This window comes from Parasteatoda tepidariorum, chromosome 12 (genome assembly GCF_982258835.1).
Source record: "Parasteatoda tepidariorum strain Cologne lab strain chromosome 12, Ptep-v5.0, whole genome shotgun sequence".
NCBI lineage: Eukaryota > Metazoa > Arthropoda > Arachnida > Araneae > Theridiidae > Parasteatoda > Parasteatoda tepidariorum.
Genome location: NC_141766.1, coordinates 5900804 through 6044982, shown reverse-complemented (window position 1 = coordinate 6044982; position 144179 = coordinate 5900804). Strand labels below are relative to the sequence as shown.

The 144179-nt window shown below is 29.8% G+C and overlaps 1 protein-coding gene across 2 annotated transcripts; it reads left to right on the top strand.

Moving 5' to 3' along the window:
• The first annotated feature begins 54575 nt into the window (after nt 1-54575).
• On the top strand, nt 54576-143230 carry Awh (LIM/homeobox protein arrowhead). Of its 2 annotated transcripts, XM_016070141.4 has the most exons (6): nt 54576-54710; nt 84976-85152; nt 124729-124757; nt 130678-130895; nt 137627-137866; nt 142621-143230. In XM_016070141.4, the coding sequence occupies exons 1-6, from the start codon at nt 54654-54656 to the stop codon at nt 142728-142730; spliced, it is 831 nt and encodes a 276-aa protein (XP_015925627.1). In that variant the 5' UTR covers nt 54576-54653; the 3' UTR covers nt 142731-143230. The 2 variants fall into 2 exon arrangements, with proteins under 2 accessions (XP_015925627.1, XP_042897277.1); XM_043041343.3 differs by lacking the exon at nt 124729-124757 and having other exon boundaries at nt 84976-85157.
• Nucleotides 143231-144179: the final 949 nt, after the last annotated feature.

The window sequence follows — 144179 nt, the reverse complement described above, 5'->3', positions numbered from 1 at the left end:
CGCTCTGTATTCATTAGCTGAACATCTATATGATTACGGGTATTTTCCATAGTCTTACCGTATACCGAGTTGTTCATAAGTCCAAAGAAATCTTTTTCAAAGGCAAAATGAGAATTTTTACGTTGATTAGTATTAAACTCGATATAGATTTGAAGCCATGGTTTTTGTTTAAACTTTAAAATTTCATGAAACCTAAAGAAAAATAAACGTAACGAAATGTACCGCAGTAAATTTTTATGGTAAGTAATATAATTTTGCTTATCATAATTATTACGGCTATTGATTATCAAAATATCATAATAGTAAATTATTCCAAACCTCTTTTTGATGATCGATATTCACCGAGGTTGGTTCCATTTAGACACTTCTGTGATTAGATTCGAGTGATTATAACTATAAACTAACTTTGAAATGATATACTTTTTAGTATTATATTTTGTAACATATTTCCTCATTTTAGTTTCCAAAGTGCGATTCAATCTTTCTACAGTACTTGCTTTAGTTAAATTAATTGTTGTAAAAAAATGAACTCCTTCAATTTTAAGGTATTGTTGGATAAGTTTATTGTTTATTAGTAAATTCTGTTCCTTTGTCTGATTTCAAATTTTCAGGTTTCTTTCTTTAAAAATTGTCTTCAAATCAGACAATGCATTTTCGGCTGATTTATCTTTCACGGGCATCACAAGCATATTTTGAGAAGCAATGACTGCAAGTTAACAAATATATAGTTAGTATTAAACTTTCCAAAAAATTTTATTAAATAATTTATCAATGTAAATGTAATTCATTGTATACAAAATAATATATTTTATTAATCATACATAATATTATAATAACCATAGTTTATTATTTAATTACAAATATTTTAAATTTATGTTAATTTATTTTTACTTATATAACTGAAAATAACTAATATTAAATAATAGATATAACTAAAATTAATTTAATTAATATAAATTCAATTAATTAATTATTACTAATTTAATCAAAATTTATTTTAACATAGCATATATATATATATATATATATGCAGTCGGACCACTATTTAGCGAAGTCGCTATATTCCGATAATAAGTTCGTTAGCTGGTTAATTCGTTTAATAGAAAATCACCTTTTGAAATACTTAAACAACACAAAACAGGTTTTCAATTCATTAACACAAGACATAATTAAAATAGAAATTGATACACCCTTATCTTGTAAACTAGTATTTACTATTTATTTTATAAATCTTTACCATAAAAGAAATTTGGATGAAAAGTAAGAATACATCAAAACATTATTCAGCGTTACACTATCATACTACATTTTCAACAAAAAAAGCTAAATTTATGAATAAAATTACGGCTGCATTTATTATAAAAGTAATTTTAAGCATATATTACTATATGCGCTCTTAAGTTTAATTGCTACTGATAAAATCCGTTAATTTTGCCTGAGTTTTTCGTTTGAAATGTAAACAAAAAGGGAAAAGGATTTTTCAGCTTTCTCTAAAAGTTAAGGGGCTTCGAAAATCAATTCAAAGTCATTTCGCCCATAAAATGCGTTAACAGGTTTGAAATGTTCTGAAATATTTTGAAAAATAAGGAAAGTGGATCTCAAAGAAAAGTTCGTTAAATAGAAGTCCGACTGTATATTATATATATATATATATATATATATATATATATATATATATATATATATATATATATATATATATATATATATATATATATATATATATATATATATATATATATATATATATATATATATATATTATAATATATTACTATATTACATGATATTACGATTTTATATTTTAATTATATTTTATTAAGATTAAATATTGCTCTTTAAACGGAATTTCCTTCTGATAATTGAATTTCATAATTGTATTGTGAGGCAAATTTTCCCTTAACTAGTTTTTGAGGTATATCGAAATACGTAGAAATGTAAAATAAATTAAGGAAGGGGTTCAAACTTTCGATAGCTTTTTTACTTAAAATACTGGAATCATATTTTCCAGATTACTGCTAACGTCTATTTTGAGTTTCAGAAATCCAAATTCATCGACAAAAAGGATGTATATTTAGTAAAAGTACGTTATTATGCCTGATTTCGTTACTGAAAATGACGTGTCAGCACTAATTAACTTGCATATTTAAGGTTAAACGATGAACCATTAAAATTGAGCCCTAAGAATCCGAAACAAGAAATCCGATCATTAGATCAAAAGTTATTCAGGTTGTCCTTTTTTTTATTTTGCGCATAGTACAGATTTAGAAAAATAGAAAAAGCTAGCATTTTTATAGCAATTTGAAAAAATTTTTATCGCCAGTTTGTTTGTTTTTGAATTGTTCTTTTCACTACAATTTAAACAACAACGCTGAACGCTTATATTTTTAAAAAATTACAAAAAAAAGGTTTTTTTTTTAATGCAAAAATAAATAACTTTTTTCCTCTAATCATTGATATTTTTTTAAATAAATATCAAATTAACCAAAATAGGCAATTTAATTGTACTTTTATTAGTAATTGTCATAATCGGTTGTAATTATTTGTATTGAGCTTTTTAATTATTTCATAATATCTTGAGAATTTTATTTGACTTGATCAGAATATGTATTGTCAGAAGCTTCTTAAATTTTTATGATTTTGCTGTTAGGAAAAAAATTATTATTTTTCCAAAAAACAGCTTCCTTTAGTTTAATTTCTAATAATGAGTGATATTTATTTCTAAATTGTGTTATTATCCTATAAAAAAAAAATCAGAGCAACATTTGTCTAACCATAACATGTTTGACAAAAACTTTAAAATTTAACAGTGCTTCATTAAATCAGTTATCTTTACTTTTTCATCTGATATAATAGTGAATGGCATAAGTATTTTGTGATGACCGTAGAGTTTGAATCAACGAAAATTTTAAATACGCATTAATGCAAAATGATTAAAATTAGAATTGTTATAGTTTTTTTGCAAATTGTGGATTATACTATATAGTACAATATTTTATTACATAGCCAAGATGATTACATTCCTCAAATAATGCTTTCATTTTGCATCTTAAAAAATAGAAAACATAATATTTTTTTATAGGGTGCCGATTCAAGACAGGCACTGTTTCCCCTAGATACTCCTGTACTATTATGAATTCAGTTGTAGGGGAATTATAGTGTTTTGATATATTTTATTTGCCACAAATTATTTGAAAAATCAAAATTATACGAGCAGTTTTGGAACTAATATTATACCTTTAACTACTATGGAATTTCCGTAGTTTTAGAAAATATTTTTTCTAACGGTCGCGAAGATACAATAATGATTTTATAAATAAGAATTTAAAGAATTTTGCTCAGTTAAATAATTTAAACAAATATAAAATGCCTGATTGAGTCATGCTCTAAGGGAATTTTTATAGAATTTCGTTTTGTTTTAACAGGGTGCGTAACCGGATTTTTCAACAAAAAATAAGCACCTTTTAAGTACTTTTTAAGCACTCTAAAAATATTTTTAATCACTTTCCAAACAAAAAATTCATAATTAGGATCTGTGCAGCAATAAAAATTATTTTTTTCTATCGTTTAAAGTTCTTAATTTATAAACATAAAATCAATAAAATTCAAAAACATCTTCAAAAACTTCATATAATCATGATAAAATAAGTAGTTTCTGATAAATATTGCAGAGAAAATTGTGAAAATCATGCAATTTTTGTAATTTAGAACGACAATCGACACAGCAAAGAAAAATTTCTTTTTAAAAGATGGAAAATTAAGCGCTTTTTACAAACCCCGAATAAAAAAAGCTCTTTTAAGGGCTTTTTAAAAACGTAAATTAAAAATAAGCACCTTTAAGCACTTTTTAAAACGCTACGCACCCTGTTTAAACATATTTTTATATATTTTGTTACGCAACTGTGCTTATTCGAATTTCAGAGTTAACGATTTTAAGCATGTTTTTGTTTACAACATAATTGGTTTGCTTGATATTTGTTGCAAAAAAAAAAAAAAAAAAAAAAAAAAAACGTACTTGTTTTGTTCCTAGCATATGCAGCTTCATAAATCATAAAATATTTCCAGGAGAGGGAGAATCGGCAAACATTGATATGCAGATTTTTCCGCTAACATGAAACTCTTTTGAATAGTTGGAAGGAAAAAAAGCAGTCGAACCCTACTCCGATAATTTGATTAGATCAGGCTGAACACCGAGTTAAGAATGTAAATTACATTCGCCTTTTGCGTTGTAAATTGGGAGAGTTCCACCCTCACTGTTAGAATTCAGATTGTGACCTAACACGACGTAATCCACTCAAGAGTGACCTACACCAGTCACTCCTCCTCTTTTCACTGCCGAGCCCCCCTAGGGAACTAAGGTGCAAATAATATACAAGCCCCAGGCTGTTTGGAAAGGTCTATTTAAACAGCATTACTGTCTTTGTAGGTGATATTATGGAACATAGGGAAATCTATTGTTCCATCAAATTTAGCCCCCAATGGATCTGGTTAACAACATTATTAAAAGGATTTTTGAGTTTGTAATTATATCACGAAATTTACATACAAGAAAGGAGAGCTAAACATAGTATGTGAATACCCCCAAATTGTTTCTCTATTTTTTTACGACTGTATGGTATTATCGAAACATTCTTTTTCAAAAAACTGATTGCTCACGCAACTAACACATTTTAAAAAGAAAATTAGCTGAGATTTGAGTGCGCAGTAAAAAATTTGACAGAAGGAAGTTTTCTGGTTAAGAAATTTCAAAAAATCGAATTTTTTTTATTTTTTATTACTTGTTTCGATTTCTTATATTACGGGATATATGTGGACGAAACCGTTTTTGCCTGGAAACAGTGTCAGTAAAAAATTTGAAAGAAAAAAGTTTTCTGGTCTAGAAATTTCAAAAAATCGAATTTTTTCTTTATTGCATGTTTCGTATATCTTATATTATGGGATATATGTGGACAAAACCGTTTTGTCCGGAAACTATTTGAAATAGTTAAAAAAAGCGATCACCACCCGTTTCGCGTCGCCGAGGGTTCTTGGACGGCGCAGGTATCAATCAGTGCTAGAGACAATCAGGCTTTCGTACGATAAATTCTTGGAAAGATTGTGTGGGCGCGTGCAGTCAAAATAACTGTTCGCTAAATTAGCATATTTGGACTACAAAACACATCTATTACGGTGGCCTAAATTGGAAAATACTTGGTGATCTTCAACAACGGTTTGCTACTGTTACTCATGACGTCAAGTTTAGCCTGTATAAAGCCAGCGCTGTCTACACTTATTTTGAACATGGCGTCAATATGGCCACAGTTTTGTGAAAATGAAAAGCGGTCTAATTTTCTAATACTTAAAAACTTTGCTGCATTACTTGGGCGGGCTCATAAAAATTTGCAAAAAATAAGAATGAGGCAGATATATAATATAACATATATATATATATATATATATATATATATATATATATATATATATATATATATATATATATATATATATATATATATATATATATATATATATATATATATATATATATATATATATATATATATATATATATATATATATATATATATATATATATATATATATATATATATATATATAGACCAGGCAGATGGGCAGACCAGGTTCACCCATTCATGGCAACAGTTTTACCTACGGGGGATAGTGTTCATAAGGGTCGAATCGTCGAGGAACATTCCAGTGACTTTCAAGTCATGTCTTGGCCCCCAAATTCACCTGACCTTAATCCAATAGAGCATTTGTAGTCCTACTTGGAAAGCCAAATTTGTGCTGCTACGCTACCCCCTCGCAATGTGAGAGAATTGCAGGACCAGTTGGTGAGCGCTTGGTACCAGATACCTCAGACTACCTATCAGCACCTTGTGGAATCAATGCTAGGCGGATGCTAGCAGTTTTGAGAGCTAAAGGTGGTCCTACATGTTATTAGCAGGGTGGTCTAATGTAATGGCTCTTCGGTGAATAATATATATATGATATTATAATTTAATATAAATAAAAGAAACGCTCTAAATAAATTTATAAATTTGGCTATTTAATTATTAAGTTAATTTTTTTTTCTTAAATAACAATATTTTAATAGGCATTTTCATCTGCGAAAGAGATTCACGTTAATTTCAGAATTTTTTTACTTTAAATAGGAATTTTAAAATTAATATAAATACGTCATAAAAATATCAATAGTATAATAAATGAAAAAGTAGTTTTTATCAATTCTAAAAGTCATTCTCACCTAAATTAATTATGATCATTAAAATATATTTTAGAATAGTTGTAAAAAAAAGTAAGTCAAAACATAAATTAAGACACCCTATAATCACCTTATGAAACTTTTAAAATTAAAACATTAGCATTTTAGTTAAAAACCGAGCTAAATTAAATCAGTACTAACAAAAAACTTAAAACAAAAAAATATTCTCCTTCTGCGGTGTTCTATGACAGAATCACTTAGGATCTAAAATTTTCACCATTATTTTTGACAAACAAATATCGAATTTAATTTAAAAATTTCTTTTCTTCTGTCCTTTAAATTTTATATACTAGTATTCAATTTTCATATTTCATGTGCAAAACATTTGTGTCTATTTGCATTTAAAGGCCCCGATCAAATAACCATTTAAATTTTTTTAAATAAATCTTATTTTCAAATTATCTAATTTTGATTAATTTTGATTTTTCCCTAGACATGAGTCCCTAGACTATTCCCTCTATTTCCCTAGACTATTGCATTCTTCCCCATTTCATTGCTATGATAAAACAAATAGGTTTTCCAATTATCAACACTGCGTAATTTTAAAGAAAGGAAATTTTTTATTGATTAAAAAAAATGTTTTGAATGACAATAGCGTGAGGCCTCTTTAGATTCATGTGCTGATACTCACCCTTGATGGTTCTGAATAATAAAAGTCAATTTCTAGTTCAATGGTATATACATAAAAAAGTTCATTCTATTTATTTTTCAGTCCCATAAGTAACGCTATGATGTCTGTTAAATGCGGTATTTCAAATACAAGTTATTTTTGTTTTAACCTATCAACTTTCTTGTTTTATAAAGATGTGGGCTCTATCTTATCAACCTTTTCCATTCTGAATTTAATTTATTAATATAATTTTTTTTTTCGTCTCTCTTTTAAATATATTTAGATTGAAATTCAAGAAGAGGATCAAGGTTAAGTAAAAGAATGACATAACACGAAAAGGGGTTGCCAGAGAAAGAGAGAGCGAGAGCTCTGTTGGCGAAATTTTATTGTGCTCAACAGCGTGTTTGATTGCGTAAATGATGTTTGATTTAAAAAGGTGGGAGGAGTAATTTGAAATCATCCTGCTGTATCATTCCTTTGGTTATTCCTTAAAGATTGGAGATAAAGAACTTTTTACGATTGCACTCGATTGCTTAAAGAAAGATGGAATCAGAAACAAATCTCGCTCTCTTAATTAAATTAAATTCCCTTTTTCCTAGATTCATAGAATATAAAGAAAAAACCACGCCTGAACAGTTGAGGTTGAGAGTGAATTTAAATACAGAAGACGATGTTTAAAATTTCAAAAAAGAATTTTCTTAAGTTTCTCAGTTCTTTAGTTTTTGTATACAAGTGCACAATGCCTCAAAAGTGACTACTATCAACCCGTTGAAGGTTTTTCTTATCATGATTACTTGATATGTTTTACCAATGAAATATTTTATATACATATTTTACAGGAAAAAAATTCATATTTATATGCTTGAAATTTTCCTCACATTTGTTTCAACATCAATAACTGGTATGAGCATAAGTTAACATCTCCAACTATTCACGAACTTCCAAAACCAAAATCGGAATTTTTTTTATCTTTCAGAATAAGTTATTTTAAGAATATAAAGAATTTTAGCTTTTATTTTTAATAAATTGTAATCGATGCAGTGAAATCAGTTTTGAACTGCCTATCAGGGGCACCACAAACTTTAATGTTTGGGAGGAAGAAAATTTCCACCTTACCGAATGAAATTTTTATCTTGACCAAGTCATAAATTAGCACCTACAATTATTCTTACATCTTGTAATAAAGGGACTTCAAAAGCGAATCTAAAAAAATTTTCCTGCTGATTAAGCTATAAGTTATAAACAACATAGTAGAGCCGAGAGGGCTCAGGGGATAGAGCGTTCGCCTTCCAATCAGGCAAACCGGGTTCGAATCCCAGTCGATACGAATTCCGCATCCGACTTGCACCGACCACAGTGCTGACGTGAAATATCCTCAGTGGTAGACGGATCATGCGTTAGAGTCCTCTTGCCGTCAGGCTAACCGTGGGTGGTTCTCGTATTCCTCCTCTCCATGTAGCGCAAATCATATGCGGGTTAGCTCCATCAAAAAGTCCTCCACGAAGGCAAATTTCTCCCAAATACTTGGTCCAGGAGTTCCCTTGTCTTCTGGATTGGGTTCAAAATTATAAGGCTACGGAGTTGAACATTAGTAGTCGTAAACTCATGAAATTGGGTCAGCTGTTCAACGACGGTTATTAAAAAAAATAAATAAATAAATAAAAATAAAAAAACATAGTTGTCAACTTTTCCTATTTTTCTCGGATCTTTATACTTCAGAAAAATTTAGCAAATTTCATAATGTGATTGCAAAATTCATACTGTGATACAGTGTTTAATAAAATTGATTTAAAATGTTCCTGCACGTCATTATAACTAACAAATTCAACTATACATAAACTACCTGATAATCAATGATGTGGTGCGAAAAGCATTTATGATGGCAGTTTAGAAATTAAGTGCGATTGGTATAGTATAAAATCAACAAAAAAGCGTATTTATCCTAGGGGTCTTCAACAGTTGGTAATTCGAGAGCCGCAACAATAATTCGGGAAATTGCCAGGGCCACGACTCATGCATTATATAATGGTAAATAAATTGGAAGGAGAAAAGGAATCAGAAGGAGAAAACTAGTTCATCTAAGTACTATGAAGTATTGAATATTTTTTGTTCTGTAATTTTGCTCTCGGATCGAATAAAACTAAGTACAGTTTCCTATATTCATAACATATTCACAGTTTGTTTTATTACGATACAATTTTCACACAAATTTCCTTAATGGATGGTACAAAAAGCTATTATTATGAGCTAATTTATATCTTTCCATTTCGGATGAAACTGTCTTGTATGTATTCGGAAATAAGAGCATCAAGACGAGTGATTGACTACGGCAGTGATGGGGATTAGATTTCCTTATGAATAAATTGTGAAATGAATACCTTAAAGTATACTTAAGAATACTTGTTTTCATCGCTATTTAAAACAGTTAAATAAACAGGCAATAATTTCATTTGTGCATCTAAAAAAAATTATATATTTGTAGAGTTTTCAAAATATTTTTGTAATTCAATTTTGAAACTTTGTAAGAATACATTATTTTTAAAATGTTTAAAACACAATCGTTATTTAAAATGAAGCAATGAAGGACGAAAATGAAGCTAATATTTAAAATATTACTTCACTTTAGTATAATTTAAAACTATCCTATACGTTCTTCCGCTGAAAGTTTTTCTCAAAAGTGTAAACTTTTCAATGCTTTTATTATTCGTTTATTTTATTTATAACCTTCAAAATTGCGGAATTAACTAATAACAAGAAATGGGTTTTTCAAATGATCCTCCATTTACCCATTATATTTAAATTTTTACTTTACATTTTGTAACAGTATATTCTTTACTTAGTTAACAAGCAATAACATAATCAATTGTAAATATTTTTTCAATTTTTACTGTTAAATTTAAATATGCACATTCTGAGTAAACATTTAACTTACGAATATATCTTTAACGCCTGTCAAAAGCGAAATATTTATCTGCTTAGAAACTGTTTCATTATTCATTTTCTTTTTAAATCTTAAAAAAATAAATAACCACACAAAAAACAAAGAAATAAATTAGAAATAATCAATTTTTATTGATCTTATTACAAAATCAATATGCCACATTTACTTTTTTTCGTTTTTAATTTCGAATTTCTCAATAATGATTCGTCATACTTTGATAAAATTTTTATTTTTTTCCCTTATTGAATTATTGATTTTCTGCTTTTTAAGTTATTTACTTTGTTTCTTTATTTCTGAAAAAGATTCGAAAATTTCTAGAGTAAAAAAATAGAAGTTTCTTTTATCACTTATTACTTTTTGAATTCAAATCAATTAGAAACTTTAACTACGCATGACGGAAATTTTATTTAGCTTCCATTTATTTAACTTTACTTAACTCCAAATTAACTTTCTTATACTTATTAATTAAAATCGCGTATAATCTAAAATAATTGAATTATTAAAAAAAATGTTCGGCCACCACATTCCATATCTTTTTCAGAAACAAGGAAACAAAGTAAATAACTTTACAAGCAGAAAATCAATAATCCAATAGGAAAAAAAAAATGAAAACTTTATCAAAGTATGACGAAGCATTATTGAGAAATGCAAGATAAAAACATCAAAACCAGTTTAATTGTCAGAGGAAAGTGGGAGAAGGGGTAAGACGATTTGAAGAAACAATCTCAAGTTTCCGAAGGCAATAAAACTAATTTTGCTCTTTCTAGTTACACTTTCACCTTTCACTGCTATTAATTCATCAGGGATTGAACACCAAACATTTGACTTAATTTTTTTTATGTCGCTGTGAATGATGACAAGAAGGAAATATGTGTCTGAAATATAGAGTAAAATACGTTTATATATATATATATATATATATATATATATATATATATATATATATATATATATATATATATATATATATATATATATATATATATATATATATATATATATATATATATATATATATATATATATATATATATATATAATTTGCATTGAAAAAAGCTATCGATATCAAACGAATCACTATTGAGGAACGCTGGAATCAAAACATCAAAACTTGTTTGGTTGTCTAAGAAAACAGAAAACTTTTGAAAGGCGATTATTCTATACACTTCCAAGTTTCATTAGAAAATGGTTTCCAAATAGTTTTGATGCTTTCCAATCCACCTTCTTTATTAACGATTCGACAAGTTTGATAACGTTTCCTTTTAACTGATTAAATATGATTTTGTGATCGATTAATTATTATCTTTTACTTCATTTTCGACAAGTAGTACATAAATAAGGACGATTGTTGGGCAAAACCCTATAATAAACAGACGAACAATGGAACTTCCAAACTTTCAAACTATGTAATATTTAAAGAAATCATCATAAAATCAAGTTAGTAAATAAAAAAATAATGGTTAAAAAATGATTTAATTTGTTTTGCGAAACAAAGTGTTTGCGAAAAGGAAATTTTCAGACAACCATATCTAATGTTACTTAGGGTAGGTAACTTTTTACAATCTTAGTTCTTCTGATACTCTTGTAAAAAAAGTAACTATTAGGAAGAAAAATATTTATGGAAGCCAGTTTCCGCTTAAAAGAGGCATATTACGGTTATAATAAGGTGAAAGCTGGAAATAATTTTAAAAGTTTCGCTTAAGTTCATTATGAATTTAGACAGTGTTTTTTTGTCTTTATTGAAGGGACAAAAAGGGGTTTACAACTTGAGTAAAAAGTTGTTAATCACATCATAAAAAAGAAAAATTACACTTTTAAGAAAGAACCCGTGAGTTTTTTTGATTTGCCCTCCATACTTTTTATGCAATAAAAAATATAAACAAATAATAATTAATGCAATATTATAATAAACAAATAATAATTAATGCAATAAATAATATAAACAATTATCTTGGATTTCAATCACTAATTAAAAATCGATGCGTATTTAACCGATCATTTAAAAATAAATGTGGCATATTGATTTTGTAATAATAATTAATGCAATATTATAATAAACAAATAATAATTAATGCAATAAATAATATAAACAATTATCTTGGATTTCAATCACTAATTAAAAATCGATGCGTATTTAACCGATCATTTAAAAATAAATGTGGCATATTGATTTTGTAATAATATCAATAAAAATGGAAATGAAAGAAATGTTTTCAATTCATTTCTTTGTTTTTTTATGCGTGTGTTTTTTTTTTTAAGATTTAAAAAGAAACTGAATAATGAAACAATTTCTTAAGCAGATAAATATTTTGCTTTTGTCAGGCGTTAAAGATATCTTCGTAACTTGAATGTTAACTCAGAATGCGTGTATTTAATATTTAATAGTAAAAACTATTTACAATTGATTATGTTATTGCTAGTTGACTAAGTAAAGAATATAAGGTTACAAAATAGTAAATTAAAAATTGCAAAATAATGAGTCTCATTTAAAAAAACACATTTCTTGTTATTAGCTAATTACTTCGCAATTTTAGATGTTATGAATAAAATGAAAGCATTTAAAAATGTACAATTTTGAGGAAATGTTATGGGGGAAGAACATATAAGATAGTTCTAAATTATACTAAAATGAAGTAGTATTTCAAATACTAGCTTCATTTTCGTTCTTCATAGCTTAATTTTAAATAAAGATTGAGATTTAAACATTATAAAAACAATGTATTCTTACAAATTTTCAAAATTTAATTCGATCGATATTTTGAAAACTCTAAAACATATAATATAATAATTACATCACTTTTTTTCTTTTCTACATAATTCGATTTAATAATCGTAGACATTTGAATGCAGTTAAAGGCTGATTTCACTGCATCGATTACAATCTGCTAAAAATAAAAGCTGAAATTCAATAACTGATTCTGATAGATAAAAATTGTATTTCGATTTTTCAAGTTCGTGAATAGTTGGAGATGTTAATTTGTGTTCAAACGAGTTATTGATGTTGAAACAAATGAAAGGAAAATTTCAAGCATATAAACAAGGTTCTTTCCCTGTAAAACATACAGATAGAACTTTTCATTCTCAAAACATGATAAGAAAAAAAATAGTAGTTACCTTTGAGGGTTTGACTTTTGATTGTATACTTGTATACACAAAAACTGAGAAACTTTAGAAAATTCTTTTTGAAATTTTCATCATCGTCTTATGTATTTAGATTCAGTCCCAACCCCAACTGTTCATGTGTAGTTTTTTCTTTATATTCTATGCATCTAGAAACAGTGGAATTTAACTTAATTAAAAGCGCGCTATTTGTTTCAGAGTCCATCTTTTTGCAATAGAGCGCATCTTCAAGGAATCGCCAAAGGGATTTTCTGGACAAACACTGGGACTTCCAACAATATTTCACTCGTTTCTTTCTCTGTCCACTTTAAAAAATTGTCTGAAACTTGGGGATTTGCTAAAGTTAGCCAGACAGTTTTCTATCCCTTAATAGTTCTAGATAGCTAGAAAGTTCCTAAAATTGGCATTGCACGATATAATAATATGGATCTTTAGAATCAGTCTTTCTGATTAGTTGTCGTAGAGGGTGAGGTTTTCCTCTTCATGTAACACAAATTCGGGTTAGTTTCATCTAAAAGTCCTCCAAGCACACTCAAAGAATTTTCAGCAGTTTTTTATTTGCAATTAATTAGCGAAATCGGACCGATAAACTAATATTAATTATTATTATTCTAAATATTATAAATATAAACATATTAAGTGATAAAATTAATAAGAATAATTGAGCCAATAAAGGAAATTATTAAAAAAAAAAAGATAAAAACTTTGTGAGTGATAATTAAGAAATTCTATTGTTTAAGTAGGTATTGTATGCAATAAATTGATACGACAAATACTTTTCATTGATTAATTTTTTTCTTCCTTTAATTGTTTCAAAATACTACTTCGAAATTTAAATTAAAATTGTGCAAATTTGAATTGTTTTAAACATAAATATCAGTTGAAATTTAAAACAGCATATTTCTAAATTGGAACTTTTGAGATTTCGGAGGAATTCAATAATGAGAGGACAATTAAAAAATTAAATATTTATTGCTTTAATCATTACATTATAATAAATTGGAGGTAAATATGATATTATTTTGCATAAGATTTATCATGTATTCATTTTAAACTAGCTCTTAAAGCATTCAAATAATATTAATTAATGCCTAGTAATTATTCACATGTATTTTAAAGGAATATTAAATGTATTTGTATTATTATTGGAAAATTAAATGTATATGTATATATCATTAAATGTAAAAATATATGTATTTTAAAGGAATATTAAGTTCAATTAAAGCCTGAGCCGGTGTCGCCGGATTCGAACCATAGGGTTGAAATACTGTATGATTCGAGACCATAGAGTTGGAATACTGTATGAATACTCTAATGATTCGAACGCATTATCCCCGTGATACCAGTCGATTGTGCTACCCACTACACTTGTTTCGCCCCTATATTTACTGGGAAGTTAGTAATGCCGCGTTGCAATGCGATGAAGAATACTTAGGAAGAATAATGCCGCGTTGCAATGCGATGAAGAATACTTAGGAAGAATAATGATGAACTTATTGCAATGTGATGAATATTACGCTTTTCTTTTATTTTTTAAGTGGCAGTAAATAATCTGATTTTTCATTGCTTATTGGCATTGACTTTTCATTGCTTCTATCAAACGAAAATTAAATCATCGATGAAACATTTAATCATTTTACAATTAAACAAAATATTTCGTCTCGTTTGTCTTATTGAAACGAATTAAAATTCACATTTCTGCTGTTAATTGAGGAGAATCTTCATTTCCACTTGTTTTGATCAATATCTTAAATCAAGTATTATATCCAACCACCAATATATATTTCTTTTATTTCTCGATAAAAATGTATAAAATCCGTTAAAAGAACAGTAAAATAATCAACACCTCTTTTCTTTTGTTTCTATGAACCTGAAATAGACTGATATGATTTCTGAAATTACTATCAATTATTCAAACTCGTTAATTTAATAATTAGAGTGTACCAGATAAAAAAATGTTAAAATTTGATTAAAAAAAGAAAGAAAATAAAATAAAAGAAAGAAATTAGTAACTCATTAAATCATCTCTCGGTGTCGAATCGAAAATCATAACGACGCCAAAACCAGAGCCAAATATGAAATCTGTATAGTATAATAAAATTGCACTTTAACTATACAGATAGATACAATGGTAAATAAATTACCCTCTTTTGACGTTGCATAGTTTTCTACTTTAGAAGTTTTAACATATTTCAAATATTTATTATCGACATACAACTACCATCGCTCAGATCGCATTATTGGATTTTAAATGCCTCTCATTGATCGAAGAGAAAACAAAATGTCGCGTAGATTTCATGAGTCATGATAGAAATTTAGAGAAAAAGTCGCGCGAAAAACAAGTCTTCATGAGTTGATTGACACGAGTTCCCCCAATAGTGATGCGTTTAAACCGTTCATTAAAATTTATACCTTTCATCCGATGCACAGAAATTGGTGTCTACTGACGGCTTTTCTTTGCTCAGCGTTTTTCTACGGTTTGGTTGTCGTTTATAAGTCACACAAAAGGCGGCCAATTATATTATAAAGCACGACTAATTTTATTAGCCGCAGGTCTAAGCGGTAACAGTCCGGGACAACGGATTATCCACTACAGTTGTCTAGTCAGTTGGAAAACCGGAGTTCCCCAAAAATGCCTGAATCTGTTGTCTCAACTTTCCTCCCTATGGAACTCCCTAGACTACGGTTTGTCACCCCTCATGCGCTAAAATCTTCGTCTAGGCGTGCTTTCCTCAGCAAATAAAAGGGGGGAACTGTGTGGGAGGAAAATCTTTTATCACGATTTCAAAATTTCTTTCAAAAAAAGTATGATTAAACCAGATTTCACCCTTTGGGAAGTTTTTTGTCAGTGAAAAAAATATCCCTAAAAATTAAGCGACCCTGAAATACATGAATAAATATAAAAAAAGAAAAGAAACTGCGGTTAATAAATTAGAGATATCACTAAGTAAAGAATATAAAAACTGATGGGGGATATTCTTTTCAGTATTTTTTTTCTTGCAGACTTTTATTATTTTCATAATTAGGCAACTCTGTTAATTAAATGAATATATTCAGCGATCATTACAGCAATAAAATATGAATGTATTGAATCCGAACTGGGAGTAACTGCTTAAAATATTTATAGAGTTGTTATTTTGATATCGTTAAACAAACAGATAACTAAGAGCTATTTATTTATTCATTTGTTACACGTGCCGGCTTAAGTAAGGCTTATGAGTCAAGTTGTAAAAGCTAAATTAAGAAGACACTATACCACCGGAAAAATCCTTCGTATCAAATGCTCTTTCATAAGTAATTTAAAATATAGAAAAAGTGGGTTCAGACCGTAAACAAGGAGAGAGAAGAAAAAAATGCAAACCAATTGTGAGAGAACTACTTAGTTAAAGTTCTCCAATTATTTGCTTGGATATTTTTAAGACATTTTTTCAGCATTTAAGACTTACTTAAGGTTTCTCTGAACTTTTCTTTACCTTAAGTTTTAAAATACCGATAAATACCAGATGTTTAACGATATCATGGAAATACAACCTGTGTTATAGCGGAGCCCAAACAACACCTCCTACATCACCGCATTGTATAAGTAGTCAGCGCAGATAATTTTAAAAGCGAACAGTTGTGCGCATGAACCCTAATTCTATTTTAAAAGTACTTGAGAGAAATTTATCATATATATTTGAGAATTGAATCAGTACTTGTTGACAAGTAAATAAGACAAACCAATCATATTCATAAATTAAAGTCCCGCAGTGGACTGATCGTTAAGACACGGTTCCCAGCAGATCACCGAAGTCAAGCATCACTGGCTACGGTCAGTGTGCGGGTGGGTGACCACTTGGATCAGTCTGCGTAGGGACCGAGGGTGTGCGGTATTGGTCCTCGTTAAACTGTGCTACCGTAAAGTGCTCGACTTCGCGCGCAGGTCGTCGGGCTACCGAAGCGGGGGTGCCATCCCCTCCGCAGAGGATCAAAATTGTTATGGCATGTCTTCGGATCATCCTCCGGGATGCTTCCCAGACCGTCGCCAATAGCCCATTGTGAAGCTGTAGTGTGACGTAAATTAACAACAACATCATAAATTTAAAAAAATTTTATACATATATTATAATTTTTACTAGATTTTTCTATTAAATGGCTCTTTCGTAAACTGGTTTACCTTCACAGCGGTCTGATCGAATTGCCTATAAGAAACCGTGTGGAGGCTTTCAGTTATAGGAGGCGTTGGTTCAAACCGATTGATAACAAGAGCATTTAAAATTGGAAGTGGGGGCAGAGTTAATGAACAGAGTGTGTCACATAATCTAGTGCGTCACTAGCGTACATTTCTCTACTAAAAATCTAGACCCAAACCGATTGATAACAAGAGCATTTAAAATTGGAAGTGGGGGCAGAGTTTATGAACAGAGTGTGTCACATAATCTAATGCGTCACTAGCGTACATTTCTCTACTAAAAATATAGACCCAAACCGATTTATAACAAGAGCATTTAAAATTGGAAGTGGGGGCAGAGTTAATGAACAGAGTGTGTCACATAATCTAGTGCGTCACTAGCGTACATTTCTCTACTAAAAATCTAGACCCAAACCGATTGATAACAAGAGCATTTAAAATTGGAAGTGGGGGCAGAGTTTATGAACAGAGTGTGTCACATAATCTAGTGCGTCACTAGCGTACATTTCTCTACTAAAAATCTAGACCCAAACCGATTTATAACAAGAGCATTTAAAATTGAAAGTGGGGGCAGAGTTTATGAACAGAGTGTGTCACATAATCTAGTGCGTCACTATCGTACATTTCTCTACTAAAAATCTAGACCCAAACCGATTTATAACAAGAGCATTTAAAATTGGAAGTGGGGGCAGAGTTTATGAACAGAGTGTGTCACATAATCTAGTGCGTCACTATCGTACATTTCTTTACCAAAAATCAGGACCGAAAGCGTTGTAAATGGACCTGAGGTTTGGTCTGAAAAGATAAAGGTTTGTTGTTTGGAAAACACTTTCAGCTAATTTTCTAAAAAAGTGTGCAACACTGAATCGGCTAAGGAAAATTATTTATTGCTTCTATTTTTGCTTCTTTTTTCTTTTTTTTTTTAAAAATTCGACCAAAATTATTTCTACATACATGTTTTTATAAGTTTTTATTTGTTGTGGCAGTTATTTTAAGGGGCACATTATAGCATTTTTATTTGTATTATATCCAGAGATATTTTCAGCTTGAGAAAATTTTCTAGACTTAATAGTTTTTTTAATATTTTCTTAATTTTTTCACGCGTGGATTTTTCAGTAGTCGACACTCCAGGAAATAGAGGGTCGACTTGACTCCTGGATGTTTATTTTGACTATCACTTTATTATTATATTTTTGACTACCACTTTATTAATAAGTATTAAAAATGTAATCAATATTCTTAGATTTGAATCCACTTTAGCCGAAAACGCATCCCTTGTTACTTTTTAACGCGCAATTGCGTACGCATTCAAGATACAGCTAAGAATAAATCTATAATCATAATAATATGGTTGTTCGAGGCCTTTTACCACTCCATCGTGTGTTACTTTATCTCGAAGTTGTTTTAATTATCAATTATTTAAAGGAAAGGAAAGGAAAATAAAAAGAGATAAGAATTGACATATAATATCATAAAATAGATTTTTGAATGTAATTCGTTAATGTGCTGCGATTGTAACGCCAAGACGTCACTAAGTGTTACTGCAACGCCCCATAAATAAATGATGATTAAATTCGACTGCTGAACGCGTTGCCAATAAAATTTTATTTCAAATGAACTGCAGCTTATAGTTAAAAATGCCTCTTTTTTTCAGTTTCTTATGATTTTCTTTTATTTTGAAATGTTTTGAGTTTTTCTGTTTAGTTATGCTGCAGGGGAGGCATAAGTGATTATTATTCTTATGTATTTGTAACGTTTGTTTCTTAGTGATATTTTTGAGTAAGAACCCATTAACATTATTGTAGGTTCCCTTACATTTAGCAGTGATTTAAAGAATGTGGTAACTCCATTTTAAATCTTAATTTATAATAATATCGAGATATGTAGCTTTTTTGACGATTTCATTATGAAAGAAGGTATTTTGGATATTTGGAGTTTTTGATAATAAGTAAATTTGTATTTTTGCACATTTATTTCCATCTTCCAGTTGGAGCACTAGAGTCATTGATTTTAGTTTGTAATTTGTTTAGGGCATTAAGAATTTATCCAGATATGACTATTACACCTGTATCATCAGCATAATATGCTGTCAGGCTGTTATGTCATCTATTGGAAAATCATAAATGAAAATTCTGTGCAGAATTAGTCCAAGTATACTGCCTTGGCTCCACCTACTGTTCTTTTCGTTGAGAGAATTATGTATATTGCAAAATTTAATTTAATTAGTTTGCTTTTGAGCCAGACTTATTCAAATGCTTTAGTTAGGCCGGGGTAGCCTGGCAGGTAGGGAGCTGGGCCCATGTCCAAGAGGTCGTGGGTTCGATCCCCGCGAGTCACGAAGTCCTCCATGTTCCCATAACAAATTATACCTCTGGGTGTACTGATTCAGGAGTTTCCTCGTCTTCTGGATTAAGTTCAAAATCAGAAAGCTACGGAGTTGAACATTAGTGGTCGTAAACCCAAAATTGGGTCGGCTGTTCAACGATGGTTATGAAATGCTATAGTTAGAGGTGTGAGGGCTCAGGGGAGAGAACGCTCCCTAACAAGGAGGTGAACCGGGTTTGAATCTCAGAGATGCCTGGTCGATACGAATTCCACATCCGACTTGCACCGACCACAGTGCTAACGTAAAATATCCTCAATAGTAGACGGATCATGGGTTAGAGTCCCCTTGCCATCAGGGTAACCGGGGAAGGTTTTCGAGGTTTTCCTCTCCGTGTAACCCAAATGCGGGTTAGTTCCATCAAAAAGTCCTCCACGAAGACAAAATTCTCCCTATACTTGATCCAGGAGTTTCCTTGTCTTCATGGACTGGGTTCAAAATTACAAGGCTACAGTGTTACTAGTCGTAAACCCGAAAAATTGGGTCGGCTGCTCAACGACGGTTATAAAATAAAATGCTTTAGTTACATCCATCTATTAGGAAGGCCAAATATTGCTTATTTCTGTATTCACTTATTCGTGTCGATTGTTTCGTGTTCCCTCTTGAACCCATATTGGGAAGCAAGTGTCTTATATTTTATTATAAATATTTTTTTTTCGTGAATCTTACTTAGTGTGGGTCTTATTACGTGGATCTCTTAATGGAAATAATATAATTTTTTAGACTAATGAAGAAAGTGACATAATTTAAGGCAGGCATGTATGAAATAATGTTAAATAATTTTCAGGGATCCCTTTCTGGTTCTTTTTTATTCAGATGATGAGAAGTAGAATGGCATTTCAAAAGAAGAAGTGATTCTTCATTTGTGTTCTTTTGATATGTTAATTAATTATGTTTTTAGCTTTGAAAGAGTCTGTGTTGAGAGCTATCTCTGTCTCATTTGTTTGTTTAATTTATTCATTTTTGATTTTAGTTGTGGGTCGAAGGAACTTTTTTAACTATGTTTCCGTATTTGATTAGTTGTTTCATATGTAATGGCAATTTCGTGCCATTTGGAATTATTATGTTTTTTATTTCTATGTTGCCACATCAAAGTCTTTGATGAGTTGTCCATGAAAATCAGAGATTGTGTTAACCCCTGTATTTGCAAAATTGCCAGATTTTTTTTTTAATTTTGTGTTGTGTTCATGAGATTTTGAGTAAATGTAGTTAAAACTGGAGAGTGATCTGATGAAAGATCATTAACTACATCTCAGAATTTTGAATTTGTTATGAAATAGTATGAGATATCAGGTCTATGTGCTGTGAAACATGGATAGTAAATTAGATGTCACCACTTTTAAATTTTATTTAGAGATTAATTTGTGCGGAACAATTCCATTTTTTGTTATATTTTGGATCCCCAAGTAGTGTGTTTATTGTCGTCTCCAATAATGGTTTCTATTTTATCCTTGCTCAAGTCAAAATTTTTGATGGTTTTCCATTGATGGATCAACATAATCTTGATGGTAACCATCAATATTTCCATCATGAACCATTATACTTTTTGATGGTAACCAACATAAGTAACCATCACCTTAATGTAGGAGTTCGGACTGATTTATGATGGTCCAACATAAGAATAGCAACTTGTTTTGATGGTTTGTTCATGCTGAACCATCACGAATTTCCATCATAGTTTCTTAGAAATCAAATATTGGAACGATCATGTACAGCATCCCATCTCAATGTAAGAATTCGGACTGATTTATGATGGTCCAATAAAAAAACAAAACAAATTGTTTTGATGGTATATTCCTGAGAATCAACAAGAATTCCCCTTAAACCATCCTGAGCCATCAAGGATCATCATGGATTATTGGTCCATGAGAGTCAAACTTCTCTTGATAGTCATAATATTAAAGTGGCATTTTCCATCATGGAATGATGGAAGTTTGTTGGCATAACCATGAACACGTTATGGAAAATGTTGGATGATGGTGACCATCAAATGATGTTGAACCATTATGAATGACACCAACATAAAACATATTTTGATGGGACCATCAAGAATTTTGACTAATTCTATATCTGTCTGTTTTAGTTTATTATTAGGAGGATTATACTGAATTAAATTTTTTTATTTAAGATCATTTGTTATTATTCATAGCCTTTAGTATTAAAAAGAGTTGCAATGAGATTTGTAAGTAATGCGGCCCCACCACCTTTATATATTAGTCGATCACATTTAAAGGAAATTTACATTGGGGTGAGTTTTTGTGATCATAGCATCCATTTCAAAAAGAAAATCATCTATTTTATTACTGCATTCCAGATTGTTACTATTTTATCAATGTTTGAAACATTATCGTTGAAAGAATTCTGATTAAATATGAATAAGATTCGCTATTCTTTATATAATGATCAATTATTGATTTTGCTTTGATAGTTCTAAGGAACTCATTAGTGTTTCTTCTATAAAGAGTGTCTACATATGATTTTTCAATTGTTATTCGATTTAAATAATGGAAAAAAATCATATGCAGACACTCTTAACAGAAGAAACAGTAATGAGTTCCTTAGGGCTATAAATGAAGCAAAATCAATAATTGACCATTACATGATGAACAGTGAATCTTATACATATCTAATCAGAATTCTTCCAATAATATTATATTCTTCAATATTATTCGATTTAAATGAACAACCCGATATTATTAAATACATAAAAATATATAGAAGGAATTGGATGGCCCACGTGATTCGAATGAGTGATGACAATACAGTGAAAAAGATTGTGGGGAGAGGAGTATTCGACCCTGTCAACCGTCATCTATGAAAAGGTACCCCGACATAGAGTCGAGTTAACATGTCTTATATACTAGTGAATTGTAGTTGTAATTTTGTAGTGGTAGATACGCTACAGTACTCCCCCACCAGAATTATAGCTATGATAGAATTCGATGAATGGATGCCACTAGTTGATTCATTGCTGTTTTGTGCGAAGCCGGGAGAGCTGTATTAAGATCACTGTATTTTTTGAGTGCTGAATGTGAGAGGTGTATTAACTTCACGGTCGTAGTCGCTCCTCTGTTGCCGTTAGCAGTCGAGTAATCACAAGTATGCAAGCCAACGTTGTGTGTGATCGAGATGAGACTGAGTAGCAACAGCGTGAGGAGGTGGATAATGATGCAGTCACAAGTCGCAAGTCAACTGTTCAATGTGGACCATCCAACGAAGTAGGCGTTACTGCCGATGTAGGCGTATCCAGATCAAAGTGGGCGTTTTTGCCAAGGTAGGCGTGTTCACATCACGTCCGAAGGTCACCAATGTGGGGGTGGAGTTACAGACCATGTCAACTGTCATCTATGAAAAGGTACCCCGACATAGAGTCGAGTTAACATGTCTTATATACTAGTGAATTGTAGTTGTAATTTTGTAGTGGTAGATACGCTACAAGATATTGCTTTTTAGACCCACTGGAGCAATAAAGCGGGGAAAGCCGCGGTTGAGATGGGCTGACTAGGGGGAGTCTGATTTTCCTGCAATTAATGAAAAGAATTGGAGATCAAAGATAAATCTGAAGTCATTATGGAGAAATCTTCAGAGGAAGGCATTGGCCCACGTTGGGCTATCTGGCCAACTATGATGATGATTCGATTTAAGTAGAATTGACGTGGATTCGAGTTTTTTAGGGCAATGACTGCAGATCATTAGACATGTATTGCATTTAGCCGTTAAAGGAGTCATTTTTATTTCACTGTAGCACAGTTGCAAGACGTTGAGAGAGATCTTACAAAGTGGTATTATAATACTTAAAATGCTGAGATCTAAGCTACTTTGTCCACACTTAAAGAATAAAACTAAAATATCGTTTATTCATACGTTATAATTATTGTTTGTCGTGTTAAGTCTTTAACAATTTTACATGCAAAGAAAAAATATTTCTCAACGGTTCTAAACTATGGTTACAAACAAGGAATTTCTTCAAAATATTGATGTAAAGTATTAATTAGGCAAGAAAATGTTTTAACCAGTTTGTAAAAATCCCGTGTTTTTTAGGTTTTTATGTATAAATTATATAAATGTCATGGTAGACAAAATTGTTAAATCAAAACGTGTACATTTAATTTCCACTTTAAATGAATACATATCCGTAAAAAAATTGGACAAATAAGCAGGTCTGAACGGCTATTCTTAAAAGAAAGTCTCACGAAAACTTTCGCTTCATTGCGATATATTTTCTCATGTTATGTAACAAACTACACAAGAGATAACCAAGTGACTGAAACTGGAAAAGATTGAAGAAACAAAATATTTTTGCCTATTCCTATTTGCTAACTATATTTTGCCCCGCAATGGACTTATCGTAAAGACACCGAAGTCAAGCATCACTGAATGCTGTCAGTAAGCGGGTGGGTGACCACTTTGATCAGACCGAGGGCGGGCGGTATCGGTCCTCTTTAAACTGTTCACCCGTAAAGTGCTCGACTTCGCACGCAGGTCGCAGGGCTACCAAAGTTGGGGAGAGGATCAAAATTGCGATGCCATGTCTTCAGATCATACTCAGGGATGCTTCTTTCCCAGACCGCCGCCAATTGCCCATTGGGCATCTCTAGTGATGCGACGTAAATAAAGTACCTACCTAATTATATTTTGCAAAGTAAAGGAATGTTAGAATAGACTACTCTTGTTTATTTATCGATATTAGTTTGATTGATTCTCTTTCAGTATCAGAAGGACTCCATTTTCATTTTCACCATGATTCTCGCAATTCAATTAGATTGTTAGTGGCCTAAACCAGGACTAATTAAACTCCTAAATAGTCTCATGCTTTCTATCAATTAATTCCGGTTGTAGTCAATAAACAAGATTATGCTAGTTTCATCCCGTGAGATTTTGTTACTAGATATCTCCTAATTTACTTAAGGTAACTCGACAAACACTTTGATCCGTATAAACTATGTTTTCTTCACATCAAGAGTAACGGGTTAACCCGAAACCACTCTGGGTCGTGAATTACGACGAAAAAGAAGCGCAAAAATATGCCCGTCATGACGAAGCAGTGCGGAAAATAAACACATATATTCGTCACAGGAATAGGCGCTGAAAATTCCGGGTTTCTCTGACAGAAATAACGTATTACAACTTGTAAAGGCGAACAGTTCTTAAAAATGTTGTCCTCTATGTCGGATGCCGTGTTCTGGATTAGAGGCAAGTTGAGGAGACGACCACCCTCGTAAAGTCTGTCTTTTATGCACCTTTGGCCCGTCTGTAATTCGTCATATCACCCAAAAACAGCTAGCGCCAATTTTGTGGACAGCTTTCATCCATCAAGAAAACTTTTTAGGTCAAAGTTCAAAAGCATGTGACCCTTAGAACTTAAAATCATTTACCAGCATCACACAAATTTTTTGATCGGAATTAACGCACAAAATATTTTTATTGTCCTATAAAATATTACATTTCAAAAGAATTAAATTTTATTCAAATAATAGTCTTTCTTGAAATAAATGATAGATGTTCTAGATTTGAAATACGCTATTTAGAAAATGGACACAGATGTGCATTTGGAAAATAACAGCTCAAAATACGCATTTCAAAAAAATGCATCTCGCTGAAAATGTAATATAACTCCTGAAGAATATGTGGAAATAACATTTTTATCTTAAACTATAATTATTACGTTTTAATCTATATTCAAAGGCTTCTTTAAATTCCTTTTACGTAGTCTTAAAAATGAATTTTTTTTTTTTTATTATTTCAAATTGCATTAAAGTTCGTTTTCAAGTACATAAATGATGCTCAGTCAGCAAAAGAAAAAACGGATCATTCTTATGAACTTTTAAACGGTTTGTCGAATTTCGTAAATTGCTTTAGCAATATCTCAGGGAAATTTCTTAAAGTATGCATAAAAACAATCAAAACAAAAGTAATATTTTTAAAAAGCACGTTTTTGTAGTGGAGAATAATAATTAAAAAACAAAAATTTGAAAAACGAAAAACGTGGGACGCATGAAATACATAACAGTATGTGTGCTTATGAGAATATGTGTATGTATATCTGTAATTTTATTTGAATGCGGATGTGTATGTGGTTGTGCGTGTGTATGAGTAAGAAAATGTGTATATGTATGTGTATATGCACTGTTATGTATCTCAAGCACCCCGCGTTTTTCGTTTTTCAAATTTTTGTTTTTTATTTATTATTCTCCACTACAAAAACGTAATTCTTAAAAATATTATTTTCATTTATTTTTTTTTATTTTTCTTGTACTCACTTCCAAAATTTCAATTTTTTCACTCACTTTACACAAAACTTTTCAACTGACATGTGACACTTTATTTGAAATAATCGAATCGACAACAAAAGACAATAGCGAAAATAATAATTTTTCTTTAATTTTAATTTTATTTTAATTTTATTTTACTTTGTATGTCTTTTTTCTCTTCATTTTCATGCATTGTCATCCAATTCTGAACTATGTGCCAAATTTGAAGTCTGTTGCTAGTCGGGAAGTTAGTTACGATTACAAAATTCCACCCGAACAGACATACACGAAGGCAAGTTGATATAAACGTGGTAAAATTAGGGGTAACCATATCAAAATATGCTTCCAGTTATTTTAATGTTATTATGTGCAGAATATGCTAGCTACTCTAATGTTATTTGTCACATTTCTCTTCATACCTTTTGATTGAAACTATACTAATTCTCTTACAAAAAATTATAAGGTCGAAAGACAAATATGAACTGTTATGGGGAATTTAGGTGAATTGAACAAATTTTAATAATTAATATTATTATGATGAAAAAATTTTAATCTTAAGGTATAAAAATTTTATATATTCAGAATTTCAGATTTTTGGAAACCTAAATCTAGATTTTCTTGCCATTTAATGAATACAAAAAGTGCTTAAAAACTAATTTTGAGCAGCACTTTGAGATTCAATTCCCAAATTACAGTAGTTGACATTATGCGTCATTCATAATAATAATAAATTATAAATGAAGGAGTTAGGCCGGGATAGCTTGGTTGGAAGGGCACTGGGTCCATGTCCAAGAGGTCGTGGGTTCGATCCTCGCAGCCCGAAGACTGATGCACGTTAAATCTGTCGGGTCACAAAACCCTCCATGTTTCTATAAGAAATCATACTTCTGGGGGTACTGATCCAGGAGTTTCCTTGTCTTCTGGATTGGTTCAAAATTACAAGGCTACGGAGTTGAACATAAGTAGTCATAAGCCCAAAATTGGGTCATCTGTTCAGCGACGATTATAAAATAAAATAAAATGAAGGAGTTTATCGTTTCTTTAATCATTAACACCTGTGAAATTAAGAAACGTCCATATTTTATTTTTCTGATAGAAAACTAGTAGATAGTCATCTTTTTTTTAATTTGATATTTTTCTTCATTAATAATTTAGTAACAGATTTATTTAATTTTTATACGGGTTTATTAGGTGATTACGTTTTCCGAACCATGATTAAGTATAAGTGTTAAAAGCTGGAGCAATTGCACAAGGGTGGGAAAAAAATACGGCACCACTTTTATAATAACTCTATATAAGCATTTTTTCTTTCAGCAGCAAATATTTTGGAAGATTTGACATGGCAGAACTGTTGGCAGAATTTGAAAGACAATGCTTTTATAAATAAACTCTAAACTCAGCGGCGCGACAGCCCATGAGGGCCAAGGCCTACTGTGACCATCTCAGTTTTCTTGACCTTGGGCTCTGGGGTGCAGGAGCAGGTGTTCCGGTCAGGTGGTCAGCCGAACGCGGAACCCCCAGTGTTTAGTTCCCAAGCATGCTTGGTACTCATTTATCGACCCACTGAAGGGATGAAAGACTGAGTCAATCTTGCCCGGCCCGAGGATCAAACCAGGGACCTGTGGCACGATAGCGCGAAGCGCTACCGCTCAGCCACCGATATATATATACACATTGTAAATATGTTGAATATGTTTAAGAGGAAATAAAAATACTGCTAATGCTCTTAAAAAGTGTTGGAAAGTACAGAGCAAGGGTACTTATAATGTCATTTTAACTTTAATCTTTCGAAATTTGTTCATTTTTGTAGAATTGGTCATAATTAATGTTAAACACGAATAAATTATCTTATCGTTGTTTTCTTTAAAGAATTAGTTAATTAAGATAAATACAAAATTTTAGAATTTGTTATTACCTTATTTAGCACTTGTCTCAAATTTAGTTTTCACTTCTTATCTCATTGAGCACAGTTATTTTAAGTTTCGTTCGAGCTTGAAGAAAATAAAAATGTTGAGTAATGTTGTTTTTTACAACATTTTTAAACGGAATTGTTAAAAAAAAAAAAAAAAAAAGAAAGGTGGGGAGCATTACATATAAAATTTTAAAAAACAAAGGTGTTTAGAACGTATCATATTGTTAGTAAAAATATAATTATGAAATACTAATCTACCAACTTTAAAAGTAAGTGATTTAAGGAAACTTATATCCATTTGAAGAAAATATCAGTGTTCATAGTTAATGCCCTAAACATAGAATTAGCACATTTAGAGAGCATTATGGATTGCTTATACTTCCTTAAATAGCAATTTGAAACAATTATATTAAAATATATATATAATAAAGATAAATAGAGAAGGCATTTTTAAAAACGAAGCATGCATTAATGAACTCTTTGGGAAAATATTTCATGAAAAATAAATAAAAAATTTAACATCTTCAATATTTTTTTATTTAATTCTTTTAATAAGAAATAATTACAATATAAGTTTCGATTGCATTTTCGCCTGAATTTCAATACTGAGATGAAGCGATGGTTAACATTTCAACTTAGTGAACATTAGTAATCACTTGAAATTAAAGCACAATTGTCTATGACAGCCCGTTGACTTATTTGGAAAGCATCTTCATCCTCTTTTTCAGTATTGAAAGAGCTAAACATCATCTTTATGCCGACTGGCCTGTATAGGGGTTAGGGAACTGCCCTTGTATCAGAAAGGCTCTGAGTTCGAATCCCGGGCAAGACATGGATGTTCTTTCCTTATCTGTACTACCTGCCCTTACTGTGGGAGCAACGTTGACCCACCTAATATGGTGCCCCTGGAAGAGTGGCCCACAAATATGCCCATAGATGCCTGTATGATGCCCAGGTGGGTCATTCTAAAAAAGGTGGGCATTGAAGAAAAAAAACATTACCTTTATGATTGTAAACAAATGATTAGTCCAGACATTATATTAATTTAAGAATTATTCTTTTCTGAAATTTTCTTCTACAATCCGTAAACTTAATAATCAAACCATTAAATCAAATGTTAGTTTATATATCTTCACTAGAAGAGTTGCTGCTTCCATTTATATTTGCAACACAGCGCATGCGTAGATATGAAGCAAGCTTCGAAGACTTGCCAAAGGGATCCCAGTGCACGACGAGTTCCAAATATGTCACTTGTTGTTATTTCGGTTCCTTCCAGATTCAGTCTCTCAGTACAGTTACTGATTCGATTCACCTATTTCGATACCATAGGTGATGCTTCAATGATCTATATATATATATATATATATATATATATATATATATATATATATATATATATATATATATATATATATATATATATATATATATATATATATATATATATATATATATATATATATATATATATATATTAGTACTTTATGAAATTATTTCCAGTGACAGAAAATCAGGAATTTTAAATAGTTAAGAAATATTTAAAAATTATTAAGTGTGGAATTAAATGCCCAAATTATTAAGAATATTTAGGAGCGTTGTCTAAATTTAAATGGTTGCTAAATTACGAAAACTTACAATTGCTTTGATGAGTAGTTTGCGACCACTTGATTATTTTCAGGAGGAACCTTTGAGAGCTGTGCCTATCCAATATTTGCACAAATTTTCTGGACGACCCAGGATAAAGAGTTAAAATAAAACATAATGTGTATGTTTTAACCTTTTTTGACAGAACGTGATCAGTCTTGGTTCTTTATTCTTTATCAATCCTTCAAATCTTTATTCGAAAAAAAAAAGAAAAAGAATACTTAGGTTAAGTTCATTTCGTTATCAGGGATATTCTATTAAGTTGTAGAGAATAAGAATAATTTTAGAGGTTCACTACATTATGGAGTGTTATTTAAAAATAGCAAAATAACTACATTTTGGACTTTTGAAGGAACTAACCCGCATTCGTTACATGGTCAGGAAAGCCTCACATGGTTAGCCCGACGGCAATGGGACGCTAATCTATGTTCCGTCTAAGGCTGAGGATATTTCACGTCAGCTCTGTGGTAAGTGCAAGCCGGAATTTATACCGACCAGCCATTGCTGGAATTCAAACCCGGATCATTTCATTGGAAGGCGAACGCTCTATCCCCATAACCATCACGGCTTAGCTTTCTTATTTTTATTTTATTTTATAACCGTCGTTGAACAGCCGACACAATATTGAGTTTACGACTACTAATGTTCAACTCCGTAGCCACGTAATTTTGAACCAATCCCGAAGACAAGAAAACTCCTGGATCAGTACTCCCAGAGGTATGATTCGTTATGGGAACATGGAGGACTTCGTGACTCGACAGATTTAACGTGCTTCAGTCACCATTTACTACACTGGGAGTCTTCGCCGTCGGGGATCAAACCCCCGACCTCTTGGACATGGGCTCAGTGCCCTACCAATCAGGCTACCCCGGCCCTTAAACATTGTAAAAATCACTCAATTACTAACTGCAGCCCATAGATCTGAAACTGATGGAATGATTAGGACAAACTGCCTCTAAAATGTAAAATTAATAATCCTTCTAAACAAAATTCTGAATAATTAAAAGAAGTAACTGATGTATATAATTTGACTAAATTTTCATCAAATTATTTAATGTCCCTTTTACACACCCTTTATCAGAAGAAATATATCCATCCTTCAAAAAAGCTAGAAAAATAGCTGTTGAAAGAAATATGAAGAAAAAAAAACATTTTTATGATGCAAAATTCTTATTATATGATGTTTTCTCATTACAATATTCTCATTTTATTTTTATAACCGTCGTTGAACAGCCGAATTTTTCGGTTTACGACTACTAATGTTCAGCTCTGTAGCCTTGTAATTTTGAACCTAGTCCAGAAGACAAGGAAACTCCTGTATCAAGTATAGGGAGAAATTTACCTTCGTGGAGGACTTTTTGATAGCTGTTGCCCGCATAACCCGCATTTGCGTTACATGAAGAGAAAGACCACGAGAACCTCCCACGGTTAGCCTGATGGCAAGGGGACTCTAACCCATGATCCGTCTACCACTGAGGATATTTCACGTCAGCACTGTGGTCGGTGCAAGCCGGATGCGGAATTCGTATCCCAGCCATCGCCGGGATTCGAATTCGGTTCACCTCATTGGAAGGCTCTATGCCCTGAGCCATCGCGGCTCTCATAACGATATTGTAATGCATAAAGATTTTAAATACTCACCTTTAGTGAACCTCTTGAAACAATATCTGATGCACCAAAATTGTACCTGGCAAACTATCTAATGAGGAATAAATTAATGTACTAATTTGTAAATAGAATTTAAAATTAAATTTTTTAATGTACATTTTATATTAAATTTAATGCGTCAATGGTTTTTCATTGTTATATGTCAAACTAAATTAACTTAAAAAATAATACGGAATTCGACCGACCTGTCAAAATATGGTTCGGACGAACTTGTCCCCTCCAATCCTTCAAATTTTTATGAAATCCGGCGAATCCTTACCTAATAAAAAAGATGTGGGGCGATGTTTATCTTTCCTTCTCCGTTTGTGGTTAACACCCCAAATAGATAATTTTTTAATGTACAGTCTCTGGCCAAATCATTCGACGCACTTTAAGATTCTATGTAAAATCTTAATTATCAGGTGATACTCTACAGCTTTATTGTTTTGACACGGCTGAAACCGGATTACACTTGTTAATGTTCGTGAATCAATTGGTTCGCCTTGTAATGCAATACGTTAAATATATATACGAATAGGAAAAAAGATTTCCTGTATAAAAGCCCATTGCATGTATGTTTAAATATAAAAGTATTGAATATAAACTCGCGCAAAACATGCAATCATTAAAACACTACAGTCTGCCTAATAATTTGGTCTAATTATTATAATATAATAAATATTCTATATTTATATAATATATCGTCTAATTTATCCAATCGTTGAATTTATATTATATATCGTGTAATTTCACCAATTGATACACGAACGTAAACAAGTGCAAACCGGTTTCAGTCGTGTAAAAACCATAAAGCTGTAAAATATCACCTGATAGTTCAGATTTTACATAGAATCTTACTGCACGTCTAATAATTTGAACAGGGACTGTATATCAAGCTAAGATCTTCTAGCACAAGATTGCTGAGGTTCTGTTTTTCTCCTTTTGGGGAATTACAGCTCCAGCAAAAATGTCCCTAAACATGCTAAAGTAGTGAACTTCAGACTAACGACAACTGTGTCATTTTTTTTAAAATGAAGTTTATAATACTGAAGTTTTTATTTTCGGATTGATTTATTTTCATATAACAAAATATGTCAACAGTTCTTTAAATTTCCCATTTTTAAATTTTGAAAGTGTTTAAAAAAACATAACTGTGTTATTGTAAAAAATTAAATTTCTTAGTAAAAAAACTTTTATTGTCAAACAAATGACTTTAAACTGAAGGAAAGCTTGCAAGTTCTGAAGGTAAAACTGTTAGAAAAGAAATCAAATTCTTTGATTTGCAAGTAGTACTACTATAGAATTTATTTTTTTTACAAAATTTTAACTGCGTTACATTTTTTATAATTTTTACCAAAGTGTGTTTTTTGCAGTTCATATGACTTTCATATATTGTTTGTATGTTATAATACAAATTTTGGTCTTTTCATGTTAATTGAATCTAGGGAAAGTGCTGCAAGTAAATTACAAGTTTTTTTAATTAAGTAAATTACAATTATTTAGATAGCAATTCCCATTTTCTGGAGGGGGAGTATAACATAAAAAGTTATAAAAAATATTTTCATGTTATTTCTTTTTCTAAATTTCTCCTTATTATTCAAAACGAAACGAGTTCTCGCATCTATTCTTACCAACCGGCGTTTTAGCTCTAAAAAAGTATGTTAGAATTAACATTTTAAGATTTTCCCTTAACGAAGCGTGAGAACTGGAGAAATCCCTCGAACTAATGATCTCTCTCTTCACAATAATGGCTACATAGACATGATTTTCTGACATGTGCCTGTCCTTTCTTATATCCCCGACAGACTTATATACATAGAAAGAAAGAGATGAAATAGAAAGAACATTTCTATGTTCTACGCTAACTCCTTTCTAATATCTTTCTTTTAGCAACAAATGTTCTGAAAGATTTTACATAGCAAAACTGTTGGCATTTCGAATGATCATGTCTAAAGCTTATAGAAATAGTGTCTTCCCCCCCTCCCATGCAAAATTTGCACTGACCTAAATGAATTTAAAACGTATTTCCTTTTTTAATATCATTATTACTTTAATAGCATTCTTATATAAATATCGCCAATCTCATCGAAGGTTTTCAAAACTGTTGGTATTAAAACTGGAAAGAATTTAGTAACTACATCTCCTCATTTTGGACCTAAATGAGTATAGAACGTATTTCCTTTTTTAATACCGTTGTTATTTTAACAGCATTCTAATATAAATATCGCCAATTTCAACGAAAGATTTCAAAACTGCTGGTTTTAAAACTAGAAAGAAGATATTAACTACCTCTCCTTAATTTGGTCACTCCGAATTTTGCAACTTGTAAAAATGACACAATTTCTAAGAGTTTCAACATGATCTTTTTCATTGTTCCAGTAGTTTTTCCATGTAAAGTTTTCCAAAACTAAAAGAAAAATTCCTGACATGAAGCTAATAGAGAGCAGATTTTTGTCCAATGCCTGAACAATTTCTCTTTTAACAGTTTTACCTGATTTAGGTTTTGAAAACAGAATCCTCTACATTTTAAATGTGCTCGCAATAATGTTGAAAAAGAAAAACGTTTTACTGAAACTGTTACTAGATTATTAATAGAGACTGTTGGAAGAAAATTCTTAAACTAAATCACATAGTTTAAATAAAAATAATCAATGACTGTCTACCTGGTTTCTATCTAGAAAATTCTTAAAAATATGGGCGTTTCTTAATATCACTGGTGTAAATGATTTAAGAAAGGATGTAATCCTTCATTTATAAATTAACTCGAGTGACGAATAATATGAACTACTGCAATTTGGGGATTTAAGCTCAAAACTTGGTGTCATTTCAATACCATTCTACAATTAATTTTTAAAATTAGAATTTTTTTTAATTAATTTTTTAAATTTCAAACTTTTTGTATTCATTCAATGGCATGAAAATCTAGATTTAGGTTTAAAAAAATCTGAAATTCTTAATACATAAAATTTTTATATCTCACGATTAGAAAAAGTTTTCATCATTAACAAATTAATAAATAAAAATTGCTTCATCATCATCATAGTTGTCTAGACAACCCAATGTGGGCCAATGCCTTTCGCTGAAGATTTCTCCTTAACGACTTCCGATTTATCTTTGTTCTTCAATTTTTTTCTATTAATTGCAAGGAAATCAGACTCCATCGAATCAACCCATCTCAACCATGGCCTTCTCCACTTTCTTGTTCCCGTGGGTTTAGAAAGCAATACCTTTTTTATTGTATTCTCATCACTTATTCGAATCACGTGGATCATCCAATTCATTCTATTTATTCTTATGCATTTAATAATATCAGGTTGTTCATAAATCTTGTACAGTTCAAAGTTAAATCTCCTTCTCCAGTTACTGTTTTCATTTACACTACTAAGTATATTCCGTATAATCTTTCTCTCAAATATTGCGATACAATTTCCCCCAGGTTTGTCATTGTCCAAGCGTCAGAAGCGTATGTCAAGACCGGCCTGACAAGAGTTTTGTAAATTAAAAACGTTGTTTTTCTAGAAAGAAACCTAGATTTAGTAAATTTTCTCAACCCATAGACAACCCTATTTGCCAGATAGAGTCTGTTTTTTATTTCAGGAGTTATCAATAGTAATAATTGATTCTAAATAAGTATAACTCCTTACTGTTTCAAATAAGAATTTATTTCAAGATAGGGGTTTGGGACGCTGTTTCTTGAGAATTACATGTAAGAACATGCAATAAAATTGTTTAATTCACCTAAATTCCAATACTTTCAAAAAAATTGAAATTTCAAAAAAAAGAAAAAAAATTCGTGCTAAGTTCGTGTTTTCATTAACAAAAAAGGCCCTTTCAGTGCGGCAAATTTCAAGCTCGTAATTGCATTCTTGCAACTTATAGTGCAGCCCGCGTGGTACTTTATGCTAAAAGTTCAACTATTAATAATTTTCAAACTGATAATTGAAAGTTTTATTTTTTTAGTCCCTCGTACTTCCTGTACATTTGTTTACACACCTACCGTAATTTGAAATTTTTAAGTCTTGTAATTTCTGAGCAAAGTTGAACACTCAAAACTGCGGCGGCCTAAATATTTTTTTAATGTAGAAAGATAATATTTTCGACAACCAAGCAATATCAAATTCTTAATTAAATATAAAAAATTTATTTTTAATAATTGACTCTGAAAACGTAACGAGATTTGTTCTTGGTGTATTGAAAATGAAGGGCCCCATTACCTTCAATATCCCTGCTAAGATTAAATCCGGCCCTGTAAACTCTCCGTAATATTTCATATTTGTGTTTGGGTAAAGGGGCTTATTACTTTTTGTGATGGAATAATTTAACCAATCATTCGGTATGAAGAAAAACACATTAAAATAGCATTAGAGTAACTAGCATATTCTGCAAAATATAACATTAAAATAACAAAAAGCTTGTTTCGGTACGATTGCAGTTATTTTTTATGCATACTTTAAGAAAATTCTTTGAGATATTACGAAAGCAATTTGCGAAATGAAAAACCAACAAACCGCTCAAAGGTTTATAAGAATGATCCGCTTTTCCCTTTGCTGCCTGAATATTATTTATGCACTTAAAAACGACTTTTAATCCAATTTGAAATGAAAATATTTAATAACTCTTATCTTTAGAAAGATGAAAAGAAAAAGTTATATTGCAGTGATAGAAAAACAAAGTAGCATGTTTAGGCAGTGAGTTTTCAAAAAATGTAAAAGAAAGCGGAACGAATTTCCACATCTATCGTTAAGTTCCATTACTAAACACACTATTTTTACCCATCATGTAAACTGTTTTACCGCTATACTCGAAAAAGATTTTTAGTGCAATTTGAATAATATGAAATAAAAATTTTAAGAAATTATTTTAGCTTTATTCCTGTTTCAAAAAGTACAAAGCAGCATTGTAGCGTGTGAAAAACAAATTCACATATTTAAGCAATGAGTTAATGCGTTCTCTATAAAAATTGCAAAAAAAGAAAAAAAATTTATACCATCCATAAATTTTTACGCAAAATTGATTTTGTAAAAATGTGAAATACAAATTATTTTTTCCCCACGAAGTGTTTTACTAAAAGCAGCATCACATTTCTTTTTATTAAATACACTCTTCGTTGTAGGTATAAAATGTTCTTTCTATTCTGTAAAAGATGCCAAAGAAATGTCAAAGTGAGCACCGGATGAAGCATCATTTTCAAAAAGTCAAAGTTGTTTGTAAAAAGCTATAAAAGTTTCTCCATGCTCGAAAAGTGAGACCCTTATGAAAAGGAACTACTAGTTCTCGAAGAGGGTTGACAGCTAATCTTTTGTTCACCTATAGCGCCAACAGTCACACGTCGCTGATTTCGAACTCGACCGCTGTCCCGCCCCCTGACCCGGGGTCAATCATTCGCTGAATTTTCGCTTTCCCGATTTTGTATTGTGCAGAGTCTATCAAAACTAAGTCGGTTCTTCAGCGTGGATGGGCCGCTATAACTCAGACCCCCTCTCTACCATATTTCAGATCACAATACCTTTTGTTATAGGGAACCCTCGAGAACACCCCAGGGGGATGAGACCCCCTTCTTTCTGTTTAGTGGTCACAGACATTTATTGTGAGTGACCACAGGAAAGGAAGGTTTTGTTAGCACCGCTTGCTTTGCTTTTATGTAAACTGCATTGTTATTCAAGAGATCAAAAGTTTTGAAGTAAACAAATAGCTTTACATGGAAAAAAGTAGGTGCGAAAAGGTCTCTAGAGGTTCCATAATAGCAATTCAGCTACTTTGTTTCTGTTTATCATCTATTATCGTGAAATCAAGTTTAAGAGGGATTAAAATGTCCTGAAATTGAAAGAGGTTTTCTTTCCCTTGCTAATGCTACTTACGTTAAAAACTGATAAAAAAAATTTCAATACGTAACTTATCATACAAAAATTCCAAACATATAAAAATCCATTGCACGGCAGTATACAATTTTTATCTATTTTTGAACGACAACGTGATTCAAAGCACGAGTTATTAGAAGTAGACACGAGAGTGAATTACATTTTTTGTTCTTTTTTAAGATGAAAACTGATTTGTTGGTATGTTTTCTAGAGTTTTAACTGACGCGCCTATGTTTAATTTATGTAATAGTGGTCAAAAGTAAATATAGATTTTTAAAAGTAAATAATAATTTTTAGTGCCATTTTAACCTAACGTCCTTTTAAAAGGGCCTTTTTTTAAAAAAAAGCACATTTGGTTCATTAATTTTGCAGAAACGAGGTCAACCATACTAGGTTAATAATATAAACGACTGTAATGGGTTCCGAAGTAACTACTTTTTAAAGTTAAAGGAGTAGGTAACAGAAAGAAATATCCACTTGAAATAAACAAATATGTACTTTTTTTCAGATAGTAGTTTTTCACGCATAGATAGCCTTTTGCGCAGAAATGGTTTAAATAGAAATAAAAAATAATTCGTTAAAGTTGACAGGTTCAAAATTAGAAAACAACAGTACAATGATCAAAATACGCTGTTTACTATGACATAACTCCATGAATATTTGTGAGAAATATGATTCAGAAAAATTGGTTTCAACTTGAACCATAATATCGTGTAAAATTGCTGCAAACCTAAAGTGTATAATGCAATCATAGTATCGTGTAATTAAGTTTAAGATGGCTTAACTTGCGTGGTTAAGTTGTTCAATTAAAAATCTCATTAATGTTGCAAAAAATTTCTAACTATCGAAATTCACCGCGCATGAAAATTTCTAAGCAAGTGTTTAACAATAAATATAAATAATTATACTTAAACTAGGAACATCCAAAACGAATTTAAATAATTTAAAAGTACTCTTGAAAATTAGTATGATTTTCGTCGATTTCAGAGTAAGGCTAATTATTGCTATCAAATTTTACAACAATATTGTGACTTACAACAATTTTTCTCGAAAAATAGTGAAATAATAATTGTATCACAATTTCTTTTAATAAAAATCACTATCATTTTACCCTTTATGTACCTATGTTACTTTAAAATACCACTTTGAGTATAAAAAATATTTTTTGGATTGTGAGATTATTTGCATCCCTTTATTTTCAATTCTGTTTGTCACTTGACCTACGCAAAACTTTTCGCTTGGATGGCTGATTGCTCACAGTAGTTTGATTGGACACAATAATGCAAAGATTATTTTTCTGCTCTTAAATTGTAATTCAAACAATCTAAACTGTGATTAACAAAAATGTTTTTAAATATGCATGCTTTATTTTTTTATTTAATTTAAAAATAAACGCTTTTGTACAAAGCAAAGAATTAATTATTCTTCAAAAAGTTTTTTATACAAAAACTGTTTTGTATGACCATTGTCATGTTAAGTACAGTAAAATTAAATTACTGAATTTAGAGATTTTATAGCAATGTGCACTCTTTGTAACCAGACCAATGGAATGACTAAAAGAGATGTCATATTTTTCCAATTCTTTTTTTTTATTATTATTTATTTATTTTTATTTATTTTTAATTTTTTTTTTAATATTCCGACACTAAACAATTATGTCAAATGTTAAAATCCCATTTTCACGCTTTTATTTCATTCTGAATTCAAAATTTCGTTTCTCATTATTCTTTCAGATGTTGTAGAGATATTCAAGCAAGACATTAATGTTTCCCAAACTGTAGACATACAAGACTAAGATTATTTTTCGAAATAAAAAGGTTCATTCACATTTGATAACCAAGCAAAATCCATATGCTTCTAAAAGATCGAATGAGACTAAAGAAAAGTTATCTGTTCAAATCTTTTTGTTAAAATATTTTTTACAGTAATAAAATTATTATCTTACTTGAGCCATTTTACATTAGCTAACCTACGTATTCGTTTAAGGAGGCCTTGAAAAATCATAAGAACGTTTTTCCTCATTATTAAACCTGCAAATAAACATTCAAACTATGAAGAAAAAAGCAACCTGATTCATTTCAAATAATTCAATACATTTTCAAAAAAAAAAAAAAATAAATAAAGTTTTGAAAACTTCCAATAGTTTTTGAGTTGTGTGAGTGCTGTAATCATTAATGAGGAGCATTATATAGAAAGTCTTCACTACCTTTCGGATACATTTTTATCTTGCTTGTTTGAAACAGTCGAATTTTTCTTGAAATTTTTCTAAAAATATTTTTTGTAGACATTTAATGATAAATTAAAAATTTTGCTTTTACTTACAAAAGTGGCACAATAGTTTTGCACAAATGTCATTTTTCGTGTTCTAAGTGCTCAAATATAGACGCCTATTTTCAAAACTTGCCAGACGTAAATGGGAAGAAACAAAGGGGATTTAAAATATAAAACTTAAAGTTGCCAAAAAATGTAAAAATAAAGGGGGGAAAACAGAACAAGAAAAACCCAGTAGCTGAAAGAGAGAAAAAAAAAGATGAAAAGCAGAACAAGAAATATCACTGGGGCAAATCAGGGTAAAATGCTACGGAAAGGTGGGGAGGAACTAATGTCAAGGGAATCAGTATTCATATGAAAGATTCCAGGGCATCAATATGAGTTGATGTGATTGGAATGGAAACAATGTTGTCGAAATTGAATTTATGCTCAAGATTCCAATAATGTGCAGCAATTGTCTCGTATTCTTGATAACGGACATATTTATCGTGTTCTAAAAGTCTAAATTTTAAAGCGCGTTTAGTTTGTCCGATGTAGCTACCAAGGAATGTGGTAAATACCTCAGCGATTATCGAAGTTAGTAGGATATTTAAGAGACTTAAATTTAACATTGTTAACAGGCTTAAAAGTGACTCAAAAAAACAAAACGGGAGAGGATATTAGCAATTTTAGTACAAACGGGAGAAAAATAGGTAACAAGTTTGCAGTCAGAAGAACAGAGTCTAGTGAGTTTAGCAAGAGGGAAATCAACTATAGAAGGGAGTTCGGAGGAAAAGGGCAAAGGTTAAGTACACGGAAAACTAAGTATGACATGCAAAAATTTTCTGACAATTAGAGTGATTAGAATTAACATGAAAGGAGAAAGAGACGGCAAAACGATAAACAGAGGTGGCAAATGATCAGGGTATTTAGTTACATGAAAATCTATAAAAGGTACTATTATTGATTTTTAAGAGTTACTTTCTGTAATCAACTCGGCTGACCCCAACATTCAATTTACTTTAGACACAGAAACTAATTTTATTTCACCTTTGCCCTGGAATCTGGCTTTATTCATATGAATGCTAATTCCCTTGTTAACGACATTAGTCCCTTAGCACCACTCCAAAGCTCGTGGGAATGCATTTTATCCTGATTTGCCTCTCTCGGCCACTGTCATTTTTCTTGTTCTGTTTTTCATCTTTTTCTCTCTCGGTTACTATGATTTTTCAAGTTTTGTTTTTCACCTTTACTTTTTAATTTTTTGTTGGCAACTTTTCATTTTATATTTCAAATCACTTTTGTTTCTTTTCATTCACGTTTGGCAAATCTTGATAATTTGAGCACTTGAAACAAGTCGAATGTTATTTTCCATTTATATATTCCTTAATATCATATGTTTAATGAATTATATATCTAATATATATATTATAAATCAAATTATATATTTTATGAAGTTTTTAAACAGGTGGTATATTTTAGTTATTTATAGGAGTGTTGGGCAAATTATTTTTTTATTTTAATTCATTCAGATTAATACGAAACTTTTACTACAGCTAGGAAATTTTTTTTTCTTAAACTACGGAAATTCTATAGTAATCGGAGGTAATCATAGTTTCTGGAAATATCGAAATAAATATTTTATCGATTACAATTAACGCGATAATAAAGAAAAAAATCGGTGTTTTGTTCCAACTATTTTTGCTAACAGTATAAAATGGTAATATATTTGCGAAAATTTCGTTGCATTTATTTCGTGATGCCTGCCGTGATATTCAAAGCTGTTAACAACATCTTTTCAGGTTTATCGGAATTAATGCTTTTTTAAATTAATTGCGTAAAAAGCTATGCTTTTTTGTCTGTACTAAAACTAGAGCAGATATATTTAAAAGCGATTTCATCATTGCTGTGAAGTACTTTTGGTTGGGAATTAGCTACGTTTCTAAATTAGCTGACCTTTAACTAAAGAATATGCGCACAGCGTAACCACAAAACCACGTCGTTCCTCTACAGAGCTTGCGCAGAACCTTCTTACGCAGAGTGAGAAGTCTCTCTGATAACTTATAATGCAGTAGTGGATAAAGATTGATTTGAATCAATTTTATTTAATCAAGAATTTATGCATTTTGGAAAAATCTTTTGCAATTTCTACTGGAAATTCTATAGCATAGTTGCAAAGCTGCCAACCAGGTTGCCAGATCAACATTTATAGCAGTGGTAAGTAGAGATGTGTGGATGTCCTTGGAAAGAGGATTGAAAACACTGTAATACGTGAAAAATCCAAATAAAAATAAATAAATAAATAAAATGGCTTAAAAATTTTTATTTTCAACAAAATATGTTCAATTTTTATTAAATAAAACAAATATTTGAAACTTCCATTTATTTTGAAAATCAAATTTTAATCTTCATAATGTATTTTGTAACTATCTTTTTGCTAAAAAAAATTAACTTCATAATAAAAATAATAGTATAGATTTAATTGTATTCTGAACTTTTTCAAGATCTCGAGTTCCCATCCGCGGTCGAGAGAACCTGTATTTTTCCAACGAAGATCGATTCGCGTTCTCAACAGTTTTTGGAACAGTTTCGGAGGGTTTTTCGACTTGAATTCGAATAACATTCCGATAGATTGAATCATTCTGAAATAAATTGACAAATATTACGGTATATTAGTAATGGCTCATATTCACCAAACCTGTACAAACAAGTTGTTTCTATTCTCATTTCTTCTTGTTTAACTTTCTATTGAAATGATAATTACATCTAGTTACTTTAGCGCTTTGTTTACTTTTACTTTATATTTTTGCTCATTGACCTTTTTATTTTATTTTGCTTTTAATGTTTTAAGAAATGATCAGTAGATTAAGCTCTAATTTGATTGACTTTTTCTCGTTTTATATTTGCACTATCTGAATTCATTTTATTTTTACCGCGATAGATTTTGAATTTAATATAAATGTCTCTTATAATTCCTTTTTTCAACTACTTTAAAGTATAACATATTTAGCATATTTTTTTCGTTACTATTTCTATTTTTATAATGCTATTTTTCTTGTTTAATAAAGAGTATAAATTATACTACAATTTAATGAAAAATTAAATAGAAAGCAAAATTTTTTGTTTTGATCAATGACTTTAATTAAGTTCAGTACGTGATACCCAATTGTATTTCTTTATTTTTGTATATAAAGTGTAAGCTAATTTAAATAGATTAAAAGAAAGTGGATATAGGTGCAAAAAAAAATAATAATAATCAAAGCACGATTTATTTTTAATAATGAAAGCTAAAAGTTATGAAAATGAATTTTAGGTGAATATTTAGTAATGTTTAAATAATAATAATAACGTAATTTCCAATTATATTTAAAAAAGATATGAAAAATATTTCTATCAATCAAAATATGTGTTATAGAAATAAAAGTGACACTATGCGTTTTTAAACGAATCAGAACAGGCCCGTAGCCAGGGAGGGGGGACCGTCGGGACAAATCCCCCACCCCCCGAAATTCTGGGATTCAAACTTTTAGTCTTTCTTTGAGCCTCTCAGTAAAAAGAAAAACAAAAACTGCCGAATCAAACCTTTTATTAACTAACTTTATTAAGCATATTTCGGGATATTCTGGTTTGTCCTAAAAAAGATGCTATCAAAATAACAAGGAAAAATTAATTTGTAGAAGTTGTTTTCAGTTTTCACAAGAGATTCCTTTCTTCAAAATCATAAATCAAGTTGTAATTAGCATGAAGTGGTACTTGCGAAAATGCCAGCAGATAAATGGCGCACTCAACTCATACCTTTCATTAGATATGCAGATTTCGAGTGTTTAACAAAGACTCCTGTGAATCCTATCTGATGCAGCATATACTAAATCAGTTTTTGTTTATATGTTTGTTATATAGACGGACTTTATAAGCCCCTTACCGTGTAAAAGCAAAAATATTTATGGCAAAAGAATTATCTAATGCTACCTTTAACTGAAAGACCTATTGCTACTTGTGTAGAAGTGGCTGAAGTAATTATGTTTTATAACTTTTAAGAGTTGAACATTCTCAAAAGTAAATATTTACATTTTTATGAATATTTTTTTATATTCCTTTATAATACGTCATTTCCTTTATATAACTGTAAAAATTTTCGAATCAATGCTATTTTTTTTTTTTTTTTTACATTTATTTTATTAATGTTTGATAAATTTCTAACATTAGTGTTGGAATTGTCTTCTCTTTCTCGAAGAATTTAAATTTTTCTCAGTGAAAAACACTAGCTTTTTACTCTGTGAAGTTTAAAACTTTATTGTTGAATTAAGTAATGAATTAAACTTTCAAAGTTTTCATCGTGTCATGAATAAAAGAATGCCTCTTTGAAAGTCACATGCATATTTAAAAAAGTTGTTTCTGTTGTAGTTTAAAGACCATTACCACTTAACGCAGAAACTACGTAGGATAAGTTGTAACACCAGCAATTTGCAAGCTAGGTTGCAGAATTTTATCCCAGTCATTTTCCATGATTTAGCCGGGTACGACGGCCACCTCGTTATTTAGGAATTGGAGACGGGTGAAGAAAATATAAATTTGATTCATGAAAACACTGAAAAATACATACTTTCTGAATGTGCTCCAGGAAAAATTTCTGATCGGTAGAAAACTGATCTTTTGCTTCTCGCTGACGTATTTTATATTTTATTTTTTAACCGTCGGTGAACAGCCGAACCAACTTTTGGGCTACTAATGCTCATCTCTGTAGCCATGAAATTTTGAATCCAATCCAGAAGACAAGGAAACTCCTGAATCAAGTATTGGGATAAATTTGACTTCGTGGCGGACTTTTTGATAGAACTAACCCGCATTTGCGTTACACGGAGAGGAAGACAGCGAAAACCTGAAGGCAAGAGGACTCTTACCCATGATCCGTCTACCACTGAGGATATTTCATGTCAGCAATGTGGTCGGTGCAGGCCGGATGCGGATTCGTATCGACCAGCCATATCTGGGATTTAAACCCGGTTCGCCTCATTGGACGGCGAACGCGCTATCCCCTGAGCCATTGCGGCAAGCTGATGTGCTTGAAAACTTCAAACAAGTATGCATGCACTATTGCAATTTAGATCCTGCCTAGTACGTCAAGGCACCGGGCTATCATGGGATGGAATGCGCAAAGAAACTAACATTTCGAGAGAGTACCTCACTGACTATGATATGCACTTTTTCGTAGGTATTTAGAACAGTATTACGCAATATTTCTACCGGTACGGATCTGAAAACAATAAATATATCGAAGCAACCTATGATTCATTGAAACATAGGTTGCTCCATGTTTCATTCTTACTGTATTTGAATGCAAACAACTTATATGAGATTGGGCCTTGTCCCACCCGTCGTAATTCAAGATTCCAAATGGATGGAACCAGTAACGGATGGCTTATCCATTCGTTATGACGGTTCCATCTTACTGAGATCTAAATAGTCTTTTGCTCCTTCAAAAACATGAAACTCCCCAGACTATCAAAAACATTAGAAACAGGATGAAACTGTCTATCTTGAATAACCGTTTCAGTTTGGATAATTAAAGAATTGTAATTCGGATTTCACATACTCGGGAGAATCTTACAACAGGAAAGCCATTGTGGACACATTGGATGAAACGATTCTTTTCTGCTTTTCACAATTCCTTTTACATTATCCTTTTCCAACCATAGACTTTACTTCATCTTTTTGTGCTCATTTTTGTTCTTCTTTTCTTCCCGTTTCATTATTGAAATCTTCACCAGACAATAGATCGGAAGCTTCCTGTGTGTGTTCCAACTGATTTACTTCTTTTACTATAAAAGGTGAGAATATTCGAAACAATTGACTTCTGAGTCCATAACCTTTCTGGAAACTAATGCCTTTATAATGAGCCAAAACCGAGTTTAGAATAACAAGCACACTCATCTTTGACTCTTCATTTCAAATGATTACTTGAGCAATAAGATTCAGTATTTATAGTATTTGCCTCACACAGAAAACTACGATCACTTTGCCTCTCTCAAAAAGAACGAAATCACCTGAAGGCAGTCGCAGTTCTACTTGAATAGTCAGAAATGAATATCTCAATAAGGGTTAGTATTGAGGTCTATTATAAATATTGACTAATTGTTTCTCCATCTTGCCCCTTTATTGGAACAATGCATTGTTGAGGAGCTAGTGTATGACCCATTATTTGAAGTGAAATAAAATACGTTTAAAAGTAGAAAACCGAAAAAGTAGATCCAACTTCAGGATTTAATTCCCTTTTCATACTTCCTTGTAAAATAATATTTGGGGAAAACCTAGCTCAGAACTTAAATATTTCAGATGTAAAATCTTGCCTTGAACAGTATTGATTTCTAATCGTTTGCCATTTTTGTTATAAGATAAAGTAAACCAACTAGGAATTTTTGGAAACAATATCATAAATGGATATATCAATATCCTTTTTAATTAATTTTGTATCGCCAGTATCATAATAAAGTGTATTGTTTTCGTCAGTGACATTAAATCAAGAGTGAAAGACAGATTTCGGATAGACCAACTTTCCATTCTCTTTTTAAATCCGCTGAAACCGGTAATTGAGTCTTGAATTGAGAGATTTTGTTATCAGGAAAGAAACGCATAGACCTATCAGAAGTCACGTCGAAAGAAAGGCATTTTTGAAAATAAATTCTTGTGTTTCACTATTTATACTCTTTGAATATCAATCACTCATTTTCAGGGTAGCCTAAAAACTTACATAAAATGTTCTCCCTTTGATCACTTTTTCTACGGGATAGAATCAAAATTTTTTTGTAACTCTATAAGAAGTACCTTTAATTTCTTCACCTTGCAAGTCTATGAACAATTGGAATTTAATGAGTGATTTCACAAATAAATATTTCTTCTCTCCAGTTGTGTTTGCAACCTCTTTTGAAATGACTTTTTATTCTACTGATATATATATATATATATATATATATATATATATATATATATATATATATATATATATATATATATATATATATATATATATATATATATATATATATATATATATATATATATATATATATATATATATATGTATATATATATAAATATATATATATATATATATATATATATATATATATATATATATATATATATATATATATATATATATATATATATATATATATATATATATCATTTAGTTCAATGAAGATAAGACAAAAGAAAATTACAGACATATGAAAAAAGGGGGAAAAAGAAAAATAATAATAAGAATAAAAAAAAAAAAAAAAACTGGAAAAAAAATAATAATAATAAAAATCCGAAAAGAAAAAAAAAGGTTAAAATTTTTTGAAAAAATCCTGAAAATAAAAGATATAACCTCTTTATCAGCCCACACGATTATGTCTGCAAAAAAGAGTGCTTTCTAATATCGTATCAATATAGCCAAAGCAAAATATATCAATACAATAGTGTGAGGAGCACTCAAAAAATTTTTACAAAAATTACAACAAATAAATAAAATAGAGCAGAATAAGTAAAAATAGAACGTATAAGTAGAAAATAAAATATAAAGAAAAAACAGAATAAAACATAATTTATAAGGCGAGCAGCGAATTCAAATGAACTTACATGAACGGGAAATTTTTCAAGAATGATTTAAAATATTTTCGTAGCAAGATTACCAAATTGCAAAATATGAGAACAAAATCGCAAATTGAGCGTAACTAGAGGAGTTTTGTTTTAAAGTGCGTTCTTACTGCATCACTGAAGTGCGTTTGATTTGTTAGTTACCAAGGATGGGCCCGAAAATGGATACCTTGCGCAGATCCATGAAATCCAAAATGAAACGAAATTTTACTTACGTAATGACTACCTTGATATAAGTAAATGATTAGAAAATCAAAGAAAAACGATAATCTTTAGAGAACAATACAAAGCTTAAATGATTTCAATGGACTCTAATAATAAACTAACTTCAAAGGACCCAAATACCTAATAAAGTGACTCTTACTACATTTTGTTTTCTATATTTTTGAAAGTTTTTTTATTTCGATCCATAACTATATTGATTCGCTGTTATACTATTCATTTAATATTAAATTTCCGAAAAGCAGAAAAATTGAAAATATGCTGAATTTCTCATAAATAAAATTTTAATACTTTTAGTAATCTGACGAATGAAAAAAAAATAGAATTTATAAAATTTTATTGTATAATCATATGATTTATTCAAGTGGAAAGTATTATAATTATAAAAAAGAAGCAATAAAGCACTTTGTTAATATATTTCTCTATACTGTGATTTTTGCAGATCTGTCCCGATTTTTTTCACAGTTTTGATTCTTTAATCCATTATAAGGACCATAAAGTAATTTATTTATACAAAGTTGTTCTCAAAAAGCGCGAAGCACAAATGAAAAGTTAACTAAAAAAAAAAACTGATTAATGCAGCAGATTCTTCTTCTTTCGCATTTAAAAAAGCATTTTGATATTTGCTAGAGCATATTTAAGTGAAGAACCTAATTGAAGAAATGATTTTTCACGTATAACGATTTTTATTTTTTGATGAAACGTCTATCTGTAGCTGAAAAAGTAAAAAATAAAAAATCTACTTGAGGTTTGCAATTTATTTATAAATATTTGAGATAATGATTAATTCTAAAATATTACTTTAATTTTTTATGCAAATAATTAGTTTTTTTAATCTTTTTTTTCTTTTCTTTTTAAATAAAAAAGAAAGAAAACTTATTAAATTGTGAAAAACATAAAGCGCAATTTTAGGAATGTCAAGCGCAATTTCAGGACTCATTTTTTTAGAACTGCTTTCTATAAGTTTTATTAAAAAAAAGCATCTTTTGCACTAAACGCATCAAATTATTCAAAATTTGAAGAAAAGCTTGGTTCAAAATTAAGAGGAAAACTTACCTTCTATTAGGAATATATTAAAACTATCAGACTTGTGTTTAAAAACTGTTCTTGTTTAAAGAATATAATGTGTCCATTCATGCATCTTTATTTATTCACGTTGTTATATTATAACGTAGCACAAAGTGTACCTCACTTGGACATCATATTTAACATTCTCAAAAACTGTCCATTGGAGTTCTTTTAAAATGTGCGGCACTTGGCCTTAGCGTCTTCAATGTCCATTGGTTAATTTTTTAACACGTGACTGATCATGTGACACAGTAGATGAAGAACTACGCTACTTCTCGCTTTTTTCGAACGAAATTGTCTTTTAATTCATTTTAAAAATCACGGATACGTACTCCTAACATTATTATTGCGTTTATGTCAAAGATAAAAAATTATTCGTTAAAAATAAGGATTTAATTTTTGCAATTAATATACCAAAATTTTTAATAGTATGACGCATTTGACTAGTTATTTTCATGTTCTTTTCGTAATAAATTTAATATTGACTTCAGTTTCGTAGCAAAAGAGTTAATGTGGTAGTTATAAAGTTAACATATTCCGGAAATTTTACATGTAATTTAAAACAAAAGTTTTCTCGTTTATACATGTTTTAACATTTCTCATAAAATATGAAAAATAATTTTAACAACGTGATGAAGGAGTAATGAAATAGCCTGAAAAGTATGAACAATACTCCCATAAGAGAAAAAATTAAACATTTTCAGCCTAGAATTTACGTATTGAAAAAATATTTGCACTTAGTTATTTATTTTTAAAATCATTTTTCAAGAGAAGATACTTTTATCACGTGAGACATTGATAGATAGGATTAAAATTGGTACAGGCATCTTCTTTTAATACTTAAATTTTTAAAAACTCGCAATAATTTTTTTATGTGCATAGTATATGATTCTTCAAACAATCATTACATCATAATTATTCAGTTTAGACAATACTGCTGAAACGTTTTTTCCGATGGAAAATTTCGCACCTTACCTAAATTACAGATATTTAAATCAAATCCTTTTTATATTAAAGTCTATTAAAACAAAATTGATAGACAGACTTTTAAAAACAACCGCGTTTAATTATCAATGAAGTCGTCATATTTCGATACGGGGTTAAGAATCGCATTATATAAATATATATATATACAAATGGTTGAACTAGAGTGCATATTCTAAAGCGGAGAAAATCTCCTGACGTCAAAGCTTCAGGCTCTAGAAGGCAAATGAGCTGCCCAGTCGAGGGTTAACATTTTTTGTCACATGAAAAACAAATTTATAAATAAAATGCTAATACATTTGCGCTTAAACATAGTAGAGAAATAAATAATCCACTTAATTTTAGAATGTTATCAAAATGTATAAAAATATAATTGCATAGCTACGAACTTCAAGAATTTTTTGAAAGATTTCACTTTCTTAAATTAGTACGAATTTTTGACTTTTCCTATCCTGAATTTATAAATTTTACTAGAATTGATCAGCACTACACGTAAATAAATGAAACGCGTATATAGAGGCATGTTTAGGTTCTACAATTGTGATTTCATTTTCTCTACCAATTAGGAAAATCATCCTCGAAAAAGACGTAGTCTTTTTCATAAACAATAAGAAAAAAATTCTGACGTATTTATTACTTTCCGTATCTTACTTTCAAATGTGGGTATTGTCGTCAATTTTATTAAGTATGGAACTTGCTGTTTGTTTTGCAATTTTATAGTTTTCTATAAAAATTTCTTAAATCTCACAAGTATGAAATTATGACTTGTTTTCTAGAATAAGATTCAATAGAAAGTTAAAAGCAGCACCAAACTTAAACGGCGATACATCTTCTTCTTCTTTATAAGCGCAACAGCCTTTCACTGGCCAATGCTGACTCGCAGATTTTCCTCCATCTGGCCCTGTCCGGTGCGGCGGCCCGCCATCGGTTAACTCCCAATAGCTTGAGGTCCTTTTCAACGTCGTCTATCCATCTTGTAGGTGGTCGTCCCCTACGTCTCGTCCCTTCAATTGTGGAAAAAGTCACTTTTTTGGCAGGAACGGCATCAGAATTTCTGAAGAGGTGGCCCAGCCACCTAATGCGTGATGCTTTAATAGTTCTCACAATGTCGGTCCCACCGAATTTGTCATATTTTTTGTAAATTTCGTGGTTGTAAAGAATTCTCCTTACGTTATTCTCTTGAAGAGATCCAAAGATTTTCCTCACAATTTTTCTTTCAAAAATTAACAGTTTTTCCTCCTCTGTTTTGTTATTCCTCCTCTGTCTGTTTGTTACATATTTAAGATAAAAATCAATGACGTTATAAAATATATAAATATGATGCAAAAACAAAAAAATAAATAAAAGAGGAATTTACTAGGACGACTGAAGGTTACTCGAGTAACTTTCTGAACTGGTTTTACTCTTCCTAAGTAATTATGTTCTTCTAACTATACAAAATAGTAAATAAAACATTCCTAATCTTAGTGGTTTAACTAGAATTATGTATTAGATTCAATATCAGAACTTTTCTTGCAAGGATGAGCTTCGTGAGTCCAGTTTTCTAGACGCAGCTGAAGTGGTTGCCGTTCTAATTCGCACCAACTAGAATTATATATTAGATACAATATCGGACCTCTTTTACAAGGATGAGTTTCATGAGATCAGTTTCTAGACGCAGTTGAAGTGGTTGTCGTTCTAATTCGTACCAATTGGAATTATGTATTAGATACAATATCAGACCACTTTTGCGAGAATGAGTTTCATGAGATTAGTTTCTAGACGCAGCTGAAGTGGTAGCCGTTCTATCGAAAGTATCGGAGTACCTATTTTTGAATATGTCTGTTCTTAAAAAGTGGTAGCGGAAATTAAGAAAAATATGCACATTTTTATACGTTTGTATTCACCACGATAGTTTTCTAATAAATATATCTCGTCATGAAATTCTGGGTTTTTGAAGCTAATAAAAAGTCATTTTTAACTATAATATTGATAATACTTTTTATAAGGACTACGAACACAGTGTCATAACTGCTTTAATATTTCTGATGATGATTCTTTTTAGAAATATGTTCATATAGATGTCGTCATTTGAAATTAAATTTATAAATGCAATTAATAAATTAAACGCCGTTTTAAATACGCAAAATGCTTAACAATTGGAATCGAAACGAGAGAAATGTTACCATAAAAAGATTCCATAGATGTATCATCTATTTTTACCGTAAAATTTTATACCGTAATTTTTAACGCAAAATTTGTTTAATTACTGTGAAAAGATAAATGTAACTTTAGAAATTACGGTATATCAGATTTTTTTTCCTTCAGAAAACTTTTACAGTAAAATTGGAGTTAGAAAGTACTTTGTACTGGAATTTTGCATAGTGTCAAGAAGATATATCTACCATCCACTGCAGACGCTTCTTAAGTGAAAAATATGAAATAATCGTAAAGAAAACAATCTTTAAAGAAAACAATTTTTCGATCGATGAAAACATGTTCTTTTATAAAAAATCTTTCTTTAATGAAAGGTTAATAACGAAATTCTTCTATTATAAAATTTTAACGAACTTGAAGGTAATTCTGAGGTGTGAAATGCATTAAAAATAATTTGATTGAGTGACTAGTAATAATTAATAGATAACTAAATAAAATCTCTATTCGACCTTAAAAATTTGCTCCTTGTCTTGTTCATTAAAAAAGGTATTACTACAATGTTTGAAAAATACGGAGTAATTCTATTATATGATTAGTAAGTCAAATAAATAGGAAACAACGGATGGAAGAATCTCTCCATGTTCCCTGATTAAAATTTCTCAGAAAAAACATGTGTATTAAAGAATCGATGAAAAGTTGATTTACAGGTATAAAATAAAAAAATGAATAAGTAACAATAAATAATATCCATTATTTACGCCACATTTCGAAATAATTCTTCCCCAACGGAAAATTTATCTTTCAAGTAAAATCTGATGATACAGAAAAATAATTTAAAAAAAAATTAATTTTAATGATCAATAATATGGATTTTATGGTCAATAAAAGTAGATCGAGTGGATTACACAGTTCAATCGAATACAGGTTCTGAGATAAACTTGAAAAAATGAGCATTGGACTGATAACAAAAAGAATACAAATATGACAATACAAATATGAACTGTGGATTTTATAGATCGATAGAATGGATTGTTCAATTCAATAGTTTATGTTTTACAAGTTTTGAGATGAACTAAATAAAAGAAGGCATTTATTCAACTGATTAAAGAAAGTTTATAATATGCAATATTTGCACATTCACTTTCACTGAATATCTTGGGATTTTATTGATCAATAAAGTGTATTATATGGTACAATAGATACAGATTCCAGGAATGAACTAGATAAAAGAAACAAAAGTGAAAACTGATATTTTAATTCATATAAAAATAATACAATAAGTCATATTTCTGTATTCCTTCTCAGTCAACAACTGCGAATTTATAGATCGATAGAGTGATAGAGGTCAATAATTTGTATTATAGAAGTTCCTATAATAATAATTAAAGGTTTGTATAATGAAGCCTTTATGCAACTTATTAAAGATGACTAAATATCAAAAGAATACAAAATGCCATATTTCTGTATTCCTTCTCAGTCAACAACTGCGAATTTTATAGATCGATAGAGTGATAGAGGTCAATAATTTGTATTATAGAAGTTCCCATAATACTAATTAAAGGTTTGTAAAATAAAGCCTTTATGCATCTAATGAAAGATGACTAATTATCAAAAGAATACAATATGGCAGGGGTGGCCAACCTGCGGCTCGCGAGCCACATGCGGCTCTTTGAAGGATTATTTGTGGCTCTCGATAAATGTACCAGAGTTCACTTTTCATTTTTGTGCTATTATATTTTAAAAAATTAATATCGTTCCGTGTGTGTTCAAAATGTCTTTTAAATTACTGAGAACAAATAGGAAAGACTAAGTGCAACGTTGTTCAATTCAAGGTGAGTTTTTCATTTCCAATATAATTATGACACAAAAAGCATCTGAAGAATTAGAATTAATTGAGATGTAAGAAGATCAAGCTCTACAATTAAAATATAAGTCGACGTCGATTACTGAATTTTGAAAATTTGTACCAGAATCGGAGTATCCTGAATCAAAAAAGGCTGCTTGTCGAATTATTTCAATATTCGGAACAACGTACTTATGTGAATCATTCCACCTTACTTTGTCAATTATTCCACTTTAAAATTCGTGAAATCCAAACACCGATCAGTATTAACTAACCAGCATTTCAAAGAAGTGCTGTCACCAATTATTCACCAAATTTTAAAGAATTATCAAGAAAAGTAAAGTAAATGTGTTTAATTTTTAATATTTAAATTCAATAAACATATTTTGTATTTTTACTTATGTTTTCAATAAATATAACTCATGTAAAAAAAATTAATACCTTTTTTGCATACCTTTTAAATACCTATTTAATTGCGGCTCGTGGAAAATTTCAAATTTTGAAAAATGGTTCGACTATCAAGGAGCTTGGCAACCCCTGTAATATGCCATATCTCTGTATTATCAGCCAATAAATATGGATTTTATAGATCAATGGAGCTGATTATATAGTTCTATCTTAGTGTAACACAGGTTCTAAGAATTAATTCGATAAAAGATTAAGCGTTTATGAAACTGTTTATGGATAATTAAATATGCAATGAATACAATATGCTATATTTCTGTATTCACTCTCAGTCGATAACTGTGTATTTTATGGATCAATATAGAGTAGAGTATTTTGTTCTATTTTTATAAAATATGGCATCTAAGAATTAACTTGATAAAAGTAGGATAAAGAGTTTATGCAACTGATTAAAGATAATTAAACATAGAAATAATACACTATGCCATATTTCTGTATTCTCAGTTAATAAATATGGATTTTATGGATCAATGGAGCTGATTATATTGCTCTATCTTAGTGTAACACAGGTTCTAAGAATTAACCTGATAAAAGATAAAGCATTTATGAAACTGTTTAAAAAAGATGAAATTCTGCATAGAATACAATATGCTATATTTTTGTATTCAGTCTCAGTCGATAACTGTGAATTTTACTGATCACTATCGAGTAGAGTATATTTTTCTATTTTTATAAAATACAGCATCTAAGAATTAACTTTATAAAGCGTTTATGCAACTGATTAAAGATAATTAAATATAGAAATAATACAATATGCCATGTTTCTGTATTCATTCTCAGTCAATATTTGTGAATTTAATAGATCGATAGGATTATATAGGTCAATAGATTATGTTTTCTGACTAGATAAAAGTAATATGCTACTGAGGATTGAAAGAATTCAATATTTCTGTACCCTTCCAAAATGAAGAAAAACCGCAATGTATTTATTTAATTGGGACATAAAAGGAGGGTTTGAGGTGCAATCAATGATGAGAAGGGGAAAGAATATCCAATGGGGGATACCCGAACCAAGAAATTGTGTAGAGCTCTGGAAGTTCGTCCCCCCTTCTGCTCTCACATGAAAAGAAGAATGTAAGAGGATCTCTTGTATTAAAGATCCGCCCTTATGCTCCGCCTATATTAAATGACTGACAGGTAACATTGGCCAATGAATAAGCAGTCCATGCTAAGGTTTAATGGCCAGAGCTCTGGCAAAGCAGTTGGGAGAGCGAGTTTGTGGTTAAACGCACCTTTTGACGCGTTATGCTTTCAGGCAATCCTATAACAGAAGATGATCGGGTTTCAGTGCAAATAATGAAGGTGAGATTTTATTTAATTTTAAAATTTTTGTATATTTTTTATATTATTTTTATTACTTCTTTTTAAATTGTCGTAAAAAATTGAAGTAATTGACTAAATAATGCTTTACACGCCAGTAATTAAAATTGGTGAGAAATCATTATAAATTATGATGTTGCCTTTAACAAGTAAAATGGTTCTTCACCATAGTAATTAATTGAATAAATCAAAATAATTATAGTTCCAACACCATTTAACGATTTAAAGATTGTAATTTATTGTCAGTGGTGCTTCCGTTAAAAGTGAGAATTGATTTTGCGTAAATAAAAAAAAAAAAAAAAAATTCTATTTAAAGACTTAAATTTATACCATTAAAAGTTGCTTGAAAATTTCAATGTCGCCGAAACAATAGGTTTTAAACTCCTGCTAATAATTTAAGGTCATAAATTGGTGCTTCCATTAAAAGTGACTAATGATTGAAAATTATGAATTTTCCTAGTTTTTAATCAAATTTGGTCCCTAACCATGGGATGTAACCATGGGAAACCAAAATAATTCACCGAAATAGGTTTCAAATGCCTGCTAATAATTTAAGTTCATAAATTGGTGCTTCCATCAAAAATGAAAAATAAGTGAAAATTATGATATCCCTAAAGAAAAGAAAAATGGTTTTTAACCAAAATAATTCATTGGGTGAACCTTATCTAAATTCAGTTCAAAGTAATTCATTAAATTGGGATCCCTGCTTTCATCAAATGTGAGGGATGCTTGTAATTATGAAGTGGATCAAATCAAGAAATATTGTTTTGGCATTAGTTAAAAATTTAATACCTTAATTTAATACAATAGCCTTCAAAAAACACTATTACGCCGATGTACACAGAATTGATACATACAGAAAATGTTCAATATTTTTTTTTTTAAATTATAAAATTGAATTCGCATCTATTTCTACGCTGGAGAATATATAATGTTTGCAATCGATACTTTCGGTTTGAGATCTCTATACAAGTTCCAGTTTTTAAGCAATTTAATAATATCGTCTAAAAAAATTTTTTTAAGGATTTTTTTTTTAAAAAATCACTAGAGTTATTGCAACGCTTCCCTACTTCTCTGGTGCGTATGGCGTGGTATTCAACATGAGTACGGCATGGTGTGAATTTCAGCTTATGGTGCGATAAGTTAAAATCATTCTTTTTCGACGTAAGTATTATTTTTAAAGCAGCAGACAAGTGTTCTTTATAACCATGTAATTCAGGGAAACTATAAATACCATTTTGAAAAAACAAAACTAGTTTGAGACTAGTTGAGACTTTCTAATATTGTATTAATATAACCAAAGCAAAATATATCAAGACAATACTGTAAGGAGCACCAAAAAAGTAAGAAAAGGAAAAAAAACAAAAAACAAATTAAGCAAAAAATACAAAGTAAAACACATCAAGCAAAAAATAGAAAATAAAAATTCAAGAATAAAAACAATACAAGAAAAGAAAAAAAAAACAGAATAAAACACAACCTAAAAAGCGAGTAGCGAGTAGTAGTAATTCAAATATCTTTACACCTACCAGCATCTTGCAAAAAGGATTTAAAATATTTTCGTAACAAGTTTTCGCGTTATCAAAATATGAAAATAAAAGCGTAAATATAGTGGAATGTATTTTATTGCGCGCTCTTACTGAAGTACAGAACCGCATTTGATTTGTCGGTTACCCTTGAATTGGCCCGAGACTGGATTTGCGCAAGTTAATTATATTATACTGGATAATTCAATGTTTATTATTAATAAAAGGTCGAACTTTCGTTATAACATTTTAATGTCGATGAATTATTAACACTGATTGAAAAAAAATTCTTTGTTAAATATAAAAAGAATTTTAGCCACGCATTTGTCTGAATTGTATTTACACATGGTAAAAATATAAATTTAGTTAACAAAGAAATTTTTAATTATAACGTACAATTAACTCAGCGATTTTAAATGAAATTTCATTGCATTAGGTGGATATCCATTGTTTTTTTATTAAATATTGAAAGAGTTCGTCGATTTGGTTTTTAGTAAATAAGCATTACTACAAATTCTTTTAATTTGATTAGAAGTAGTATTTAAATAAATATTTTTAGAAACATTAGAATTCTATGCAATTAGTTTATTTAAATTAAATTTAAAATCATTCCTTTTACAGTATAAGTCAACAATGTTAATATTTTCTTCTTTTTTAATACTTAAATACTCCTTTTAAAACCTCTTTTTTTAATACTTAATATTGTCTTATAATTGTCTAATAATTAGAATTTCTCAATAATCAAAATCACAATTAAAGATATTTTAATATCATCGATTAAGAAGATCTTGGAAATCAAAAGTAGCAATCAAATTAATTTTATTTTGTTTAATAAATTCTGAAACAGGTTGATAATTAGTGACAATCCAAGTAAAACCTACTTTAATAATATTGTTAATATTTTTATTTAAGTAGTCAGTGATAATAGTGCCAGGTAAAGTTAAATAAGTATTAGATCTACAAGTGATTGTTCTAAATTAAATAGAAATTTTAGACTGATAATTAACTATGGAAATTGCATATAATTAATTTTAATTTTTAACCTCTTATAGTAAGATAAAAAATTTTAATGAGGAAATTATTATTTAAATTATTAAGCTTATTTTTTTCGATTTTTAAACTCTTTATTTAAAAGCTTAACATAGAATTTTTTTCAGAAGATTGCATAATTATTATTAGTTGTTGTTAATGGGGGTAATTACAAAATTCGTCTGAAGTGGCCTAATCCCTTGATCAATTTAAAAAAAAAATCTGTTGAATTATTACTGTTATTTAAATTTACCATATTATTAATAATAAAGTAATGAACAGACCATTTCCATTCTGTTAACATACCTAAAGGTAAAGAGAATCTGTTAGATATCTTTATTACTCGATATACGGTAAATGGGTCTGAAGTTCATGGCTTTTAAAATTAAATTTCTCAGTTCTGAGTTATCTATAATATTTAATTTACCAATAATAATATGTTTATGATGTTTACCAAAAATTCGAAATATTTCTCTTCTTCACACTTACAATAATAATCAGTTATGTCAATTTTCCCTCAATTTTTGCTAATATCATTATAATTAAAAATAATTCTACCAAGTGTTTAATTATATTTGTAGCTTTTAATTATGTTAAAATCTCTTAATGGAAGTAAATTCTTTAAATTGACAAATATATTAAAAAATTTAAACGTATCAAAAAAAAGGGTTTTAAAGTCTAATTACAAAATATAAGTTGTCTAAACTATTATTTTTATTATGTGAAATTTTACTCATTTTTTTTTCATTAACAATCATGGATTCCATTAACAATCATGGTATCATTTCCATTAACAATCACTATCTTGTTTCCGCAAAATAAATCCGAACAGTTACACACTTGAACTTTTTTCTTTTTTCAAAAAAAGAGTTTTCCTGATAAAAGGTCCCAAATGGGTTAGTAAAATTGTTTTAATACCAATTTTCCGAGTTGCAAGCAGCCCGTAAACATTAAATTAATCATCTTATTGTTATCTGGACATTCCACCATCATGAACCCTATGGCTCCTTGATGTGTTGTACACTGCAAAATTTATTAATGGGACCAGGATAGCCTGGTTTTTAGGGCGCTGAACCCATGTATAAGAAGTCGGGGATTTGATCCCCTCCGGCCGAAGACTCCCCGTGTAGTAAATGGTGACTGATGCACGTTAAATCTGTCGGGTCACGAAGTCCTCCATGCTTCCATAACAAATCATACCTCTGGGGGTACGGATTCAGGAGTTTCCATGTCTTCTGGATTGGGTTCAGAATTACAAGGCTACGGAGTTGAGCATTAGCAGTCGCAAACCCAAAATTGCGTCAGCTGTTCAACGACGGTTATAAAATTATAAAAATAAAATTTTTTAAAATTTTGGTCGTAGAGGGTTGCCCAGTCGTAAACCACATTTTGAGCTTTTCCCAATTTAGGCCATATCACAAACTGCTCAAATTTTTTTTTTTTTTAAATTAAGATTCTTTGTAGTGGTAGCGATATAATAATTGTAAGAGGAAATTTTTTTAATGACGCTAAGACTTTATATTTCTTAAGAGTATTTTTAGGATTTTTATACATTTCTTTAAATTATATATATGTAGTAGAGGTTAAAATCCTAATGAATCAACTTTGTTAAGCAAAGATAAAAAATATTAACCCATACAATTTGTTACCGCTTTAAAACTAAAAATATAATATCTCTTCAAAATCAGGAAATAATCAGGAGATTGAATGTACATTTACATCCCCTCGGCAGAGACTGTACTGTAAAAAATTATCCTGTAATAAAACAAAAAATATCTGGCAGCAGTAGTTTCCAGAAATTTTCTGTATGTACAAAAAGTATCTATTTGCTGGAAAAATCTGTATAATTCTGTTTTTCTCCGTAATGCACCCACAGGCATAATCTGTATGTTGCAGTTTTTTTCCGTGAGTGCCTACAGAAAAAAGCCCTTTGGTACAAGTATTTCCAGTACATACAGAAAGTTTCTGGCAACTTTTGCTGTTAGACTTTTACTGTTATATTGCAGAATTGTTTTTTTACATGCAGAAAATTTCTGGCCTCTAGAATTTTTTGCACAAATTTCTTTTATTTAATTTATTACAGTCTAAGAGATTATTTAGTACAAGAGACTAAATCAAATGTCACAAAATAACATTTTCGTTATATTTTGGAAATGCATTAATTGACTGAAAATTTAGCAGTTCTCAAAATGATGATTACTAAAAAAAGTTGTGAAGAATGAGGCATTTTAACATTTCCATGAGTTAGTATTATGGCAAAAATAATGCTTGGCATCATCTGTCGTAGTTGGAAGGATTATCCGCCATGCAGTCTCACACCTTCCGTCTATTTCCGGCTTTGAATCTCGACGGAAAGTGCTTAATGTTACATAAGCCGTTCTTCCGTATGAAGAACCCTGATTTTTTCCATGAGTAAAGCGGTAGGACAAATGTTTTAACGCACTCCGTAATTATGTGAAGAATAAATGTTTTCTTTAATGCTATATTACATTTTTTTTTTTTGTTGCCTTTCATACATATCTCTAGCACAGTCGTCAAGGGAAACTTATTTTCGGTAAAATGCCTTCCAATTAGAGATTTCATTCTTTTTAGTACTTTTATCGTAAAAATATACCTAAACAAAATTGAAATTTTATAATTACGAGTCAAAATTATTCGTGATAAGTGAAGAAAAATATATTTCTTATACAATTTATTTATTTTTTTAAAAAACACTCTTGATGAAAAGATTATACTGAAATAGAGAGCAATAATTCAGAATCAATTTTGAACGTTAATATAATTTTAACTATTTGAAAAATTCGATTAGAGAATTTTTCAAATGATAAACAAATTTACTTAAGTTTTGAGCTTACAGAAAATTAGTAATCGTAAAGATATTTTCACATAATTAAACAAATTAAAAAATCTGTTTATTTAGATGAAGAAAAAAAAAGAATTTTGAAAAATTTCACAGTTTTTTTTTCAAATCAAAACCTCATTGATATAAATTAAGGAATTTTTTTTAAGTGCATGCTTATTGTTTTGAAATGTCAATAAACATAGTATTAAAAATTACTCATAGCACAAAATGAAATAATAATGAAAATTTATTGTATATAGTTCACTTAGTGAAAGTAGGGTTCGTTAATTTAATTCAACTTAATTAATATAACTGTTTTAATTAAGTTGAATTAGAAGAAAAAGAAAAGAACACTTAGAAATTAACTCTTATTAAGAAAAACTGTAATTAAAAATATAGATTAATTACTTTGCAAGCTTTGAAAAAAATATATAAAGCACTTAAAAAACTTACAATTAGACAGCAAGTCGTTCACACAATCAAAACAGTATATCGTGCCACGATGCAACTTTTGGAATAACTCCGGATGAACAAACAAGCTTTCAATTTTTTTTAATTATTTGACTATTGTTTATTAAAAATAGAAACATTTACTCTAAAAATTAAGTAATAAAATTTGCACGCTTCTTTGCATGGTCGGATTCTTCTTCAGAAAACGCTGTTTTTTTCCTGATCTTATTTAAAATGGCCAACATCGAATTCGATAAAGTATTTTTATTTATTTTATTTTATTTGACTAATCAGAAATCAGCGATCACACAGAAAATCCCTGACTAGCAGTTTTTTCCTGTTTGAAAACAGTGAATTCAAAGAAAAAACGATATATTCTACTATACAGTTTTTAACGGAATAATATTATCAGAATATACTGCAAAGTAAATGCTCTTAGAAAACAATCATCATTAAAAATGATCTAATTATTTTACAATTGTTTTTTACAGTATGGATTAAAACAGAAATTTTCTTGATCCAGTGATCTAAAAAATTTAGTTACTAAAAAATTCCTGTTAATTACTGAATTTTGTAGATCATTGTAAATAAATAATTATTTAGATAAATATACTATAAGCCATGTTTTTATATTCCAAAAAGACATTATAAAAACTATTTGTTCCAATTATTGCTGCTGTATTTCACTATCACTAAAAAATATTTCGCATAAGACCTCAAATTCTGGTGAATATGTAACAGGTCTGAACAAGTTTATTTTCGATAGTGTGACAGAGAATTCATTGCAGGGTTGTTATACGCTTGTTCGTTTAACTACCCTACTCACGATATCCTGCTATTTTCTTGATATTATATATATATATATATATATATAGTGGAGCATCGTTTATACGACGCTGAAGGGACCACCGAAAAACGTCGTATAAACGATAACGTCGTATAATCGATTTTTACTTCTAAAACTGAAACTAACTCTGTTTTCAGTTAATTTTATTGTTTAGCGTGTTGATTTACATAAATTTCTAAATTAGACAAAGCAAAACAAACAAATAACCAAAGGAGAAAAATTGCAGTGAGCCATTTGAATGTATGTTACCTTTAATTATATTTTCTTGCTATTATTCTTTACAATGCTTTGAATAGCGAGTTGAAGTTACTGCTTTCTATGATGCAATTTTAAATTTCTAATCACGGCCAAATCTAATGGCTGAAGCGCACTTGTGCAATTTGCAGGAAAAAGGAGAGCTTTTACATTTTCCAAAATAATTAGTATCGATGGGTGCGCTGGACATTGGTCGATGAATAGCAAAATTTTTCGTTTTTTCCTCTTCATAACATTGTTTAGTTTTTAGTCATCTAGTAAAAATTACGGTCTACATCCAAGCATTCTTGTTGACACCCTTTTCTGTATCATTCATGTTGGCAAATTCCGCCCTTTTTTAAAATACACAAGAAAAAATAAAAAATTAAATAAAGAACAAAATCTAAAAATCGACGTATAACCGATTCTGTGCGTCGTATAAACGATATATTTTTACATTAAAATGAATAGGAATGATTTGGGACCACACTAAAACGTCGTATAAATGTAAACGTCGTATAAGTGATCGTCGTATAAACGATGCTCCACTGTATATATATATATATATATATATATATATATATATATATATATATATATATATATATATATATATATATATATATATATATATATATATATATATATATATATATATATATATATATATATATATATATATATATATATATATATATATATATATATATATACGTATATATGTGTGTATATATATGTTCAACTTAAAATGGAAAAATCATATTTCGCCATGAGTACACAAGCCTACATTTGTATGGGTAACAAATAAATACTGGAATAATAATTTTATTTATTTTTATTATTATTTTTTTTTAATTATTCGTTTTGCAAGGGCTTTCTTGGCCGATCAGTCTCACCTTTTCGTCAAACCCTATTTAAAATAGAGGAAGTAGGCTCAAATCCCCCCGTTACCCTTGATATATAACAATAACTAAATATATTTGGTTTAGATACATGTGAAGCCTCGTGTGCTTAATGCAAAGAATAGCTTGTCTCTTTTTAAATTGAAGAACAGATTTCACAATAATAAGGAAAACAGCACAAAGATATTGAACCCGCTACCTCTGCCCTTTAAAGCATTTGAGGGAAGAATAATACCCATCTGCGATGGAGGTCCCAAAAAAGTATGGTTGTTTTATTTATAATAAATTCTAAGGTCCTTTTTGCCGTGTTGTATCGCTGTTTCACTAAGCGCTCTATAGCGTCAAATAACGCTTATAACACTTATTTTTATATTTACTGTTTTTGTCAAACTTGTGCTCTCTGTTTTTCAAATTGAAAAGAGATTTTAAGGCCTTCTTTGTATTTATAAAGAAACCCACTTATGTGCGAGAAATATAAATCTCTTTACCCCCTTTAAAAATGGTAAAACGGGCACCATAGATTGATATATTTGAATTTGGTGTCTTTAAAGCACTTTAACATTTGAAATGATCATTTATGTTTTAACCTCTTGTTATAATTGAGAAATATAAGTATTAGGGAAAAAAATAACTAACTGTCATCAAACTCTTACCAACCATTTAAATAAATCGCTATTTAAAATAAACTATGGAAGCGTAAACATTTTATTCTATTTGGTAAAAGGCATCAACATCAAAAGAAGGTATCGGCATCATTTGGTAAAAGGCATCAACCAAATAATTGGTGAATGATTGTTCTGAAGAATTTTGGTAATTTGAAGAACTAACAAGGTTGCCAACTCTCTACGCTTTTCGGTAAAATTTCTTGTTGCTTATTTTATGATTTAATGTATTACCCTTTATTTTGTAAATTTCATTTAGCTTTCCCACCATTGCATTCAAATGATTCAAAAGTTTATATGAAACTTTCGTGGTGAGGCTTTTAAAAGTTTGGTAAAATAACCAAAAGTTTTCAATTGTCTACCACTTTATAAAATATTTTTGAAAAAGCGTAATAGTTGGATTTATTCAGTTGAATTTACTGGATGTGTGGTAATAAGAACTGAATCACAATTTTCGGTAACACAATAACGAACGGAAAAATTTGCTAAATGATTGGTTTAATCATCAAAATTTTTTTTTACCAGAAATGACTTTAACCATACGCCGAAACTTTTTTCTCCGTGTTTGGGAAAAAACGAAAATCGCTATGACTTCTTATATATATATATATATATATATATATATATATATATGCGTACGTATAATGTACGCAAACTCTCTAAAGGTTTTAATTATTTTTTTGTGGACAATATACTTATTAAAATATTAACTTTTGCTTTCACAAATGAAACTATTTTCTGAAACTATGGAAATTCTGCAGTAGTTGGTGGGTATTCATATTCGTGGTTTTCTAAATACAGGGTTCTATTAAAATAAAAGAGTTATGACATTTTATTTTTAGATTGATATTTTAACTGTTATGTTAAGAGCAGTGTTTTTTTATTCAGTAAAAATGAAAGTATTTTGTTTACGTTAATTTAAATTAAAACTTTTTTTTTGATAGTTTATCGTAAATCGCAAGGATGCTTCGCCTTTTGATTCTAGTCAGCAAAGGATTTTTCTAGTCAGCAAAAGATTTTTCTAGTCAGCAAAAGATTAATTCGCCCATTTCGTGAAAATTTACATCCGCGCATGAAGTTATTCCTTAGTTATTTATTAAACACGTATTACAACTGAAGTGATTATTTTGAAAATTTAGTCAATTTTAGTATGAGTAAACTTCACTTGCAATGGTCAAAAACATCTTTTGTTAAGATAACATTAAAAGATTCCAAAATCTCTTTTATTGAATTCATTTTAAAAAGCGACAAACGAAAAGCAATTACTCATTTTCACACCGTTTTTATTCTTAGCACTTCTAAGCGTTCAGAAACGACACGAAACGTTTTATCACATCCGAAGTGTCATTCATCTTTCTCCAAGGAAAAAAAAAAATGGTGAAACAGTTCTTGTCTGGGATTTCGTCTTTTCTTTTAACTAGTCCGTGTAAGGTCAAGCTTTGACCGTGCCGGTATAACACACAAACATGCGCCCACTCTCTTAAAATGATATAAAGCAGGCTCAGATCCGCTTACAGTAGCAACAAAACTCCGTGTTATTTGTTACTTATGTAATCACGCATATATTTAAATAAGCCTCGTGGAAATTTATAAATGACACGTTATTTCGAAACGGTGATTATTAATAACTTATCCTGGAAATATATCATTATAAATTTGCACAAATTTTTTATTACCATTTTGCTGGATTTCCTTTACACTGACAATATCAATTTTTTTTTAAACACGCCAAAGAAAAATTTTGACCATTCCATTAGTTTGATTAATCCAGAATATTTTTTGACGAACGCGTTTAAATGCGCAGTATAGCATAACTCGAGCTCTTTAAGTGTTCGGGTTATATTGAGCATCTGAACTCGTAAACTATCAGCATATATATCTGTAATTGACCAGGAAAAAGAGAAAAAATATTGATGATCAATTTTAAGCTTTTTTCGGAAAAAAATAAAATATCCATGACTACTGCAAATTATTGACAGTTATAACACATAACCGAGACGGTTTATTGCTGGGGAAAAATAAATAATGGTGAATAATTCATAACTACCCCAGCAACAATTATACCTTTGCCCCAGTTGGACTCAAAATAGTCTCAATATGTGCCCTATATGAGCATGCTCCGAGGGACCAATGTTGGGATGTCTAGATTTTTTAATATTGGTCATATGCAATGTCAATATCGGCCTATATAGGGCCAATATAGGGCTTATATAGGCTGAATAATGATTAGTAAATATCGGGTGAATCTGACAATTTCATATAGAGCCGATATTGGTTGTAAAGTGGCTGTAAAATATCGGGTGAATCGGATATGTTTATATGGCCCATATCGGAAAAATATCGTACCTCTGAACCCTTATTGAGCCGAGATTCGTGAATATTGGTCCAATGAGAGCCCAAGTTATTTCGCTGCTAGGGTAAAAATAACAAAAGCCTTTTAAAAGTTTCTCTTTTCCGGTTCAGCCCTGGATTAGCCGGGAATCTATGGCAAGAACTTCAGTTTAGTGTTCCCTCTGGAAATTTTTTAACAGGAAAGAAGCAGATAAATAATATAAATTGCAGAGGCCCGAGAATACTTCTTTGGGGGCACGCCCGTTGTTATTTTTCTGATTGTTGACTTTATGTTTTTAAAATTAACTTGAAAGGTTCCATTATGTAAGTAGGCCTATATAATTTTATTGACACTAGATGGATGTTTTAGTTGCATGAGTTTGAAGATGAGACCCTGATGGGGTTCCGGCAAATATAGTCGACTATTTTGAGGTTCTGTGTCAAGATGCCTCCGAAAGCCGTATTTTTCATCAGGGAATCAAATAAGTTGATCCTTGTGTGGATAATTTCTTTCATAAGTTTACCTAAAGTGCAGAGAAGGCTGATGGGTTTCTGAGGTGACTATAAGTCAAGTGTTTCGATTTCCTACAATGTTTATTGTGGTAATAAAAGAGCAATAAACGACTTTTTAACAGTTTCGCTAACATGCACAAAGCTGCCGACTTTTGTAGATTTTCCGTTTGCTATTATACTTTTCGATTTAATTCTAGGATTTATAAATTTAATGTAATGATGTTTTTGACCACTTTTACATGTAAATAAATTAATCATTCATATAAATTCATAACAAGTGTGCAATAGCGTGATAAAAATTAACTAATATTTTTTCAAACATTCGTAAGTAACTTGCAATCTTAGAAAAAGTTGTACTTATATAGCTGCCAACTGTCACTGGAAAAAATTTTACATAGTGGTAGTAGAAAAATAACAATTCTTCTAACTATTTCATTTTAAAATGAAACATTTTGTTATACATTTGTAACATAGGATAACATTTTGAAATACATATTTTGCAATTATTTTGTATTCATAAAGCATTTTGTATTCATACGTTTACATGACTAATTTATCTTGTAAGTAAAAGATTTTTTTTTAAAATTTTAAACTCAAGATTTTTATGTTAAAACACTAATATTGCCACAACTAAGAAAAAGTTTCCTCGATATCCGTTCGAATTAGGAGCTATACATTTACAAAAATTAATTAACATTAATTAATTCAGATCAAGTAAATTAATTAACATGAGATATTTTCACGAAATAGTTTTTCAGTGATAGTGAGTTAGATGAAATTTTTATAAAACATATATCAGAGCTTAAAAATATGATTATTTGTCTTTCTGACCTCTAATATATGAATAAAAATAATTTATATGAAGGCAAAATACTTTTAATTCTGAATAGATAAAATATTATCGCCTTTGTAAACACTAGGAAAACTGCATCCATAGTAAAAGGCCTATCAAGACATGTTCTTAGTTATTTCATGTCTTGGTAGCAAAATAAATCACATTTGTCAACTTAAAATGTAAGGTATGCATTTCGCTACCACTAGAAAAAGTCGCAAAAAATTGGAATTCAAAAACTGTGACATTCAAGGAACATGATTTTTGAATTATTTTTTCAGAACATCATTTAATGTTTATTTCATTATTCCATAAAAATAAAAAGGTGTCAACTAATAAAATGTTTTTTTTTTTTAATTTATTCTGTTATGGTTGTAAATATGTATATTTTTAGTTTTATAATCTACTTAAAAGGCAACGAAATATTTACTTTATTTTACAAAATATGTGTACTCTAGTTGATCCGGAATTTATCCCAACAGGAATTATTTCCTTCCCGATAAACATAACAAGAGGGAACTCTTGATTGCATTAAAACATTTACTTTATTTTACGAAATATTCATTTTATTTTACAAAATATGTGTACTCTAGTTGATCCGGAATTTATTCCAACAGGAATTATTTCCTTCCCGATAAACATAACAAGAGGGAACACTTGATTGCATCAAAATATTTACTTTATTTTACGAAATATTTATTTTATTTTACAAAATATATGTACTCTAGTTGATCCGGAATTTATTCCCACAGGAATTATTTCCTTCCGATAAACATAACACGAAGGAACTCTTGATTGTATCAAAATATGAGTTTAGATGGGTCAACAAAAACCACACGTGCCTCCCGCTGAAATTAAATCATTCGTCTTCTTCATCATGGACCACAACTTTTGACAGGGGTCAAACCGTGAGATAACCCCCGTGATTAATTAGCTTTCCGAGTCTGGTTTGGGTACAAAATCGAGACTGGTAATGTCAGATTTTTTTTTAAATAATTCATCCAACTACCGCTGGGTTTGATAAGCATCTGCATCTTGCTCCTTCTCTTACTCTGTTAACTCATGGTCAATTTATTTCCGAAAATTCTCCCCTCTTTTTACAAGAAGAAAACCACTTTTCAAAGTGAGATCATGATCGAGAAGTCATGTTTCTGTCGCGTTTCTTTTTGTTAAGCATGCTTTTTTTATTGCATCCCACAATGCTTCACTCACTCGCTGTTGCCTTTGAAAGATCTGAGAGTGTCATACGATATCATTATACAAGTTGGATACAATGAGATAAAATGTTAGAACAGGAATTATAGAAGTTCAACTGCTTGTCGTAATTAACTATGTATTTACAATGGATTTCATGACCATGAGAGGATTTTATTGGATATATATGGACACCAATAAATGTATCTTGATTTTTCGTAAACTGGTATGATTTTTATTTGTGGAACACTTATTTTCCTTTTAGGCTATATAAAGTGAATGCATTTTTTGTCCATATAAATAGCATCGACAAAACTGAAAGAACCTGTTTGAGTTTATATGAGTTTAGTCATTTTTAGTGGTCAGATTTCATTGTTAGTGTGTGATTTATATATAGTTTCTCTGCATTTTTCAAATATCCAAGGAAAGTAAATTTTTATCTGTTTTTTTTTTCTCTCTCTTCTAAATTCTACAGGTACAACAATAATATTTATGCGACAATAATATTTTTGAATTTAGAAAGTCAAATTTGAATTCTTTGACTCGATGAATATATTGAATGGCTAATACAAAACTGATCAGGAGCCAAAAATATTTAGACGTGATATGAGTTTAGTCATTTTTAGTGGTCAGATTTTATCGTCAGTGCGTGATTTATGAATAGTTTCTCTAAATTTTTAAAATATTTAAGAAAAGTAAATTTCTGTTTTGTTTTTTTTCTCTCTTCTAAATTCGTTACAGATACATCAATAATATTTGTGCAACAGTAATTTTTGTGAATTTAGAAATTCAACTTTGAATTTATTTAATCGATGTGTATATTAAATGGTTGATGCAAAACTAATGATACAGGAGTCAAAAATATTTAAGTGTGTTCTTATACGAGTTTAGTCATTTTAAGTGGTCAGATTTTATTGTTAGTGTGTGATTTATATATAGTTTCTCTGCATTTTTCAAATATCCAAGAAAAGTAAATTTCTGTTTTATTTTTTCTTCCTCTCTTTTAAATTCGTTACAGATACAACAATAATATTTGTGAATTTTGTAATTCAACTTTGAATTTATTGAATCGATGCGTATATTGAATAGCTGATACAAAACCAATGATACATGAGCCAAAAATATTTAGGTGTGTTCTTATATGAGTTTAGTCATTTTTAGTGGTCAGATTTCATTGCTAGTATATGATTTATATATAGTTTCTCAGCCTTTTTTAAATAGACAAGAAAAGTAAATTTCTGTTTTACTTCTTCTTCTCTCTTCTAAATTCGTTACAGGTACAGCAATAATATTTGTGAATTTCTAAATTCAACTTTGAATTTATTAAATCGATGTATATTGAATGGCTGATACAAAACTGATGACACAGGAGTCCCCATATGACCATATGACGTTTTTTCCTTTTGTTTATCCTTAGATTTAATTCTAATACGTGATTACAGCGAGTTACTTGCATTTCTAAATATTAAGAAAAATAAATATTCTCCCCAACTTTTAAATCACTTACGAGTACAATATTAATATTTGCGGAGCACATATTTTTCTTGTACTTGTTTGTTACATATAAATTCAACTTAATCTAAATTGAATCTATGTATTATTGTACTAATGAATGACTGATTCAAAAACGCATTACCTATCTGTGTCTACCATTTCTTCGAATTTATTGTTTGAAGATGATTTTGTTTGTTACAGGGTAGCCTCGAAAAAGGGGTGGAGGTAAATTTGATACAAGAATTCAGTTGGTAACAAAGAATTTATTTTGGCCAATTAAAACATTTCTACCAATTCTTTTCTTGCTACCCTGTGTCATCATGAAAGGCGTCACATCCAAATATAAATATTTATATTAAGTTAGTTATATTACAGAAGAAACTTGTTTCTGAAAGTAACATTTTAAGAACCTATTGAGTGTTTTATGAACCGTCCTTGTTTACAAAAAAGTTTTTTATTTATCGAAATATTTTCACTGCAATGCAGGGATGCGACTAAAAATGTAAAAAGTGGTGACTATTTAAAAGCAAACTTCTATTAAAGGAGATTAAAATTAGCTACTTTTCCTAGCTTATTTCTTTCAGTTTATTGTTAAAAGTGGAATGGAATGTTTAAATGTGAATAATTTCCAATACAAGTCGGCTACGATTAAAGAATTAAATAGTTTAAATAAATTAAAAGTATTAATTGCCTCCATGGGTGTCCTATCAAAATATACATGATTACAATGATTCTCTCAGACTTTCGCAAATATTATTTGTGCAAATGTTATAAATGTTATTACGGTGGCCAAAATTTTTGCATATCGAATGTTATAACAAAACACAACTTTAAATATTTAAGGAAAATGATAAGAGTTTCAGTACTAAATATAATCACCTAAATCATTCAATGTTCTGTAAGTAAAAATACAGTGTTTCACCCAAAGATTTATTTAAAAAAATCTGTTATTTTCTTTACACTTTTTTTAAACCCTTCCATCACACTTCCCTCAAAATGACGGGAGGAAGTTTCGCCCTCTATTTCTCATGCCAGTGATATTTCAGGGCTGAAGTGTTCAAAAGGAACGTGCCAAAAATATTTTTAAAAAATCTATTTCTTATCCCCAATATCAAGTTTATTTCTCAATATATACAGCAGATGACAGATTATTTGTAATGTGTTTAGTGATAGTTAATTTTAAACCAGATGTCAGCACTCATAAACATGTATATTTGCGAGTAACCCAAAAATTAAAAATTAATATATCTATTGTTCATATATTTAGTTTTATATAGCTTTTTGAATGAAAAAAATCTGTTATGCCACCATTAAAGGATAAGTAAAAAGCTGCGGTAACTGTGCTAATATTATTTTGTAGCGATTTGTTATTTGGAATTATAAAAATAGAAGTTATACTGTTAAATAATGTATAATCCCTGCTTTAGCATAGTCCTAGTACGATATTTTAGCTGGGCACCCTATCCCATTCATCATGAAATTGAGTACTGTTTAAGGTTGATCATTGTAGTTAGCAGGCAGTGGGCCTGCTAAATTTGACAAAAACTTTTTTTGTGAGAAAACAGCAAAAACTTAACAAATGTGTTATAATCTCATAAACTAATAATAATCTCTTACAAACTCTAGACCAGTGCTCTCCAACCTTTTTATCAGACTTATCAATGTTTGAAAATTTTAGTATGTTTTCATTTAAAAATTTGAATTGAAGAAGGGAAACTTCCCATATTATGGCGCTTTAACGTTTATAGATTATTTTAAATGATTCACTTCGTGCATCGATAGAGAAACAAATTTTTGGTCTGTGGAAACCGAGAGAAATAAAATGGAAAAAAAAAGTACTTTTCCTTTGTGCGGCCTGGTAGCTAATTTACAATCCAACGACCTTTAATGACTCATTCTAGGAGATTTTCCTCTTGGTTGTAGTTGGTCGCAATTATAATGTAAGCTTTTAGTTCTTTTAAAATTTATTTCCTGAACTAAAAGAAATAGTCAAAAATCACATTTTTCTTTATTTAAAAAAAAAAGAAAAAAATGCCAAACAGGATTGTTTAAAGCCGTTGGATTTAAAATTCATGGTACCATTTGATCCATGAACCGGTGGGGGGGGGGTGGCTCTAGACTATCATTTGATAAATCACTAATATTGCTATTTATGTTATCAAGATTGACGTTGGTGTCAATCTCTTGAGTAATAAATGGTAATGATTAATGCTTTCACTAACATATTGGATGGCAAGCCAGTTATAATAAAATAGTTTACAGTAATGCCAGTAGAAATACTTTCTTGGATGTGTAATTAAATTTTTTCTATCGGTTATAAAATCCTTTGTGCTTGGCATGCTTTTTTTAATTTTTAAAGAGTCTCTCTTCATTTATTTTGCTGAAACTATCTGCCATAATATATTAATAAAGTAAATATTTCTGTATGGATATGAAAATCAACGCACCATGCCTAAGTAAAAGAAACAACTCTCCATTCGGTTTAAGTAGGATAGCCTCTTTTGAAAAAAACTTAAAAACTGGTTACTGGTATTATTGGATGTTTTATCCAATTAATTTACTAAATTAAATATCTGTATTACAACTGACCAACTAAATTTCAAAAATTGACATGATATTAAAGCCTGACAAATTCACGAAACAGTTGTTACTACTTTTATCGAGATCATGGCTTAAACAAATGTGATGTTTTTCATTTATTTACCCTTTTCAATGCATTAATTTGTGATTTAGTAAGTTATTTTGTCTTGCACTGCATATATATAAATCATATAAAAGACAATTTTCAAATAGTAAGCTCCGAGGATCTCGCCAAACGCTTTGTAGTGTGAAGAGTTTGTTCTTTGTGATGCTTTTCTTTAATTTGTGGCATGCATTGTTCAACCTGATAAGTCTTTGTAATAAGCACATAATCCTGCATATCTATTTGTAACAATAAATAGCTAACCACTTTAAAAATTTGCAAAATTATCAGAAATTCAGCAAGTTTCACAATTACTTTATGTATATACATGCTCGCTAACTTTTACGAACGATATTTTCTCGTAATAGGTCATTTTTGTTCTACAGTGCATCAATGCTCTTAAACACCAATTTATGCATCTATTCTCGACCAAACATTCCCACAAAATGAAACTATTATATCTCAACTACAAATCCATTTTTAAGTATTATCATATTTCATCAAAATAAATGCTAAAAATCAAACACTTCTTTGTTTAAAAAAAAAAGAATCGTAGGTATTAATGGATTGATTCAAAGCATATGGATTATTTGGCTACCACTCAGCTTTTAGTCTGTACTAGACTATCTAAAAATTGGAAAACAAAACAGGCTTATTTGGACCATTTAACCCTTTTTATTCTGGTTACAACAAACACAATGAAGACTCTGAGACACTTTGACAGAGAGAAAAAGTGCAAAAACGGAAATCCCTGCTAAAAGACGCGTACTGAAACTAAATCTGAAAGTCAGTGCAGGGGGAATAACGCAATTGTCTTCCCCAAACTTTTCAATTCTGTACGTGCAGAGCATTGGGACTATCCAGGGGCAAGACAACCGTCTGAACGTGACCAGAGAGTGAATGAGACAGTCCGGGTTCACAATTAAAATGACCAGTTACTGAATAGGTTAGAAACATTTTTTTTCGGAAATAAATATTTTTTTCTTATTAACACACCATTTTGGACACAGCTCAGAACTGCATATTGGAGACGATAGATTAAAGTGAAAATATGAATATTTTTCAAAATGCACGTTCAAAAAAAAATGGATCTAACTTGATATGCGTATTTGTAAGAATGGACATAAACGCCTTTCAAAAATCGGACATTGCTAAAAATGTGTATTGAAGAAAACAGATTGGTGTCTGGAAAAAAATGAATGTATCTCAAAATGCGCGTTTGAATGAGTGACATGTACGCCTTTTAAAAATCGGACATAACTAAAAATGTGTATTAAAGAAAACAGATTGAAATGCGTGTTTGGAAAAAAATGAATATAGCTAAAAATGCGCATTTAAGAAAATGTAAAGTGCGCAAAATAAATAACGAAACACTCAGAATAACTTTCTAACGAACTCAACCTCAAATGTTCGAGGGTGTGACCTCAAATATGCTAATTAGTTAGTGCAGATCATATTAAGTGCATATGTTAAGAGTATGTTAAAGGCATGTTAGTGCATGAACATACCTTTTTTCGGATACAATCCGGAATGATTTCTTAGCCCAAAAATATTGGGGGTAGCTGCAGCAAAGAATATATAAGCTCACATTATATATTCTTTGGCTGCAGTATGGGAAATATCATCTCACTAGTTTGGTCTGGTCAGGAGAGCGGTTGAAAGTTTGGACCCGTTATAATGTACTTTTACCTTTTGCGTATTTCACCATATTTCGAGAGCTTTTTTTTTTTTAAAGCGAATTGAATAATATTTGTACATAATTATAAAATTCATTCCTCTGAAAATAATTATATGTAAAAATGTTTTTTAATAATTATCGCATTCATCATATCAAGCAATTTGTTAAATAGTTTATAAGAAATCAAATTTAAGATTCGATTTTTGAAAAACTATTCGACCGATTTTGAATCTTATACTTTGATAGTTAGAAATCCAAATCCGTCAAAAAAATTACGTTTTTTCGAAGAAAGTGAGTTTTTATGCCTGATTTTGTAACTAAAAATGTCGTCTGCACAAACGAATTAGTATATAAGTGGTCACCCCCTCAAACTATTAAGATTGAGACTTAATACGTGAAATCATTAGATCAAAAATTAATCAGGGAGTGTGATTCGCTTTTATTTTTAGTTTCGCACTGTATATAGTTTGATATGCGCATTTAAAAGAATGCCTTTTAAAAATCGGACATAACTAAAAATATGTAATGAGAAGAACAGATTGAAATGCGTGTTTGGATATAATAAAATATTTTTGATGATATGGAATATTAGTCTTTTAAAAATGATATAGTTCTATAATAATTCCTATTAAAAAGATGAGTGAAAATGGGTCGAAACAAATTTTATTTCAAAATACCGAGCTCTAAAAGTTGCAATAAATGCCGAATACAATTTTGTGAAACAAATGAGCTATTTCTTCGAAAACCATAATTTCTTTCTAAAACGAAAAATAAAGGAAACTACTTTCATAGGTATTTTTTTGGAGAAACGATGTGGTTCTAAAATAAAATTTAAATCGGGAACTATTTTGTAAGGCTCTCATTGGTCAACCAGAAGAAAAAAATAAATAATAAATAAATAAATTTATAACGGATATAAAGATTTATCATAGAAAATTCACCCCAATAATTTGGTATATAAATAATTTATCCGGGAATCAAAGTAGTAACAAAAGGCATTCTTTTTATTTTCATGAGATATTAATCGTATATTTATATACAGTTTTAATTTATTTTCATCTAGTTCATTTTAGGTTAAGTTTATAAATCCGAGAAATAATATTAATTTTAATACCACTTTATATACATTAACGCAAAGAGCGTAAACGTTAGCAGTCATGTAACATACACATAAGGTGAAAAATAATAACTTTAATTACTTGATTATTATCACTTAAATATTTTGGGTGGACAACTTTTTCTTAAGGTCGTGAATTTCTAAAAATTAAGCCTTTGCGGACCAAGAAACTTCGACAACTAATTTTAGTAAAGTAACTGCAACGTCAGCTAGTTATTCGAGGCCTCTCCATTATGGAATTAAAAGAAGTGTATTCTTATACAAGAGGTATACTTTATCTCTTTGTTGCTTAAAGAGTAGCTAAATATTGGTGAACGTTTAGAATCAAATAGTTTTCTAGTGGTTTGTAAAATTTTTGGATTCCAATTTGAAAGGAAGAGTAAAAATTTATCACTTTGTAATGTCTCTTTTGGTGGAAAAGTCGCTGAAATTTCTTAAAATGTATTTCATTATTGATTATATAAGGATACTGCATTTTAAGCACTAGCAGCAAATTAATAGATATATTATTCGATCTGATGTTTGGATCAACGCCTCCTATAACTGAAAGCCTCCACACTGTTTTTTGTAGGTAGTCCGATCAGACTACTATGAAGGTAAACCAATTAGTGAAAGAACAATTTAATATGAAATCTATTAAAAATTAGAAAGTGGTAGCAAATATGTGTCTAAAAATTTGTTTAATTTATGAATATAATTGGTTTGTTTTATTTAATTGCCAACCACTACAGATTCAATTCTCAAATTCATATGATAAATTTCTCTCAAGTACTTTTAAAATAGAATTTGGGTTCATGCGCAAAAGTGGTTCGCTTTTTAAATAATTTGCGCAGACTGCATATAAGAAACCGCGTGGAGTCTTTCTGATGTAGGAGGTGATGGTTTGAATACGCGGGTAAAATAATTTTTGTTTTTATATATACACTGTAAATCTGTACGTTTTGTATATACACTGTACTAGAAATTTTAAAATGATTTTGCAAACTAACATTTTTTTCTACCAATTTTTTTATGAGAATTGGAGGAAAATATCAAAGCATTTCTACTCTAACACGATGCAAACAATTGTTTACACAGCGTTAGTATACTGCCTGGGAAACGGTTTCACCGAAATAAATATAAAGAAGAGTCATGATAAGTTAAAATTTATTTCAGTGATTGATGAAAGTTTAGTAGCCTAACAAAATATATTTCATAGTGTTAGCAATAATTATTCAGGAGAGCCTAGTGAACAAAATCTCTTAAATAATTACTATCAATCAAAAATATTTGTAAATAAAATATTTGTGTCACAAACGAGTAATTTATGTAAAATTAAAGCCATAAAATTTACTAATGAAACACCACTAAGCAGTTACGATACCTAAAAATGTGGTAGAAACCATTTTTATTTATTTATTCGTAACAACCATCACGAATTGTTTCTGTGTAATATCATTTTCGAATTAGTTCTATTATACGAAACTGTGGTCAAGAGATTACGGAAAGCTAAAATTTAGGCTCTCTGATCATGCATAGATTTTTGGGTTTCTCTTTATTCATCCCCTTTAGGATCATTTTCAAAATGATCCTTTTAGGCAATACGGTACTCTCCTATTAGATCTACTATTAGTACCTATAGGTACTCTTTATTACGTATATTCTCAGAGTACACGGGGTCCCGAAAGGATAAGAGACAAAAATTAAACAGTGTATTTCATCGCAATACTACGCTGCTGGACAATTGTTAAGGATGGACCACAAATGGCTGCATAGTGCATAAAAATTAAGCGTACTTAAATGCCAAGTGAAATAAGAGAATGCCATAATGTTTGGATATTAAAAAAAAATGATTGTGCTCTGAAATCCAGAAGGTTTGAAATGGGTTCAAGGAACAAAATCGTCGTTTTGTGCTGAAAGCGTGAAAATGCAATTACCATTTGTAAGCATCCTGGGGTGGTGTAAGATGTTAATAGTGGGTATGACCACCATGGAGAGCGATACAAGTTTCCAGATGCATACTTTGCACAACAGTATTCAGCAGCTGGGGCAGTTTGTCCCACTCCTCGGCCAGTGCATGACTAAAGGTGTCCTGGTTCGTTGCAGGGCATTCTCGTCCAGCAAAACTCCACCCCAAAGCATCCCACACATCTGGAGAACTAGCTGGCCATACGAAGCATTGACTATCCCCACTCTGTTCCCACTCCTATACAGCGACTGTTCGATGACATGTTGCTTTGCCGTCCATAAAAACAAATTTATCACCGAAAGCACCACGGAACAAGTGAATATGAGGCAGCAGAATATCATTAATGTAGCGTTGGCCCGTCATAGTCCCAGTTGGAATTACATAGAGGAGTGTACAACCATTAATCATAATGCCAGCTCATGCCATGACACTACATGTAGGATATCGGTCCCTTTCCCGTATGTTTTGAAAAAGACCTATACGACTATAAGCAGCAGTACAAAACGCACGTCTAATCATTAGGCGTCGTCAATCAGACGAGAGACTAAATCTACTCTTATCTGAGTATAGTATGTAAGCTGAGAATAGTACGCATAGTACTAGTCCTCTTCGCTCCTATTGCGATGCTCAAGACAGCATTGTAAACGGGTGCCACTGTGACGTCTAGACAATGGTATGCACACAAGTAGTCGCCTGGCGTAAAGTCCTCCTACCTGCTAACGTCTGGATACAGTTTTTGAGAGATTCGCTAGCTAGTAACAGCATGAAACTGATTTGCTGCCCGACTGGCTGTTCAGCACCGGTTCCTTTTTGGTGATAGCACTATGTACTTGTATTTTGCAGGTGTTGTACATGCAACTCGACCTCCCCCGTGACGTCTGCTACACATTCCAGTTGTTTGAAATGATTTCCAAAGCCATGAAACGGCATTGTGGCTGACGCAGAACTCTTTGGCAACATCTGTTATTTTTTGGGCTTTTTCAATCTTGCCGATAATACGATCACGCGAAAAATCATCGAAATGACGCAGGGAAGACATATCAAAAACTGCAAATTCGTCAATTGATTGTTTCCCGTTAAGCTTTGATTTTGAGCAACAGCGCTAAATTCCTTTTACATCTCTTATCAGCGCTGTCATGTATCAAACCAGTTCTACAACCCAAATTTGCAAGCACAAAACACGTGTTACTATATTTCGCACTAATGCTAAATTTCACATTTTCCACCCTTTAATTTTGTGGTTGCTGTTATCAACCGTCCTTAGCAATTGTCTAGCAGTGTATTTTCAACCTAAATTCAAGCAAAATCTCATTGACTGTAAGTACACTGAAAATGAAAAAAAAAAAAAATCTTTTTAAGTTTGCGGCTTGTAAAACCTACTGTAATTTGTAGTTAAATAGTTAAATCAAAATTTCGAGGATGTAATTTTTTAAAAAAAGTTTTAAAAAAGTATAAAAAGCGTTGTAAATACTCAATTAAACAAAAAGCAATACTGTCAAATTAGAAACTGTTTCACAGTGTTATCAATAAGTCCCTTAAATTCACTTCTAAAAATAAATTCATCGAAATATGTAAGAAAATTGCATAACAGTTCATGCATTGTTCTAATTTAATTCTTTACTAGTTCACTACTACTGGAGAGAAGGCTCTAGTTAACTTTTCCTTTCAGATGAATTTATTGTTGAGAGAATTTATAGTTAGCTTTAGTGATTAACCATAGTCATCATTATTTACTTTTTATTGGGTTAAAAAAAGTAGTTCTGTTGAAAAGATGGCTAAAGAAGGCTCTAAAAAAAGCTCTAATGAAATGAACCAGTTCTTTTCGACATTTAGCCTTGAGAGACATTTCTTCTATTTGTTTTTCAGACAGACATGCTTTCTTTATTGTTAATAACAACAATCTTTAAAGAAAATACCACGGTTGGCAGTTACGAAATTAGTCTATGAAATATTAATATACACGTTATAACTGTTAATAGACTATTTACGGGTAGTTTTAAAAAAGCCGTGAAAACATTTTCTTAGAACTAACGTTTATGAAGTAGTCAAATATTTTTCTTCAATTTTTACACTCTATTTTTATTTAAATAACGTAAATGAGAATGTTTTTTAAGAAAATAGCTAATCGATTTCTTGTGGTTCGTATTATTGTCGGTAGCTTCAAACTGGGAACACAGAAAAATAAAATAATTTTAATAGTTAGCCCATTCTAAACTGCTTTGAAAACGCAACACTTTGTTGTAAAAAAGTTTGAAAACGGATTTATGTTTAATATTAGGTCTATTTTCCGCTCAAGAACACGCAAAATGACGCGAAAAATAAAGTGGTGAGGCCCTTGAATATAGATCTACAGCTTAATTTGGATAATATGAAACGCAGTTGTTATGTTTTTGTTACTGCCCCAGCTCTGTAATAAGCCTAATTTTTTTGTTATGCTTTTTAACCAAATTAGTAGCACTAACAGGTGTTCATTCAGTTTGAATGCAAACCTCTACAATTTTTTTAAAAGGCACTTTTCTCATTTTTTTTCTTCAAAATAGGAGTTAAATGGTTAAGGTGTGGTGTTGGAGAAATTTTTTATAATGTTAGTGCTTTTATCTATAATCTTTGGTTCCAAAATTTAAAAAAAATATGTGATAATAATTCATCATAAAAAAATAAATAGCTCAAGCACAACACTCTCATAAACTAGGCAATTTTGATTTTAAGATTTTGGATAAGTAGCATGATTTTCAAAAATTATTTTACTATCACTTTGTGAATATTTGTCAATGTCTGTTCAAGTTGTCAAATACGAAAGTCATATTTGTGGAATATCAATCCTAAGTTTCATAGTTTTCGACTCTAAAAATTTTATGCTTGAACTTTTTACAAAAGGAGAAAAGTTTACCATTAAATTCTTATTTTTAATTATACACAAGTTGGCAACCTCATTTTATATAATCACCTGATTACCGAATACTAAGAACATCATTCTTAAGTAGTTTTTTTCCTGCTACGTTTAAGAGGTAAAAATAATTTTATTACTGTAATTCCATCAGTATATCAAATTATAGTTCAAAATAAATTTAAAGAACGACTAACTTTTTCAACTTGAGACGCGTTTCATAGTATCGGCCAGGAAATAAAAACACGAAGAAAAACCTTATCAATGATCATTAAATAGGATGACTCATGAGGAAAAAATCACTTTAGTAGGGATGATTTTATTTTTATTTTATCCGTCGTTGAACAGCCGACCCAATTTTGGGTTTACGACTACTAATGTTCAACTGTGTAGCCTTGTAATTTTGAACCAATCCAGAAGACAAGGAAACTCCTGGATCAGTACTCCCAGAGGTATTGATTTGTTATGGGAACATGGAGGACTTAGCGACTTGGCAGATTTAACGTGCATCAGTCACCATTTACTACACGGGGAGTCTTCGAACCCACGACCACCTTGGACTTGTGCCCAGTGCCCTATCAACCAGGCTATCCCGGTTTTCCCAAGTAGTCAAAATGACTGCTTAACTAATCAATACATCTGGGGGTACTGATCCAGGAGTTTCCTTGTCTTCTGGATATTTTCAAAATGACAACGCTACTGAATTGAACATTAGTAGTCGTAAACCCAAAAATAGGTCAGCTGTTCAACGACGTATATAAAAAGAAAAAAAATTGAGTCTTTCATGAAAATGAGAGGAATGTGTTACTTTCTGAACTTGGAAATTTAAAAGAGGTCACTTTCATCTAGTTGATCTTTTGCATCAACATAATCAAACCGAGGTTTTTTTAATTTTGCTGTAATCTTCTTTGTCACTTTCTGGTGATGGAAGGGTTTCAATAATTTTTTCAAGTTTTATAGCAATAATAAGTAAAATTTTTATTTTGTTAAGAATTATTCGAAAATAAAAACATTTTTCAGCACAATTATACTATTTATTTGCAGTCATGGTCAAAATTATTTTAAATTAAATTTAGCAATACATAAAGTAAATAAAAAGTATAAATTTCATTTTAAATGTAAAAATAAAATTCGAAAGGTTGGCAGTATGGGAATAAACTTATTTACCAGTCATCGAGTTACGAAAAGCACCATCCAGGTTTTTTTAAATTGAAAAAAACCTAATGCTAATAGAGAAATAGGAAGTGAATATAATTAAAAAGAACTTCTGCGATGGAAATGATTTTTTACTGGAAGTGAAAATAATTTCTGTTTCAGATGCAATTTTCACTTTTGTTATGAACTTCAAACAAAAAGTGAATACAGAAGCAGTAAATAAAAATAACTTCAGACTTCAAAAAAAGTGGATAAAAAAGGAACTTCTGTAGCATAAGCAAATTTTTTTTTACGAAGTGAAAATAACTTCTTTTCAAGATTTGCAACTGGGTGACTTATTACCAACCATTACAAACTAACAGTTTATCTCTTTAAAAGACAAGGTTGAGAAAATAATAATCTTGGATCAGCAAAGCCTATCGAAGATAATACTGATAAGTTAAGTGAACACCTACTTTATTAAAGCACTTTTTTCACAGAAGTGCATTACAAAATGCACGCGCAAACGATTAATAAAATAGTTAAAAGTAAATATGTGCGGCTAACTGCGTGATCATAAAAACAAACGACTTTAATTGTTTCATTTAAAATATTCTGGTGGTTATGCCTGCCTGTAAAAATGCTTTAATAAATTCTAGATTCATTAATGTGTAATTTTCCCAGTTCTACTAATTAAATTTTATGTTCATAAATGCTCACTAATTGAAATTTTTTTAAATTTATGTGCGTAAAAACACAATAACTTTGGAATGGTAAAAATATTGTTCAATTTATCTCGGTATTAAAATATCTTTTTCGAAATTGGAAAAATGGTTAAAATTTTTTTGCTTTTAATTTTTATTTATAGCTGAATCAATTATTTTTGTTTTGCCCATACTATAAATAAAAATCAATTAACAATTTATTAATATCAATTAAAAATTAATTAATGCATTTGTAAGGGGAGCTGGTACAAGATATATCCTACCCGAGAATTCCAATTGTAATAACAAAACAATAAAGCTTTAATATCATCAATACGTCAAGAAACTTTTTTTAAAAGTTAGATGGAGATAATATAGTTATTGGATATAAAATTGGCTATCGTATTACGCTTGTTTTTTCGAGCTTATTTATTTCATCAACTAACCATGCTTTCTTTTTTTTTTTTCTTTGCTAACTTCTCAAGAAATGTGATTTATGTGAGAATTGCTTTTAGGTGCGTCTTCCTTCGATATCAAACAAGTTCAGGATTCATAAAAAAGAGACAATTAATATCTTGCTGACTTTGCTTCTTAATTAAATAAATAAGCTAAGATCCGGTAGTTTCAAATAACGGACTTATAAAAGAACGATGAGGCGTGCCATGGTGACAGCCATAATGTATGTAAAGGGCTTCAGAACTATAAAAACCTACCTCATTATTATTCTACTCACATTATCAAACTATTTAGCTTGGCGCCATTCTATATGCCACATTGGCGACTGGCGACATAAATTTATCACTATAAGCCAGTGGGGTACATTTTAAGTACCCATAGTCTTAAAGAAGTCCAACTATTGTTGATGTTGGTAAGGTTTCTTGGCTCGAGAATTCTAACAGGTATTTGGCATGCCTTCTAGCCATCTATTCTATGCCAACCTACTGTGCTAGACATACAAATAAAATGTCTAGAGTTACTCTTTTCTTATTGTTGAAATATAAAGTTGTCAAGAAACTTTCGTGTGTCAATTTATTAATCTTTTATATAAACTATTCAAATTCTTGAAAAGAAATAAATCATAGTTAAACTATTTTGTAGGAACACGATAAACTAGGATTGACATGTCATATATGATAGTTTATTGTACTAATAAACTACTAAGTGCCTTCATGGAAGAAGTCTGGTGGTTAATACATCTTTTGTTCTCTCTGTTACTCAAAAGTTGATACATATATTTTTATTTAGTCTTTGAATTCTTGTTACATAATTCTTTCTTTATAAAGAATAAGGTGTGTCATACATAGATTTCTGAAGGTACACCTAATTTTACTTAAAAATGGTTCTTAGTATTTTTTCATGTCTTTTTTCCTTGAAGTAAAATAAAAGTAAACAATACGGGATGGTAAAAATAGAAAAGTACCATAGATATAATTTTCTTAAAACCGAAGCTTTCAATGGTTCATAAAATGTTTAAGTTAGCAGTGAAATAAAAGCATTTTAGTTTAGCCAGAGCTAAAAAAAATTATAACCACTCTGATGGTAGACTTTATATGCATACAATTTTATTAATGCAATTATTTGATAGAGTAAGATACTTTTAGTGATGAAATTATAAAAGCAACAGAAAAGTCCCGATTATCCGAGCCTCGATAATCCGAGTATCCGCTTTAACCGAGCTATTAAATATTTCAATTTTTTTTTCTAGTTTATTTTTGAAACTGCTACCGAAAAAAAATCCGAATTTTATCTTCCAAACACTCAGGAAAACAAGCTGACGGACAACACGAGATTATCGATGAAAAGATCATTAATATCGTCAATAATGAAAATGAGTCTAGCGAAGATGATGAAGACAGTGACGATGAAAATCAACATATAAAAATCTATCATACAGATTAAAGATATCGAAAGTGCTATTGAATATATAGAACAACAAGAAGAGGCGACACCAGCCTTCCTGTTATCTCTAAAATAAATGGTGAAACATTGCTGCATAAAAGCACCAAAGTAATGCAAAACAAAAAACTATTAAGGACTTTTTTGAGTCAAAACTCTTTAATTCGTGTAAAATATGATCTTTAAGTATTTTTAAGTAAGCTATTTAATTTGGTATATTTGTATGTGGTGTGAACGTATAAAATTTGGATTTGTAAAATATATTACATTTATACCTACTCTTTTTCTTTCCTTTTTTATACTCTTCGCTTTAACCGAGTTTTTCGATTATCCGAGTTAGTCGTGGTCCACAATAACTCGGATAATCGGGATTCTACCGTATTTAAATTTTATAAGTTTTAACCCTTATTAAAATGGCCTTTTATATTGTTGTTAAGCCCACATCCCAATTTCAGAGGATATTGCATTTGGAGCCTCACTATATAGGTGTTCACGAATCTCATTTTAACAAATCGAATTCTGGTTTTACTAATATAAGTAGATGCGATTATAAACCAATACAAAATAAACGAATTTAGCAAAGGAACTGACATGAAAGATTAATATATTTTTATATATGAAATATTTTTATTGATATGAAATTGGTAACATTTATTACAGTAAAATATCAATTAACTTTCTTAATGAAATAATAATTGTTATGAAGACTATTTAATTAAGTTTATAAAAACTAAAGTTGAAATTATAATATACAATTGAAAAGTATGTGAGGTATTCTTTTGGAAATTGCCAAAACACATAGAAAAAAAGTTTTTGTAAAAAAAAAAAAATTTTTTTTTTAGTGCTTCTCACACTATTGTATTGATATATTTTGCTTTGGCTATATTGATACAATATTAGAAAGCACTTTTTTTGCGGATATAATCGTGTGAGCTGATGAAAAGATTATATCTTTTATTTTCCGGATTTTTATTAAGTTTTTCTCTTTATTTCGGATTTTTTTCCCGGTATCTTATTATTTTTCTTTTTCTTTCCCCCCTTTTTTTCATTGCTCTGTAATTTTTTCCATGTTTTCTCTGCATATATATATATATATATATATATATATATATATATATATATATATATATATATATATATATATATATATATATATATATATATATATATACACACACCATTATTTCTTATAAAAACAACATTTATTGCTACTTTGAGCGTAATTTTTCCACTTCATTTTTGACAAAGATTCTTAAAACATATATTAGCGGTGGTAATTATCGAACATGTAGTAATATGCATAAACTATAAAACCATATAGTAATTTATCATTTTACTTTTCAGACGGAGCAAGAGATGTGCTACGCATGTGGACAACTAATAGCTGATCGCTTTCTCCTACACGTGAATGGCAGGTCGTGGCATGCACTTTGTTTAAGATGTTCTATATGCAAAGTTGCCCTTGACCAACAACATTCGTGCTTCATAAAAGACGACACTATCTACTGCCGGACAGATTATGTAAGGTGGGCCCAGGCCAGCCGCTTTCTTATTTTTAAAATGTGTTCTTAAAATTGCTTATTCACAGTGCGAAGAGAATAACACGAATATGTGCACAAATAAGTAATGAAATGATCGAATCTTGTCGACTCTTCGTCATCAAAGAATTCAAAAACTGGTGGCTTAACTTATTCATTCGTAATTACTACAGGATATGAGAAGTACAGAAACTTTCATGCTATTTTTTTTTCAATAAATTACCATTTTAAATCTGAAATACACCAAATTTAAGATGAAAATATCGTTTGTTAAAAGTCCAGTGTTGGCAAAAGATTCTGTAAATTAATAACAAATTAACTACAAATTTTTCTCTGATACTTGGTTAATTCTGAAAATATTTCAAGAAACCTCCCCATGAGATAATTGTCGTTCTTAATACGTCGAGGCTGGCTTCAAATCAAATTTACTTAAACGAAGTCAACCTTTGGACTCGAGGTTCCTTTTACAGATAAAAAAACGGACGGAACCACTTTGAGCGACAAAACCCACCACAATTATCATCTGGGGATGCCAATAAATAAAGTGGTTACAAAATTTGGAGATAATTTATGGTGCCAGAGATGAGCATTCCAATGAAAGGGACATAAATTTTACTACCACTTGACATAGGGGGATGCAACCGGAAGATATAGTCATTATAATAAAAATCATGATCAAACATTTCTATTTTATTTAGGTAAAATATTTTTATATATGATAATTAGAAATTGTTACAAGTAACTTCAATAGTTTTATTTAAGCCCGCTTTGATAGCATTAAAAACCAAAATAATAAAAATTTGTGCTTTAGTTTAATTTTTTAAATTAATACGGTATGAGCACGAAAATCCAATTAATTAAAAAAAAATTATTGCAGTTTTTTGTTGTAAATTCAAATTTGCAAAGAAATTAAATTAATTTATTAGGGTATTTAATTCAGCAATTAGCGGAAAAATTAATGTGTAACTTTTATGCTAAGTGTATGAACTGGTATAGTTCCTTTATAATACGTATTAGTTTTAATTGTTTAAAATAAAAATGTTAATTTTTAATTGTAATTTTTAATTTATTTCTTTTTTAACATGATTTATTATTTCCTAGAGGTGTGCATTTCTTTTTTCGGGTGCTCATGTCAGCAAAGCAGAGGCATCTCTGACCTTCCCTTGTTTTTAAAAAATTTATTGCTAACATTTATGATTTTTTTTAACAATAGCAAAATATTTTCTTTTAACTTTTAAGAAGTTCATAAATACACATAAACATCAGAATTAAAAATCCTTTTTAAGTGATTTTTTCAAACTAGAAGAAGAATTAAATTTATCTAGCAGTATTCTGAAAAAAAGTTTCAATTTGATTTTTAAATAATTTTATGGTGTTTATGGCCAATTGAAAATTATGTTTATGAAAAAATTTCCTGATTTATGTGAAATAGTCTGTTTAACCTATCTATCTCAACTAATATCTTTAAAATTTAAAAAGCTTTTTGTAATTTTCTAAGTAGTTTTTTGCAAATTTTAAAAAAAAGCTCTTGTTTTGTACGTTTCAGCAGGATTTATTAATAATTACCACGGCATTATTAGAGGACCTTTCCTTATTAAATTAATGTTTTATTTCATATGTTTTCCTTCCTTATACTATCCCATTTTTTAATCCGGATAATCATTGTAGGGTATTATCCTTTGGTATTAAATTTTGTTTTATGATACAAAAAAAAAGGAACTTTGTAGAAAATCCCTTATCATTTAGAGTTTTCTTCCAGAAAAAGTTTCTTAGAAAATTGCTAGAAACAAAAGCTTCTTAGAAAGTACAAAGGCTTCTTAGCAATTTGCTAGAAACTTTTCACATTTTAACACTAGGTTTACGGATGTTTATTATATACCTATCTCTACGAACATACCCTCCAACTGCTACGGAATTTCCGTAGTTTCAGAAATCTTCTTTTCAGACGGTAACAAAATTAATGTCTTAATATTTAAAAAAAATTAATTTCAGCGTAACTTGTCCACTATTACTTATAAAAGTGCAGGCCATATGGCTAGATTCTTAAGTTCTGATAAAAGTTTTATGAGAGATCCATTTGCTTTAAAAATTTCTACTTTGGTTCGCTACCACTAGAAAGAATTATTTTCAAAATCCTCATAAGTTGGAGGGTATGTCTACGAACACGCGTCAATTTGACACATGAGCGAATACATATAACAGCACTTACAGAGATGCCAACTTGCTCCCGGCATAAAATATATATTTTTAAGTGGTAGTTTATCAATTGTGATTCTTGGCTTAGCAAATTCAGGTTAGTAGATTTTTATCCACCACTATTTCTAAATAATTCGTAGGCTTATATAATTCACCACTTTATATTCGCAAAATTTACTTAGTAGTAATTTACCGCTTTTTTAAAAATTATTTTGGCGTGTCCGGAGCAGTTGGCATCTCTGCACTTAAAAAGCAATGTAATTATATACTATAAGAAAAAAATGAAAATATGAAATATATATATTTATGAAATATTCTAGTATTTTATTTTTCAATACTCGAACTAAGGAACTGAAACCTTCAAAATCTGACACTCTGACATTAATTGACATTCTGCGTGTGTTCTTTCTATTATTGCTTATCGGCAACAGTTGTTTATGGTTTGTTTCATTTGAGATAATGATATCGGATAACGGATCGAAGTATTGTCCGTACATTCCTATTTATTATTCATGCGATGTTTGCATGTTTAATCAAAATTTTGTTTAAATTACGATCGCGTCAAATTGACACATATCAGTAGAGATAGGTATACCACAAAGAGAATTTCAATATTTCAACGCTTTTGAAGAAAATAGACTATAATATATATTTACCTCGATCAATGGATAAAAGTCATTACAAGAGATAAAATAAAAATGCTAACGGGTTTTGTAATTTTTCCTTATAAAATTCGAAATGCGTCAAAATGACGCTTCCCGTAAACCTAGAGTTAAAGATATTCAAATCGGACTTTTTTCTTAAATTACTGAATCCGATTAAAAAAGAAATCAAGGCGAAAAACATTAGATATTTTTCACGCGTGCGCAGCATAAAAGAATCACATAAGTTGTGCGAAATAATTACGCCAGAAAAAATACGCCTATCTTGCGCAATTTTAGACAATATTTTGTAAAAATTATCTTATTGTTGGCTCTTTCGAAGCGAGAAAAAGATGGCAGGTATATATATATATATATATATATATATATATATATATATATATATATATATATATATATATATATATATATATATATATATATATATATATATATATATATATATATATATATATATATATATATATATATATATATATTGTTTTCTTGTGGTGTGGCTTTTTTGCATGTTCCACCACTGGCATTATTATTTTCATTTCTCTACGCTGAGAATTTAAACTGAAATGTTGAAGGAAGCTGTTTACCAATTTTTTTAAAATGCCCGGCTAAAATTTTTTCCGTACATTTAAATTTCAAACAATAAAGTTCAAATTAAATGAGTACTGTTACATTTTACCCGTTCACCACACTCTCTCGGAACTTTTTCAAAAATATAGGAATTGGTAGCTTAATTATATCAGTTATTGAATTTTTCAGTGAAACAAAGGCATTCTCCTAAATATAATAATGTAATATATTTTGACCTGAAATTGTGCATTTTCAATATTTACAAAACATTAAAAATCACGAATAGCACTAACACCCTCCAACTGCATTGTTTCGCAAACGTGACGTCAAGCGGGTTGAAAACCATTTTGCTAACACAAACTATTTTTATCCAAGAATCAGAACCGTGTTTAATCGCAGCTGATTACTGTTAGTACAGTCACTAATTTTGTTGAGGTTCGTAGAGCTATAAGTTCATATATATAAACTGTGGGAAAAAAAGAAATAAACTGGATTTCATTTTTGCTCAAAAAAATATTCTTAAGTACTAAAATTTGCAATCAGTGAACATAAATAATCAGTTTAGTTTTATTTATTTTAAAAACAGTAAAATATTTTAAGAATTACGGCTGTAAATGCAATTAAAATCTTTGAGCGGATCCGAAAAAAAACACTATTTTCCCCTGTTGCTGGAAAAACATTACTCTATATTACAACACTATCATGAACTAACAACAAATATTTCAGCAAGACGTAAACCTCTGAGAATAAAATATGGCACTGACCCTCCCCCACTAGAGGTAAGAATAAAAAACAAGAAAAGGACATAACTCAGCCACCGATGTTTCGAATATCCTGAGTTACGGTTTTGAGTCCGTGTTGTCTCGGCATACCAGACGCGGCAGGAGATCGGTAGGCAATGCCGATGGAGTTGATAAATTCATTTGACGTGTTGTTACCGATGTTGTTCACTCTCCTCCAATCATCCTTTCGACATTTGAGGGGATTCAAATAAAAAGTCGTTCATCTATTCTTTGGTAGGTTCATAAGTTATTCACTTATACTAAACACTTTATTTGCACATGTTATTTTGCGAAAGTTAAATAAATTTTAAGTTAAACTTTTTTTTTCTTAGTAACTAGATTTTTTTTAGGTTTTTCTTAAAGACGTTACTATATCACCTGTTTATATCTAGTTTATATATGTTTAATGAAATTTATTCAAAAATAAATAAAATTTTAAAACATGCATATTATTAGTACAAAGGAAAATCTTCCACAGAAATTGGAAGGACTATATTTGTATCACTCATTTAAAATGCAAAATATGTTACAAAGGGTAGAGTATTAAATATCTTTAAAAGCTTCATCACGAGATGAAGGAATTGTTACCTATGCAGGCTTGTGTGCAAAGTTGGCTTTTAATAAGCAGTTCTTAAGAAACTAGAAATCTAGTTATAAAATTTCCATACAAATATTTGAAAAGTTCCAAGTTCGCAAATCTCTAGCTGAGAAGAGAAATATTTTTCTTTTAAAGAGGCAAGTTTTCGAATGTTTTTTAAAAATTTCAGTATTTTAGTTATCAGTATCAGTGGAGGTAAATTGTGTAGGTATTTAAACCGATATGTATAAATCAGGTTCACGATTTTGATTAAAATTTTGTTTAATTCTTTTTGCTTTAAAATTGCATGTTACCCCCTAAAAAAATCGTTTTACCTTAAATACTGTGTTAACATTTAACTGCCAACTACAATGGATTTCCCACGGTATGTAATTTTTAGATTTTAAATGCTACTGAAATTTATAATTAATTTTTAATTCTTCGATTACAAAGTTTTATTAGAAATAACTTATAATACATGAAAATAAATACATATAAAAGAAAGTTGCTGAAGCGATAGTACAAATTATTTTCACGGTATTTTAATTCACTCATAAATACATCCTCGAAAAAATATTTAAACTTATTATATTTTGATATAAACATTTCCTGAGTAGGCATGTATGTATTAAAAAGTGTCTTGAAAGACCATAAACTAATTCGATGATGCACATTTGAATAGGATGTATCTGCCATAATCAATTCAATATATTTGAACTTCAAAGCATATAAACTGAAAATGCTCAATAAGTTAAATTATACAATTTCAATAATCTATGTGTGTTCATAGCTTCAAATTAAAAATACAAATAATAAAATTTAAAATATAAATTAGCAACAGCTATTTTATTAGACACTTCTATTACTCTATTATATAGCGGTTCTCGCGGATCTAACAAATTTTAAAATGAGGTGATGAATCGACTTCTACAACCTGCTTTAACACGTTGAATGCCACACTAATTTTACATGGCTTGCCCGTCTGGCTACAACGGTAAATAACTACAAGCTAAATTTGCAAATATTAGACAGATTTTGCTAGTTTTTAAAAGGTTGACATATCTGAAAAGAGTGGTGAATTATATAAGCCTACACCGACCAGGTGGCCGAGTGGTTAGCGTGCCTGACTGCGGAGCCAATGGTTGCGGGTTCGAATCCTGCTCAGGGCATAGATGTTTCTTTCTCTCTGTGTTCTATGTCTTTTCTCCTTTGTGTGATTGTGACCCGCCCTGTAAACGGGTTTGTGGTTGTGTGACGTGGGCGACGCTGCTCCGCCGCCGTGGCTTCGTCACAGGTGCCCACTGGGTAACGAGAAGAGAGAAGCAGTTCTGGCATAAGAAGCCAATGGGACAATACATCCCAAGTGTTCACCATTAAAAAAAAAAGAACTTTTAAGGCCGACCGGCCTGTGTAGGGGGCAGGGAACTGTCCTTGCATCAGAAAGTTTCTGGGTTCGAATCCCGAGCAAAGCATGGATGTTCATTCCTTCTCTGTACTATCTGTCCTCACTGCGAGAGTGACGTTGGCCCACTTAATATGGTGCCCCTGAAAGAAAGGCCAACAAAATCGCCCTGTAAATGCCTGAATTGACGGATGTTAACACAGGTGGATATTGGGGGAAAAAATATATAAGCCTACGAATTGTTTAGAAATAGTGGTGTATAAAAATCTACTGAATTCGGGATGCCAACTGCTCCGCTTTATGCAGAAGTTTTAATAAATTGGTAACTATATAAATAATAAAACTTGTAGAATAAGGATAAATACGCCTACTTTTTAGAAGAGTAACCACGAGTATAGTATTTTACTTACTTACTTTACTTACAAAAATTGGGCACCTGGGCCACTTAGCGGCCCCTATCCCATACATCCAGAAATTTACAGAACATTTACAGTAATAACATTTTGAATTTAGATGTTGATGTGGTAGCTAATAGAAAAACAAGCACTTTGCTTGAGTAAATATAACATTTGAATATCTGATTCATCGAATCTAAGTTGACATATATAAACATAATTTGACATATATATACATAAGTTGACATAAATAAATATTAACATAAATTGATACATATTTCACTAATTAAATTTCTATATTTTAACTAGCACATATTTAATTATGACATACATTGAAGTTCATTCGAATACATTGTGGTAGCCATAAAAAAAAATCAAACCGTTTGCTTGTGAAATAATAAAGCAATGAAAAAATTAGATATGACAAATTGATGTCTTTACTTAACACTAGAAATATTGATTGTAGACTTAAATTAAAAATATAGATAAAACATGATCTGACATGTACAGTAATTGATTTTTGAAAAATGAAAGGCATAATTGATGAATATAGATAAATCATACCTTGATACATGATAAAATAACATATTTGGAGAAAATGCAGTAAATATATTTTATCAGAGAAGTATTGCTCATTAAATACAATAGAATTTTCAAAAGAATTTAACATGCATAAGTTGATATGTATGTATGCATAAATTGGCTATGTTATCAGAAAATAATTCTTAATGTAATTTCATTTAGCTTAAGTAAAAGTCTGCTGACGAGTATAGTATAACACAGTTGCATTTCATATGATACATAGAATTTTTGATGTGTAGTGGTGTAAAAACTACTTAAAATGAAAAATACTAAACCAAAAATAACTTGAATTTCGATACCACTAGAAAATACTTTTTTATAAAGCGGAGCAATTTGGCATCTCTGTGTATATAAATAAAACTATTTTTGTGTGTTCTATATTGTATTAATTTCTTCAAAGCATTTTAGTAACTATAATAATATAAAAAAATTAAAAATTTACTCGGATTATGCTTTCTAATAATCTTGGTTTCGCCGGTCACCGGTGACCCCATGGCATTCAACGTGTTAAAAAGAGATATCTGTATGAAAAGTCAAAGCTGTTAGATCACTAAATGTGGTATTTTAAAAATAGGAACTACTAGTGTTATCATTAACGTAAATATCATACCTGCCAACTCTTTCGGATTTTTCGGAAAATTTTATTTTTGTATTTAATGTGATAACAAAATTTTCGTATTCATGTTTGATTCGTCTTAACAAATTAGATTTTATTTACATTCCCTGCCCAAATTATTAAACGCACTGTAAGATTCTGCCGCATCTTTTCTTTCGTTTCGGGCTCAATTCGTCTCTTGACTCAATTTTCTTCTTTGTGCGTTATACGCTAGCTTTAGAAACCTTCGATTTTCGTGATATTTCACGGTTTGAAAATATATTAGCATTCACGTGGGCCTTAACTTCAGCTTTTTTACATGATGAAAATGTTCCAATTGATTATTTAAACACTGTACACAAAATAAACAAATAACTGCGTAGTATAAAACTGCGAAACAAAGAAACACAGTGCATAAAGCCACAGAAGCACGTTCGCAACTGCAGCACGCGAGAACGCGACTAAAACCGGTTTGCACATGTTAACGCTCGTGTGTCAATTGGCTAACGTTGTAATGCAATGCGTTTAAAATAAATACAAATAGGAAGTATAAAAAAATGTCCCGAATGAAAACCCATTACATGTATGTTTAAATATAAAAGAAATTGCAGATAAAGTCGTGCAAAACATGTAATTATTAAACAACTACAGTGCGTCTAATAATTTGGGGAGGGACTGTATTTTTAACTACCACCTCATTTAAATATTTTAAACATACACAATAATAATGTGTTTTAAGTAATAGCGAAATTTGCCTATCATTGGGTAAGAAACTTTTTTGCATGCTTGTGAAGATGAAAGGCAAGTCATTTCTTTCATTTTATAACGTATTTGTAATCATACAAAATGACTTTGAAAAGTATCAAAATAGTTTATAGTAACTAAAGTGAAAGATTCTTACCTTTATGAGAATTATGTAACCATTTTTTGAAAATTTTTCCCAGTCCGAGTAATTTTATTACATTGAACCCAGTGGAAGGTTAATATAATATTGCAGACCTATATGTTTTGACTAGATAAATGTTAAAATAACTTTGCGATTTCTTTATATTTTATTTATTCATTAATAATGATTTATTCAAAGTGACATTTTCAATTAGAAACAGATGCGGAAAATACCCTCTGTGATCTGTGTTTTTTTAAACCTTCCAGAAAAAATGATTTGAGATATGAATTATATTTCATATCTTTCATAATTTTGCGCAATAATACTTATATCCTCTAGAGCCATTCAGTTTCAAAAAATAGTTTTTGCGAACAAAAAATTTCTAAACCGGGATTATAACTCTTTTTGGATTGACCATTCGTTTAACTTCCGTATCCGGAATCGGGAAAGAGGGAATGTTTCCTGAATCTTCAGTCAGCACGTGTTAAGGGTGAGGGTAATCGCCCTTGATTGCGGTAATTAGGCGCTAAGTGGGAACCCCGCTTGTCGCACTCCCTTGGGATAGACCCTGGGGAGCATCCATTTTTCTGCCTATTGTCACTCCTCCCCAAAATTGTAATCCCCTGTTTCCGAATTGTCAGCACTTACTGACACCTTCACCATCAAATCGATAAAAATTAAATGTTACTCAGGATTGAAACGAAAAAAAACGAATGTCGATAGAAAAAGACGGTCCCTGTGTTTTTCAGTTTTTGATGTGTGATATATATATATATATATATATATATATATATATATATATATATATATATATATATATATATATATATATATATATATATATATATATATATATATATATATATATATATCTTTCTTTCAGAGTTTTAAAGGATCAGCAATAAATTACGAACGAAAACAAGTATTTTTTAACGCTCTACGCCAGAAAAATATAGCAATAAACTAGTAACTTTCATAGATTATTTTTTATGTAATTTTCAAAGATTGTATGAAATTTCGTAAGCTTAACTTAAATATTTATAGAAATATGAACATTTTTATAATTAAAACTTTTTTTTTGTCTCACGTTTTTTGCTATAATTTTGAAAATATTCAACAAAATGAGACAAGATTTTTGGAGAAATTTTTTAATTAATAACGAAATTGTCATTATAAATTTGAAAGAAAAAAAATTGATGAAAATTGCGCAAGCTGTGAGCATTTAAAATTGTTCTTTTATATTGCGCATTGGCTTAAAAAATTAATTTTTTCTTCATCATTTTGCAGTGAATCGTTTTAGTACTAATGAAAAGAGTCCGATTTGATTATCTTGAATATTTAAGAAGTTTCTAGCTATTTGTAAAGTAGTTTTCCATCTCTTTGAAATGAATCTCTGAATGATGATAAATTTTATTTCGTAATATTGAACAAGATTTCTTAAAAATGATACCTGTATTGTAGAGGATCATTCTAATAATATATTTTCTTTCACCCGTTTTTTACTATCTCATCTTGGTGCTCGAAAGAGGGTATTATCATTTGTTTGTCTTATGATACAGAAGGAAATTTGTCGGAAATCCCTTAGCCTACAGAGCGTTTATAATGCGCAAATTTTAATGAATTTTTTCAAATTTAAAAATACAAATTTTTTATTAACTAAAAATTGCTCCGAAAATTTTGCTCAATTTTTAAAGTTATAGCAAAAAACACGAAACAAAAGCATTAGTTTTTGCCAAAATGTCTATATCGCCATAAATATTAAAGCTAATATATCGAAATTGCAATCATTGCAAAGCGCAGCTAACATCGTCCGGGGAGATACTCAAAATGCGCTCTCGTACCTGCACAGAAATGAAAGTGGCACAAAGAAGATATGGCTTGACGTCATAGAAAGGCAATACGTCATCGTCAACGGGCAAAGGAGTCGTAGGATTTGGACCTGCAAGATGAATGGATACACGAGACTGGGTGCCGAACGCGCAGGACGGCTACCACAAGCCGCCCCTGGCCAGAAGGCTGTATGGAAGTTTTTTCTCAAAATACACAAGTACAAAAACTCAGGAAAATATCCGAGAGGAAGAAAATACAAAATTTAGCGAGAATAATATCTCAGAAAATACCCCAAAACATGAGGTATAGCAAATAAAATAGAATATTGTGGGTGATACATCTGAGTATCAATAAAATATGGATGCTAGCGAGTTATAATAAACCTACAAATAATAGTTGTTTAACAGACAATTTGAGAAGTTCAAACAATGTTTCTCTTCGCAAAGTCAAGGTTCCGTAAAACAAATTAACGAAGAATAACATTATCTATACAATGCAAATCTTAAAAAAAGATAAATATAAAAATTTCTGTTCATAATTTGGATGCAACATTAGACAAAAAATAAACACTGAAAAGGTAAAAGCAATTTAGGCTTACAAATGTGAAAGAGAATGTTGCAGACATTTAGACAGATCAACTACGTTTAGCAAAAAGTTGACCCTATAAATATGGATCATCATTATCTAGAATAGGTGAACATTTAAAAGATCATCAGTATTTACAAAATAAACAACAAGCGAGACCACAAGTAATGAAGTCAGTTAAGAAATCATATAGTACTAAAGAAATAAAGATAAAAAATTTGTATGTTTAGGTAAAGGATTATAATCAAAAACTAAGGTACAAGGCAGTTCATTTGTAGAAAAGGGAGAAAAATGGCGAGAATTAAGGTAATAAAGCAGCGAATAGATAAAACAGAATAAAACCAATGAATCACACTAAGATTCAGAAGTAAATAAAATAATTCACAAAAACAGATGATCTGTGCCAAAGTCTAACAAACAAAGTACATTATTCGAAATTACGAAAAATGAAAGGATAAATGTACATAAACAGGGAATGTTACAAAATTTCGTATATAAAAATTTAGCAAGAGATGAGTGAAGGATGCACAGATTAAGTGAAGAGGAAAATGGTAATGAATGAGCAAGCCATCCAGGGATAACCAGAAAACAACAACAAACAACATCAAGTATCAACTGGAGACTTGTATCCACAAGAGTAAAGACCTGTTTACACGGTCTAAGTTCTTAAATCCGAGAAATTGGAGGAATTTCTCTTTCCAAGAAATTGGATGATTCGTCGACACCATATATGGCAGTACTTTTACTTTCGTTACTTGTACCGCCGGTACAAGTAAAAAGTACGTACTTTTACTTGTACTTCGTTACTTTTTAAATTTAGTACTTTTACTTGTACTTTCGTTACTTTTTTAGGGAAAAAGTACAAGTATTTGTAACGGAAATGTCGAATGAAATCGTTACTTTTTTCTAAAACTCAGTAAGCTTTCTAAAAAATTTTAATATCTAATTATTCATAAAAATTTTATATTTTGTATAAATTTTAATATCTAATTATTTTCTATTTATAAAATAACATTTTATATTTATTTGAAACATTTTTCATTCATTTAAATATGTTAATTAAAAATTTTGTTAACAATGTGTGCGCATTGGATGCTTTTTTAAATAATTTAAATAACTAATTTCATATTAATATTGCAAAAAATTTTGGCGCAAGTTTTACATTTTTTAACGTTAAAGTATTAAATTATAAAAACAATGCTTTATTTAATGGAGCTGTAGTATACATTAAAAAAAATCTAAAATATTATAATTTTTTTAACAAAATATTTTTTTTGAATTATATTAAACGTAACATATATACTATTACGTAAACGTATTTGTTATTCATTTCATAAAATTTTAAAATGAAACATTTGTTTATAATTTTTGGATTTAGTATTGCACATCGTGGATTATTAGTTATTACTTATTTATTTTATAAAATTTTAAAATAAAATATTTGTTCATAATTTGTGGATTTAGTATTGCACATCGTTATTACAAATCCAAAAATTACCATTATGAAATATTTTAAAATAAAAAAAAATTATATTTAAAAACAAAATATAATTTGTAGTTTATTGGATTTATAGAGGTTTCCTGTATATGAATGTATTTTTTTTTAATTTATTTTCTAACATAAGTTGTAATGTTTATCAAATTTGTCGAACAAGGTAATTTATTTATAAAATAAAGCTTCCGAAAATAAAAACAAAATTAAAAAAAAATTTTATAGTTCTAATATTAACATAAATCTAAGCTCCTTTTTACATGTAAACAGATAATTTTGATTTCTGGTTTGGCTCCTGGGTATTTCAAATGTTCACTATTGCAGGAGCTTTTTAACATTCGAATTAGATTTTATTCCGTAATAATATGATTTCTACCACTTTCATCTTTTTTTTTACTTAAATAAGTTAACAAATATTTATTTTGAATTAGCAAATATAAATTTTTATTTAAATAAAAAAAAGACTCTCTTTAAGTTAATATAAACTGTCAATAATAAGTTAATATAACTGAAGTTATATTAACTTATTATTGACAGTTTATATAATAAGTAAGTTAATATAACTGAAAGAAGAAAGAGCTGTCGTTTCCGTAAATTTTGATATTCGTTTCTCATTAATCAACTATATTACTTACTTACTTACTTATCCTCTACGTGCCTTGGGCACTTAAGGCCTCCAGCATATCCCTCCAACGCCTCCTGTCTTTAGCAATAGATCTTGCTTCCTCCCAGCCAGATATTCCACATTCTTTTAATTCGCCCAAAAACATGCGCTGGATGGTAAGTCTGGGTCTTCCTCTTGTTCTCTTACCATCAGGGGCCCATGTAAGCGCAACAGATGAAATTTTTTCTTTGGGCATTCTAAGGATATGTCCGAGCCAGCTCCATCTTCGTTTTTTAATTTCATCTTCGATTGTTTTTATTTTAGCTTTCTTTAATAGATTTTGATTTGATACTTTGTAAGGCCAGAAAATTTTAAAAATAAATCTTAAACATTTGTTTTGAAAGGTTTCTAATTTTTGTATTTCGATCTTAGTCTGTTTCCAGGTTTCTGCGCCATATAATAGTACTGCTCTAACAATAGCTTTGTAAACAACTATTTTTGTCTTTATTTCAATATTTGACTCTCTCCAAAATTTATGTAATCCCTTAAAACATGTTCTTGCTTTGATTATTCTCTGTCTAATATCTTCGCTACTTCCACCTTTTTTATCTACAATAGAACCTAAATAGCTAAATGATTCTATGTCATCTATTTCGTGATTTTCGATTTTAATTTTGTCATTTTTCTTTTGATTTATTCTCATTACTTTAGTTTTCTTCTTGTTCATGAATAAACCTACACTATTTGAATATTTGTTGAATTTGTCTGTTTTAAGTTGAAGGTCTGTACATTTGGATGAAATAAGTACGATGTCATCAGCAAAATCAAGGTCTTCTAAAGTAGTTGTGAAATTCCACCTTATTCCTCTTTTTTCATCTTTCAAGCTGTTTCGCATAATCCAGTCTATCACCAGTATAAATAAAAATCCCGATAAAACACATCCCTGTCTCACGCCAGTTTTTACTAAAAAGAATTCAGTTAATTCTCCATTTACTTCTATACATGCTTTGCTGTTATCATACATATCTTTGATTATGTTAATATATTTTTCTGGTATATTATAAAGTGATAAAATTTCCCATAATTTCTCTCTCTTAACTGAATCAAAGGCTTTACTGAAATCAATAAAGTTTAAATATAAAGAGGTGTTAAATTCTAAGCTTTGCTCAATGATATTTCTAAGTGTGAAGATTTGCTGCATTGTTCCACTTCCACTGCGGAAACCTGCCTGTTCTTCTCTTAAAATTCCATAAATTTCATGTTTTAGTCTATTCAAAACTATTCTTCCAAATATTTTTCCTGGTATGGAAAGTAGGCTAATGCCCCTCCAATTTTCGCATTTTGTTAGATCGCCTTTCTTGGGAATTTTCACTATTACTGCTTCTTTCCATTGTTCTGGTATTCTTTCATTTTTCCAGATTTCATTGAAGAGCTTTTGCAACTGTCTTGTAGCGGTTTCAAAATCTGCCTTAAGCATCTCTGCCACGATTCCGTCTCTCCCTGCAGCCTTCTTTGGTTTTGTGGCCCTCAGGGCACTCTGTACCTCATCCAGCGAGATATCTTCCAAAGAAAAATCTACAGTAGATGCTACATTTAATGTAACATTTGGGAGTTGCAATCAACTATATTGAGGTTTATTAATTATAATTGTGTACTATAAGTAGCGCCAACGATATTTTAAAGTTAGAGGGACTTGCTTACTCGTAAATATTTAATCAGTTTATTTCTTTTCTTTGAACCAGTTTTCAAATTTTAGATAAAATTTCCCTTTCGTGCAAATCCATAAAAAGTTTAATATTAAAATTATATTTGATTTTAAAATTATAGTATACGATTATATTATAAAATTATATTATAATATTCTTCCGAATTTAAAAATAAATTAATGTCCATAACTTTCAAAATTAAAAATAATTAAATAAATAACAACAATTTTGCAAAAACTTTAAAGAACATAGGAATATTATTCAATAAAATTTTAGGATACTTTGAATTTTCGATTTCCTAGAAATGTACTTTTAAATCGTTACTTTTTTTGTTTAGTACTTGTACTTTTACTTGTACTTTTTACTCGTTACTTTTTAAAATAAGAACTTTTTACTTTTTACTCGTTACTTTTTTTCAAAATACTTGTACTTTTACTCGTTACTTTTTAAAAGTAACGTTGCCATATATGGTCGACACTATCCAAGTTCTTGAATGTCACTGATTGGTCGGAAGAAAAACTTGCTCATGCCCATTGTTCGCATTCAACGTTATGAAATCATACTTACATGAATTTAAAATTACTAAATAAATTCAAATAAAATCATAATAACAGTAATAGACCATAACAGATTAACTTATATGAACTAAAAATATACGAAAACAGGCAACAAATTTACATAATCTGATGCCTGCTTGTTGACGTCACAAAACTTAAGAAGCTGATTGGTTTAGGTAGGAAAAACTTGGACAGAAAGTAGAACATGCTCTACTATCATCCAAAGACTTAAACCAAGTACTTGGATGATCGTTAACACGATCCAAGCTCAAAGCAAAACAAGTTTCCATCAATTTCAATCAATCTTCGTCCAAGAACTTGGATCGTATAAACAGTCCTTAAGGAAGTCAAGTCAATTCGAAAAGAATTTAGAGTTGTAAAGAAAAACCTTAGTAATTGATTCTGCTACATTTTCTGGTATCAGATGTTCAAAAATACTTTTTTACGTTCGCACCTTAATACCGATCTCTCAAACCGAAAGTTACAAAATAATCCTCTACGTATTTCTTAAGAAATAAAAAAAAGCTGAAAAAATTAAACTGTCTCCTTTGTTATTGAAGGATAGTATAGTTTGTCTGAAGTAAGAACTCCCCTAATCATTCGTCTGGACTCGTGGTGGTGACTATGGTAAAGAGGTATAACTATTTTAAGTAGGGGTGTGGGGTCATTATTTACTATAGGTAATGGCTTGGATCAAAGAGAGAATGAATCTATTTTATTGATCTATTGTGTTAGCCCTAGCGTGAAGAGAAGCTATCCTCCCTGAAATGCGCTTTTCTTGTTTCCATAGCAGTAGACGACTTCAGATTTTGCTGCGGGGGGGGGGGACTGAATATCGTAGACGAACGATATATATACATACATATATATATATATATATATATATATATATATATATATATATATATATATATATATATATATATATATATATATATATATATATATACATACATACATATATATATATATATATATATATATATATATATATATATATATATATATATATATATATATATATATATATATATATTATATATATATATATATATATATATATATATATATATATATATATATATATACATATATATATATATATATATATATATATATATATATATATATATATATATATATATATATATATAAACATAATAGAATTAGAAATCGAATAAATTTCGATGAAATAAACGTAAAGGTATCTTCTGCACGCATTCCTGTACGAGAAACATTTTATAATGCAGAATAATTATCTTAAGATAAAAATTACTCGTTATAATGCGTCTATGTCTCGCAAAAACAAAACGAAACAAAAATAATAAATGAGTAAATTAATTTTAAATGAAATAAGAAAAACAGTAAATAAATTTATCAGAACAAAGTTAAATGAAATAAAAAATGCGTTAAAATTAGGATGACTAATCTAACAGTAGCTAATAAAAAATTGCTAATTATTAATAATTGGTAAATAATTAATTATAAAATAATTGGTAAAAATATCAAATTAATATTCATTGCTGCCATCTATGAAAAAAACACTTTAAGAATAGTAACAATTGGAAAATTTAAGAACAAAACCCATAATAAGAAAAGAAGTTTCTACAATTCAATAAAGAATAGAATTGAAATTGTAAAATCATGAAAAAAAAACATTCATGTTAATAATATTTGTTATACTTTACATATAAACTGAATATTAGTTATATAATATTTGTAATGTATTATCAGCATATAATTTATATACATACATACGCAAACTAGGAATAAACCATTTTTCTGGCTTTCTTTCTTTCATTGGGTAACTGTAAGTCAGAGCCTTCATATATGGATAGAAAGCTGTTTATAGACCTTATCCTTCATTCATACATTCTTTCATAACAATATAGTCTACTCGTATTACCAGGATTTATCGGAAGTATCGGTTTATCAGACAGAGCCCCAGTCAGTACTTTCCAAAAAAAATAAAAAAAATTATTACATTGGTCAGTTAATTCAAAATTATTTTATAAAGGCTACTATTCAGAAGTTTACTTAATAAACTAATTGGCCCAGTATGAAAGGTCATAGAAACTATTCCATCCTGCGGCTTTAAGAATAGTTTATTATCACAGTCTCCATCGTAAAAATAAATCAGAGCTAATACTGTTTTCAGAAGAAAAAAAACTAGAGTTTTAAGTTGTTGATGATTTTGTTAAAATGAAATGGAAAAAATGAATAGCGAAAATGGTTATTAATTATATCTGTTTTAAAATGATCAGTCTCTTTTAAAAACTCTTTATAATTGAAATTATTTTTCTGCAAAATCTAAGAATCTGATTGGTAGTAATATTGGTAAAAACCTTAATATCTAAGTTGGAATTAAAATCGATTCTCTTTTTAAGTGGAAAGTTAAAATCATTTGTTTTGTCAAAAAGTTGGAAAATTTTTATACCTTTGTTAATCTTAAAAGTCAAATCTAGAAAATTTGCCAAAAGATTTCAAATATATTTGTTTTGTTAAGAATTCATTCACCTGGATAAGTTTGCATAGTAAAATTTCAAAATCATCAAAATTAACAACGAAAAGATCATCAATAAATCTGAAAAAGGAGGAATTTGTAGGATGATTAATATAATCAAATGATTTAACGAATCCATATTTTTGGAGAGAAAAAAATATTACAAATATTAGTAATCTAAAATTATTTACCATAAGAATACCATTAGTATGTTGAAAAGGATTTCATTAAATAAAATATAATTGTTATTTTGGTTAAGATGAACGAGAAATTTCTATCTTTCTTCATGAATAATATCATTAGGATTAAATAGGCCATGAATTTTAAGAAGGATATATATATGGGTTATTCTCACGAAATATGACAATTCACTGTCCCTTGCTCCAAGATTTAATACTATAATACCAAAATAATTTTTTTTTTAAAGAAAATTAATAAATAGCATTGCTGTTAGCATTTTAAAATGACTTTGCACTAGCATTGACTGTTTTGTAAAGTTAAAAAATTTAATTGAACTTCAAAATGTCATTTTCCTTGCAAGTCCCAAACAATGTTTCCAATAATAACTAGCTTTAAAACTTCACATAAATTTTTCAACCGGTTTATCTCAATTGGTGTAAGCATTTCTAAAATATACGCAGAGGGTATTATTTACAAAAACCTCGTTTAAAATAATTTTTTTCAGTCAATAATTTGTTTGTCCCAAGAAAATCTGTCATTTTCCTGGATAGTTTTATTTAGTGGTTTATAACCAAAATAGATAGAGCCAGCAATCAATATCATATGTTAATAGATTGATTAGATGCCCTCCTATATGAACATGTTTTGTTGCATGAATAAAGAACCAATTTTCTGGTTCAAAATCTATTTCAAAAAATTTTTCAAGATGAGTAGGTTTTTGTGTTGTCATTTTCCTGGCTTCTTGAAATTATTAATAACATAAACTATATAGCTTTATCTGAGTTATTTTAAGAAATCCTGTTGTTTTCTGCAGAATATAAACGTTTTAGGCCAAAATATTAAATTAAAGTAAAGTTATGTGCTATAAAATGGCGAATTTGTCATTATCCTGGCTTATGAATGCCAGAACATTGAAGTGTTACCAGAATTTTTTTTTAACTGCTAATACTGTAAGGAGGGAAAGCAAATATTAACCTAATACCAAGTTTATGTATGATTGTAATATGCTTGAATATGCTATATATATATATATATATATATATATATATAAACGCCATTTTTCTTTACTACAGCTGGCTTCAGTGGTACTTGTTACTGCCATCTACCCGCAACTGATTAAATTACAACTTGAATATTTTCAAAATAATTTCATATGTTCTTTTTTTCCATTTTCGTTTTTTTACTATAACGCTTCGAAACCCTGAAGGGAATTATGAATAACCCTGTATATATAGACACAATCTCTTCGATTTTAATGCAATATTATTACAATATACACAATTTTTTCGAATGCATGACTTCATCACAACAATCAATCAAAAACTAAGAGTCTTCAACGTTATGTCCCTAAAGAGCCACATTTTTTTTCCTGAAATATAATGACCTTTCTGGAAGATGAAGTTCCTCATTAAATTTCTTGAGTTTTTTGTGGTGTTTTTTTCTTTCTTTTTTTTTTTTTTTTAGATTTAGAATAAATACTGGGCAGCAATTCGTGATTCTCAGTGCTAAGGATCTTTTGACTTACAGTGAAAAGACATGCGAGAAACATAACAAATGTGGGGAGACAAATTAAGTTTACTTTGATTGAACAAGTCCTTATAAAGAGATTTTACGAAAAATTTAAGGGTCGATATGTGTATATTTTAAGAGGGGTACAATGATTTTAAGAACTTTCCATAACAAACTAATGTGTTTTGACCATCTTGTAATATTTGTTGAATTTTAGCCAAAACAATTTGAAAAATGAAACAGAAATGTAATTTCTGAAACATAATCATACGTCAAATGTGTCAATTTTAGCACATAATTTTGATATAATGATGCAAATATAGATATCCTGTAGCATGAAAATAGCACATAAATTTGTTGCGTTTTCATAGGAGTATAAATATTTAATTTTAACCACTCTGCAATCGGTTTATTGCAATTTGATACAGTAAAAATAATGTTGCATTTTCTACATGACAAATTATTGGGATACGGTATTAAGAAAATGCTAGTACGAATATTGGTTTTGCTACTGGTATTTTTTAGTACTAGAAAACTTTGCTACTAATTTTGAAATCTAACGTATCAGTATTAATAGTACCAGCTTGTAATAGTGGTACAAAATGATTACATATATGCAAACTCATCATTTTGCAATTAATAAACAAATATAACGAATTTGTTAACTGATTACACAATGTGTTAATCTAATCACGGAACCAGATCAGAGAAAAAGTTTCTTTTCAATATATATATATATATATATATATATATATATATATATATATATATATATATATATATATATATATATATATATATATATAACAAAAAAATCGACGCACGAAGAAGGAGTTGTCCGATTGAAACGAAAACTGGTGGATAGGAAGACAATGTACAGAATAGCAAATAATTAAAATTTCAGAATAATTGAATAATTTATTGCAGAGTTACAGTAACAAGTTCAATGAGGTGTTGACCCGCCTCTAGTCCAGATACAAGCTGCCACACGGCGTGGCATAAACCGATAAAGCTCCCGGATGGTCTCTTGCGGTATTTCCTGCCAAATTCGATCCAATTGTCGAACGAGGTCATCAACATTCCGTGCCAGATGCAATCGCCTTCCCATCATATCCCAGACATGCTCGATGAAAGAGAGATTTGGTGATCTGGCAGGCCAAGGAAGAGTTTGACAAGCTTGCAGACAGTTCATAGCAACACGTGCCATATGTGGTCTGGCATTGTCCTGCTGAAAAACCAGCCCAGGGTGCTGCAAAAGGAACGGTAGCAAAACTGGTCTTACGATGTCGTCGACGTACCGCTGTGCAGTAAGTGTACCACGAATGATGACCAAAGGGCTCCGGCTGTCAAAGGAAATGGCACTCCAGACCATAATGCCTTGTTGAGGGCCGGTGTGGCGTGCAATAGTGAAGGCAGGATCCCCCCTCTGCCCTGTGCGTCTCCAAACACGTCTTCGATGATCGTCAGGACACAGTTGGAAGTGGGATTCGTCGCTAAAGACTATACGTCCCCAGTCGGCATCATTCCAGCCTGATCAGTTCAAAACATTCATGCATACGAAATTTCAAAGCAATCGGATGATTGCTTCTTGGTGCGTCGATTTTTTTTGTTATATATATATATATATATATATATATATATATATATATATATATATATATATATATATATATATATATATATATATATATATATATATATATATATATATATATATATATATATGAGTGATTGTGGGGTACAAGCTATGTATCGATACATAAACTATGGTTTCAAACTTTGTGATTTCTCTGTGATGTTTGTCATTTTGACATGGATTATAAGCCGTACTCTTCAATGAGCCTGCATATGTGTGTACACTGCTCATAATAATTAAAGGTTATTGTAAGTCTTGTACAAAATAACGGTAAAAGCAAAAAAAAATTGTTTTGCATAAAATGGAAGAAAAGAGTCACAAATGCAAATTTTTCTTATTTTCAAACTTCGCAGCATGCAAATTTTGAGTACGACACAAACTGTCCGAAATCACCTTCATGCTGTAGGCTTGTATACTTGCCGACTAATGGTGTGTATCACGTTAAGAACACCGCAAGGAGTGGGCAACAGAGCGTGTGAACTGGAGCATGTGAACAGAGCATGTGATTCTTTGCTCTGACGAGTCCCGTTTTTCTGTTCATCCTGATAATAGGCGTATTTTCATCAGGAGGGAGAGGGGCACTAGAAACAATCCTGCGTTCGTGCACGAAAGTGTAAGATGGAGGAGTGATGGTCTATGCTGGCATCTCCTCTGATGAGAGCTCCGATCTCCGTAACATACGAAATGGAGTTCTGAAAGATCGCCGATATAGGGATGAGATCCTGAGACCTATTGCAGTCCCTTACGCTGCAGCAGTTGATGACTTCATGTTATAGGACGACAATTGCAGGCCACATCGTGCTAACTTGTTGAATGATTTCCTTTTGGAGGAAGGAATCATACGAATGGATTTACCAGCTTGTTCTCCGGACATGAACCCAACCGAGCATGTTTCGACATTCTAGGCAGATGAATTGATGGAGTCCTACCTCCCCCTCAAACTCTCAAGGAACTAGAGAGAGCTCTTCTGGAGGAATGGGACGGAATACCCCTCATTAATAACCTCATTAACTCGATGCTTCAAAGGTGTTCAACGTTGCTGGCCTTCCGGGGAAACCATACCCCCTACTAAAAGCGATTTTCTTTTAAGGAAACACCCCTTTTTTGTGTTTCTCATATGCACAAATTGCGTTTTTTTTCTTTCTTTGGTATCCAAATGATCAATAAAACGCATTTTTTTTGTGCTAAGCAAATGTCATTTCTATCTCATATAGCCTACTATGTCAGTCGATAATGTATTAATCATTCCAACAATTCTCCAGGTACACGATAAACCCACAATCTCAATATCCTAGAAATTGTTTTGAGCAGTGTATAACAATAAATGTTCACTTGGACAAATGGAAATTTTCTCCATTGAAGATTTATCCACTGGGCATAAGCAAATATGCTGTACCATATTTTTTTTTCTTGGAGTTTTTCGTGCATAGTCCACTTTTTAAGGCAAAAATTAATGGATAAATTTTTTTCATTAATTCTGAAAAATTATTAGCTTCCTCTTGAATATTATCAAAAGATCTAAATTTTTCTTTACATCGATAAATATTTTTGCTTTAAAACGAAAATTTTTGTTTGTACATGCAAATAACGCATATGTATTTTCTCCATTTTACTAGAGCTTTCAAAATTTACAAAATCTTGGCAGCCATTACGTTTAAACTATTTATTAGTTGCGGTGGGCAAAACAATTTTAAAGTAAATTTATTAAATCAAAAACCAATTGTCAAATCATATATTTTATTATTATTTCATATTTTGATAAACATTTTAAACCAAAAGTAGGAACTTTGATTTATCCATCAACTATACTTGAATTTCATAACTCAACGTGAGTAAAATGGACTTCTTCAATATTTTTAATAAATTGCATAATTTTATTTATTGTTTTTAAAGCACGTTAGTGATAACCATTTTGAACGAAATAAAATTCTTAAAACAATAATAATGATACGAAATTTTATACACACAAATATATATTAGTTGTTCGAAGAATTCGTACCGATTTTTTGATAGATGGAGCTCCCAAAAAGTTCGTCAAAAATATTCCATTGGCAGCAATTTACTCATCAAAGAAGTTTTTCGGATTTCACAACCTCTTCAATTTAGATATTATTCATCTGGCATGTATCAGATTTCTATGTGTACAAATAAGTTTTTGAATCTTTATGGTGATTCAAGAAAATTTCCATTTATAAAAACAAGAGATATATGTTATAGTATAAATTTTGGTGGACCTGTGGGAGCTCCGTTTATCGAAAATCGACACGAACTCCTCAACGACCCACTATAAAAATCCAGTTAGTTCCAGTTATCACGTGGGGAGGCTATTAAATATTTGCAGAACCAATCAAAATTCTGTTAACTTTCGCGTATACTTTCCACCCCTTAAAAATTTCCTTTTTTTGTGCCCGAAACGAAACAGTTTACATCCCCACGTTAATACCCGGCTACGAAGAAGTGGTATTATGGATTTGTAATTCGTAAGTGAGTATTTCTTACAGTTATCTACCACTTTAAAAAATCACCGTGCTTTAATTTATGGATATAAAAATCATTATTTATGTTTTTAACGCAGGAATGTCACGGGCGTCTAAAAAGGTAAAAAGTGGTAGAATTTCATTAATTATTAATCTCAGCTACAATTATGTTTCAAATTATTCCCAGTCTGGGCCAAATCAGGGGAAGTTATTTTTTTTTTTTTTTCTTATAACCGCCGTTGAACAGTCAACTCAATTTTTTGGGTTTACGACTAGTAATGTTCAACTCCGTAGCTTTGTAACTTTGAACCCATTTCAGAAGACAAGGAAACTCCTGGATCCGTACCCAGGAGGTACGACTTGTATGAGGTATGACTGGAGAGGTATGACTTGTTATGGGAGCATGGAGAACTTCGGGACTCGCCAGATTTAACGTGCATCAATCACCATTTACTACACTGGGAGTCTTCAGCCGACGGGGATCGAACCCACGCCCTCTTTGACATGGGCCCAGTGTACCACTGAGGATATTTTACGTCAGCAATGTGGTCGGGACGAGCAGATATCGTCCAGCCATTGCTGAGATTCCAACCCGGTTCACCGCATTGGAAGGTGAACGCTCTATCCCCTGAACCATCGCGGCTCTAGGGAAAGTTATTGTTGTCAAAACAGGCGGTTCAAAACTGGCTGTCGTTACTTTGAAGAAAAAAAATGTGTTCAGACTGCCAAATCAAGTGCCAACAGGAGGGGCTAATGGGCAGCCACCACATCCTACTTAAGATACGGACTTTGTAAAACCCGCTTCTGTCCCTTACGAAAGATGACAAAACCAACAGTGACTGGAACCGAATTTTGCCAGTTATGAACCTGCTTCCCCCCAGAATAACGTTTTGGCTACCACATATGTGAGCCACAAATAAGCTGCCACATTTTAAGCCACTACATAATAGTAATACTTTGCTGGTACGTAATTAATGAACCGAAAAATTAAAATTATCAGTTATTTCATTAAATTAAAATGGAATTATGGAAGGATATTAGAATCGTATTTCACGCTATTTGATAATTTTATTTCATATTTAATGAAATGATAATTTTACTTAAATTTTTTGCTCATTAATTCTGACATTCAACAGCAATTTTTATCCTTCAAAATTACTGATCATGGTGGCAATTTTAAGTGACTTTTATATCCATTTTCGATTTTAAAATATGTAATATTTTAAGGGTAGTTAGGTCACTTATTGCCGAATGTATAAGAATATTTACCGTATGTTTTAAATAGTCATGGAAAAAAAATCCGTGAACTTTGTAACTCACTTCTATTTTAATAAATAAAAGCGACTCTACTTTCAACTTTTAATGTTAGAATGAATTTATTAAGAATTTAAAAACTAAATTTTGCATAGTTTTTCCTTCTTTTACATAAAAAAAAACTTATATGTTTTGATAGAAAAAGACCAACAAATTATCGAATTTTAAACGACGTTCTATTCCACAATGCTTGTTGGACGTACTGTTATGCGTTGTAAATAAAATGCGTTGTTATGGTTTATAAAATAAACAATTTTTCAAACACTTAAATAGCAGAATAAATAAAGCAATTTTAAATAGATAAAATTTATTTTTAACTTTTCTATCATTCAGTTTTAGCAGTAAAGGTTCATAACGATGAAAGAGAATAAGCAAGATAACAAGTCATAAAATATGATTTTTCCCCCGAAAATACAATCTTTCGCGTTTTATAATACTTGCATGCGGCAAGACAAACTTTTACAGGCAATATTCAAATTTTAAAGAAATGTTTTAACTTAAAAAATTTAAACAATAACAAAAAGCATTAGGATCGAAAACCTTCAACCTCCTTGTTGCAAATATTAATGCTTCCAAAACTTCTTTTGATTGTAAAATTTCATGAATTTTCTAAATGTTTTTAAAAAAATGATTCACTAATTTTATACGTTGATTAATACCTTTAGATAAAATTTTTGATACTTAAATGCAACTTTTGATTAATTATTGTATAATTTTCAATAAAAATAGTTTTAAATTAATAAATACATATTTCTTAAATGTTTGTAAAAAAATAAGTAATTTTTACTTAAAAAAAGAATAACTGCGTAGTTTTTTTTTTTTCAAATTGCTAAATCCTTGTTGAAAGAAAGCAAATAATTTGTTTTCGCAATTAATTTATTTTAATAAAGTTATGTAATTATTATGGCCATCTGTGACTTGTTTTGAAACTGGTAACCTTTGCGTGGGATAATTCCTGCTGCAGTAGCCACTAGTCCTTTCTTTAGAAACTCAAATCCTTTTCTTGAAGATTCCATCTTAACTTTATTTTCCTCACAATAGCTATTAAAAGAAGAAAACATAAGTGATCACACTCAATTAAGACAAAATCACAAAAGCTTTTATAGTAGCAATCTTTATTGAACAATTTACAATCTTTTATAGATAATTAAAATCTTCAAAATTGAATCTTTTAAATATATATATATATATATATATATATATATATATATATATATATATATATATATATATATATATATATATATATATATATATATATATATATATATATATATATATATATATATATATATATATATATATATAAAATTTTGATACATGAGAAATCTTTTTTATTGGGGGAACGAATACTACTGACACGTATTTTTAGGAAAAAAGTCCGTAAAATTCTTCATAATATTAAAAATTTTATCTTTTTCAACTTTCTTTTATTTACTTTTTCTTTTAATTTTACCAAAAATCCGGAAAATTCTGAAACAGCTTTCCTAAGTATTCTGGGTACGAGATCTCACACAATAAATATATATCTTATAAAAAAAAAATTACCTTAAATAAATAGCTATCTTGAACAATTTAAAATCTGAATACTTTTATTACTCAAATCAGCGTTAATAATATAACTAAAGTAACCTTAAATACCCTAAATCCAGAAAGTTATCAAATATCAGCAGTCCTGAGTTTTCTGAATGGGAGGTCATATGCTGTAATTATTCAAATTCATTGAAAATTGACCTTAATTTAAAACCCACAAAGTGACGTCCTCTTAAAGTTCACACCAGATTTATTAAAATTTCAAAATACCAGAGTTTTTGAAGGGGGAGAAAAAAAACTTAATTGAATAAATTGATGTTATCTTGTACTCACGAAGCTTAGACATATTTACATTAAATATTCTCATTTATTATTTGACTTTCAGCACTTTTTGAGAAAATTTGTTAAACAAACGATGCATATAAATGACCTATAAATTACCTGTTTAATCAAAAATATTCTTTGCATTCACTTTCAAAAATAAACTGAAAAAAATGCATTTTTTTCATAAAGTTTTGAATTTTATTTATCACCACATTTTGCATTTTTAGTTGGCAATCCTGTCAATATATCGTGAAGACAGTAATATAATTGTTTGCAAAATAAATACACATTTTCTTCATGTATTGTCTATTCAAAAAGACTCCAAGTCCAAATGGATAAAATTTACTTCCACAATTAAGAAATTTATTTTTTAATGAACACTATCACAGTAAAACGTCACATGACATTTTCTAGCGATAAGTACCGTTAATCTGAATTTCAGATCAAAATATCAATAAATTATAGGGCTTTTTCTTCAAGAGTTTCTAGAAAAGTAAATGACCTTTATGAAAAATGTTTGGTGGTAACTATAACACCACGGCTGCCAATCTTCTACTGGTTGTTAAGTTTATGTTTTTATATATGATTCTTTATTTTGTAAATTTGATTATTTCCCACATCATATAAAAGACTCAAAAATTCATTTGAAACTTTGTCCCTCACGTGGTGAGATTTTTAAAATACTGGCAAAATTGACGAAAATTCTTTTAATTGTATAGCAATCTATAAAATGTTTTGCTGTAGTAGTTGGCAGCTCTGTTCATCTCACGCGCAGGCAACTGTGTGAGGAAAATTTTTTTGGTGGCAGTAATGTCTTGGTAGTCCTAAAAGTGAGATTTAGCAGAGCACCTGGGCTGCGTCCCCTATCCCATTCATCATGAATTTGGGTTCCGTTTGTATTGAGTCTTTGTGGTTAGCAGGCAATGGGGTTGTTCCTTTCAAGCTCTTTGCTTGAGTGTCTAGATACTGATCATTGCTGATTATCCGGAATATTTCATTTTTGTATTAAAAGTGATAATACAATTTAGAAATTTTATTTAAAATATTGAATTTTTAAATTTATTTGAATATGATTTTGATGATACATAAAGAAATCAGTATTATATATTAATGCAAGTTATTCAAACGATAATGTATGTTTAAGCTGTGGTAATCTATTAAATTATTTTTGCTTGCAGTTGTATTTGAATTCCATTTTTCAATACCACTTGGAGTATTCATCTTTAGAATAATTAAAAGTTGGCAGGTCTGGTCATAATATTTTACTGTTATTTAATTCAAAGTGATTTTGCCCGTTAACGCGTATAAATAATATTAACAAATCTGTAGAATACAACTTTGTACAATTTTTGAGGCCTCTAAAGTATTTCCAGATATAAAAGAAATTATGCAAAATTTAGTGCTACTTAATTGCTTCAAGTGGAAAGTAAAAACATAGTAGTCAAAAACCATTTAATTTAAAACTGGTTTTAGAGATTCCTCTTTTTCCGAAATGAATTGTCATGGGCGACTAGAAGTGACGACTAATAAAACTAAAAAATTCATTAACAAACATTTTTCAAGCATGTTTTTTTTTTTCTTCAGGAAAGTGTATGCAAAGAACTTCTGCTTCAAGTGTAAATAATTTAAAAGGTAAATCATAGTAGTATTTAAGATTGATTAATTAAAGAGATAAACAAAAATGGGAGTTTTTACCACTTTTTACATTTTAAGTTGCTCGTGGCATCCCTGTTACTAGTTTTTGCTCCTTTTTTTTTTTTTTTTTTTTTTTTTTTTTTATGTATATAGACATGTTGGCATTCTTGCACGCTGTATGTTTTTCATCTTTAGCAACCACTATTCTACATGCAACATGGAGCTATATATGTCCTTTGCTTGAAATACAGTTGCTATGCCACTAACATTATACCACTACAGTTGCTTTACACCCCTGCAGTTGCTATACAGTTGCTGTATCACTAACATTTTCATACGAAATTTGCTGTGTAGAAAAAAAAACTAATGGAAATTAGCTCTATAATAAATGGGTCGTATTTTTCCATAAAGAATTACATGCACTTGAAAAAAAATCATTTCCGCAATGAGCTATGACAATATTCCTCATCTTTCGGATGTTTTAATGTTAATAGAATAATATGCTACACCTAAGATCGTTTTTTTCTTTTTTAATCTGCATTGGTTACGTTTTCAGTTTGTGGTAGTTATTAAAAGTTTCTTATATTTTATAAAAGTTTTTGGGTTTAAGTAGTTCTTTGGTTGCGTTCATGCATTTTATTTCCTTAGACTACTGAATTAGAATTTGGAAAATAATGTACAAATGTTTCAGAAAGAATTTGGTTCTATGTGGTACATTTTATTAGGTCTGTTGGAGTTCATGTATTGTTCCAAATGTTCATAAGAAAATTTAGAGCTTCCAGACAATCTTTTGTATTTAGACGGTCCTGTCAACTCATTAGCAATGGATATATTTTATACTAATTAAAATTATAAGAAACTGAAGTTTGAAATGCAGATGTTTTTTTTTATTAATATATTTCCTTATAAACGTACTCAAAAGTTACAAGCCAGCTGTGGTTCCAAGTAATTTTTAAATAAAGCTATTAGCACATGAGCCTATATTTTGTTGAAAATAATTTTAAAGATGTTCATAGCTAAAACTTTACATCATAACCATATTAAGTATTGATAGTTTAACAAATTAATCTGATTCAAGAAAAAAAATTCGAGAATATGGTGAAATATAGATCACGTTACATGACAGTGATGGCATCCTCTGGATTAAATCCGATACGTCCAGTACCGAATTTAATCATATTATATACGAGCAGCATCCTAGGGACACACGGTACGTGACTATTTTTCTATCGATTTATGGCCCCTCGAGATTGAAGAGGACGATGCTATTAAATTGGTAAGTACTTTCACAAATCTAATGTTTCATAATTAAATTTTATTTGAGCATTTTGTTATGTTTTAGTACATTTCAGTAATCACAATCAGTATTTCACCGTTTGATCCATTTTATATCCTACCTAAAAATTTAGGTGAGAACTTTTTGAAAACCTGAAAGCTGTGGTTAAACCGACGACTATTCCTCTATGTATCATGAAAATGTTTAGATCACATGAAGATCCACTATACCACTCCTTTCATAATACGACTAAAAATTTAAAAAGTGGTGAAAAGTGGTTAAATCGACGACTACTCCTCTATGTATCATAAAAATGTTTAGATCACAGGAAGATCTACCATACCGCTCCTTTCATAATGCGACAAAAAATTTAAAAAGTGGTGAAAAGTGGTTAAATCGACGACTACTACTCTATGTATCATAAAAATGTTTAGATCACAGGACGATCTACTATACCGCTCCTTTCATAATGTGACAAAAAATTTAAAAAGTGGTGAAAAGTGGTTAAATCGACGACTACTACTCTATGTATCATAAAAATGTTTAGATCACAGGAAGATCTACTACACCGCTCCTTTCATAATGCGACGAAAAATTTAAAAAGTGGTGAAAAGTGGTTAAATCGACGACTACTCCTCTATGTATCATAAAAATGTTTAGATCACAGGAAGATCTATTATACCACTCCTTTCATAATGCGACTAAAAATTTAAAAAGTGGTGAAAAGTGGTTAAATCGACGACTACTCCTCTATGTATCATAAAAATGTTTAGATCACAGGAAGATCTACTATACCGCTCCTTTCATAATGCGACAAAAAATTTAAGAAGTGGTGAAAAGTGGTTAAATCGACGACTACTACTCTATGTATCATAAAAATGTTTAGATCACAGGACGATCTACTATACCGCTCCTTTCATAATGTGACAAAAAATTTAAAAAGTGGTGAAAAACGGTTAAATTGACGACTACTACTCTATGTATCATAAAAATGTTTAGATCATAGGAAGATCTACTACACCGCTCCTTTCATAATGCGACAAAAAATTTAAAAAGTGGTGAAAAGTGGTTAAATCGACGACTACTCCTCTATGTATCATAAAAATGTTTAGATCACAGGAAGATCTATTATACCACTCCTTTCATAATGCGACTAAAAATTTAAAAAGTGGTGAAAAGTGGTTAAATCGACGACTGTTCCTCTATGTATCATAAAAATGCTTAGATCACAGGAAGATCTACTAAACCGCTCCTTTCATAATGCGACAAAAAATTTAAAAAGTTATGAAAAGAGATTAGTCACTTTTTCTAGCATAATTCTTTACTATTGCAGATCATTGCAAAGAATTTTTTAACTTTAAATATGATGAATTTATAGTGTATGTCATTGTGGTAGTTACCAGGGCTAAAGAGTGAATAGAAGAACTAGGTCATTCCTTTCAAGAGACTCCTGCCGCTCCGAGCTCCTGATTTCAGACAGTGACGTCACGGAGGCGCAGCATCAACTTCTCGCGTTAAAAATAAATTGTTTAGCATGTAACTTCTTTTACATTTATTTCGATATATTCATTGTTTTCCGTAACTTTTTTTTATTCTGAGGCAATTTTCTTTTCTCACCTGATATCAAACATTTAACAGTCAAATATCACCGGCAAGAATTATTATAAAACACAAAATTAGGAAAACGTAATTTTCCATGTTTTACTTCAGAAAATATAAAGGTGACATCAAATGAATTATTAAATGTACTAGAAGAAATTCTGTGAATAGAAAATCTTTATATTTTTTGTTTAGATGCTTAAGAACGCTTATTAGCCATCGAAATCGATACCTTCTCGTAACTTTAAACAAAAAAGAAAAATGCCGAAGAAAGAAAAATCTCGAACTTCAAAAATAAAAGTTATTAATGCTTGAAAATTCTTCCAATTTCATAATGTATTTTTTAATATCATTATCCAAAATATTTATGTGATTTAATTATAACACCCTAATTTTAAATGTATATAGCCAACTATTACGCTTTTTGCAAAATATTTTACAGAGAGTTTCCAGAACTTTTGGTTAAGTTTTCAGCAAGCCTCCCCTAGAGAACAAAATGGTGTTGTATAGGGAATCATTTATATGTAGGGGTGTGGAAAATACGTTTAAATGAATAAAAAAAAATATAACTTAGCTAGATAAAAAAATTTTAAGATGTGTTGTGTTGCGGATCAGTCTATCTGAGGGGTTCAGATTTCTCAGTGAGTTAAAAGTTCTCAACAAATCCTGTCTTTTTGCAGATTGACAAATCATTTCCGTGAAATAAAATTATACTAGACAGACTTATATATTTATGATCCTGCAAAAAATTAGGATGTCTCTGGGATTACACCATACTGACCAATTTTATTGAAGAAACTTTTTAACTTGTTCAAATCGGCAGAAATATCTTCTCTTCCACGAACATTTAAAAATGTACTTTTAATATCGAAATGTTTATTTTTGTGTGTTTAAATTTCATAAGTTAGGTTTATTTTCTTCAGAAATGACTTTTTAAAAAAATAACAATAAATAAAACCTGAAACCATCTATAATATTTTATTACAAATTTGTAACTACTTTTTAACTTTTTTTTTAATACTTAAAGTCTAGTGAAATATGCAATAGTTTGTCCAGAAGGTGATATGTTATTATATTAAAAATGTAGCTTGTCTCTATAGTGACCCAAACCATTTAAAATATTAAATACACTTCGCGTGACTTTTAAAAATGATAGGAAAACTAAAGGAAAAAATACGAGACTGTACTTCAAAATTTTAAGGAATCCCATAAAAAATTGAAATTGATAAAACAGATCTTATTAATTAATATCTTGTTTAAACTTATCTGACAAAAAGCATAAACATTTTGCGGTATATAATAAACTTTTTTATCAAATTCTTTCAAACATTATTTGGGAATAATATATTTGTGAGAAAAAAATAAACAGAGTGATATCCGAAATATTTTATTACAGATTTATTTGAAGACGGGGTTAATAATTCTCTTTACCTTATTTTAATTACTACTACTTAATAAGAAATCATGCAAGCATACTCAAAACTAGTGTGGTTGAAACTCACTCATACTCATGTGTGGTAGTTATCTTAGCATCAGGGTCTAACTAACTATACTAAATAATTAGAAGGGATCTAGCTAATTCATCTGAGTGGGAATGTATAATAAATCGCCGAAGAGCAATTGAATGGTGAAAGTGTGGTTGAAAATGATATATATATATATATATATATATATATATATATATATATATATATATATATATATATATATATATATATATATATATATATATATATATATATATATATATATATATATATATATATATATATGATATTTGATTTTGATCAGAAAAAATCGTTTTTCTTAAACGTTTGTCACAACTGATAATTATGAGGATTTATCCACCCAACTTTTTCTACATCTTCTTGAAAAATTTATCTTAAATTGAGACCAAAATTTTTTTTAACTCTAATTTATTAAAACAATAATTTAATATTTTATAGGGGTTAAACAAACATATCTATACTATCTCTATGTAAACAGTCTTTTTACCAGTAAATGTTCGGGAATATTTTTCGTGACAAACTATTGGCGCAGTTTGCAATCTTGGAGCTTTTAGAAATATCGACAAAAGGAGAATAGAAAGTAGAATAAATTTTTTATAGTTTTAATGCCAACAATTTTGAAATCATTCTAAAGGTTGCAATGGATTATTGGAAAACTATTTTTTATTAAAGTGGTATAGAAAATGGAAATAAGCATTTAAGCTCCTTCTTTTGTTTTTTGTCGATGCAAAAGAAGGATCTCTTCTAAGAGATTCAAGCATGATCTTTCATTATGTTGCTATAGTTTTGCCATATAACATCTACCAAAATTAAAAGAAAAATTGTTTACGTAGAGTTGGAATAGAAGTGTTTTCTTATTTCCCGTAGCTTCCAATTGAAAAACAAAAACATTTTAAGACATTCTGAAGTTTTTGATTCGAATGCAAATGGGTTAATACATGTGTAACCACCACAACATAAATTTTTTTAAGCAAATCTATTTTCATTTTGGGTGCTGTTAGAACTCAAAATGTTAAAATAAAATATCTTGAAAGGAATTCTTCCAAGGGAATTTACTATTGATGCAACTCGTGAAGTAGGATTCATTAATTTTATAGTGGAGTTTTCATGCTGTGATTATTACTTCTTATTACTTTGTCTCCTACCGTACTCATTAAGCTGCCATCCCATAGCTTTCTGATAAATCCATTTATGACGTTTTCTGTACATGAAAAACATCAATATAAAAGTGCTACAAACAGGGAAGGGACAAAAATATGAAAACACTTTTATACTATATAAACAATCTTTCTTTTAGCAGTAAATGTTTTGGAAGAAACTGATGACAAAATTTGAAAAGTTATGCGTTTAGAAATGATGCTACCCATGAAAAATTCGGATTTACCGAAATGTTATTAGCTTATTTCTACTACCAGCAATTTTAAAATCATCATCAAAATTTATCTGGGTTCCTGAGGCCGGCCCTTTTCCCATCCATCTTAAAATATTATCTTTAAGGTGGCTCTTTTTGGTAATTGGAATGCAAATTGGAGTGAAAAGAAAATGAAATATTTTGTATTTTAGATAAAGTTTCCAGGTTTATGCCTTCCCTCAAGTTTTCAAAAGTAAAAATTTCATCAAATCCTTCGGTGATACAATTTGTGGTCTTTTCAAAAAACTTGTAATTTTGCTTTGCAATATGATAATCTAAAAAATCTATGTTGAGATCGCGATGCATGTTTTTATTTCGGATTTTTCCGTGTTATATCTTTAGAGTTTCTCTAGAAATGATGTGGAGATATTACACCTAGCTGGAGAAGTTAGGATGGAGCATTAAGATATTTACTGTTTATTTTCAAGTCATGCTGAAGGATTGCGTTATTTATAAAGAATGCTTTTAAAATTACAGTGGGGTTAAAAATTGAAAAAAAACCCGTTTTGGTTGATGAAAATTTTGCATGGATAAAAAAGACACCATTTTTAAAAGCTTTCAAATTATGTCATCAGTTCCGACCCATCCAAAACTTATGCTGATAAAAAAAGATTAGAGTTTTCTTATTTTTATTGTGTTTGGTTATGCAAAGTTTTATTTTATTACCAAAAATTTTAGCTTTAAAAAAAGCTTTTACTGTAGAATCAAATATGAATATGTGTTATATGTGCAAAAATAATTCTAATGTATAACCACTTTTCTTTTTTGTAAAAAAGAACTGCGTTTTTGAGAGGACGCTAGGCACAAATGGCAATGGTAACAATTGAGTTAGCAACAATTATTTTCAAACACTTTTCGTGAAAAACAATTATTTATATGGTTCTTCATGAGAATTTTTTCTCTTAATACGTACTTTATTGGTCAAAATTCTTATTAATCAAACCAAAGTAAAAATTTCGGTAGCCGATAAAAGAGTAAAAAGATAAAGATTGTTCCGCGAAAGACGCTTGTGGAAGTAGCACAGGAGTATCAATATATATCTGCAAAAGCTTGTTCTTTTTCGTCCTTTATTTCTCTAACAGCATCTAATTCTAATGACGTCTAGAAATGCGCAGGATGTTATAACTGTATTTATTTTAAATTTACAATTCTAATTTTTTATGCTTAGTGATAGAATATACTCAGAATATACAACATCCTCTCTAAAAACGAATTATTAAAGGATAATATAGCTAGAAAAATCTTTTATCACAAAAATTTCATAGTAGCTGAAAGGCAATAATCTGAAATCAATTATAATTATGAAAACTGTGATGAATATTATGAATAGTATTTATTATAAGTATACAAATATCTTTTAGCTAAAATTATATTTGATTCAAAACAATTTGAAACATGATGTTTGCAATCAGATGTTATTTCCATGACATATCAATGACCAATTTTACTACCTGAAATATTTTTTATTATTAAACGTTTTCATTGTAAAACGTTTTCAAATGGGTTGGTCAGATAACAATGTTATGAGTAGCAGCATTTTTCAAGCAATATAGCATTTCATGTTGCTTTAATATTATAATCTTTTCTAGAAATTGATACCACGCAGGCTAAATTTTAATATTGCTCGTACCTCCTTCTAGCTTTCTTTACTGCTAATATGAAATACGATAAATTTTGGGCCGACTTAAAAATAGCCACTATTACTGAATAAATATACAGGGTGCTTCTTTACCACCACTCTTAATATATAATTTTAGAACCCATATTAAGAATAAAAGCAAAAACGTTAGCACATCAGAAATCATTTAAATGAGGACAAAACGAAAACCGAAATTTGAAGAATCATCTCTGGGAAAGACAGAAACATCAAAAACAGTTTGAGATTCAGATGAAACGTTCTTAGAATCAACTTTTCACTCCTTAGCACTGGCAATGAAGCACGTTTTGATGTTTCAATCCCACCTTCCTCAATATTAATTCCTTAGATTTGTTTTTTTTTTCCTAGCTAAAACACTATTTTTTTCAACTCCTAATGTATAGGAATAAGCTAAACAAGTTTTAATATTGATTTGCAATATTCTATGTTAACACAGTAAGTCATAGGATTTACCCAAAAATGATATACATTGAGGTATGTTCCCATTCTTTTTTTTTCCTCCAATTTCTATTAACGGATGTCGACCTTTAAAGGTTCTCAAATACATTTTAAAAAATAGGTAACCATCCTTTATAGTCTTTTTACAGATTTTGTAACAAACGCCTTTTTTCCAAGAAATCTATTTAATATTCGTCAAACGGTGCAAATTTTTTTAACCCATTCTGGAATATTGTCATAAGGCATTTTGTAGTAATGCAGGCAATATTTTTCTGGAAAAAAAATAGTTAGGCATTTATGCTTCGACAAATTCGATATTTTCTAACGTTAGCTACCATTTGTTTTTAAAACACCATTATTACAAAAACTCAAATGCATAATATTTTTATTATCATGAATGTTACTGTCTTGTTTCCTTAAAAAGGATGACTAAAAATGTAAGAAGTGGTTGAAAATCTACTCAATCTCTCAAATCAATCAATTGTAACGACCATTATGACTTACATTTCAAATTATTTATATTTGAACCAAAAACATTCTTTGCATTAAATTTCAATAGTAAACTTAAAAAAATGCCAATTTTTTTCTTTTAAAACAAAATTTTGAATTTTATTAGACACCACTTTTTACATTTTTAGCTGCCGTGGCAACACTTCTTTAAGATGGATTTCAAGAAATTGGGCTCTTTTTGAAGAAAGCTTCCTTTGCTTTATTTAGAAAAACTGGGCACCTGGGCCACGTAGCGGCCCCTATCCCATGCATCATGAAATTTAAAAACATTGAGGTAAAACACTATGAATTTAGCAACATTGGGGTAGCTATACAAAAAAGGTCAAGCACTTTGCTCGATAAATTAAAAGCTGAGGGTTGAAATTATGATAACAATAAGAATATTTTGAATCTATTAATCAATCTATTGAAAAATGGTTTATATAGTTTATAAAATAAATATCAAAAGTTTTTTAGATTTCAATATTGAGAGTTTCGAGTTTCTGAGTTTGTTGATGTTGTTTCCATCTTGCTCTAAACTATGTTTGACTGTTGGTTTTCACAATCATCACTGATATGAAGAAAGCTTCTGAGAATATTCGAACCATAATAAACACAGCAAATTTCAAGTGAAAATTTTCCAGAACAATCAGTAGCTGTTTGAAGAATAGTGGAACTTTAATCAGAAACTATTCGGCATATAACATTTATTGAATTAACTAGCTACACAGTAGAGTTGAAGCCCCAAGCGTATGAAACTGCTTACGTTTAGTTTGAAGTTCTTAATTTAATGTATAGCAAAAATAAAGTAACTCCATTTTTTAAATCATGATTGCATTTTACTTAGATTTTCAAAGTTTGTAGAATGTGGGAAAAACTCATAGATTGCTTTAAGCTTTGTAAAAAATAATACATTTTTAAGTCTTAGTTTATGAACTTTTAAGAAATGGTTTCAAAAAGTGAAAGCAAAATATTTAATTAAAAGCAGTTATCATTTTGCAGAAGAATTTTGTTGACCATATGATAATAATATTGATATAGCTCAAGTCAACGTAGTGGAAGTTAAGTGGAAAGTCCCCTTTCACTTCATTGCAATATTTGTAGTTCAGCATTAATTGTTTAAGTGCATAAAAATTTACTATTTTCTTACCAGAACACTTTAAATCAAAACTGTTCATTTCTGGGATCCTAATATAGTAAGCCTGATTAAATACAGAACTAGCTCGCAAAATACCGGGAATTGCAGTATATATATATATATATATATATATATATATATATATATATATATATATATATATATATATATATATATATATATATATATATATATATATATATATATATATATATATATATATATATATATATATATATATATATATATATATATATATATATATATATATATATATATTAAATTATTAGAAGTAAAAGGTTTTAGTGGTTTGCAATATTTTTGTGTTAAGAAATTGGGACACTTTTTCTGTTTAGATTACTTGCTCATGAAGTCCAGAGAAGTCTCAAAAAATATTTTCAAGAGTTATTTGCAATGTTATGCAACAACTTTTCAATAGATTCAAAACAAATAAAATGAAATTTTCTTTTAGGATATTTATGCATAGTGGCTATTTATCAGTGGTTATATATTAATGGTTATTTATTAGTGGTTATATACAGTTGTTATATATTAAGATATTTATGCATAAAAATCAGAGCAAAAATCAAACATTGAATTTTCCAACCACTAGAGAAAACGGAGAAATTTGGTATCTCAGCTTTAGTAATTGAAGACTTAACTGTGAGGGAAAAAAATAAAATTGAAAAAATAATAACAAATAGAATAAATTAGCAATTTTTTGATTATGCGTAGGTTTGCCGCAATAAAGAAAATTTTAACAACGTGTTGTTTTATAAAGCTCTTTTAAATTTGGAAGGCTTTATTTTCATATCAATTTTATCAACTCAGTTCATAAATAGGTAATCCAGTAATTCGTTTCTTCAATAACCACTAAATGCAGAGCTCCCATTTAGTAGGGGCAGTAAATTTACTTTAAAGTTCTTTTTTTTTTCTTTTTTTTTTTTTTAGATACTACGCTTAGAGGCCTAGAAAAGCAGAATTTTTATAGTATCATTTGCAAAGCAATATGTTACATGCCTTATTGTTATCACTTTTTATAAATTTTTTGCGACCATAATGCAAAAAGACATTGCAACTACGTAGAGCGTTCGCCTCCCAATGAGGTGATCCGGGTTCGAATCCCGGAGATGACTGGTCGATCCGGCATCCGGCTTGCACCGACCACAGTGCTGACGTGAAATATTCACAGTGGAAATATCCAGTGATCATGGTTTAGAGTCCCCTTTCCGTCAGGCTAACAGTGGGTGGTTCCCGGAGTCTTCCTCTCCATGTAAAGCAAATGCGGGTTAGTTCCATCAAAAAAGACCTCCACGATGCCAAATTTCTCCCAATACTTGATCCAGGGGTTCCATTGTCTTCTGGTAAGGTTCAAAATTACAAGGCTACGGAGTTGAACATTAGGAGTCGTGAACCCAAAAATTGAGTCAGCTGTTCAAAAACGGTTATAAAATTATAAAATTATGATATTAGTTTTAAATCTTATATTTTAATATTAATTTATTTTTGTTTAGGTTGAAAGAAAGAAGAACCAGAACATGACGTGAGCATGAAATTTATTTCTTTAAACTGTTTCTTTTAACATTAGAAAATCATTTGCTCAACTCTGTAATATACAACAAATATATTTTGTACTTGTTTTTATAACATATTTTGTACATTTTTAATCAATAAAACTATTTCCACTGCTGAAGTTTGCTTATAGATTAAAACTTTTGATCTTTTATTGAACTAAGCAGCTACTGTCAAAATTATTGCTAATAAATATCTTCTCTTCATTTGATTTTTGTCTATATTAAATTTTGACTTGTCTTTCTGGAATTAATCCTCAATTTATCTTTCATAAATATCACATTTAGTTTTCGTGATATGTGTTGTTTCAAGCTGTTACAAAAGATGAAACAATAGAATGGCCCAAAGAAATTTGACTTATTAACCGTGCTATGAATCTGTTATTAGGATTTTAAATATCATTAAAATAATTATCATCATTATTATTTTGTTAAGCATATTCTATCTTTCTACACTATCTTTGATAATGCTCCAACTAATAAGAAAAAAAGTTTTTCTACTGTTTAAAAAGCATTTAAATTAAGAAATTTGTCTGTCTATAATTTAAACTGGTCAAATAGAGGAGAGCTGTTTCTATCAGTGATTTCGCAAAGGAGGCTTTATAGTGGGAAAGGGGGAATTTCTGCACCATTTCTACGCTTTTTTTCTAGTAGTTATTATGTAACATTCTTTATATTTTTAACACTACTACACGATTCATATTAAATGACTCTCTCTTTATTTTTAATATTTTAAATTTGAATTTTTTAATTACTAAGTACAAACAATTTAAACAAATATAGAAGACCTGACAATTGAGCAGGGATGCTCGCAAAATTACATAAGTTAAGCTTACTTTAATTGTTATTTCCAATCCACTCTAATCATTGTGAGTAGCCAGGACTTTCGGGTTGCCATTAATGATAATCATGCACAATCCTGCGAACTTTCTAAGTTTTTCTGGGAAAATTTCTTGCAGTGGTATGCTTTAATGTTTTGTCTTTTTTTAAAAAAAGATTAAATTTGTAGTTATTTTTTACACCACAACATATAAAGGACTGCCAACTTCTACACTTTTTCAAAATATTTCATAAAGGGGAAGGCAATAAAAAACTACAGCTATCAGTTCGTTTTGCTACATTTTAATAGCACAAAAGAACTGGAAGAAAGAGCTTTTTATATGAATCATTCACAAGTAATAGTGTTTAAATAAAATTTACGAAACAAGGTATTAAATCATAAAATTTGCTAAAACTAGAAAAAAAAATTATACCCAAAAAGAGTAGAAAGTTAGCAGCCCTGTATGTAAAGTATTCTACTTTGTTCCAGCTCTTTCGTGGGGAGAATTGTTAACAGAATTTCCAAAAAACTCCTTAAATGTCTACCACTGTATAAAATAATAGCGTTATAGTCTTTTGGTTAACCCATTAGTCGTCCCGTTTTGGGAATATTTTCCAGAAAGAGTAATTACTTAACTATTTCATTCTTAACATTTATTTTGCAAAATTAAGATGCTCGTTTTCGAATTTCGCAAACTAAATTATATGGATTATTTGCTTAAAATTTAACCCTGAAGGAAATCAGTTAAAGAGTTTTTGAGAAATGAAAATTTAAACATATGAAAAAATAAAACTTAATCTATGAAGAAAATAATAAATATTAAATTTTGTAACTCAGAAATTGTTTGATTCAAATTTTGTACATTGTCAAATAAAATTTCACAGTTTAAAATAATAGAAGAAACTTATGTGCCTTACTATTTAAATTTATTTGGCCTTTATTAAATAAAATAATAATAAATGGTATTTAAAAATCATTTTTTTCTATGAATATATCTTTCGGAAAATGATTTTCATCAGGCGGGGGGGAGGGGGGGGTAAGAAATATCTGAATTTTTTCAAGAGAATGGTTGGCGAAACTGACTTAATTACTGAGACCATATTTTGAAGCTATGAAATCAAAATTTTGCCAGGGAAATAAAATGTAAATAAAGTGAGAATAATCTTATATTGAGTGGAGGTAGAGTTTTGAATTAATATAGTCATAGCTGCCAACTATTATCTCCTATTTATTTCAGCAATAGGTACATTTATTAAACATGTTATAATTTATTATCGGAACTTATTAAACAAGTTGCGAAAGAAAAAATAAATAAAATCGGTTCACGAACTATTAAATTTTGCCTTAAATTCATTAAATCTTTTAAATAAAATTTTCTTAATTTATTAAGATAAACTTATTATGGTTAGGAAGGAAAATAAAGTTGCAATACCGAAAAGCACAGTCAAAAAATAAAATCAGTTTGCATGTCGGACATTTGAGTTGTTAAAATTTATATTAAATTTATTAAACCAAATCTAAGACAATCTTTGAAATTTTTTTTTATTCTTATTCTTTTATCTTTTGTTTTAAAATTAAAGGAGGAAAATTCTGAAAGATTAAACTTTACAGTTTCATTAAATCAAATTTTTTAATTATAATTAAATTTTTTGCTAGTAACTTTTCTTATCTCTGTATTGAAATTAAAAGTTTTATTAAACAAAAATAAATCATATTTCGCTTTATCTTTGCTAGTAAAGAAGTCTCCTTTTGTTTGTTTTACTGTCTCTCCGCAACACAAACAGAAATTCTTTGATGGGGAAGCAGATAAAATTCCACAAACAAACAACCGATGCAAAAGGGTGCACGGTTGAAGAAACACAAGTAGCATTTTTTGTGCTTTTTCCAAACTATAAAAAGAAGGAAAAAAAACACGAAAAAAAGGGAAAAGAAAGAGCAATAAAAATTCGACAACTGAAAATTCGAAGGGAATTAAATAAAACAAGGAAAAGGGAAAAACAAAAAAAAAAAGAGGATCTGAAACAGGAACGTTTCAGGAGTTGGCTAGTATTTTCCGGGCAAACAATTAAGGGCCGGAGAACCGATGAGAGTGAATCCTTAATTGTGGAAGCCGGTCGTCGGGCCACGAAACAATCGGATTAGGGGGATTCTTGCCTGGGCGCACCTGTGGGTTTTCAAACAGCCCCGGGCCTAGCTAACGAGCGTTGTAGTTGAAGAGCTGCGCGCCCCTGCTCTTTGTGTCGGTACCGACTCGCACGGAAATTGAGTTTAGGCTGCTCGCGGGGCATAATGCAATCGCCGTGGCTTTTGGATCTCCCAATGCTGTTCAGTCGAGCGACAACTTATTCTCTGATGAAGCTGACTTGTCATCGATCCTTCTTTTCTTTTCTTCTTACCTTTTTCTGTCAGTCCCCTTTTCATGCATTGCACTGCAAACATCAAGAAAACAGTTAGAAAAGGGTTTTATAAAATCCTGTATTGTAAGAAAGTCTAATTTTAAATAGTATTAATATGCACTTTCTCATAAAACTATAAAGTAATGTAACAGTTTTCTTTCTTCAGTTTTGTGGACGGTATTAAATTGAATTTAACAGATTTTATTCACCGGCAAACACCATATTTAAACTTTTGATTTATTTTTTCGAATAAATTAATTTCAAATCAAATTTATTGAAGCAAAGGTCAAATTATAGTATATGAGTTTTGCCACAACTAGAAAAAATCTTTTGTTCAAACCATGAAACTAACTCTCCAACAAAATACTAGTTTAATGCAGCTAAGTGAGTCAAAAAATATCTACACTTACATCGTTAGTGTGTTTTTAAACTGAATACCATAACTTAATTTGTTTATATTTAGGCATAAATATTTATGGGTGGTATTTTTAGAGGTAAAGTTTCTCACTTTAAAGTTAACAATTAGTTTATTTTGCCCATTCTAGGGTACAATATCCAATTTATAAAAGTTATTGGAAAAAAACAATTGAAAAAAATTAACTAATTAACTGATTGTAACTGATGATAACTATTGTTAATGAACTAATCATTATTGCAAACTGAGTGGTGACACCTGGAAAAAATTTAAATGTTTCATGAAATGGTTCACTTTAATTTTCAGAATTGTGTTGATCCGTTTTAACATCTAGATGCTTTAATTTAATATGTGATTAAATAAAGTATATATAATAAAATATATATAATAAAATATATATAATAAAATATATATAATAAAATATATATAATAAAATATATATAATAAAATATATATAATAAAATATATATAATAAAATATACATAATAATAGATTCTTTAATATGTGAATAAATTAAAATTAAAATGAATAAAAATAAAATGAATATAAAATGAATAAAAGAAAATTTGTTCTTTCAGCACTACTAATTAAAATTTTCCCTGGTGTGGCCACATTGTTTAAATACGGCCATTAGACGTTGATGACTTCAAATAATTTACAACTGTTATTTAGAAAACTGCTTCATAAAATAAGAAGCAAAATAAACATTTGTCTAAGAGTACTATCCATCGTAATTTGAATATTTATGTTCAGTTATTTTTACTACTTTTAATTAGTTATTTAATGAGAACAGCGTCCTTACAATGCAATCAATATGTATTAATGAAGGCTGATAGTTTTTTTCAATTGTGTTTATTTTATTACCACTTTTCCATAAATGCTTAAGTGATGTTGAAGCAATTCTATGAGAGCATTTTTACTGTCGCTTGATCTGTTCTGTGGACTTAAATTTTAGAAATCGAGAAAAGTGTGATATGGTAGAATTTCACTAATAGTAGTCAATCATGACTACCACCATAAATTAAATGTTATGAAGGAAATTTGAAAAGGAAAATACCTTGAAAGAAATACCTCTCCTAAAGAAAATACTGCTTCCAACATATATCTTTTAATTTTTTATATAGTTTCAAGCCTGAAAGCGAGACGGAAAAGAGAAAAAGCTAGTAGTAGAACTATTTCAATAATAGATAATTTTCGGGAGGAATAATTAAATTTTTAAACAATAAAGAATTCGCTGCTATTAATTTTTTCTCCGGGAAGAATCAATTCAATATATAAATTGTATCCATTAAAAAAATTTGGTAGTTATGGATATTTTATTATTCTCGAAAAAAAGCTAAAAATAAAATTTATCTGTTACCAGTTTTTACTCTTTTCCGTCTTGATATGTACGGACTTACAGTCCTGTATATTTTTTGATATATTATGAAAGTCGAAATCTTTTTAATTCAAATGTTAAAATATAATTTCCACTACCACTTTAAATATATGGGAAAATTAACAAGTGTGAATGATTAATAACGTTATAAATAGAATCAAAAAATTTTATTCGACAATATATATCAATGATTTAAATAGTAATCTATTAAAAATCTTTGCTTAAATCACGAGAAATTTTTTTTTCTGCTCAAGCCCCTAATATTTGAGGGTATGGCTAAGCAAGAAACTTTTCATCACATCTTGATCTGTTGTTTATTCATTTTAAAACGCAAAATAATTTTGTTCATGTAAAAAACTTTGATCAATACTCAGGACACGTAGCAAAATATCATCTTAAATTACTGTTGAAGAAGTAAGAAGTAATCATGAAATTGAAAAAAAGGCGTCACTGCGAAAGAATGATATCAGAAAGTTTTTTTTATTGAAATTAGCTGTATTGCACTTTATTGCTTTGTCGAAGAATTAATTTTCGCAAAATAATGAGAAAAGAAATTAATTTTTAGGCCTAATAATGATCACTTATTTAAACTTTCTTTTACTTACTATACGACAAAGTAAATTTCGTAAAATAATGAGAAAAGAAATCATTTAACTTTCTTTTAACGAACTATATTAACTAACGCCTAATCATTTAAACCTTCTTTTATTTACTACATGATAAAGTAAATTTTTGTAAAATAATGAGAAAAGAAATCAATTTTTAGGCCTAATTGTGATCACTTACTTGAACTTTCTTTTATGCATACTACAGGACAAAGCAAATTTTTGTAAACTGAAATAGCATTTTATGATGCATTAACATATTTTCTTTTCTTTTGTAGGCTTTTTGGTACTAAATGTGCAAAATGTTCTCGGACAATTCATGCATCTGATTGGGTGAGAAGAGCTAGAGAGCAAGTTTATCATCTAGCATGTTTTGCTTGTGATTCTTGCAAAAGACAACTGTCTACGGGGGAAGAATTTGCCCTGCACGATAGTAGAGTACTTTGCAAGACCCATTTTTATGAATGCATTGATGGTGGGAATGGATCCAATGACGGTAGGTGGGTTAATAACTTACTTTTTTAACACTCTAGTGTGAGTAAAGTGGTTCTCAATATTCTAGTTAATACGTTCTCTGAAAGACAAGTCAAAGGAATAACAAATTTTATTTACATAATTTTTCACGATACCCCAGCAACAATTTTACCTAGGCCCCATATGGGCTCAATATGCATCTTACTTGAACATCCACCGAGGAATCAATGTTGGGATGTCCAGATTTTTTAATATTGATCCTATGAAGGGCCAAATTGGCCTATATACGGCTAATATAGGGCCTATATTGCTTGAATAATGAATCTAAATCTGAAAGCTCTATGTAGGGCAGATACTGGTTGTATAATAGCTGTAAAATATTGGGTGAATCGGACAATTCTATATAGGACCAATATCGGAAAATAATTGCCTTTTGAACACTTAGTAAGCCAAGATTCGTGAATATTGGTCCATTGAGGGCCAAAGTTACTTTGCTGCTAGGGCAGATATTTTCCATCTTTACTTGATAAAAAACACAGACCACCTTCTTAGTTTTCCAAAATCGTCGCTTCATAAAAGGAGTAGGAAATAGCCACTTTTGCTTTGGTCAGATATTTCCAAGAGAGTAAGCAGACTTCATTAAAACAGTCAGAAACAATTTTTCTCTTTAAAAATTCAGATGCTTTAGCAATCACTTACAACTTACACTCACTTACAATCACTTACTTAGTTTTCTATAGCAGGGAAAAAAACTGTCAAAATAAAAAAAAGTATTGGTAGAAAACATCGTTACTTGGTAAAAAACACCGACCATTTTCGTAGTTTTTCAAAAATCATCGTTTCATAATAGAAGCCGAAATATCATCTTTTGCTTTGGTAAGATTTTGCCAAAAGCGTAAGCACACTTCCCTAAAAGAGTCAGTTATAAAAAACAAATTTCTTTCCGAATTCAGATGCTTTAGCATAATCACTTACAAAGAACTAGGTGAAGTTTTCTATAGCAGGAAAAAAAAACTGTCAAATGAAACATATTTTATTATTCTGTATTCAGTATTTCTAAATTTTATTTTAAAAGCTGAGTGTATACTTCATTTTAGAAATATTTTTATAAGAATTAGTCTTTTAATTGTCAAAATACTTCAAGAATTCGACTAATTGACTAATTTAATGTCTTTAAATATACTTAAGATGGTTTTCATTAATCAAGCAAATTTTTATTCCCATGAGAAGAAAAAAAAAAAAAGACTTGAAAATAATCGGTTCAAAACGAGAAAATTATTTAATTCAACTGTCGCAAAATATACAGTAAAGCTGAACAGATAAATATATTTATAAATGAAGTTTTCAAATTACAAAAATTATTTCAAATTACAAAAATAAAACATGCGTTTAAAATAAAATTCATATATACTGTCTTCTAATAAATACTGTAGGCCATCCATTTGTGCCTTTTAAAAGAACGATTCTTATTTCAGAAAAAAAAAATGGTATAACAAGTGTCTTTTTTTTTAAAAGGATTTATATTAAAGAAACTGTCAGCCACACATATATTTATTTATAATATAAATATTAATAGTTGAATCAACGCAGAATGAACAGAAATGAAAATAGGGCGTTTTCAAGTATACAATATTTTGAATCTAGGCATTAATTTGTAAAAGAAATGAAAGAAAAATGTCACGTAAATTCGGAATATTAGTGGGTTTATAGCCAATTTCGGTATCACTTTTCGATTCTTGCACATAAATAGATAACAAAATTTTATTTCCTAGATTGTTTAACGAAAAATTTAAAGAAAATTATTTTGTGTTCCTAATAAGAAAATAATTTTGTGCTTTTAGAGTTCCTCTTGTTGTTAAATCAGCTGTATGACACTCAAAAGAGCTAATTCTCAACTCTCTTCTCTTTCGACCTTATTTTTTCCCCTCTTCTATTATATCCAACTGAAAGACGCTTCTGCGATTCAATTTCTTCACACCAGTTCGATTGCTATTCGAGATGATGACCGGTTTCTACAGTAACATTAGATTACTATAAGATGTCGTAGAAACTTATCTATTTCGAGAGTTTTTTATTCTTTCTCTGCCAATGAAAAAATCCATGCGTGTTTTCTTAACGGCGAGTAAAGAGAAAATTTTTGACTTTCAAATTATCGTCTGTTCGCAAAGTTTTGCTCTTATCTTCTATATTTGTGTCTGTACTCTTAAAATAATAATAGAATTTCAACTCTTAAAATATTTAAAGTATTACTAAATTTTTTTTAAAAAATAGAACTGAATTGTTAGTTTGATGTAATTATTTTAAACAATTTTGGACACAATGATAATGAGTTTTCACTTTTAAGATTCTCATTATTAAACGTTTTAAGTTTTTTTGATAACGTATTTTAAATTATGTTAAAAGATTATTTTAACATTCATCTTCTATAACAATTTGTAATTTCTTATATTTTTACAATTTTAAAATACTAATGCATGAAAAAACACATACATCTAACCAGATTGGAAAACGTAAGTGCGCATCAAGAACTGTATTGAGGTAATATAATTTCAACTACCAAGTAAAAAATGGTAATTAATACTACTGATGAAGATCGAATCATAGTTTTGAATTTCCATCCGGAAATTACTTTATAAATGTTATTAAGTAATTCGAACAATCGAACTTAGCTTTCGAAATCAAACTATCGTGCTGGTCACGTGATAAGAGACGTTCGTAACATTACAAATGAATCAGGAAACAGACATTTTCTTGAATAAATCAGTAGTTCGATTTATTGACACAACATACATTTGAAGGCTTGTGTGCTCAATTAAGACTTATAAACCTTTGTCAAGTAGAAGGACAGATAGCACAATACAGAGAAGGACATCACAAAGAATACATCCAGGGTTACGGCGGGATTCGAACTCGCCATCTCCACCCTCAACAGAGCTTTTGGCGGGCGATACCGCTCGGCCAGGGAGGCCCAATCAGTAGTTCGATCGAATTTGTTTCAGTTGCAGAAGAATTTTAATCGTTTTTGTAAACCTATTATCACCCTGTTCTCCTCATCTATTAATCGACCTTGTAAACCTACTATCACTCTTTTTTCCTTTTCCATTAATCGATCTTGGAAACCTTCAATCTCTCTTTTTTCCTCTTCTATTAATCGACTTTGTAAACCTTCTATTATTCTTTTTTCCTTTTCTATTAATCAACATTGTAAACCTTCTATTATTCTTTTCACCTAGATTTTTTCAGTTATTTAAGAGCTTCCTTTAAATAAAAATTTCACCAAACTGTTTTCAAAACTTGTTATTTGTTCCTCATTAAAAAGAAGAAAAATATTAACCTAGGATTACAAATATGTAACAATAACTGATTCTAAAAAGGAAAAGAGTACTAGTAATTTTATGTTTTACCCTTAAGAGACCCTTAAGATCGATAAGTTATGTTGTTGTTATATTATGATTTTAAGGATATATAAGGGATAGTTAATTTTAAGTATTAAATACTTAAGCATACTACCGGATACTTACCGGAGATACTACAGGATACCTTAATAAGTATACTTGAGACAATATAATGATAACAAACATTTTCGAATTGTTCAGAATAGCGGTTTTAGTTATAATACTACGATTTTACAGAAGGCAAGATGTTTTTGTGAATTGTGCTTTGATTTTGCGGAAAATCTAGAAATTTGAAAGCACCTCTCGGGAAATAATACTAAGAACAATGTGATGCAAAGCGTTATTTTGGCACATCACTATATTGTTTCAGCTCCTTCAAATTCTACAAAAATAGTGTAAAGAAAAATTTACAAAAACTTAACAAAAATGTGTTTCATTTTAAAATCAAAATCTGACGCCCATTTAAAACAGACAAAACCACTCTTATTTTTATGCCTTTAAAAACTGAATTCAGTCATTTAACCGAACGAAATAATTGGTTTAAACAATCAATTAACAAAAAAAAAAATTTTATTAAAATCGACCATAGATATTTTTTAAACTAATTCCAGCATTTCTTTTTTACAATAAAGCTTGCAATACAATATTGCAATGTAAACCTTTATACACTGAATATAATAAATTCAGTTGGTATATGAATGTTGGTAGAGATTCTAATTTCAGCATTATTAACAGCTTATTTTTTATCTAGGCGTTTTTCTACCTTTTATGTTAAAGGAGTTTTCCCAGATAATTAATTCATCTATTCGCACAACAAAAATAAGGAATTGTATATTTATTGAGTGAAGGTGCGTTTTTATGTCTGGTTTCGTAACTTAATTGATAGGTGTCAACCACCATTCAGCATGTTTTAATATATCAAGTAAGCTCTTTGCTCCGTATTAAAAATTTTTAGCGTGGTCACTAAAAAAATATTATATATACTCGAAGGCCTCAACTGTCAGATTTAATGAAGAAATTCATTGTTTAAAATATATAATTCCTGAAAATTCATTAATGAACTATTTATTTTTGTAGTATTTACTTGTGATGTAGTCAAGGCCGTGATCAAGGAGGGGAGAAAGAGGGACAGTTGTATTGTGGTTTGGGACTGCTGAGGACGCGAACAAAATTTCTTACAAAAAATTAAATGCTTCTTAATTAGTTTTCTTCCCTTCCTTTTAAGAAAATTGCAGAGAATTTCTTTATATCTACACAAAAACTACGATTTTCTATAAATGGTCTTCAAAAATTCCACAAAATATGAAAATAGGTTTTTTGTGCTTTGAAGAAGTGTTCCGTAATGAATTTTGTCCCGGGGTCAGTGAAACCTTTGTTCATCCTTGGATTCAGTTGCCGTCCTCTGGATTGTAGTTTTCGTGGGCCCAGTATAGACAGACATGAAGGGGTATCCGGTCTTACGCTGATAGTAGAGAATATGAAACAGAACGGTGCTACTATTGGATTAAATCCTCATTGTTTGTTAGGGTATAAATCTTAGTAAGTGTATAATACGAGCGACTAAAATTAGTTTCAGAGAGAGAGAGAGAGTTGACAAACAATTAAAATTAGAGAGCAGACATAGTTAGGAAAAATGGACAGCCCCACCCTCTTTTGGGTATACGGAAAGGTCCACTAGCAGTCGCAACAGCCCCCACAAGAGAACAGCGACCCTAACACAAGGCACATCAGCTCAGCCAATTGACCAGATCGGATAGGCCTCACCCGTAGCATTTATTAAAATATAAAATCTTTACAAAAGTTCACAAAATCAAGATGGCAACAGAATAAAAGAAAAATGGTAAAAAGAACAATTGCTCCAGAGCCTCCCATCTTATAATGCAGATGGAGCGTCTCCTTATAGTGAGCCAAATGTACAATATATAGTCTATTTCAAGCTCAAAATCAATTAAAATCAATATAACGCTAATATCCATACAAGTAATATCTATACATGAGATTACAACTAATACCAAGCAAAGTCCTGAGTAAATAAAATACCAATACAGTAGTTAAAAGCAACTATAAAACAACATTATAAATAAGGATAAAGTAAAAACACAAAGGTAGTTGAAAGGTAAGTGGCCAAAATTAGCAAATTAGTCAAAACTGAGCAATAGCCTAAAAAACACTAAAATAATTAAAGAGTAAATAGTTAAATCAATCAGTAGGTAAAATAAATCAGCTAAAACCAAACAAAAGACTTGAATAATTAAAATACCAAAACAAATTATAAAAAGGAGTATAAAATGACATGACATTGTCCAAAAAATAGAAAAGGTAAGTAGCTAAAATTAATAAGTTAGCTGTGGAGCGTACCAGGAGGAGACAAGGTAAGAAATTATGTTATAGTGTATAAGGGTTCCATGAAGTCATCTGGTGCCATCTGAATCTCCAATATTCGTTAAATAATAGATTTGATAATATTTTTATGTTTTTTGATTTTACACCATGACTCCATGGTTCCCTGTTTATTAAAAGCATTTCCACGGAGTGTTGAGAATTTTTCACATTCAATAATAAGGTGAGTAATAGTCTGAGTTCTTCAGCAATATTTACAAGTGACTGATTTGCTAAGTAGTTTTGCTTGATGTTCACCAAACACTCCGTGGCCAGTATAAAATTGATTAAGGTAAGAATCACAGTTAAGTATTTTTTCATCAATTAGTAGGAAGAATCCATAAGTTTGTTCCCCCCCCCCAGGTCGAATTGCTCCACCTGTTGTTGCTCCACCTGAGTTGACATAGTAAAACATACTTATACAGACAGATGTGGTGAATTAATCAACAACACATAAATAGATCAGTCATGTTGGATCAGTCATTTAGTAAAGTGTAATCATTTAGTAAAGTCACTAGTAAAGTGTAATCCAGAAGAGAGAGAGAGAAAGATAAAGAGAGAGAAGAAGATTTTCAAAAATGAACCAGATTTTCGTTGAATAAGGACATTGGTTACAATTTCTAATATTTTATTAGCAATGAATCGTCAAAATTTTACATCAGGGGAAATTTGAAAAGGAGAAAAAGGCAAGAATCTCCAGAATGCATGGTAAAAATAATTTTACCAACTGCATGTGGAGACATTTTCAAGAAATACCACACATTTAATCCTAAAATGAACAATTTAAAATTCATTGCAAAATACCTTGAAATGTCTTATGACCAAGATTGCAAGCATACAAAAATAAATTGCCGAATATTACTAGATAAATCCCCTACTTTTTACAAGCCCACTTAATGGTTACTACATTTATCCAAAGCACTTTTTTAAAACAAGATGGCAAAGTTACGCAGTATTAAAATTAGTATTTACTTTTTAGAAAACACAGATAGTGAACATCAACAGAAAGCCAAAACGAAAAGAGTCCGTACCACTTTCACAGAGGAACAGCTTCAAGTTCTTCAAGCCAATTTCAACCTTGACTCCAATCCAGATGGTCAGGATTTAGAAAGAATAGCTCAGATTACAGGTCTCAGCAAACGTGTCACACAAGTTTGGTTCCAAAATTCGAGAGCCAGGCAGAAGAAATATCTCAACAACCAAGCCAAGAAAGCAAATGGTAGGCATCAAGCGTTATTTTAACTTTTCAATACTCGGCATTTTATTTTATATTATTTCTTAAAACCGTCGTCGCCCCAATTTTGGGTTTACGACTACTAATGTTCAACTCCGTAGCCTTGTAATTTTGAACCCAATCCAGAAGACAAGGGAACTCCAGGATCAAGTATTGGGAGAAATTTGCCTTCATGGAGGACTTTTTGATGAAACTAACCTACATTTGCGTTACACGAAGAGGAAAACCCCGAAAACCTTCCACGGTTAGCCTAATAGGAAGGAGACTCTAACCCTTGATCCATCTACCACTGAGGATATTTTACGTCAGCACAGTGGTCGGTGCGAGCCGGGTGCGGAATTCAAATCGAGCAGCTATCGCTGGGATCGAACCCAGGTCACCTCATTGGGAAGGGAGCGCTCTATCCTTTGAGACACCACAGCTCAATACTCGAGATTATTCAATGACTACATTCAGGGGCCAGGATAGCCTGGATGGTAGGGCACTTGACTCATGTCCAAGAGGTCGTGGGTTTGATCCCCGCAGTCCGAAGACTACCTGTGTAGTAAATGGTGACTGATGCATGTTAAATCTGTCGAGTCTCAAAGTCCTCCATGTTCTTATAACAAATCATACATCTGGGAGTACTGATCAAGGAGTTTCCTTGCCTTCTGGATTGATTCAAAATCACGAGGCTACAGAGTTGAACATTAGTAATGGTAAACCCAAAATTAGGTCGGCTATTCAACGACGGTTATAAAATAAAATAAAATGACTACGTTCAATATTTCCCTTTTAATATTCTATATGCGAATATTATTAACACAATTCATTTTCTACTACAAGCATATACTTTTTGTTATTTTGTTAAACTCAACAAAAATAAATTCTGTTCTGTTGGTATTTCGGGGACATTCTAGGAGATACTTATCAGACCACATAAAGCAGCCAAAAATTTTAAAACCTGAATTAAATAGGTAGAGAGATGAAAACCTTGATTAAATAGAAGGAGCGGTGGTCTGTTTTAACCTTCAAAACAGATGTTTTCACGTAATCACTAATTTATTTGTTGTTTTCAAATGAAAATACTATTGGATTTTATTTATTATTTATTGGATTAAATTTTGGTTCAAAAATTTACTCATCAGGATTAATATTCAGCATTACTCAAAAAATTATGGATTCAGCATTACTCAAAATTTCACCACCAAATTAGCAATTTGATATAATTTAAATAATAATTTAAATTTATAGCTTTTTCTCAAGCCTAAGGCATTTGAAGTATGACTTTTTTATTTTCCGATCGAAATAGCATCAAAAAGCACTGTTAGGAAAATATGATATCTAAAAATCAAAGGAGTTATGTATTTTACAAAAAACTGAGTAACTCCCCCATATAAAATAAAATAATCCTGTTTTTGTTTTCTTATAAATGAAAATCTGTAGTGTTTTGTTGGGTTAAAAAATGTTTCATCAAAAATTTCAAACTATATTTGGAAAAAAGCAAAAAATTATGATTTGAGTCTTTTATTTTTTTTAAAACTCTTTCATTAAGGAAAATAAAAAAATTTCAAGCATATTAAACTCGTTGCAAAGTCATAATTTTAAGCACCATATTGCTGTATAGAATTATGAAGGTAGGTAATTGTTTTTGTGTGTGGGTTACTTATTGGAAGTGGTGATTTGTGAAGGGCCGCACCCTCAAGAATGTTATCTTTCAGTGGTTAACTTGGCATTTAAGAGAAGGTGTAATCATAAAAATCAGTAAAAATCAATTAAATACAATAGTGGCAGTTTTATTTAAGTTATTTACTGTTCTAATTTAATATAGCAGTTTCAAAGAAAAGTTTTTTTTTTTTTTTTTTTTAGATCCACGGCTGTTAGCTTTTGTATGAAGCAGTAATTTTAGTGTGAAGCAGTAATAAGGAGTAATACTCCACACAAAACTTTACTTTTAACCAATTTTTAAAATTTTTTAAAAATTACTGTACATGCAAATTTTACAATACATAAAAAGAATAAAATTAACAAGAAAAAAAAACTGCAAAAATGGGATTTTATCAAAGAGTTAAAAGTTTACATTGTCGTTCCCCCACATATCTTTTTCACAACTCCCATATTCAAGGCGAAATTTTCTAACTCTCTCCGGCAATAAAAATAAATAAAAACTGTTTGCGGGCTGCTATTCGCCCACTTCTTATCTAGGGTTTAGGAAATACAAGTAGCTTAAATCAGGGGATAGAACGCTTGCCTTCCAATGAGGTGACCATGGTTCGAATCCCAGTGATGGCTGATCGATACGAATTCCGCATCTGGCTCGCTACCGACGACAGTGCTGACGTCAAATATCCTCAGTGGTAGACGAATCATGAGTTAGAGTCCCTTTTCCGTCAGATTAATCGCAGGAGGTTCTCGTGGTCCTCCTCTTCATGTAACGCAATGCGGGTTAGTAACATCAAAAAAATTCTCCACGCAGGCAAATCTCTCTCAATACTTTATCCAGGAGTTCCCTTGTCTTCTGGATTGGGTTCAAAATTACAAGGTTACGGAGTTGAACATCGTGTCGTGAACCCAAAAATTGGGTCGGCTATTTAGCGATGTTTACAATATATATATATATATATATATATATATATATATATATATATATATATATATATATATATATATATATATATATATATATATATATATATATATCATAACGAAGTTCATAACGAAGAATAAAACAAAGAAAAATAATAGACATATGAAAAAGGGGGGGAAATAATAAGTAAAAAATAACAAACAACAGTTTATTAAAAATAAAAATAAATAATTAAAAAATTAAAAAAAAAAAAAAATCATGAAATGTTAATTAAAAAACCGGAAAAAAAGGGATATAATCTTTTCTTCAGCCCACACGATTATATCCGCAAAACAAAGTGCTTTCTGATATTGTATCAATAAAGCCAAAGCTAAATAAATTAATACAATAGTGTGAGGAGCACTCAAAAAAAATTTTTTAAAAAATAACAACAAATTAAATAGATCACAAAAAGTACAAATAAGTAAAAATAACATGTAAAAACAGATAATAAAAAAAAAAAAGAAAAAGAAAAAACATTAAAAAGGGGAGACTATAAAGCGAGCAGCAAAATCAGTTCAACTTACATGGACGGATATTTTTCAAGAATGATTTAAAAATATTTTCGCAGAAAGATTGCCAGATTACAAAATATGAAAACAAAAGATGAAAACAAAAGCGCAAATTGAGTGTAACAAGAGGGTTATAAAGTGTTGTTCTTACTGCACTGTTGAAGTGATTTGTTATTCTGAGTCTTGATTTGTTAGTTACCAAGGATGGGCCCGAAATGGATGTGCGCAAGGTAATATTATACTGGATAATTTTAGAAATTGATCATAAATAGTTTTAGAAGATAGATGTTTATTTAAGAAAAAGTATAAAATAGAAAAGAGAAACATAAATTGCCTGTTTTGCAGATAATTTTAGCCGCGGATTTGCACGATATGGATTAGTACATAGAAAAATTATTTAAATTATCGAAGAAAAAATTCTTTCAATAGATAATTTTGACACGGATTTGCCCGAAATGGATTTGCATATGGAAAAATTAACAAAGAAAAAACCCAAGTAGATAATTTTAGCCACGGATTTGCCCGAAATGGATTTGCACATGGAAAATTTTATAAATTAATAAAGAAATTTTTAGCAAACAATTTTATCCACGGATTTGCCCGTAATGGATTTGCACATGGAAAAACTGTATAGATTAACAAAGAAAATTATTTAGTAAAGGAATTTTTAGTAAATAATTCTAACCACGGATTTGCCCGAAATGGATTTGCACATGGAAAAATTATACAAATTAACAAAGAAATAATTTTGGCAATGGATTTACCTGAAATGGATTTGCACATGGGAAAATCATAAAAATTAACAAAAAAATGTTTAATAAATATATCCACCAAAATATACGATTAATTCAATGATTTTATATAAAATTTTATTACATTAGTTGGGTATCCATTGCTTTTTATCAGATTTTGAAAGAGTTTATCGATTTGTTTTTTGGATAAATAAATATTACTACATATTCTTTTAATTCTGTTCATTTCATTAAAAGTGGTATTTAAATAGATGCTCCTAGAAACATTAGAATTCCAAGTAACTAGTTTATTAATATTAAAATTAAAATCATTTCTTTTATCGTATAAATCAACAAAGCAGATATTTTCAACTTTCATAATACCCAAATCCAAAAAATTGAAATTAATGTTATCATCATGATTACGAAGTAAGATTAATTCCTCAGGGTATATATCACTCAATAAAACAGTAAAATCTAGGAAATTAAAGATAATTAAGTCATCAATATATCTAAAAACAAATTTAATACTAAGAGTAAAATTTTTTTCATAATAATGCAAAAATAAGTTAGCTAAGAGAGATGAATAATTAGATCCCTGTGGTATTCCATTAATTTGAAGAAAAATGTCCCTATATATATAATATATATATATATATATATATATATATATATATATATATATATATATATATATATATATATATATATATATATATATATATATATATATATATATATATATATATAAAGTTGCCTCTGAGGTGAAGTTTTGCACTTAAATGAGAATGATGAGTACCTATAAAAATTCGCAATTTTTACAAATTTTTATGAAAAATTTATTTTTAAAAATGCATTTTTTTTATTTATAATTTTCTTGATTTATTTCAGCAATTTCAATGCCCTCGATGACGGCAGCAACTTCTTGTCCAGGTTGTGGAATGCTCTACTGCCTATGCTCTCATCCGAGTTTGCAATTGAGCATGAGCCAGGTAGCGTGATAGACTGCTGATGACCTCTGATCTGTACATAATTCATCATCCCTAGGGTGGTCATTGCAGCCAAGTCCGGTGAATAAAAAAGAAAACGTGCCCTCTTTTAATCCCAAATCCTGTCTGTCATGCCAATCACAAATGACACTGTTTGGGTGGCGAGAATCCTTTTTAAATACGTATCAAGCCAATATGAAATGAAGGTCTATATATTTGTGCCAAATGTATCTGTAAAGTCGATTAGTGAGATTTCATTTTTTTTTTTTTTTTTTTTTTTTTTTTTTCTACAACAGATTTGTGAACAAGGCTACTGTCGGAATTTCTTTTATAAACAAAGCCGCAGAGTTTTCCTGTTGCATGTTTTTTGTTAAAGAAGTGATGTTTAACAAAAGTTTTAATTGTCAACGTTTATTATACATACATATGTCACATCATATATACATACATATGTCATTTATTATACATACATGTGTCAAAAATAAATAAATAAATAAAAATGAAGTAGAAAACGTTTTAGCTCTTTTCTCTCCGGGTAAATTTATCAACTATTTATCACGTAAAGCTTAAAACATAAAGTTATTTGCTTAAGGGGAAACACGTCGGCAAACTTTTTTGAAATTTAATTTTCTTTTAAGTCATTTGCTTCGTTTATTTTATTTTATTAAATCTCATGGGAAAGCTACAATAACAAGCATATGGCTGGCAAACTTTTTCTTGGGAAAAAAAGGCTTTTAAAAGCTAGCAAGTTTTTAACTTCATTTTTTATTAATTTTTTTTTTTTTTTTGTTAATAAAGTTCTTATTTCAAGTAGATTTTTTGATTGCGTTTACATCTACTTAACTGAATGATAGATCTCTACTTTTCAAGCATTTTTCATGAAATAGGCTTCCATTTTAATAAAAAAAAAAAAAAAAAAAAAAAAAAACGAATGTACTTGCATGCAAAGAAAATAACTTAAAGTTGTGGTTTCACTTCCATTTAAGACTTAAAAGCATTTTGCTTTAGAAGACGTTTATTTTAATAGTTTGCATTTTAAATTATCTAATTAAAAACGTTTTACATTTTTAGTACAATTAAAAACAATATGATTGTAAAAATCAAATAATAAAAATTATGTGAGCAATAAATTTCTTCTCAAAATTTACGCAGTGTTTCTCAGGAAATTTGAAAAAATAAGAAGGCCTTAGATAAATTTTTATTGCAAAGCATAACTATCAATTCGAAAATACCAAGGGAATTTCAAATTCATTACTTCAACTTTATGTAGTCATATCAATAGAATATCATACTAAATAAAATACTTTTAGATGTAAATATTTTGTAACTTTAGTTTGGTTGGAACTAATCAAAAACGAAAGTTTTTAAATAACTTTTTCATGTTTTTAAAACATAAAAATTTCAAAAATGCAACTTATCACTCCTTCGCAATTAACCTTCCTATTGTAAATCTTCCTGTCT

Coding starts and splice junctions, on each gene's coding strand:
- Awh (XM_016070141.4), top strand. CDS start 54,654: ATGCTTTCAGGCAATCCTATAACAGAAGATGATCGGGTTTCAGTGCAA. Junction 54,711..84,975: donor TTTCAGTGCAAATAATGAAG/GTGAGATTTTAT, acceptor TTTACTTTTCAG/ACGGAGCAAGAGATGTGCTA. Junction 124,758..130,677: donor AAGAAGAACCAGAACATGAC/GTGAGCATGAAA, acceptor TTTCTTTTGTAG/GCTTTTTGGTACTAAATGTG.